The 120,000-nt window shown below is 47.2% G+C and overlaps 3 protein-coding genes across 8 annotated transcripts in view; 1 reads left to right on the top strand and 2 right to left on the bottom strand.

The window, feature by feature from the left end:
- The window catches only part of rpgrip1l (RPGRIP1 like), a 22,597-nt gene extending 9,971 nt beyond the window's left edge, over positions 1-12,626 (bottom strand). The window contains exons 1-18 of one of the 3 annotated variants that reach the window (XM_026172326.1): positions 12,534-12,625; positions 11,790-11,885; positions 11,483-11,627; positions 11,010-11,320; positions 10,796-10,895; positions 4,563-4,706; positions 4,109-4,214; positions 3,606-3,752; positions 3,459-3,532; positions 3,206-3,345; positions 2,996-3,102; positions 2,874-2,924; positions 2,589-2,771; positions 2,345-2,462; positions 1,797-2,249; positions 861-964; positions 413-749; positions 1-68 (exon numbers count right to left, since the gene is read on the bottom strand). The exon at positions 1-68 is cut by the window's left edge and continues 126 nt beyond it. In XM_026172326.1, the coding sequence (XP_026028111.1) occupies positions 1-68; positions 413-749; positions 861-964; positions 1,797-2,249; positions 2,345-2,462; positions 2,589-2,771; positions 2,874-2,924; positions 2,996-3,102; positions 3,206-3,345; positions 3,459-3,532; positions 3,606-3,752; positions 4,109-4,214; positions 4,563-4,706; positions 10,796-10,895; positions 11,010-11,320; positions 11,483-11,627; positions 11,790-11,877 (2,676 nt within the window). In that variant the 5' untranslated portion in view covers positions 11,878-11,885; positions 12,534-12,625. Of the gene's footprint in view, positions 69-412; positions 965-1,796; positions 2,250-2,344; positions 2,463-2,588; positions 2,772-2,873; positions 2,925-2,995; positions 3,103-3,205; positions 3,346-3,458; positions 3,533-3,605; positions 3,753-4,108; positions 4,215-4,562; positions 4,707-10,795; positions 10,896-11,009; positions 11,321-11,482; positions 11,628-11,789; positions 11,886-12,533 lie in introns of all 3 variants that reach the window. The other 2 variants (XM_026172327.1, XM_026172325.1) reach the window with 2 other exon arrangements.
- A 36,716-nt stretch (positions 12,627-49,342) lies between these two features.
- Positions 49,343-114,378, bottom strand: LOC113025003 (ankyrin repeat domain-containing protein SOWAHC). Of its 4 annotated transcripts, none has more exons than XM_026172321.1 (12): positions 113,826-114,363; positions 109,394-109,657; positions 107,136-107,245; positions 103,995-104,234; positions 83,757-83,801; positions 82,529-82,651; positions 82,266-82,276; positions 66,077-66,083; positions 65,619-65,705; positions 60,536-60,538; positions 51,509-51,604; positions 49,343-49,873 (listed from the first exon to the last, which is right to left on the bottom strand). In XM_026172321.1, exons 1-12 carry the CDS (start codon positions 113,878-113,880, stop codon positions 49,706-49,708), a joined length of 1,209 nt encoding a protein of 402 aa, XP_026028106.1. In that variant the 5' UTR covers positions 113,881-114,363; the 3' UTR covers positions 49,343-49,705. The 4 variants fall into 4 exon arrangements, with proteins under 4 accessions (XP_026028106.1, XP_026028105.1, XP_026028107.1 ...); XM_026172320.1 differs by lacking the exons at positions 60,536-60,538; positions 66,077-66,083 and adding exons at positions 56,000-56,072; positions 79,045-79,047 and having other exon boundaries at positions 82,265-82,276; positions 113,826-114,362; XM_026172322.1 differs by lacking the exon at positions 60,536-60,538.
- Positions 114,379-115,287: 909 nt separating this feature from the next.
- Positions 115,288-118,265, top strand: irx5b (iroquois homeobox 5b). The gene is made up of 3 exons (XM_026176826.1): positions 115,288-115,823; positions 116,431-116,836; positions 117,579-118,265. Exons 1-3 carry the CDS (start codon positions 115,599-115,601, stop codon positions 118,124-118,126), a joined length of 1,179 nt encoding a protein of 392 aa, XP_026032611.1. The 5' UTR covers positions 115,288-115,598; the 3' UTR covers positions 118,127-118,265.
- The last annotated feature ends 1,735 nt before the right edge of the window (positions 118,266-120,000 follow it).

Genomic DNA, 120,000 nt, shown 5'->3' with positions numbered 1-120,000 from the left:
CTTCCACTTCAGAGTCACTTCGATGTTCCCGGCGGGGAGTCCAGAGGGATCGGCCAGCGAAAACACACCTGAGGGAGCAGAGCAGGTTACACGTGCTCACTCACATCTGATCGAGCTGATCCTGAAACATTTCCTCAGTCAGCAGCAGTGTGAGGCGTTTGGTTAACTTTAGATTTAAGAAGTTTAAACCATTAAAACACTTTTCGATGTTTTATCGAAAAGCCTGGAGCCTTCATCAGGAGCTAAAAATGAAAACATTTCCTGTCCAGTTTATTTAAAACCAGTGTAAAGTGTGTATGTCCATGTTCAGGTAAAGACGGTGAGAAAGAACCCCATTTTAACAGGTCACGCTGCAGCTGAACACTGAAGCTGCACCTGCAGGCGAACAGTGTGCTACAAACACCTGACTCACCTGTGAGGCTCTCGTCGTGGGTCAGCGTCCTCAGAGGGACTTGGGCCTTCCCCAGGTACATGTCCATCTGCTCCTCTTTGTAGTCGAACACGTAGAATTGAAGGAGCTCCGACTTCAGGTACCGGTCCAGGTCCGCATCCATCGAGACGGAGTACGACCTGAGGTCATGGAAGTCGGGGTCCTGGCGGTTGTGAACGGTGGCGGTGGGGTGGTCGGGGAAGTGAAAGAACTTGTAGACGACATAGGGGCTCGGCTGCCAGGAGCCTCGCGGCTGAAGGCCGGAGCAGCGGCGGACGGTGATGAAGAGCTCGTTCCAGTCGCCGGTCGTTGGCGGAGGCTGAGGAGAAACGACACGAGTGAGAACCTTCACCTGCTCAGGTGTGTGTACACCGTGGGTGTATCCTCCTGCTCGTGTATCTGAGTGATGACGGGTGATGATGAAGCTCACCGCCTTCATCTTCTCTCGGTACAGTCGCAGCGTCTCCGTCATGGGCACCCTCAGCCTGAGCCAGAACTCCAAGGAGCCGAAGCAGCGCGCCTCATCACGCGACCCTGAAAGAGGTTTGCACACGAGCGTTCATCTGACGACGCGTTTTCATCGAGCATCACCGACAGTCGCCGAGTCTACCGTCATCGTCAAGTACAGCCGCCAGCCCGCAGACCGCGTGGATCCGGCCGTCACTGAGCTGGCTCGCGGGTCACACGGCCCCTCATGACACACAGGAAGGTAAATATCCAGGTTGTGTCCTCGGCCCTACTCTCACCTTGTACATATTTGAGCTTAGAGCGGACATGAGGCGCTCCCCTTATAAAGGCTAATTTACATTAGATGTAACGTCATGTGGTTGGTTGCAGCTAACAGACTCACATTAGTTTATGTTAAGTCTGCTAGCCACAACCAACCAAACTCATGACGTCATGTTCCGTACTGACAGCAGATGGCGCTAAACATCTTTTTAAAGAAGCGTCTCTTCTTCCTCAGACCTCCACCTCCCTCTGAAGGTGGAGGAACAGCATCGGGATAGACGAGCTCTCCAAAGAGCGGTGCGCTCTGCTGGATGCACCGCTCGCTCAGAGCTCCCTGACCTGCAGTGTGTCCACACCGAGTGATGCTGGACTGGACTCTCTACACTGCTCATGCACTTAATAACAAAATAATGTACTTTAGTGATGCACCCGGTAACGGTTGTTCACTGCTCGCTGTCGGTCTGCACCTGTTCAGTGTTGTTCTTGTGTCTGTGTGTGTCTGTGTGTGTCTGTGTGTGTGACAAATGAAACATGGACTCTGTCGGTGAGCCTGAGCCTTTACACGAGCAGCTCTTTGGCTGTCTCTCAGTCTGTGCTTATGTCAGTCTCTCCCTCCCCCCACAGACCAATGACTCACCGACGAGCGCCACGCTGCCGTGAACCTTCCCGTCCTGTTCCAGCAGCTGCTGCAGATGAAGCTCGCCAGCCGCCAGCGTCCTCCAGTCCAGACCGAGCGCTTCGTGCAGCTCCACCCTCACCGCGCCCCGGTGGAGGTAGTCGAGGAAGCGTTCGTCCACGCTAACCACGTACTTAGAAGTAAAGTTGTATTTTGGACTGTGGCCCGTCACCACCGGTGTGGCGTGCAGCTCGAACACGTAGAAGGCGTACGTACAGAAGGTGGCGGGCTCAGCTTCGCCCAGCATCTGCAGGGCAGAGCCAGACAGCGTGACGCCTACTATCTGAAGCTCCAGCAGGTTTTCTCCACTCTCCAGGTGAAGCGCTTCGCCAGATTCGTCGGCCTCGTCCTCGGCTGTGGCGTCCGCTTTGACGCTGTAGGTTTTGGTCCCGTAGGCGATGTCTCTGAGCTGAGCTGCGGAGCAGAGAAACCTCATCATCAACGGTTCATTTATTCTTTAAACTGAACATCAGCAGGAGAACTGGATGGATGCTTGGGTGGGCGGGAACCTTCCAGTTTCCTGATCTTCGTTGCCCTGGCGTCCAGCAGCTGAGCCTGGCGTTCTAGCTTCTGCTCGTACTCGAGTTTGTCGGCGTCCATCTTGCGTAGCGCGGCGTCCAGCTCGGCCTGCGGCCACAAGAAAGGAAATAGATTCTGCTCAGCACAACAAACGTGATCAGGTTCCACTCTGACCCCTCCCCTTGCTGCTTTGCATACAGTAAGAATAAAAGTGGGCGGGTGTGTTTGCTCCACCTTGTAGCCTTGGCTGATCCGGCTCTCCGTGCTCAGGAGGCTCCGGGTCTTTTCCAGCTCCTGGATGGTTTCGGCGTGAGCGGCTCGCAGCTCCTTAATGGCGTTTTCCATGCTGGTGCCGCCCGTTTCCTCCTCCGCCTCCCTCAGGAAGTCCAGATCTCCACTCCTCTGGGATTTACGTGTCTGATAGACGATGATGTTACAGACAAAAGGCGAGACGTGAGACTGAATCTGGGCTGTGTATGATCGCAGTAACGACGGCAGCGGCGTGTGACGGGCACTCACTTTGACGAGCAGCAGCGCCTCGGTGAGTTCGGCCACGTCGTAGTCGCTCCCCTGTGAAGAGCACGGTGATGTCACACACACCAAACCTGCAGCAGGCGAGAGGATTTGATTCATCTGCTCACCCGACTGTAAAACTTGAGCTGCTCGTTCAGTTCCTCCAGCTGCTGCTTCTGCTGCAGGAACTGCACCTCCAGCTTCTGATTTGCTTCTTTCAGCTTCTCGTTTGTGTCTGAAAAACAATCAGAGGGAGGAAATCGGTCGCCACGTTCACCCTCGGCGCTCTCACGGGACACGGAGCGGTCTTAATGGGCAGGTAGGGGGCGTACCCGTACCTCTCTCGGCCTTGACTTTGTCGAGGATCTCGTTTTTGTCGACGAGGTCGGCCTTGAGCGCCGTCTCCAGCTGAGAGATCTGAAGCTTCAGCCGCTGCTCCTGAAGCTGCCATTTCTCCTGCTGAGAGACGTCAAAGGCGCTGCAACGAAAGGAGGAGGTGACGGAGGTCAACCTGGGCCAGGTAAGACTGAAACGTTCATGGACAAACGGCCCTCACAGCGCCGCGGCGTGTCTTCGCCTCCTTCTGCTCACCTGTTCAGCAGCTTCTCGTTGCTGTCCTTCAGCAGGTCTCTGTCCTGCTCCAGCTCGCCGATCCTCTCCTGCAGCTGAACGCACACACAGGCAGGTGAGCCACCACACCTGCACAGCAGCACACCCCTACAGCGGACTCGGGCTCACCTGCTCCATCCTCGTCCTGGAGACGCTGGCACTCTGCAGCTGCTTCTCCAGCTCCAAGCGCTTCAGCCGCTCGTTTTTCAGATCCGCCGACAGCTCGTCCACCTTCGCCATCGCCGCTTCATGACTGAGCTTAAGCGTCTGCTGACTCTGCAAAACAAACGCCGCCGCTGTTAGCTCGCTCTGTGTACACACCTGACACCTGGTCTTGTTGATCTCGTCAGGCCAGCTGTGTCTGCAGATGTGTGTCAGTGCCATCATCTGCATGATTCACAGTTTAAAACAATGCTGTGCACTGAATCAAGCCCCTCCCCTCTTAAGAAATCTTTCTCCTGATTGGCTGCAGAGGGATTTGATTGCGCTTGAAGTCACAGCGTTGCATAGAAAAGTGCGATAATTTGTTCTCTCACAGACAGAGAAGATCAGTAGTGATTACTGGATGTTGATCTTGGTGCTGCAGGGTTTCAGGTGGGGGAGGAAGAGGAGGAGGCCAGGAAACGTCTCACCTCCTGCAGCTGCAGATATCGCCCCTCCAGCTCAGCCACGGTGTTGGATCTCACCGCCAGCTGCTTCTGCAGTTTGATCAGCGTCACGTTGCTGTTGACGTGCGTCCTGACAGGAAAAAACAAAGATTCATCCACAACCTCGACCTCGAGCACAGCTTTGAGTGAAGAGGTGACCACAGAAAGTGATTATTGTGAATGACGGACGCCTCGCCACAGCACGAGCTCATCTTCTGCCCTGATACGGTGAAAGCTGTTGGACTGAAACCGTGAGAAACAGGCTCTGGTGCTCCCCTCCAACAAAAACCTGAGACCAAAATATTCTCACTGGTTTTATTTAGATGGATTTTCATTTACTCAAACATAAACGACATTTTTGATGAAATAACAGGAAACATCAGAACGAGGCGCCGCTCAGCTTTACGGAAGCTTCTTATTTAAAACCAGCAGCTCGTACCTCAGTTTGGAGCTCTGCTCCTGCCGGACCTGCAGGAGTCTCTCTTCATACTCGGCCTCCTTCCTCCTCAGCTCCTCCCTCAGCAGCTCCGATGCACCTTCCAGCTCCTCCATGCGGCTCCGCTGGGACTCGATCACATTCTCTCTGCGACACAAACATGGCGCGTCACAATCAATGAGCTTCTGAAAATGAGGGACTGTGTGTGTCACGACCTTATTTAAACCCTCCAGCTAAAGCTGCGAGTCTGCACTTCACTCACAGCGTGAATCCAGTAAAGAACTACAAAAACTGTCATTTATAAATCCTCAGAAGGAAGCTCTGTGGAGCCTTAGTTACTCTTATCTTCCTGTTTCAGTGCCGATGCCAGCTAGGAGGACACGGTAAATATTTGTGAGGAGTTTCAATGACTGATGTAAAATACCACCTTTAATAATATCCTTAATATCCAGGATATGTACTGTGTCCACCGAAAACCTGTTTAAACACCATGAAACTGTTTCAACCTATTAACAGCAAAGACCTGGAGGACATCTTAGGTCAACTGAACTCCTCCTCCTGCTGTTTAGATGTCCTGCCAACAAGTTTTTTCAAAAAGGTCTCAAAGACTTTAGAGTCAGACCTGTTACAGATCGTCAACTTTTCTTTATTATCAGGTGTGTTTCCAGAATCACTAAAAACTGCTGTAATAAAACCTATACTGAAAAAGGACAATCTTGACAAGACACAAATGAACAACTACAGGCCGATCTCAAATCTCCCGTTTTTAAGTAAGATCATTGAAAAAGCAGTTTCTCAACAGCTCAGTTACTTCTTAAAACAGAATAATTGCTACGATGCCTTCCAGTCAGGTTTTAGACAGAACCACAGCACTGAAACCGCTCTGACCAAAGTGTTCAATGACATATGTCTGAATACAGACAGTGGAAAAATGTCAGTCCTAGTTTTACTGGATCTCAGTGCAGCATTTGATACAGTTGACCACAACATATTACTCAAACGACTGGAGAACTGGGCAGGTCTTTCAGGAACTGTACTAAACTGGTTCAAAACATACGTAGAAAACAGGAAATACTTTTGTTACGATTCGATGTTGTCAGTGTTTTGTTTTAGGCATGACTGTTATGCGTTTCCTGTTTTACTTTGAAGGTCTGTCTTATCTCAGTGTGTTCAGTTTACGCTTCCTTGTCTCGTCAGTTCTGATTTGCCCCAGCTGTGTTTCCCTCCTGTTGTCTATTCCCTGATTACTCCCTCTATGTATTTAAGCCCTGTGTTTCAGTTTGTCATGGTCTTGATTTCCCCCTGTGTTGTAAATAGTTTGTTGTATATACAGTGGGGCAAAAAAGTATTTAGTCAGCCACCGATTGTGCAAGTTCCCCCACCTAAAATGATGACAGAGGTCAGTAATTTGCACCAGAGGTACACTTCAACTGTGAGAGACAGAATGTGAAAAAAAAATCCATGAATCCACATGGTAGGATTTGTAAAGAATTTATTGGTAAATCAGGGTGGAAAATAAGTATTTGGTCAATAACAAAAATACAACTCAATACTTTGTAACATAACCTTTGTTGGCAATAACAGAGGTCAAACGTTTACTATAGGTCTTTACCAGGTTTGCACACACAGTAGCTGGTATTTTGGCCCATTCCTCCATGCAGATCTTCTCGAGAGCAGTGATGTTTTGGGGCTGTCGCCGAGCAACACGGACTTTCAACTCCCGCCACAGATTTTCTATGGGGTTGAGGTCTGGAGACTGGCTAGGCCACTCCAGGACTTTCAAATGCTTCTTACGGAGCCACTCCTTTGTTGCCCGGGCGGTGTGTTTTGGATCATTGTCACGTTGGAAGACCCAGCCTCGTTTCATCTTCAAAGTTCTCACTGATGGAAGGAGGTTTTGGCTCAAAATCTCACGATACATGGCCCCATTCATTCTGTCCTTAACACGGATCAGTCGTCCTGTCCCCTTGGCAGAAAAACAGCCCCATAGCATGATGTTTCCACCCCCATGCTTCACAGTAGGTATGGTGTTCTTGGGATGCAACTCAGTACTCTTCTTCCTCCAAACACGACGAGTTGAGTTTATACCAAAAAGTTCTACTTTGGTTTCATCTGACCACATGACATTCTCCCAATCCTCTGCTGTATCATCCATGTGCTCTCTGGCAAACTTCAGACGGGCCTGGACATGCACTGGCTTCAGCAGCAGAACACGTCTGGCACTGCGGGATTTGATTCCCTGCCGTTGTAGTGTGTTACTGATGGTGACCTTTGTTACTTTGGTCCCAGCTCTCTGCAGGTCATTCACCAGGTCCCCCCGTGTGGTTCTGGGATCTTTGCTCACCGTTCTCATGATCATTTTGACCCCACGGGATGAGATCTTGCGTGGAGCCCCAGATCGAGGGAGATTATCAGTGGTCTTGTATGTCTTCCATTTTCTGATGATTGCTCCCACAGTTGATTTTTTCACACCAAGCTGCTTGCCTATTGTAGATTCACTCTTCCCAGTCTGGTGCAGGTCTACAATACTTTTCCTGGTGTCCTTCGAAAGCTCTTTGGTCTTGGCCATGGCGGAGTTTGGAGTCTGACTGTTTGAGGCTGTGGACAGGTGTCTTTTATACAGATGATGAGTTCAAACAGGTGCCATTCATACAGGTAACGAGTGGGGGACAGAAAAGCTTCTTACAGAAGACGTTACAGGTCTGTGAGAGCCAGAGATTTTCCTTGTTTGAGGTGACCAAATACTTATTTTCCACCCTGATTTACCAATAAATTCTTTACAAATCCTACCATGTGGATTCATGGATTTTTCTTTTCACATTCTGTCTCTCACAGTTGAAGTGTACCTCTGGTGCAAATTACTGACCTCTGTCATCATTTTAAGTGGGGGGAACTTGCACAATCGGTGGCTGACTAAATACTTTTTTTGCCCCACTGTAGATGTAAATAGTTATTGATACTGTTTTTACTCGGTAGGGGTGAGAAGCCATTTTTCTTTGGGAACCTTTTCTCCTGTTTTTGGTTAGGGAGGCAGGTAAGACACCTGTAATTTTTGTTTGGGGTTTTCTGGTGTTTTTGTTTGGTGAAGGTAAGCCAGCTGCATTTCATTTCTAGAGTTTTTGTTTGTTGTTTTGGCCATGCTCACCCTGATGCCTGCTACCTTTTGGGACTCAAACTGACTGGCTGTTGTGAAATCCGTGGTAGCTGTTTTTTGTTGGTTCGTCCTCCTTAAGAGCAGGGAGTGGGGGGGCATTTTTCCTTATTTTTATTTTCCTTATGTCGCACGCCGGTTCCCTGGGCTGGGGTGTAACACTTTCTATCAATAGGTAACTTCACATCTGAGCAGACAAGTATCACATGTGGAGTTCCCCAAGGTTCCATCTTGGGACCCCTCTGTTTAACATCTACATGCTCCCACTGGCACAGATTATAAACAACAACAAAATAAACTATCACAGCTATGCAGATGACACACAAATATATATCACAATGTCACCAGGAGACCGAGGCCCTGTACAGGCTCTTGGTAAATGCATTGAGGAAATCAATGACTAGTTGTGCCACAATTTTCTCCAGCTAAACAAAAACAAAACTGAGGTAATAGTCTTTGGCGCCAAAGAAAAACGATTACAGGTCACCAGAGAACTTCAATCTATACATCTAAAAACCACAAACCAGGCGAGAAATTTGGGTGTAGTGATGGATGCAGACCTAAACTTAGAAAAACACATTAAGACAATAACAAAGTCAGCTTACTATCACCTCAAGAATATTTCAAGGATAAAAGATCTGATGTCTCAACAGGACCTGGAAAAACTAGTCCATGCATTCATCTTTAGTAGGCTTGATTACTGTAACAGCATCTTTACAGGTCTACCTAAAAAATCAGTCAGACAACTACAGCTCATTCAGAACTCTGCTGCTCGAGTCCTCACTAAGACCAAAAAAGTGGACCACATCAGTCCAGCTCTGAGGTCTTTACACTGGCTGCCTGTCCGTCAGAGGATAGACTTTAAAGTTCTGATGCTGGTCTATAAAGCTCTGAATGGTTTAGGACCAAAATACTAGAGATGGACCGATCCGATATTACGTATCGGTATCGGTCCGATACTGACCTAAATGACTGGATCGGATATCAGAGAAAAATAAAAAATGTAATCCGATCCATTAAATATCACGAAAGCACCTCACAAAACTTGCAACACGCCGTAACTCACCTCAAAACGTTAGCACGTCGGAGCAGTATGCATCACGTGATAGAGCGGCTGTGGCATGCGGGACCTGTCGGTGGTCTGGATAGCATTTGGAGCTTCGCTAGCAACCCGGCATTTCATCTCCGACAAAGTTATCCCGAGAGAAGTAAAGCAAGTGTGTAAGTCCATCTCTGAATGTTTGTAAAGCATTCCTGCGTTAAGCTTAACAAGCGATATATGGAGCGACTGCCTCTCCGGCTGCTACTTCAATCATGAAACTGCTTAATGATCAGCTGATCGGCTTTTCTGTCGCGAGTCCGTGTCTCTAGTTTGTTTTTGGCCCACTTTGCACCAGAAAGAGGAAACCAGCGGCTGAACAACAGCAGCACGTTTAAGCTTGATCAGCTGTTGTTAGAATTTATTTAATATTACTTTCTACTCGAGGATCTTTTTCTACAGCTGACGCTGGTAACTGTGCAGGGGCGGATCTAGCAAAGTTTAGCCAGGGGGGCCGATAGGGCATTAACAGGGAAAAGGGGGCACAAAGACATACTTTTCTTTCTTATTCTCATTTAAAATGTCGAGCTTTTAATAAATAATTATCTGACACACAAAGTTTTAATCTGATGTAAAAGGAATAGAAGTTAATTACTGTATATAGTGACTATTAAGTCTAATATATATACCCTAGTAAGCTATAGTACTTTTTACTTTGGGAAGGTACCATCTGTGCAGTCTGCAATTTTGTTGAAGAAAGATGTTGAATCTATTTAATATTTCTTGAAAAATAATTGATTTCTGTGCATTTTGTTTCACACTGCATCAAATTAAGGTTGATTACGTCGATTAAGCATCATGAGGTGGAGCGTGAGGGGTGGTTCCCTATTTTTTATTTATTTATTTTTGTTGTTGCTGGGAGTTGGAACCCTATTAGTTAGGTTGCTTAATATTTATGCTAAGTACTCTTTAAAATACCAGAATAGGGAGGATGGTGTAGGTTTAAGTTTATTAGATTGATCAGTATTGCTGAACTATGAAATGTTTTTTTTTTTTGCATACAGGTATAACAGAATAGCTTTAGTGTAGTTGTTGTTTTAAACTTGAGTATGAACTTATACAAAATGCAGCAAGATATTTAAAAAACAGCTTTGTTGATTAAAACACACTATATCGGATTCATATCGGTATCGGCAGATATCCAAATTTATGATATCGGTATCGAACATAAAAAAGTGGTATCGTGCCATCTCTACAAAATACATCAGTGACCTCCTGACCCAGTATGAACCTTCCAGATCCCTCAGGTCATCTGGATCCGGTCTTTTATCAGTTCCCAGAGTCAGAACCAGACACGGAGAAGCTGCATTCAGCTTTTATGCTCCTTATATCTGGAACAAACTCCCAGAAAGCCTCAGATCAGCTGAAACACTCAGTTTATTTAAATCCAGGCTGAAGACTCACCTGTTCTCAGCTGCATTTGAATAAAGCACCAAATCCACACTTTTAAGCTTAAATTTCAAAACTTGCATTTAACTACTGATTTTACTGTTTTGATTTTATATACTGTTTCGTTTGTTTGTTTGTTTGTTAATTAGTTAGTTAGTTTGTTTGATTGTTTTAATCAATTTTAAATCATGCTTTTTATTTGTTCTTGTTTCTAATGTCTCTGTAAAGCACTTTGAACCACCTTGTTGTTGAATTGTGCTGTACAAATAAACTTGCCTTGCCTTAAATAAGCTCAGGATGACTCATAGGTAAGGACGGGAATTAAGAACTGGTTCTTGTAGAGAAGTGGTTCCCAGTAGTCCAGCTGTATGGAATTGTTAGTCTGTTTGCCGATCGATCCTGCTTATGGAGTCTTGTGCTCGTGCATCCAGAAACAGCTCCATCATGCTGCTGACACAACTTCAGCTCTTTACATGCACCTGCACAGACAGCATGCTAACGCTAAGCCAGCCAAGAACCCGGAGTGATATCCTGCTTAGAGGTGTTTTTGAGCCAGAATCGATCACTAACATCTCACTGATTCCCATTCCTACTCACAGGTTGCGGATCTCTGATCTGGCCTCCTCCAGCAGACTGTGCCCATAGCGAGGCAGCAGGCCAGTCGGAGGTCGTCCTCCTCCCTCCAAACTCCTTGTACCTGCAGGAGATGAATTCACAGAGGGAAGATGGTAAAAGTTAAACAGAGAGAAAGAAAACACGCAGTTCGTGGAGCGTGATGGCAGAGAAGCTCTGGAGACGCCGGAGAACTCACTTTTAGGTCGTATTAAAGACGGAGACGACATGTCGTCTCTGAACTTCTTCAACCCCGTGTTGACTCGCGGCTGGATGCGGTCGTACGGCGTCGGCCTCTGGCTCTGACGATTGATGAGTTGATGCTTTGCCACCAGGAGGCGCTGTTTCAGCCCTTCGTTTTCGGCCTGCAGGGCCCGGACCTTCTCGTGGAGCTCCTCCATCATCTCCTCCATCTCCACGTCTCGGACCCTGGAGGATGGGGCTGTCCCTGCTGCCAGCTGCTCCATGCGGTCACGGTTGTTCATCAGCCTCTTCAGCTTTGTGCTCAGTCTGCAGAGAGACAGTTAAATTAAATGGTATATTGTTAGACACATTAAGGATTCTGGAGCTTTTTGTGTGGAAAAATATTATTGAGGAAATAAACGTGTTCTCTTTAAAGACGTGCTTTTGTTCAGTGATAAAAACGCCCCGGGCATATGGGAGAAGCCTCACTTCTTGATTAGATCATCCCGTTTGTGGCTGTGCTGTTTGAGCTGCAGCGTCTCCTCCTGCAGCCGCAGGAAGCGGTCCTCCAGCTCCTCCCGGGACACACGCGAGATGTCCAGTCGCGCACGGGCGTGCTGATAGGTCGACGACTCTGTGAGCAGAAATCAACAAATTAGCAGGTGAACAAACTGTACCACATAAAACAGAGCACTGGATTTAACCTAAAATGTAGGTTAGAATTCAACGTTTTAGTCATGCAACTGTCTGCTGGTACGTGGAGGACTCTGAAACAGCCTGATGAGTGTGGACACACCTGGTGGAGCCGGTGTGAGTCTGGAGAGGTCCACCGTGACGTCCTTGACCGGCACATCTGCTGCCGTCTCATCCCGGAGGGTTGACATGTTTCAGCCTGGACAGAAGATTCAACCGTCGGTGGCGGTTACAGACAGCTTTACGCCTTTTATAATTCATCTCTGAAGATAAATCTCTCAGTGAGGTTAAAAACACAATCGGCACAATGAATAAAAATACTTTACAATGAAAACTTAATCAGCAGCACTTCACTTTAAAGACGCCTCTAATAGCGCGGTGTTAAACGGACTGTTCACCATTTCAAAAGCACCAAAATTCAAACAGCCTAGTGTGTTACATGTATGCCGAACTTAAAACCGGCTAATTCCGATGTTTCCGAGTCTTCGACGATAATTACGAAGCCACATTTAACGCTACTTTCGACCGTGAACATTAAAACGTATAGAATTTAAAGGTAGTCTGGTACCGAGCGATGATTTAACAAAGCAGCGTTATCTTTGACCAATGGGACACACCATATTAATATCAGGTAAATAAATTAAAATATATATTATGCGTACGTGGATGTATTTCACTGAAAAGCTCTGAATCTATCGTGTTTTTTTCCGCATTAGCAGCAGTAGCTAACGAGCTAGCGGAACCGTCTAATTATCAGATTGCGTGTCGCCTCAAACGCTCGTGACTCCATATTTACTTCTGACTTGTTTCCGGTCATTTTTCTGGTAACATCTGACGTATTTCTTACCTTTTACAACGACTTTGTTCAGTTTAACTCACGGTTGCTACTGAAAACATAAACGCTCATCACGTCGTTATGGTACAACAGCGCACGCGCTGTGCGAAGAGCCTTCTGGGAGTTGTATTTTTTGTTCCTCTTTTTTAGCAGTCAAAGGCTTTCCTAGCTTATATTTCCCTCTAGAATATGACACAGTATAAACCACCAGTGATTAAATGCTCTTAAAGCTGTTTCGAGTTTAATAAGAAGGACTTTTGTGTGTGAACGTGTCTGTTTCCTGCTGATTTTCATGCAGAAACCCTCTCTCCTGTCTGTCAGCTGTATCTCTGACTCTGGGCCAATTTGGGGACTTTGTCTGACCTGACTTTACATGTTAGCGTATTTATGAGCAGTGTGGCTCACTGCTGCACACACATCTGCGGGGATTTGATAGGCGTGCTGTCAGACGCATGCCTTTCATGAACTGGCGATGGATCTAATTTAGCACCCTGAGATGAGCGTCGGCAGGCCAGGATAAGCTCAGTCGGCATGTCAGTGTTCGCTGGGCCGTGACAGTCTCCCATCACTGCTGCTGCTTCTTCCAGGCATAACCTTTGAACCCTCCTCCCCGCAAACACACCTTCCCCCGTGTGTTCGGCCTGCGGCAAGCAGGCGCGGATCTGTCAGCGAGTCAGCCTGTCGTTGAAATCTATGATGCCTGCTGGCTTCTTGTTCAACAGGCCGTGCCCACGTTGGTGCAACAACTGTCAAGCACATGATCAGACGAGCATGGAGGCCCGTCTTAGCCTCCTATTGTAATATAGGCAGATTTTCCCTCAAACATCCAGCAGTCATGGCTTTTATTCAACTGGAGCCACAGGGGGGGAGGTCAAAGTCTGTTACTGTCAGGCACTGAAAGGAGAGGCCAGATCAGCCGCCTACTGTAAATCTGCTTCTTCTTTCAGCTGCTGCATTCATAGCTCCACTGCACAGCGGATCATCTGCCTCCATCTCCTCCTATCCCAGCATCCTCCTCCGTCTGAGCTCTTCTCCTCCTGCCTGGCAGCTTCATCTTCATCCTTTTTTATCAGTAATAGTCCCTGCACCCACCTCCTCTCACTGATCTGCATCGTCGTTATCATACGATCCTGTGACTGTCCCAGATGTGACACTAGATGGCAGCTGGTTAACGTGTGAGCAGCTGAGGATCCTCCACCAGTCACCTCTGTGAGGACAAATCACTCGGCTAATCTGATGACACAGATGAAGTCGCAGCCTCTTTAACAACCAGCTCAGAATTTAATGGGGAGTTATGTGGTTCAGACAAAACGTGAGGGAAAGAAAGAGAGAGACCTCTGAGTGCTCAACATACAGAAGATGCATAATTATGTGTCTGAAACAGGGGTGGGCAATCTCACCTTGGGTCAACACACCTGAATCACATGATTAGTTCCTTACCAGGCCTCTGGAGAACTTCAGGACATGTTGAGGAGCTAATTTAGCCATTTAAACCAGCTGTGTTGGTTCGAGGACACATCTAAAACCTGCAGGGACACCGCCCCTCGTAGACTAAGATTGACTGAGATTGCCCACCCCTGGTCTAAAAGCACGAAGACAGGAAACAGAGCTGGGCAGTAAAACTGCTGCAGGATGACTTTGATACTGAGCAGCCTGTAGAAAAAGGTTTGGAAGAAGGTGGGACTGAAAATCTGACAGAAAAACAGTAAAAACTGAAAATAGATGCAGAAAAATGTTTCAGATTAACAACATGTTAGCTGCTGTTGGTCACCACAATTCGCATATTAATGATCAAAGAACTGAGCTCACAGTTCATTCAGTGGTGCTGGTTTCAGTTATTGTGCAGATGTTTACAAGGTTGGAGACCTGCAGTCAGCTGACACTGAAGAAGTCACCTGATGATGATGAAACTGAAAACATCCAGATGAACAGGATCAACTTTCTGGGATTTCCTGACCTGGATGACTGAGCACGCGTGAGACAGTAGTCTGGATATTATAGAGCTATTTCTTATACTCTGTGAACTTTGTAACATATAGTTTTATTTCATTTAGTTCAGTGTGTTACTGTCTGATGTAAATTATTGTTCTAATGAATAAACGGTGGTAATCCTGCAACAGTGTAAACGAACAGACGCTACAAATACTGTAAATATGAACAGAGTAATTACAGTAACTGAAAATACAGCTTCATGCTGATGATATATTTTGCTGTAAAAAGTTTGTGCAGTAACTTGTTTAAAGTAACCGACTGTGTTACCTGTGCAGAGTGCACGATCATCCTCCCCACATACTGTTCGTCATGGAGCACATCACTGACTCGCTGTCAGTGTTCCTGTTCCAGGAATGAAGGAGAACTCCTTTGATGCCTGCTGTGAGTAAAGCTGCTTTAGTGGCCTCGCTCTGGCCCCCGAGCCATACATTTAGCACCTCTGGTCTGAATGTCATAACTAGTAAAAACCCAGAGACTTGTTCAGAACCAAAACTTCGTCTCAGTTTAATTAGTTTTATTTCCACAGCTTCACACAAAGAAACCTGTTGTTTGATTGACTGTCATGTGATCAGCAGTTTGTTCTGGACTCGGTTTGAGGAGAAAGCAAGAGGAGCGTCTGGGATCTGACGCAAACATCGTGTCAGGAATTGAACACACCTTCTGTTTATCTTCCATTATAAATAAAGTTATTGAGACGAACCTGACACGCTCGGGGTGTACGAGTCACCTTTGGAGCCATCACAGGACGTGCATGTGCAGGACTTCCTGTTTGGGAGCAGAACTGTTCTGCTTTTTGCAGAATTTGAACTATTTCTCTTGTTTTCAGTTAAAACGTCAGAGCGCAGGGAGCAGCTGGTGACGAGTCCGCAAACATGAAACCGCAGACAGCACGGCGCTCATCCTGATAACTCATCACACAGTTATGTTTTTGGTACTCAGCGTGTTTAAATACCTGAATTAGACGCCCGAGCCACATTTTCCTAATATGTACAACATCAGGGAGCAAAATAGTTTCCACGTTGTGTTTGTCCTCTCGTCAGTAAAATATCAGGAAGTTTAGTTTTTTAGTTTTCCTCAGTCCAAGCTCACTCTCGCTGACAGCGTTTCCTGTGGTGCTGACAGCTGCTCACTACTGGTCCGAGAGCAGCAGGAGCAGTAATCAGAGTATTTGTTAGTAATCAGAGTAGTTGATGGAGCTGGTTGTTGGTTGGATAAAGAACACTTCATTTGCAGTGTGAATGTGTCCTCCGAGCAGAGGACATGTGACCTTGTGTGTCGGGGGTCACGCCTCGGGCGCCGCCGCCGCTCTGACAGACGTGTAAACAGGTGCGGCCGTTGTTGCAGCGACAGCTGATCTCAGTTGGCACCTGAGCCGAGCCAATTAAAGCCGAGCCAGCTGGGGCGGCCCTCTGTGACTGTACGGCAGCACGTTTGGGCCGCTGCGCCGAGGCCTCCTGACGTCGTTAACGTGGGCGGAGACAGCAGCGGGAGAGGAGGAAGTGGCTCGGGAGAGACGAGGGGAGATTTATGGTAATGAGATGAGCTGCAGGGATCCAGCATTGGTCACAATCAGACGGCGAGTCCGAACATTTTTCCACCTCAGGATCAGAACAGCTGGAGACAAAAACGATACCTGTTCAGGTTAAAGGCGGAGCTCTCTTCAGCGTGTTTCCATAACATGCCGTCATGTGTTCCGAATGGTGAAGTAGGGAGAATGAAGCAGTTCCTTCCTGCTGCTGTTAGTGGTTTGGTGTGGCTATGAGAGGGAGGCTGTTGGAGCAAGCACCACCTCCACCTCCACCCACTGTGCAGAAGCAGCGGTCCAGGTTGATGGCAGCTCCTGCCTCAGGTTCCTGGGGCCTGCAGTCTCCCGCTCCGGCCCTCACACCTGCCTGCTGAGCGTGGACAGTCTCCACTGACGTCTGTAAGACCGAAGCCTCGTTAAAATAACACGAATACATCACCTCACCAATCACAGCGTTGTGTAGATGCTTTGTGGTCTGGATGGTTATTGATGCCTCAGGTGCTCGAGCCGGTTACTCCTGACTTCCTCTCTGAATCCTGCTCGACCTCTCGAAGGTCAGATTTGCAAGTTTCTCTGTGACAGCAGCTGTCAATGAGTAAGTTGGGGCCATCTTCCTGATGTACTCGTGGATGCTCGTTGTCTCATCCTGGACTGTGGTGCTGACACTCACCAGTCCCCGGCCTCCTTCTGCTTCGCGTACAGTCTCAGGGTGCTGGACTTGGGGTGAAACCCTCCATGCATGGTCAGGAGCTTCCTGGTCTTGATGTCAGTGGCTTCTATCTCCTCCTTTGGCCAAATTATTATCCCAGCAGGGTACCTGATCAGGGGCAGGGCGTAGCCCGCATCTTGTTCTTACTCTTCAGCTGACTCCTCAGGACTTGGGTTAGCTCTGTGTTAAAATCATCCGAACTGAATTCACACTTTCACACTGATGTGGTCTGTCAGGGTTTTCTCCTGCGAGACTCTGGATTTCCCATGAACCGCCTGACCCCGCTGCGTGTCTGTCGGCGCCCTGCCACCCCACTGTGTCAGATTTTGGGTGTAAATCCACAGAAACCTGCAGGATGGACTCAGTAAATCCTGCCATTAAGGCTGGCTCGCCCTGCCATCTGGCTCTTGGAACATGTGACCCTCACAGTGTTTGTCTTTAATTATGCCGCCGTGACTCAGCCGACCTCGGCTAACTACATGTAATCAGCTCAGATTTGACTAATGGGCAGAGTTTGATGAGCCCCAGGCTCGCTCGTCTCGACCCGGCTGTTTCTAAGCCCTCGCTGGAAGACCCCAAGTTCATTTGGACCGAAGCACAACAGCCAGTCGGGGAATGTTTTCCTTCCAAAATAAAACCGATAGCTGGAGTCAGTTTCACACCTCACTAACATAAATGTGTAGCTAGTCTTTATTAGTTCTGTCTCTACAGAAGAGAAGATGAATCATTACACACAGTTTCTTAAAGCTGCACGCTCTCTGATGTCCAGCAGGGGGCGACTGGTCTGACTCCTCAGAGAGGAGCAGGAAGCAGGTCCACAGTCACTTCCTCTTTAGATTCACCGAGCTGAGCCAGAGCACCGAACAGTCCTTCACACGCTAAGACCCTGAGACTCTCAGGACCACCTCTGAGCTGTCACCCATCTACCTGTAAACCTCCACACGCTACAGTTACGGGTCATCGGGACGCATAGAGGTTTGTCTCGTCTGTCAGTCTGTGAAGCTGCCAAAGGAGCGTGAACACCACATCATGTCAGTCTGAGGCTGTTGGAGGGAGTCGCAGAGACGTTTGCAGCTACCGCCTGTTCAGACCCCGGCAGCAGAACGCTTTTAGCGTGTTTAAAGAACACGCCGAACACGTTTTCGAGTCCTTCCACTTTCGTGGCTCGTTGATCTGCTGGTTCTTTGCTCTGCGCTCGAGCGCTCACCTGGCCCCCAAAATGGAAGCTAGGTGAGATTTTAACACGATGGCGTCTGACAGCATCACAGACGGCGCTGGGCGACTTGTGGAGAAGACAGCGCCTTGGATCACGGGAGATAAATCACGCGAGATCACGCTCTGAGAGCGCATGTCGCTTCCTCCCAAAAACACGGCAGACGTTTTGTCATCTCGGCGAGTTTCTAGGAAAATGTTTGAAGTCTGAGGCGAGGTCGGCAGGTCGCTCCTCTGAACCGTCATCTTCTTTAAAGCATGCAGTCAGATGCCTCAAAGACGGCGAGCGGTGACGTCTAATCCGAGCCTCTGGGGATCACGCGCGCCTGTTTTAAAGAAGACGAGGGTGTCAATTAAGAAGAAAAAAACTTCAAAACGGAGGCGATTAAACTTTGAAATCTTTAAAATGCTCCCTGCTGAATTGTCTTCTGTGAGGTCGTCGGAGCGCACGGCTCCGCTCCGCAGCGCATGGCGAGGCCAGACAAGTGGTATTTATTTACTCTGCCCGGGCTGTCAGCGTTTCTGTCACGCTGCTTTTAAAGAGCTCGCCGTGACACGTCCCGTCAGCTCTGCGTCGACGGGACGCTCGGCAGAGACGATACCGACAGCTGTAATTATATCTCTGTCGACTTCCAAACCGTTTCCTGACGCTGCTGGACCAACAAAGGCCACCTTCACACGGATGTTTCTACAGTCAGAGGCACGAAGGCTTCATTTAAGGAGACGATAACGAGCCGTCACGTCCTCCACCCTCCTCTTCGTAACCTTCAATTACAAACTGAGAGCCACCGAGGTCTCGCCAAAAACCGCACACACACCGTCTTTATTATAATAATTACAAACGGCGCTGCTGTCATATCAGAGACGAAGCTTCCTCCGTGCGTGGCACCGATCTCCAACACGAAGCAGATTAAAGCAGAAATCGCAGCACATGCAGGACGGCGCCGAGTGTTTGGGTCCTCCGTACGAAAAGAGAGAGACGAACAGAGTCACAGTATTTTATTTATGTGTGTTCGTTATCTCCACGCAGTGGGAACAGGAAGTGATACATTTGTCTGATGACCAATTAGAGTCTAGGTCCACCAACAGGAAACGCCTCTGCACCTGGATGTGCGTGCAGGTGTGTGAGCCTGTGTCAAACTGTCCAACATGGCGGGTGCGACTACAGTGACCTGGTGGTTACCTTAAAGCCATCCGCTCGTGTTTTCAGGTTAACCACAGCTGTCAGGGGGAGGAGTCACACGCCTCAGTAGAGAGTAAACAGGTGGGAATAGAGGTGTGGTCTTTGTTACCTGCCATCATTTTTTTGTTCTGCTGACAATGTCGCATCGTTTCGTGAGTCTAACAGGGCGTCACTCTCTGATAAACATCGCTCATTTACTCGCCGCCCGCGGGCCGGCTTCCTTAGCCCCGGGTTCGCTCGGCTGTCGCTGGTCACTTAGATCAATATGAGCTTTCATGATGGAGTCCAGCGCTGTTTGGAGCGACTCGCTCCAAACAGCGCTGCGGTTTCCTGTAGTCTTTGAGAACACGTCGTTTAATCTCAACACAAACATCTTTGTTTGAATCTTTGCTGGAAACATGCAGCGCACACATCAGCACGAGATTCAGGAAGACGTTTCAGATTCAGATCCGCTCACATCATTTCACATCCATGTGTCTGTCACGCCCCTGTAACAGAAACAACTCTGACCTCTGACCTCTGAAACTCGCCTTTCTTTTCTCCTGACTCACAGACCCGCCCCCCTCTGTAGAGGACACCTCCCGCTCTGATGCCACAGCTTTCACTCAGAGGTTGAACATTAGTCTTAAATAACTGTGAGTTTAGCGTTCAGTGCGTGGGTGGAGTCTCTGTCGCTAACACGCCATTCAGCGTCTCTGCAGAAAGAAGTGATGCTTTATTTGCAGCACAGCGAGCGCGGCTCACACGGAGCTGAAGGTGCGGGTAAATGCAGATTCAGACGTCGTCATGTGACCATGCGTGCTGTAAATACCCTGTCAGCTGTCACGTGGCCCCTACTTGGCCACCCTCCCAACTTTAGCTGTCCTCCAAATTGCTGTTGACACCGTGGAGAGGCGTCTCATATCAATCTGTAATGGCTTCTGATGACAAACTCCATGGTTGGAGGACCGTGTAATCTCCCGCAATTAATTACAGCGCGCGGGGCTTTCCAGCCCATCCAGCGGCACCCGCTAAACGGCTGAGCTGAGGCAGATGCTGTGTGTGTGTCCTCAGAAAACATCTGCACATTCAGCAGTTAATTACCTGCACCAGTTCCCCCAGTCCATCAGTACCAGTTTGCTCCCACAGAGCATCAGCAGTGTCTGAAAATCTGAGGAAGCATCGTTTAAAGGGCCAATTCACACACTTTCTCTGTGATGCCTTTGAGATGAAGGAGGAGAGGAGGAGCTGCTCTAAACCGAACGGATTCAGGCCCGAGGGCGTGGCGTGCAGCGATGTGACGTGGTGCTGACATCAGTGTAAAGATCTCAGACTGAACCGCCGCTCTCCGCCGTCCCTGCGTCTGTCTCAGAAACCGCTGCCAACCCTCCGCCGCCTGACGAGTGTCTCCTCCTATCCCAGCATGCTCCTCGGACACGTCCTCCTCCACTACACCCATGAACCTCCTCCTTGTCTCCTCCTGCCTGCAGCTCCACTCTCCCTCCTCTGCACAGAACTGAAAACGTGAGACAGTTATTACAGCGCTGTATTTAGTTTCAGCAAGTTTCCACGGTGGATTTGTGTGTTTCAGTTTTTATTGTTTGAAAATGTCTTTCAGTGAACAATCGGGGGAAAAATATTTGATAAACATTTTGAGGATGCTTCCTCTGCACTCATCGTTTCAGATTTATTTTCATTTCAGTGAATTCAAATGTTTTTTCACATCTATTTGGAGAATATAGTTAGGGCTGGAATAGGTGACCCTGAATCCTCCCTTAGTTATGCTGCAATAGACTTAGGCTGCCGGGGATTCCCATGATGCACTGGGTGTTTCTTCTTCACTCACTATGTGTTAACAGACCTCTCTGCATTGAATCATATCTGTTATTAACCTCTGTCTCTCTTCCACAGCATGTCTTTATCCCGTCTTCCTTCTCTCACCCCAACCAATCACAGCAGATGGCCCCGCCCCTCCCTGAGCCTGGTTCTGCTGGAGGTTTCTTCCTGTTAAAAGGGAGTTTTTCCTTCCCACTGTCACCAAAGTGCTGCTCATAGGGGCTCATATGATTGTTGGGGGGGGTTCTCTGTTTTCTCTGTATTATTGTAGTTCCTTTACAGTATAAAGCTCCTTGAGATGCTATAAAAGTCAAATAAAATACTAAGAACTGTGCAGACATGGTGTGGATGTGGAGCATCGTAGGTGTGGGGGCTCTTGCAGAGAGGGACTGCTCGCTGTGGTCTCTCTGCCACATTTAGCTGCTGTAATCGATCTTTAAACGACGTCCCGTCCTCAGAGGGATCAAACCTGGTTTCTGGAGAGTTACAGTGAATATATGTGCACCATTAAAGAGACACCGTTTGTTAGACTGACAGTAAACGGCTCCGCCAACTGCAGCCCGGGGCGAGAGACTCCGACTCACACAGGAGGAGATGGAGAGCGAGAGGGCGGAGGACCTGGCGGTGTGCCTGATTAGAAGGAGAGCAGTGGAGTGGAAAACTCATTAAACAATGGATAAGCCTCTTAATCAAATCAATAGCTAAAGTAACTCCAACCTGATAACTGTTATCAAAGCGCAAGCAAAGCCGCAGCCTTCTTGCATTTTAATTAGAGGCGAGGAGAGCAAGCTTAACGAGGGGAGGACCGCAGAGAGGGAGGCGAAGGAGCTCAGGAGGAGGCGAGTGGAGGAATGAGGCACTTTATCCCAAACATGAAAAGAGCAGCAGGTTTAAAGGACCAGTTCATCCACATCAGATGCAGAAATACTGCTCAGTAATCGAATTATTCAGATCAGCAGTTAGAGCGCTCCGGTGACTTCTGCGCCTCCACCGAGCTGACAGCTGGTATGAGCTGTGCGGTTTCCTCCCGCTGCTGCGACGATCAGATGCAGCTCTGCAGGCTTTAGAGAGAGGACGCCTTGGTCCTTCCAAACAGCCGTACCTGTTCAGTCTGTCTAATTCTACTGTCATGAACTTTAACATTTAGCCTGCTGACTGAGGCCTGGATGGAGCTCTGGAGTCTGAGCTCAGGGCGGAGATCGCGGCTTCAAAGCCTCGACTTTCACGCTGCTCTTCTCTCTGAATCATTTTGTGTGGGTTGTGTTCTGTAAAGCAGTTTCACCCCGGTTCTTTTTTTATTCCTCAGGCCTCCAGAGACGGCACCGGACTCAGTAAATGGCCTGTATTTGTATAGCGCTTTACACCTCCAGTCATCCACCCATCCACACACTGGTGATGGCAGCTACATGTAGCCACAGCCACCCTGGGGCGCACTGACAGAGGCGAGGCTGCCGGACACTGGCGCCACCGGGCCCTCTGACCACCACCAGTAGGCAACGGGTGAAGTGTCTTGCCCAAGGACACAATGAACCGGCAACCTTCCGATTACAAGGTGTACTCCCAACTCTTGAGCCACGATCGCCCCCAGTAGTCATTTCACAAAACCTTTATTCATCTTCAGTTACGCATGCATCTTCTAGAAGGGGAGACGTGCATGCCGGTGTCCCTCTGCAGAGCTCCACTTCTTTGTTTGTTTCCACCAGTTTTATAGAAGCGACCCATCATAAAACCCTCATGGTGTGTTGTAAACTTTGTGTTTGTGTATGTATACGTGAGCACGTGAGTGCCTGTGTGTGCGCGTACATGTGTGTATGTGTGAGTGCACGTGAGTGACTGTACGTGTGGCTGTGCGTGCGTCTCTGATATGTGACTTCCTGCCGGTCATAAAAGTCCATCTCCCCTCACCCAAGCTACAAAACATACAAAACACAGTTAACATATTACAAGCACTGAGACCCCCACTCTTGTCTTACTTTTACAGCTAAGCATGTGGAGAGTCTCCTGCAAACCTACTTCTTTATTACATTCAGGTACAAGCATCAGCATCCCCCATCTGTAGCTTCCTGTCTCCGTCTTTGACAGGCTGACCCCCGGTGTCCATAAATTCCTCTCAACACACACTCTCAGGCCTACAGCTAAACCAAACTGAAACACACAGACAAATCCTTCCCTATTCCTCTGATGTACTGCTGGACCCTCTCATCTAAGCAAGTTTAACACATTATATTCTAACAATTGTTTTCTTGTACTCACAGTTGAAATAAGAAAACCTCCAGAATGAAAAAGTGATAAAAACTGTACCTCCTCTGAGCTCTAAGATCATTTCTTGTCATGATACGGCTGCGTGGCAGGCAGGATGAGGACCCAATCGCAAAACTCACGGACTCAAGGGATGAACTCAAAAGGCAGCTTTATTGCTGACAAGATGACAGGAAAATACAAAACTTAAACTGGGAACAATAAACTAATACTCGGAGAGAGACACAGGGAAATCCACGCAGCATGAGGGAGAACGCGACACAGAACTGAGGGAGACGCAGACATAAATACACAGAGGGTTAACGAGGGACGTGGGAGCACACGGGGAACACAGGTGACACTGATAATCATAACAACACACGGCAGGAGTGAACACCACACTGGCGGGAGACGGGCAAAGTAAAACAGGAAGTACAGAGGTTCAGACAGGAGGAGAGAGCACGGGGAGAACACAGACATAACGGACTGGGAAACATGGAACAACCACAAAGGGAGACGAGGGCTCACAGATACACAGAGGGCACACAGGGGGTGAGAGTCACAAAGGAAAAGCACTCAGGGAACAACACAACAGGGCAACTCAGGAAACATGGCCTAAACAGGGAACAAAATACTAACATATAAGAAAACTAAGAACACTGGGCCAACATGGCCCAGGACCATGACATTTCTATTTAAACTTAAATGCTGGTGGTGTTCCTCAGGGTTCAATTCTTGGTCCTTTACAGTTTTAACTCGTGGATGGACGTCCCACGAGTTTTAATTCCATATCTGTTTTAGATCCTCTGAAAAATAAAGAAAAACCAAAAACCCAAGTTCAGACGCCAGAGCAGCGGTCCCCAACCTTTTTTGCACCATGGACCGGTTTATGGCCAACAATATTTTCACGGACCGGCCTTTAAGGTGTCGCGGATAAATACAACAAAATAAAACCAGTACCGGTACCGAATAAAAAAAGAAGATTTATTCATAACACACGTGAAAAGACCCAGGAAAGCCGAGTAAACGATAAAAACGATAACAAAATAACGCTGGAAACCGATAAAAACCCTGAAAACCAGACATTTCACACCTGAGCCTCAACTCTCGCGGCCCGGTACCGGTCCGAGGCCCGGGGTTGGGGACCGCTGCTCCAGAACACAAAGTTTTTATAGAGGTGCTCACACCTGCTGACGATCAGCTGATCAGTGCTTTGATTATCAGCACCTGAGCAGTGATAAAACATCATGTCTATGATCATGATCACAGACATGATGTGTGTCATGTTATTGACCCGAGCTGCCCTGGAGGTGTATTATATGAGCCTCACCGAGGGTCATTGAATACTCGGATACTTTCTGAGGATAAACTTTGGAAGTATAAACCCAGAACATGAGTATTCCCCGCTCTTTTTATTTTCAACCTCCGATGGTGGCGATTTGCCACCAGAGAGCCGATGCAGAGACGAACCCCTCTCTGCTCTCGGGACACCTTCACCTGAGTCACAGGTGTGAATAAAAAAGCAGCTGATGTTTGTCAGGTGAGCGCTGGAACACGAGAACATCCCGTCCGGAGCTGTTAACGCGGCTCGCCGGCGCCACTCACTTCCTGTCACCACCTCGGTTGTCTAATTACTCCTCCACCCCTCTCCCGCTGACGGGCAGCTAATATTCGCAGCCCCCCTGTGATGTTGTTACCGGCCGAGTGACAGGGCTGACGACGGCGGCGAGCAGATACGAAGGGGATGGGCAACACGCCGCCGAGGCTTCACGGCCCGCTGATCGGGCTCTCCCCGCCTGCTCCGAGCCTGCGTGGCGGTGCATTATTAATGGCGGTGTGGTTAGACCTGGAGAGGAGTGTGGCGTTATTTGTAGTGGCAGTAATAAGCGGCGGGCGTGAAGATTCGGCAGGAAGAGGACGGCGGCGGTTAGAAGTTCATTACAGGCTCAGAGAGGAGCTGTCAGCGCTCGCTAATGAAATGCTTGATTTGTTTGTTTTCCCTCCCGACGCTCCTCAAATGTCGCATCCGGCCCGGCGCCACATTAGCGGGGCTAATTATGTCTGCAACTGTCAGCTAGCCGCGGCTAACGAAAGTGACAGCGAAGAGCGGCGGCGCTGAAGGCTGCTAATAACTCAGGAGGCTAACGATGGCCGACACCGGCCCACTTGGAAGCCGAGGAGAAGAAAGGACGCCGTCGACATCAAATCGAGTTATCTCGCTGCTGGGAGGTGGAGGAGGGGCAGGCAATCTCATCTTTAATGCTGGGTTATTGGCAGCGGCGAGCAGCGCTTTGTTCCCGCCGTCTGAGCGCCTGCCTCCTCTGGCTCGCTCCGCCGCCACTGCTGATGATGAAGAGTGGCCTGGCGAGGCAGAGGAAGATTACTCCCCCGAGAGCCCGCCGCCCTGATTTATGACATATTTATCTACATGCTGTCACTCGGAGTCGGCCTCAGGTTTTACGTGGCTATAATTGTCAATCACGGTGGAGAGCGAGCGCCGCGCGAGGGGCGCGTATCCGCCCTGTTATTGCTCTGCGGCGTGCTGACGGAGGGCAGACCGAGAGATCACGCCTCTCAGCTTTAGGATCACATTTTTCTTTTCTAATTGGATTTAATTAGTTTCCGTTTTTGTGTTTTTAATAAGTAGAAATGTTTTTGTTTGTATCACAGCCTCATGCACCGGCTCCAGTTCAACGTTTACCAAAATAAAAGAATCAGAATCAGAAAGGGTTTTATTGCCAAATGTTGAGCGGGTTTACAATATTAGGAAATTGCTGCGGTGCTTCAGTGCAAACATACTGTTATAAATACTGTTATAAATTAAGCTTAAATAGACATGAAAATAAAAATGAGAATAAGAATTAAAAGTGCTAAGTTGATAGATAGTGCTGTTTCGTTTTACTTTGTTCTAAAGTCACTTTTTTATTTTCACATCTGGTTTGAGTTTTTAGTTTCAGTTTGCTGTAATAACCTCGGTGCAGACACGCATCGCAAAGTGATGAAAACGAACGCAGCGAGGACAAACTCGTGACCGTTCACGACACAGTCGGCTGGTTTGTGGCGCTGATGTCACAGGAACGTTTGCTCTTTGTGCGTCTCAGTAATCACGTGTTCGTGATTTAAAGAAAAGAGACGTCCTGACTGGACCGCTGCCATCTGTGGCATGTCCGTGTATCCATGGATACTACAGTACACCCTGAACGCCCGCACTGGTCACGTGTTCGCACCGTGTTTAACACCAGTCACCGCATGATGCCCGTTTCCGTGGTGATGCCCCACAGATGTTTTCCTCCTGCAGTAGTTCCTTCGTTTTCTCATTTCCTGCTCTGACACTCCTCCATCAATAAATTAGAGGCGGAGATGCTCGTCAGCCAGCGGTCTCATCGCCTCTGCCTCGCCGTGATAACCGTCCCCGTCTCGGCGGAGGCGTTTAGAGAGCTGCAGATAAGCGGCGAGCTTGGGTGGGTTTCCCTGTGCCGCCCGCAGACGCCGCCTGCTGCTTTATTTCCTTCAGATAAAGAAATAAACGACCTCAAGGGGCGTTTGGCTTCGACAGATTGAGAAGAGGTGACGGGCGTCGCAGACAGTGATGGAGACTTTGCACACGGGCTCCATTGTTAATTAGCAGTCAGACTGATTGACCAGCGGCGAGGAGGCGTGACGGCAGGACGCTCGGTTTGTCTTCATTTAGTCCGACTGACCCGACAGGCTTGGTGACGCAGTGCCTCCGTGATCCGCCGATGCTGTGATGTACCTTCAACACATCCAATAACCAGCGACGCTGATCGTGAAGCTCGCTGCTGTAAGCGAAGCACGTCTTTGTGTGCAGGGAGGAGAGCGAAGCTCCCGATGTCTCGATAACAATCTGCTCTGACTTCTGCTGCCTGCATCAGTGAGACTTGACCCCTGACCCCGGCTTGGTCACATGCAGACAGTGGCGGTCCTAGCCTGTTTGGCGCCCTGGGCGAACACAAATCCCCCAACCCGAGGATCACAACATGATCTAACAGACCCTAACGCACCGACACCTTAGTTCACAGACTCCCTTTGTCTAAGGTGCATTTCTGGGATTTCACACAACCCAGGATTCAGATCATGAATCCATGATGGGCTTGGATTTACATCATTATGAATGAAATGTGCTCTATTTGGAAGCAGCAGGGCCCCTCCCCTTTCCACAGGTTGTGTGAGACTTTAAATCATCAAACTGTAAATTATAAATTTTAAATTGTTATTGATCCTTTACCCCGAGTCCTAAAGTGTATATTTATTTTCTTACTCCTCTTTGTTTCCTTGCACTGCTGTAGCTGGAGCCTCGTCGTCTCGTCTCTATATGCTGGACTGTCTGTAGCGGAGATGACAATAAAGTTTACTTTGACTTCAGCAGCGAGCACGCGCACCGAGGGCTCTCGCTCACTTTTCATGTATAGAATTTAGAAAAAACATCGGTGCAGATTATACGTCTGTATCAGGATGTCTGGTGTTTTCGTGTTTGTTGGTTTGTTTTTATTTTGTTTTATTTTGCGAGTTGGTTATTAGATGCTGCTCCCCGCCGATCTCCTCCCTGTGGCGCAAGCAGCAGGCGCACCTCGCAAACGGAGGGCGCCCTTACTCCCAGCAAAGGGGCGATAGAAAACCGATGCCTGTGCCATTCCCAGTATGCGCTGGCTGATGTCGGGGCAGCATGAGTACGAGAAATGTTTTATTTATTTTGTTTTGCCGATGCTCGTGATGCCGCCCCGGGCAACTGCCCGTGTCAGCCCTTCCGCTACTGCATGCAGAAGATTCTAACACAGCTCCCCGGTCCTCGCCGCAGCCTTGTCCTGATCATTACCACTGTTGGGACTAACGCGTTATTAAGTAACGCGTTACAGTAACTAGTTATTATGCCAAAACCAGGAGCACGTTACTTGTTACTGGGATTCAGATAGGGTCGTTACTCGTTACTTCGTGTGGTGGCATCGCGGAGCTTCCACAGATTCAGTAACATTAGCAAGTGGTGGAGGCCAGCAGGTGGATGAAGGAAAAGGGAGGCAGGAGGAGAGACCCGAGGTGGTGAACTGAACTTCAGAAGTTATGACCTGCAGTCTCTCTGGGTCAGATATGAACCAAGTTTAGGTGGAGTTTATTTTCGTTATTCTGACTTTCTCCGTACTGCGTGCTAGCTAGCATGACGGAGTTTCTATACAGCTGGGTGGTGCTATGAAGTTAATGATGTTGAACTTTATTTTGTTCATAAGTTATTAGAGTTGCCAACCGTCCCGTCTGGTATTCAGAGAAAATATTACGCGTTTCTTATTGAGGTGAAAAGGAACAGTTTGTCCCGTAATTCAGCTACAAAAAGGCACAAAGCTGCAGTTATTCTGTGTCTTTGCTGCACAGCTGCCTCTTCTTCTCTCATCCTCCCCCCTCCCTCTCCTGTTTCTACTTCAATCATGAAACTGATCAGTGATCAGCTGATCGGCTCTCTTGTTTATTTATCGCCCACTTTGCGCCAGAAAGAGGAAACCAGCGGATGTCGCGCTAAACAACAGCAGCACGTTTAAGCTTGATCAGCTGTTGTTAGAATGTATTTAATATTAATTTCTAGTATCAGCTGATGTTTGCTGGAGCCACAGCTGTAAAGCTGCTGGTCATGATATGGTTTGGATATGTGGTGAGAGGGAAACATGAAGATGAAACCAGGAGATGTCCTTACTGAATCATCAGAGCTGAACAGGTGATGGAGAAACAGGTTTACCTTTTAGGTGACATGAATGAGTTGAAGTTATGAACTGTTTCTGAGAGACAAATAACAGCAGGATCCTTTTCTAAGTAGCTGACAGCTGGTAACTGTGCAGGGGCGGGTCTAGCAAAGTGCTGCCAGGGGGGCAGGTAGGGCATTAACAGGGAGAGGGGGGCACAAAGAAATACTTTTCTTTCTTATTCTCATTTAAAATGTCTCGCTTTTAAAAAATAATTATCTGAGTCTTACAACAAACGATTGATAGATTGATGCATATATACCATCAGAACAGTGTACATCACTGTCACAACAGTGTTTGTTTTCACTCAAAGGCTTTATGATTTTTCCTATAATGGTGGGCCGGTCTCTAGTCAAAATGTCCGGGACGATTTTCTGTCCCAGTCCAGCTCTGTATGCAGCTCATCTGCAGTCTGGTGTTACCTACATCTTCCTATTCAGAAGGCAGAATTTCAGAGTTCTGAGTACAATCAAAGCAACACGACTGCAGTTTTTGTGTTGGATGTAAAAGGCGCACATGACGCTGTGACGTAGGCTAGAATCATGGCAGCAGTCAATGACGGTCCAGGCGTGGGATTTCTCTCGTGGAAATGTGCACATTATCTTTTCCTTTCTATTGGTAGGTGGCACAGTGCACTGTGGCAAGTAAGCAAGCTAGAAGACTGCAAAGTTATGGAAGCAACACATTAACAAGAGAAGTCTGAGTAAAACCAAAGTTACTTTCCCTAGTAACTAGTTACTCTGAAAGTAACGAGTAACTTGAAGTAACTGAGTTACTTTTGAGAGAAGTAACTAGTAATGTAACTAAGTTACTATTTTAAAGTAACTTACCCAACACTGATCATTACTGAGAGTTAATAACCGCTGCTTAACGGCGCCAAACGGATCCGCCTCATCGGCCGTGAAGCTGCTCGTTTATAAATCAATTGCCGGATAATTTAGCGCGGAGCAGAGTCGAGCCGGCCGGGCTGAAGCGATGATAATCAGCGCAGAGGGAAACGAGGCTCCTGCGGCAGATCTGCCAAAGACCTCGACGCCGTCAGGACTCTCCACCCATCTGCACACATCCGCCCGAAGACCAACAGAGCAGGGGCGGATCTAGAGAAATTTTCTTATGGTGGCAAAATCAAAGCCTTTTCCCCCCAAACACTCATGCAGGTGGTTACATGTGGTTACATGATTCAAATGCAGTAAGTATGCACGTTTTTCATATAAATATAGTCGATAACTTAATTATTGTCTGTAGCCCACATGATTACACACTTTAGTTACATAACACATGTGAGTTTTGATGCTATGTACTGTATAGCCTGTATGATAAATAAATATGTAGCCCAATAAGTATAAACTCCAGAAAGCTACACAACATGGGGCGCTTCATTTACAAACACAAGTCTAACTTAAGTTTCACTGTTTTTGTTAGAAAACAGTCACATTGTTGCAGCTTAAATTACACAAAATGTCAGAAATCTGCAGCGTCATGAACAAACATGTAAACCTCATTTTTCATGATTTGTTGGATGAACCCTGAGGTCTGAAATACAACCGGACATTTGTGACTCCTTTGAGTTTACGTTTGTATTTCACCCTCAGATTGTTTCATTTCATTTTTTCTTTTCAGCTCAACTGAATTTATTTATTTATTTATTTTACTTTCTTTTTATTGTTTTTCTTTAAACATTATACGGGGGGGGGGGGGGGGGGTAACAACAAAACAAAACACCAAAACAACAACAACAACAAAAAGATAAATACAACAGTCAGGATAACAAAACAAACCCATGTTGGATCTCCTTGTTTCTACAGTTTGATCATTTCTCATTATCAGTGTGTTGGTCTTTATCCTGTTGGGTTTATGTACTCAGTCCATTTCTCCCACTTTTTATGGTATTGATCTTCCTGAGTCCTTATTCTGTAGGTCAATTCTTCCATAGTTTGTATTTCATCTATAATTTTGATCCATTCGTCCTGTGATGGTGGGTCTATTGTGGTGTTCCCCGGTCATAGACCCACAAGATTTATCAAAGAGGGATGCCACAAAATTGCAGGTATCAGGATGAACAAAACTTAATTCATGATGTGGTGATATTTGAACTACTACTTAAATTTTACATTTATTCTCACGGTTCCCAGGCGTGATTGGCTGTATAGATGGCACTCACATTCCAATCATTGCTCCTTCAGTAAATGAAGGAGACTATGTGAACAGGAAGTCTTTCCACAGCATTAATGTACAGGTACATAGTTCCCTGTAGCATTTCAAACTAACAAATTATTTCATTATAGTAATGGATGCTAATTTGTGTTCTCTGCACTGTGAAGATCATATGTGATGCTGCCAACATTATCACAAATGTGGAAGCCAAGTGGCCAGGCTCTGTGAGTGGTGGTGGTGGAGGACCCCCACCTGTTTTTCAGGCCTCCGCTTTTTTTCTGTTGGCTATAACGGGCCACATTTGAGCATACAGAGTAAGCAAATATGTACTTGTAATGTGCTCAGATAATTTCAATAAGTGCTTACAGAGGGGAAATTAATGTAGCCTCTAACTGCAATTGATTTACATGGGACAAACAGACCAAGCACTATGGCTCATAATACAATTACACCTTACCTGTTTGGACTATATTTTTATATTTCATTTTTACTTGCTGCCAGGAACGTTTGGGGCCTGTTGGGTTGCACCTGCGCTCACATCACATCACAAAATAAAATGTATGAAATAAAAAATAAAATATAATAAAATAACGTGTTAAATGGGTGGAAATCCCTCGATCAATGTTTAAATTAACACTCACGCATTGACTCTGTCGGCTATGTTTTGCCATGCATGCTCCCTTTCTTTTGCAGCTGAAGCTGTGTTACTTTTTTTCTGCAAAATTTGCATGTTATCGGCATATGCTGCCATCAGAATTTCGGCCTCAAGCGCTGTGAAATACATTGACCGCGCCTTCTTTCCCTCCGTCTCCATGGTGACTCGCTTAATCTGTGCTCCGCTGATGAGGGCTTTATGTATCCTCGTGCGCGCGCTTAATTTGGGGTTAAAGCAACTCCGCGTTGACTGAACTACTTGTTATCAGCCTTTCTGAAACAGAATATTCCGAGTTGGACAGTTCGGGGTTACTCAACCCTGAGTATCGTTTTTCACTCTGAGTTTTCTAAACCGGCTTCCTGAAATAGGGCCCCGGGGCCTGTTCTTCGTACCTCGCTAAGTAGGTTAGCCGGATTAGATTGTTGACGATTTCGCGTGATCCTGGATCAGTCGGTTCCCCGAAGCTCATCCGGGACTTGCTGTCATAGCAACAGAGCCGTAAGCGTAAACCTGCTCGGGAGCAGGCTTACTTTATGTAAACAGGATTAGATCGCGGCCACGCAGGTATGTCCGCTTCATTTATACGAAAGCAACAGCGATATTCCACCACTGTTTCACCATAAATAAATATTAGCAATGTAACTAAAGATAATGCAGCACTTGATCCTTTTATTGATGTCACACAGATACATACAGGTCATTTCCTAAAAAAGGGAAATGTACTATTAACATTCTATTACATGTATGTGATTATTACAGATGTAATCCATATTTCAGAGTAGTAATTGTAAATTACTTCGTGTAATCAAGATGAGAGACCACGGCTATAAAAGCGAAGGTGGATTTGGGAAGTCTGTCGCAGCCATGTCCTGTCCGTATACGCGAGCAGCCCATTGCAGAAGGTGCAAGATTGATAAGGAGAGTCCTCAGAATTCAGCGTATATTGCGGGACAGACAGGATCCTTTAGCTCAGCGCGACAGTGTGCTCATAGAGAGATATCGATTTTCCCGTGAGGGTATTATTCACTTAACCAACTTGTTGACGAGGGGGTGCAGGACCACCACCTGTCTTTTTTTCCTCTGCCCTTTTCTTGGTTGCTGTTATGAACAAACTAACAGAGTATTACAGGCCAGTATTACCTTGCCAAGAGACGCAAAGCAATATAAGAGATAAATATTACCATTCTGTAGAATACTCCTGTATTCCACTTTTACTTGTTCCCATGTTCTTGTGGGTCCTGTTGTGGCTCTAATGTGAAAGGGGATATAATATAACATATTATAATATAATATAATGCCATATGATATTGGACAATATAGTGTCATATGATAGATCTACCCTACCGCCTACTGGTGTTGGCCAGAGGGGCCGATGGCGCGATATGGCAGCCTGGCTACAACTGTAGCTGCCTCCACCAGTGTGTGAATGTGGGAGTGAATGAATAGTGGCATTGTAAAGCGCTTTGGGTGCCTTGGAAAGCGCTATATAAATCCACTCCATTATTATTGTTATTATTAAATTACTTACGAGTTTGATTTGTCAGCAACTTCCTGCCAGCCCTCTCTCCTTGCTTTTGCAGCCTTTGCAGTGTTCCCTTGCGTTCTGATTAAACTCTGAAACTCCTGAAATCCCTCACTCAAGAGTTCTTGCTCTGCTGCCGGAAAATACCGAGCGCGCTCCTTCGACATTTTCGCCGACCAATCAGCGGGTTGCCGATCAATGTTTCTACTATCGATGCGTAGCCCCTTTTACGACACCCAGTGATCTCACATTCCTGCGTCCAGCTGTAGTAATCGTCAACAGCAGGTGTGTTCGGGGAACCGGATTAGCGAGCTCACGGTTAGCGCGATGATTTGATCTTGGATGTAGTAAGCGACGTACGAAGAACGGGCCCCTGGTGTATCACTCCGCTGGTTTTCTACTTAGTGACAGTGTTTACGTTGCAAATGTGCCTCTGACAGTCATTAGTGCCCTCACTGACACACTAAACAAAACGACTACACAACAGAACGACTACACAACACACTAAACGTCACAAATCTGCCACATCTAAACTCTCTCTCTCGCTCTGTCTCGCTCGCCCTGTTACCGTCACTCCCCAAACTTTTCCCTCTTCCTAAACAACCAAATCCCACATGTTGACTTTTTTTTAATTGGTCGACATGGTGCATTTTTCCACCAATAAGAAAGAGGTGGCTTTTTTCCTTTCTTTCCTGTTTTCGTGCTGTCCTTACAAAACGCTTAAAACACACACGTGACGACAGTATTTAGAACGAAGCGTGGCTGATATATATATGATCATAACTCTGGATTTACTGGCCTGTAATTAAAATTTAAAAACTTTGAAGTCCGAACTTTCAATGTGGCTGAAACAGAGACTCAGCGTGGCTGCAGCTTGTTGCTGTGTCAGCTTACATCAGTCATGTGATCTGGAGGTGCAGCGTGTCCGTGGACCACAGAGGGTTAATAACACTCACCTTCCTTCCATTTCCACAGTGTAACATCCACCCACCTGTGTAAAATCCAAAATTCCCATGGTGTTGTTCAAAATGTGCTCTGGCACGATCATGAGCATCGCTTGCTGCTGAAAACAAGAAAAAAGCCGGTCCTGCTATGGGCTGAACCATTTGTTACTGGTGCAGGGGGGAGACTATGCAATATATTCAGTTTTAGCATTTATATTCACTGCTGACTGTAACTACGCTCAAACTGTTAATGCTGTCTTACTTTAATAAACAACACTGTCATATGCAAAACTGGGGTGGCAAGGGATCATTTTAGGGTGGCACTTGCCACCCCATGCCACCCTTCTAGATCCGCCCCTGCAACAGAGCCTCAAACACACCTTTAAACCAGGTTAAATACACCATTACCGTGTCTCTAATGCATCCCAACAGCTCTCAGATACAACCCTAAACATGGCTGATGAAGCACGCATTCACCCTGAAATAAACCTGATCGCTGTTAATAAAGCAACAGTTCCTCCGAGATGGCTGCAGCGCCCTGTGTCCACCTGTGAGGCCTCCACCATGACCCACAGTGTTTCTGTTTCTTCATGTGTAAGTTAGGTTAACTACTCGTTAACGCCAGTATCTAATCAGCCAATCAAACAACAACAAATCAACATATTTAATCACGTAGAGGTGATGAAGACGAGCTGCTTCATCATGACTGAACATCGTAATGATGAAGAAAGGGGACGTAAGCGGCTGTGCGCGGCAGTAGCGGTTTTAGATACGGGCGACACGGGCGGTTGCCCGGGGCGGCATCACGGCCAGCGCATACTGGGAATGGCACAGGCACCGATCGGTTTTCTATCGCCCCTTTGCTGGGAGTAAGGGCGCCCTGCGCTTGCGAGGTGCGCCTGCTGCTTGCAGCACAGGGAGGAGAGGGCGGGGGGGGGGGGGGAGCAGCATCTAATAATCAACTCACAAAATAAAACAAAATAAAAACAAACCAACAAACACGAAAACACCAGACATCCTGATACAGACGTATAATCTGCACCGATGTTTTCTCGAAACTCTGTACACGTAAAGTGAGCGCGAGAGCCCTCGGTGCGCGTGCTCGCTGCTGAAGTCAAAGTAAACTTTATTGTCATCTCCGCTACAGACAGTCCAGCATATAGAGACGAGACGACGAGGCTCCAGCTACAGCAGTGCAAGGAAACAAAGAGGAGTAAGAAAATAAATATACACTTTAGGACTCGGGGTCTGTGACACAGGACCCACCCACACACGAGTTCTGCTTAGTGTCTTTTTATTTTGGAAATAATCTGCGGTTTTTTGGCACCCGCCTCGGACGCAGCCACTCCCTCTCTCTGCCAGCATCATCTGCTCCATCTCACTGTGGGCACACAAAAAGACATCTCGCTCATTAACACAGTCCCGTACACCTGTTGCCTCTGTGCCGCCCAGAGAGTTCATTGTGTCACCCCTCCTCCGCAACAGGCCAGCAAACCACGCCCCCGCCACAGTTTCCCCACCGCCCCACCGAGGGACCAGGGGTAAAGGATCAATAACAATTTAAAATTTACAGTTTGATGATTTAAAGTGTCACACAACCTGTGGAAAGGGGAGGGGCCCTGCTGCTTCCAAATAAAGCACATTTCATTCATAATGATGTAAATCCAAGCCCATCATGGATTCATGATCTGAATCCTGGGTTGTGTGAAATCCCAGAAATGCACCTTAGACAAAGGGAGTCTGTGAACTAAGGTGTCGGTGTGTTAGGGTCTGTTAGGTTATGTTGTGATCCTCGGGTTGGGGGATTTGTGTTCATGCTGGAGTGCAAAATTAAAACCAAGATGGACAAGAAAAGTTCAAAGCCATCAGGTGCTCAGTTTAGAAAAAAGAGAAAAGAAGAGGAGGAGAAACGAGCAACAGCTGCAGGTAAGCAGACGTGTGATTGGATAATGGCAGGTCATCCTGAACCAATCAGAATCAGAACACTTTATTAATCCCTGAGGAAAATATGTGAGTTACAGTTGCTCCAAGAAGAAATGGTAAAAATAGCAACAGTAACAGACTAAACTCCAAACAATACCCCCTGAGCCATGGGGCGACCGTGGTTCAGGGGGTTGGGAAGCGCATCTGTAACCAGAAGGTCGCCAGTTCGATCCCCGGGCTCTCAGTCCTGGTCATTGTGTCCTTGGGCAAGACACTTTACCCTACTGGTGTTGGCCAGAGGGGCCGATGGCGCGATATGGCAGCCTCGCTTCTGTCAGTCTGCCCCAGGGCAGCTGTGGCTACAACTGTAGCTGCTCCACCAGTGTGTGAATGTGAGAGTGAATGAATAGTGGTATTGTAAAGCGCTTTGGGTGCCTTGAAAAGCGCTATATAAATCCAATCCATTATTATTATGTTACAGGTTTTAATAGTAATCAGTCAGTGTCAGTTGTTGATTTGTCCTGTTCTCATTGTATGACGAATTATGATGGCTGTTTGGTAGCTGTTTGCATACTATGCATACTCTCTCTCTCTCCATGTGTGTGTGCGTGTACAACAGTTTTATGTTAATGTACAATCTTTAATATGTTTTATGTGTGTGTGGGGGCAGAGGGAGTGTTCGCCCGTTAGCCGTCTCTGAGCTCACAGAGCAAACAGCAGCTGTCGCTGAGGTCAGAGGTCAGAGGAGAATGTACACACTGCTTTGGGCGGAACGGGAAGTCAAATAACCGCTAGAAGAGCGCTTGCACCCAATGGGCGTGAGTACGCGAGGTCGGCGTGTTCGCAGGAACCGGGTGATATCTGTCTCGATTAACTGCGGCTGACTTCTGTGTGAAACCAATGACGTGAAAACATGAAAATCAAAGCAAGTGACAGAACGTGTGGGAGAGAAGCCGCAGCGCCGGCAGGACGAGCAGGTGACGGCGCTTTAATGAAATCAGTAAGTGTTTAAACGCGGCGCCAGAGGCTCGCCGTATCAGCTCTGCATCTCCCTGCAGGAGGACGCTGCACACGGATCCTCGCTAATCTTCTTAGCGATTGTTTCCCTTTATCTCCGTTATCAGCCTCTAACATCAGCCCGATAAGACTCCGGTTGGAGAAAAACATGAGAGCGCTTCTTTCTTATAAATGCCACATATCACATTTCATGAAAGGCCACATTTGCTTCCTGTTTGAATCCGAGTTATTATTTTTAACTGAGCTTGGTTAGCTTAGCATAAAGAAAGAGGGGGAAACAGCTAGCTGCTGCTAACGCTGCCTGATTAACATGTGAAATCTCCTTTATTTAATCTCTGCAAAGCCAAAGCGGAACGAGCTGCGAGCTCGGTATAATGACCATGCACACACACACGCACACACGCAGAGCCCTCATTGGTCAGCGTGGCCGTCACGCTGCTCAGATGCAGTTGGGCCTCCTGATGCATGCACATCTGTGCAGGCAGAGGTCTGTGTATCATCATAAGAATTTTAAATGTGTTTATGATGCAGGATTGGTTTCAAACAAATATTTTCAAAATAAAGTGTTTGCTGTGACGGTGGCTGTTTGTAAAATCCGAACGCTTTTTGAATTATTCACTTCCATTAAAATGTTCCTGTTTGTTTTCTTTGCCTGACATAAAACTTTCCACAGTTATGAAAGAACGAGGTTTGAAATGCCCCAGGCTACTGCCGATTGGTCAGATGCGATGATGTCACCGTCTGTTTTTGACTGTTGCTTGTTTTTCTTTATCTGCATCTAATACGAGCTCAGAGCCTAAAGTCAGACTTTCTGAGCGCGGCAGCAGAGACAAAGCCAACACTGTCCAGCATTGTGTATTTATCTCTGTATGCAGATTCTGTAAGCAGCGAGACGATAAGCTCATTAAATATCATCAAAGTGTTTATGTGGAGTCAATTTTCTGAAAGGACGAGACACAAAAAATGAGCAGATCTACAAAAGCGAAGCTGTTCGTGGGGAAGGAGCCAATAAAGTGAACGAATAAAGGCAGAAGTACGACAAAGACCGAGGGTAACGAGGCACAGGTGAGATAATCAAGACAAAAGCAAAGAAGCAAAGTAAAAACACCAAACTTTAAGATATCTATAACTGAAGGTTTTTCATGTTCGAAGTAGAATGTACATATCACTTCTGTGCTTGATGGCGATGGATCACCGTGATGGTTGGAGCGCCCGTGACTCTGAAAAGAGGAAAATATTCATAGTCGAAGGTGAAATTTTGCTTCATTAAATGCTAAAGTTGGAGTAAGTGAGGCCTCGGCTGACTGCTCTCTGTTTGTTTTCCTGTTTTGCAGCTCCACAGATGAACTTATTGAATAAAATGTTTGGATGTTCCTGAGTGAGCAGATCAGAAGCTGTTTGTCTTCCTCTGGAAGCGGCCCATCGAACGCTGCGGTGCCGCGGCGACCTGAACGCGTAAAGAGATTCTGTTTCTCGTTAGCTCGGCGTGATATCGCCTGTGAACTGGTTCCCTTCAAAGTCTGAGGGGCTGAAGCAGTCGTGAAGTTAGCGTCTCGGGCTGAACATCGTGTTTTTGGTGTAAAATCGAACATTTCATCAGCTCTATATGCCGTTTCTCTCTTTTGTTTCTGGTTTCCTGCGGTCGATTTATTTCTGTTTACAGGCTGGTTTTATTGTGAAGGGAATTTGCACCGAGTTGTTTTTCCTTTTGTACTTCCTGGAAAAACAGGATCCGTTTGCTCTCGCTCTCTCTTCATCCTCGTGTTTTCCTCCTCCTCCTCGGGCCCGTCCTGGGACTGTTTATTGTCTGGGTGAATATTTCATGGCCTTCGCCTCTCATCCACATGTCCACAGTTTCACGCTGCTGCTCAGCAACCGCATGAATAAATGAGGAGAGACACCGGGAGAGGCCGGCTGTCTGAAAGCATGTTTTCCTCAGCAGGTGAATCCATATCGGAGTCTGCCGAGGGCTTCAGCGTCTGTAGTTTTGGGCAAAGTTCAGATGGACAGGTTGCATGAAGATCCCAGCAGCCCAGACGGGAACAACTTGGGGGATAAAGGTCACCGCGCCGACAGCAAGTGTTTCGTAAACCCAGCACTACCTGCTCATCCTGCTCGGGGGGGGGGTATCCGGTGTGTGAGGTCACTGCAGGAAGCAGTCTGCTGATTACACACAGAAGATGAAGTTTCATGCAATGAAAAAGCCTGTAAATCTGCCTCACCTGTAGTGAGAGCGTCGATGCTTCTTTAAGCAGGATTTACATGAAGGCAGCGCGTCACATCCAACGTAACTGCTCAAACACATCAGTGGAAGAAAGCCGTGCTGATATCTGCACTGAAGAACATGATCAACCTGCAGAGGCTGAATTCAAAGACCAAAATCCAAGTAAAGAGTGATGCAGCAGGCTGGTTTAATGAAACTTCTTTGCAGAACTCAAAACACCAGTTTCTACGTATACACGTCGCCTAAAGAGGTGACAGACGGACTGAACGGTCCTGCTGGGTTTAGGAGAGAGTCAGTGGCATCTTCATTCTCCCCAATACCTGAGTGCTGCAGAGGCCCTACAGCTTTTGATGAGTTTTCAGCACTGGAGAGCGAGTGCTAACTCACATGCCGACCTCATGACGGCGCAGGGCTAGCCATCTTTAATATCGATCAGTCAGGTTTGAGTCTGTAAAACAACGAAGCGCACAGACACAGAATCCACAAAGACAAAGAAACTGCTGGGAGAAATACTGACACAACAAATGTGAGCATCGGTCTGTCAGGACTGGACTGGAGGTAGACGTGCAGGTCACGGGTCAACTTTGGACCAGGTCATGTATTTAGACGTCGGGTGGACGTTTATGACAGCTGCAGAAGATTTCTGTTCTTCAGACAGAACACAAACACACAGCTGCACCTGCTCACATATAAAACACACAATACTGTGTACAAGACACCCGACCATCTCCACACACCCCATAACAGCGCTGCTTTCAGTGTGACCTGGGAATTCAGCATGTGGGTGGAGGATGAAGATGGAGCTGCCAGGCAGGAGGAGAAGACCTCAGAGGAGGTTCATGGATGTAGCGAAGGGTTGGAGTGACAGAGGAGGATGCTGGGATAGGAGGAGATGATCCACTCAAAGGGAGCAGCTGAAAGAAGAAGAAGTCTGGCTTTGGAAAACCTCAACATTCCCAGAGGGAACGGGAAGCTGAAGGTGGATGGAGAGAAACGAGAGGCACAAAATAAAGTTTCATAGTTCTGACGTCTGCTCATTACATCCTCCTCCTCGCTGCTGCGGTTGACTTTCATTGGCTTCGGTCAGGTAGGGTCACAGTCTGACGTTCGCTCCGTTATTATCCGATGTTCTCTCAGTCAGTACTCAGATACCAACAGCTTATCTTCTGACAGCAGAAGAAACCCGGAGCCAGCCGTTGATCCAGTGAATGAACAGAGTCCTGAATCTCTGCTAACGAGGCGCGTCGAACGCAGCACGGGGGAAACCTCGAGGCTCACCTGGTTTCGTATGTTTTGTGCGCAGATGTTGAGCTGATTGTGTGCAGCAACAGAAGCCCAAAATAAAGCTTTAAAATTCCCTCTCATCACTGCAACACTGGCTTTCCTGCAGCTGTTTCTGGCTCACGTGAAGCTGGACGTCGGGTCGATACCGCCTCATATTTTATATTTTGGATGCACCTCTGCAGCCTGGACCTCAGTCATTTTGTTTCCCTACCAGGTTCAAGTTTTCACAACGCTCTAAAGGCCGCACGGCCGTATCGATACGCCCATTAATATTTAGAGCTCAGACTTCCTGCCTTCCTCAGTGATGATGAAAAAGGAGAAGGACGATACCAGCTGCGCCTGCTGACAGACTCAGAGGAATAAACCAGTCCACACTGGGAGCGTCTGCTTTCTCACTGTGGATGGATAGACGTTGTAAACATAATAATGAACTGGAGAAGTTCAAGTTCCAGTTTGAAAGCAGCTGCTGTAGAAATGTAACTTACCACAGCTGTGGTCAGGCCGAGGACGAGAGTGCAGACTGCAGCACGTCCAGCCTTCCTGCCACTCACGCCATGAACTTGTCTTTGAAGCAGTTGCCTTGACGTGTGCAGCCACTCGAACTCTTCAAGAAGCAGACGGTGACGTGTTGGCCGCCTGCTGGCTTTACTACCGTAGACAAACCTTCAGCAGTCCGTCTGCCACCACGGTTTGGAGACAGGTTGCCTCCCACCAGGATTGCACAGGTTGCTCTGAGGAATTGTTTCTTTCATTTGTCTCCATTTATTCACTCACATTTTATCAATGAGAAAACACAAAGACTTTAAATCAGTATGGATTATTAGTAACGAGGCTGGAGAAGCTCCATAAGCCTCTGCAGAAGAAGAGAAGGGCGAGCTGCGGCTCCTCGACTCGCGCTACAGGCCCACTGTACGGATCAAACACAACCTGAAGAGTAACTACAGCATCACACAGGTGAACCAACTGTCCCAGGAAGGAGGCAGGAGGTGGAACCTACCTGAGCCAACGAAGCTTGAACACATGCAGAAGTTTGAGCTGATTAAATACCTGCAGAAGGCACCTGAGACAGGTGAGCTGGGCAGCATTGTGTCTGTTCTCCACAGCTGCAGTGAACTTATTATTAATATCAGTATTTAAAACCATCTGTGATACATGAATACCGGAGTTACATGTAGTTGTTATTATCGTTGTTTTTTTTTTTTTGCCTGTCCCGTTTGGCTCTTTTGCATCAGAATTGTTGTCTAAAGGCAAAGAAAGATGCCCAACGGATTTACTTTACCAAACTGACCATCCCAGCCTTGCCGTAATGGTCCATTTGATTCACCTTTTATTGTTTATTTTATTTTCACTTACTGAATACGGGACAGACTTGACTGGAGGAAAGAAGGGGAGAAAGAAAGAGGGAAAGAGAAACAGCTGAGAAGAGGGACGGGGGAGAAGGTCAAAAGACAAAAACCAACCGAACGGGCAGAGAAAAAAAATGCATATATCAATCACCTGGGTCACCTGCTGAGAAAGAAAAAAGAAAACAAGCAGAAGAGAACAAGAGTAATAGAATAAGCAGCATCACAATGATATATGGGAATATGACAGTAAATACTAAATATTAAACATTATTGTGCAGCACATAAGATCAACAGAACACAGTGTGCTTTGAGGTAGGAGCCAAAAAGGGTGTAGTTTGTGGGTGTGATCACCCGTGTGTACACCTGTGAGCATGGACGCGCTTGTTTTTTTTAAAAGGTTCCTTCATGTAATAATCTGCTAGAGGGTGTGGGGGGGCCACAGCCCCGTCCTCCAGGGCATGAAGCAGGTATGGAGGAGAGCAAGAGACCAAGGAAGACCAACAGAGGGGCAGCCGCGCCACTGTCCCAGAAAGAGCTGAGGAGAGTCCCAGATGAGGGCTCACTCAGCAGCCGCGGAGCAGAAGCCAGGGGGGGTTGCAGTGACGCGCCCGTGAGCTCCGCCGGCAGCCAGCCGTGCCTGAGTGACCGAGCCCCAGGCCGAGAGGCCGGGGGCACCCCACCTCCGAAGTGGCCCGAGCGAGCCCCAGGCTCCAGGCCCCGAGAAGCGGCCGCCAAGGAGTGAGCCGGTGTGTACCTGGACGCCCATCCCCGGACACAAAGAACCACCAACGCACCGATGTCTGAGGGAGTCCGCCACTGGCAGGGGAAGTGGTGGTAGGGGGAGATAGGCCTCCAAACCTTGGAGGGCCTGAGATGTCCCCAGAGAGGTGGCGCCTGACACCCAACCTGACATATAGACACAGACATACAGGCACACACAGACACAAACATTATCGTTGTTATTACACATGAAGAGTGTTTAGGAGCTCCTTAATAAACGGCTGACAGCCGTGAGCTCCGTGTGCAGCGGTCAGGACGTCTGTGGCTGATATTTAAACGAGCGGGCTGCAGACGGCGTTATCCTGGGATGGATTTCACCTCCTCGGCCAGCAGCCAGACCTCCGTGACATTCCTAAACTCGTGTCAGCAGCTCACCCCCTCCTCTGCTGGCCTCGGCCAAAGCCTCGGCTCAACTCAAGTCTCATCCGAGGAGCTTACAACTGTAATTAAATCATTAAATTCTTGTCTGTGCTCCACAGAGCCGGGCCAGATTGACTTTCACCAACCTCATTTTCTATTTGAACACCAAATAATGATTTTCTGCCAGTCTAATTACAAAGCTCAACATCTGATCAAGCTGGCATCCGGCAGGGGAATTATCGCACGGGCCCGGCATTAGAGCTCATTACCAACCTGAGTGCAGAATTATTACATCTTGTAATTGGATGGGGATATTTATCAGCCGAGGGCCGGCCTGACCGCCGCTCTGCAATCACATGCTCCACTGAGTTTCCTGCAAAACAAAGCAAAGCTGATCTTTAACCGCAGTCCGCCGTCGCTCTCACGACGTTGACCTCCTCGCTTTCAATGTCCTCTGAATTTGTGAGTTTTCGTGTCACTGCAGGTGTTTAATGGAACGTCTGGAAATCAGCCCGTTATCCCCCTCAAAGTGAAAGTGTTTTTCTCTCCACACGTCATCAGTACAGACACGTGTTCTGCAGGCCCTCATCTGACCATAAACACCTTCTCCAGGTGTGTGAAAGCTAAATGTCTCAAAGCTAGCTGACAGTTAGCTCTGAGATCACTCAGAGTCTCCAGTTTACTCCAGCACAGCTCTACAGTCAGTAAGTCCAAGCTAAATCCACCTGCTCACCTGGATTCTGTCAGAGCAGCTTTGCATGACTCACAGTTAAAATAATCCTTCTTTATCTGACACTTCTTTCCTGAGTTACCTGCCAGCTACTGCCAGGTGCAACAAATCAGGAGGCTTCGTCTTCTTCTTCAGCAGCTGGCAGCAGCATCAGGTTCACCAGTGATGCAACGAAACACCAGACACGAGACTCTGGACTGTGTGTCAGAACCTTCGCACCCTCCAGCCCGCCGCTGCATCTGGTCCGGCACCAACCTCGTGAGGAGGAGGAGGACGTGGACGAGCTGCATGGGTGGCTTCGATCCCACACCTGCTGAGAAACGCCGAACTATAAGATCAGATTATAACCGATCTCACCGCAGACGCTCCTGACCTGATCACGCCATGGTGAAAGAACAGCGTGGAAGGACAAATGGGAACGCTGGGAGACTGGGACATGTCAGGATGCAACACTGAGGACGATGATTTTCTGTTTCTTTTAATGAATCACTTGCGTCCTCTCGTCCTGCGGTGTTTTGCTAACAGCTGCTGGCTCGTATTTAATCCCGTGTGACCTTCTTAAAGAAGAACATACTTGGACACGTGACGTCTCTGCTGCTTTCACGCTTCATCACTGTTTCTGTGGTGTCTTCCCTTTGCCCCTGTGCCCCACCTGTGCTGCCACATCTTTGTCTTTATCAATATTATTGCTTTTAATTATTACTCAGTGCCACTCCACACTGTCCCAGTCTGATTCCCACAGTGGCCCTCCTGGAAACGAGGAAGCCAAATGAATGGACCAAGGCATCTGCTGGGTGGGGGGTGGCACGCTTCTTCCTATTGGCTGTCGCTCAAAGACAGGAAATCTGAACCTCAGGTGGGTGGTGCAGTTAATTACGTTCTAATTTCTATCATGATTTTGTCTTTCAATTATTAATGAAATGGATTAACTGGGATCGTTTTTGTTTTTTTTACTTCACCATTAAGCTCTGGTTTGGTCTCCTTTTCACCTGCAACCCCCGTGACCCCCCGTGACCCCCCGTGACCCCCTGTGACCCCGTGTGAACCCTGCAAAAATGTGTCACATTCATGAATGAACGATTAACCACAATAACTGTGATGCATAGTTGCATGTAGTTGTTATTATCGTTGTTATTACACATGAAGAGTGTTTAGGAGCTCCTTAATAAACGGCTGACAGCCGTGAGCTCCGTGTGCAGCGGTCAGGACGTCTGTGGCTGATATTTAAACGAGCGGGCTGCAGACGGCGTTATCCTGGGATGGATTTCACCTCCTCGGCCAGCAGCCAGACCTCCGTGACATTCCTAAACTCGTGTCAGCAGCTCACCCCCTCCTCTGCTGGCCAAATATATAGAAGGATAGACTCTCTATGACATCATACAGATCAAAAAGCAGAAAAAACTGTGATAAACTGAGGGTTCAGTTTGGCTCAGAGATGACTGTTTATAGACTGAGCTCATTGTTAGAAACTTGGACATGTTTAACATGAAAAGACACCACATGACAGGAAGTGAGGAGAATAAATGCTACAGGAAGTGTTTTGGTCGTACAGTTCGGTGTCACGGTGACTCCCTCGACTGGGAGCCAGAATTCTGCACACTCTTGCAGCTTTAATGGATTTGGAGTAAATGCAGTTTCTTACATGATCATTGGTCTCCTGGAAGAACGGCCACACGGATCATTTTACTGAAGCTTCTTATCAAACTCTTTCTTTGATTTGGAGCTGCTTGTACCCTGAAGTGTCCCGGTACGTCTTCAGAGTCACGGTGAGTGTTGAGGGCAGAGACCATCTGCTTGTCTCAGGTGCACCTCCCTGAGTTTGGCTCCGTGACGCCGTGATGCCTCCCGGCTCGTCTGTCAGTCAGCGGTTAAAAACCGGAGTGGCTTAAAACAGAGCGTTAAGCTGAGAGGCCGAGCGGTAATGGAGCCGTTTCGTCTCCTATCAGCGTTTACGGCTCCGTGGAGCACCTGGATTTGGGAACCATTAGAGCTCTGTGATGGGAACCACTTCCAGGGCAACGCTGTCGGGACCACCGACAGCCTGTTACACCTGCTGTGGCCACTATGTGGTGTTAGAGAGCACCTGGTAATGTTGCTGTATGTCACGTGTTTATCAACTAATGCTGAGTACATGCACACAGTAGACATCTCCACCCCTGACGTACGGCTGAGGTCAGAAGCTCACTGCAGGCGTGACTGACTTCAGTGAATGAATTGTGTGAATCTGTCTCATCCACCAAATATACACTTAAATCTGTCATCAGTGATCGTGGTGCAGCACACGCTGTGGGAGGACTCAACACACACAGAACAAAGCAAAAGTCCAGCATCGCAGCAGAACGGGACAAAGTACAAAACATGATGTTTCTGCTGCCATCAGGTGGCGCCATGCCTACAGCTACCGGACTGGCGTATGTGCGTGGACACCACGTTCAAGATTAGTGACAAACATGGCCTACAATGGGGACTTCCTGTTGGGGTCCCATCTTTGATGGATCAAAGTTTAACTTTAGCTCTATGATGAAGATTTTCAGCATCAGGTGTCCGATTAGTTTCCAGGTGGCTGTGGAGCGCTGTGAGCACTCATACATCGAGTACCGCTGCTCTGTGTGGAAAGTTATTCTCTGAAAGTGTCATTTTCTCCTGCGGCGCCCGATGCTACGTCTCTGCCAGCTGGCTTCCTCCCGTCACAGCGAGCAGCAATGGCGGCCGGCCTCTTTAATCAGGGCCGCAGCTCATTAAGAGCCTTGCTCCTGGCTCCCTGCAGGCCTGCTGGGCATCTTTACAGCAGGAAACACGACTCCAGCAGCCGCTGACTGACAGCAGCCGGGCGCAGCTCGCTGACGGAGGCGAGAATGCCACCGACGGCGGAGACGTGAGACGAGCCGTGAGGCACGTCAGCGAGCTGCAGAGACATTATACCTGAACTCAGCTGAAATAAAGAGTGCTGTGCAAAAGTCTCGAGCCAGCCCTCATTTCTTTACACTTCCTGGAGTCGGACTCTCCTGCAGCCGCTCTCGGGCCTGCTGAGGCGACGTGTGAATGTTATAATCAGAGACAAATCTCACGTTTGAAGAAGTTCATGAAAAGCCTTCAAAATTAAAATCCTGAATATTTGCTGAGATGAAAACTTTTAGATATGTTTCTGTTTGCTCTGTGAGGATCTGCAGAGTGAGAAAACTATTCTTTCTTTAGTCCACGCCTGAGTTTAACCTCCTGTGCTGACGGGCTGCAGGCGGCGCCGCTGCTCGCCGTCTGCGTGCGAGTCTTTGATGTGGACGCTTAGCTCGTTAGGCCTCGTTTCCGACTGAACGGCCGTCATGGCAACAGCCACTGTGGGCCCAACAATGAGCCGACGGCGAGTTAACGGCTCTGCTTCTATTATCGGGCCCGAGGTCATCACCACAGTGCAGACGTGTTCTCTCAACCGGCTTTGTGAGAAGAGTGGGAAAAGACAGGGGTCAGAGTTCAGAGGTCGGTGTCTCAGAGGAGGGACGTGAGTGTCTGTGTCACTTTCTCTCAGCAACATCTGGATGGAGCACATAAATCAGTCCGCGGGCCCGGCAGGCGTCTGCGTGGAGCTACACCCACTCTGAGCAGAAACCCACGCCTGTAAAACGGGTCACATGTTAGGGGTATGTTTGACACTCGGCGATGGCGCTCCTGGGAAACCTCAGCGCTGTTCCACGTGTGGCTCTCTCCGTGGTTCACCGCAGTCCCGAAGCCTTTGTCTCTGTGACCTTTCGGGCTGATGATGTCACTGACTTTGTTAGATGGTGGCGTGAGGCTGTTTGACATCTGTCAGTGATCTGAGTGCGGCAGTGAAACTGAACTCAGCTCTTTGTGATTAATCACAGTGATTTCATGATTTCATACTGACTCCCGCACGCAGGGCCGTGAGGTTTGGAGCACTTTTAAATAAAGGACACTCTTTATTATTAACATCAGGACGGGGGCATAGCGCTGTCAGTGCGCACTGCAGCAGTGGTGTGAGGAAGATGGAGGGTAGCAATGACGTCACAGTGCGAAGATTTCTGTCAGCTGTCGATAAACCGAACGTGCTCTTACACCGTGCACAAGACAGGCTGAAATATCAGGGATTATGGAAGGTGGTGCACGTGTCCATCGCTGTGTCGTCCACTTTGTTTTAAACTTATCTGAACATCACTGCGATGACCAGCAGCAGCGACACTACGATGAAATGTTTTTTTTCAGCTTGCAGCCAATCAGAAGCCTAAAAATACAGCTGACATCATCAAAGGAGACAGCGGTGCACGCCTTCATACTGAGCACACAGCGGTGTGGTCGTGCACACAACCTCAAAAATAACTACTCATTCTTTCAAAGCAGCTCATTGCACATTTCCTTATATGGTCATCTGTTCCAAGCTCCGTGCCCCGCCCCTTAGCAGGGTTCCAGAAGTTGAACGTCACACCCCTGAGGTGTTTCTGTGACGCATCACGTGATCCTCTCGCTGCTCGCCTAGCCCCGCCCCTTGTTCAGTCACAGCTAATTTCACTCCGAGGGTTTGTTATTAGTGTCGAGCGTGTCCTCCGCCAGCCCGCTCATTTACTGCTTATCGCTTACACAAACGCCGCCTTATTAAAGCAGATAATGAGTTTAACGCCATGAGCCGGCCAATGGAGCGGAAGCTAATGAAGACATTTATGAGGGTGAAAGAGAGTGAGAGGGTGAGGCGTGTCTGACAGAGCCGGCGCTATCGGCTTCCTTTAAACGACTTCTGTCCCGGTCCGTCAGCGCCACGTTCACAACGGCCCTCCAACGCCAGCAAACCGCTACAGCGTTAGCGATGCACAACAAACCAGTTTATAAGATCAAATGAAGGAGGGTGTTTGGACCGAAGCTCTCTGAGAGAAAATGGAGGAACAGAGTTCAAACAGGTCATATCGAGACATTTTTATTGGGTGAAAACACAGGTACTCTCCAGCTCTGCTCCAGGTAAAAGCCACCTGTCGGGACTAACCGTGGTCACGCGATGCGGGTGTTTTGAGCACAGTCTGGAAGCATCTGCACTTCCTGCATCGACACGTCAGTACTGAGCATCCGATGCCTAGTTCCTGGAATTCTACACCTCTGGATTATTTTGCCTTTGGTTCCTTTAAAGGACGGGTGGGGAACTCCACCCTGCAGGTTTTAGATCTCAACCTCGGTCAGCACACCTGAATCGCATGATTAGTTCATTACCAGGCCTCTGGAGAACTCTGAGACATGTTGAGGAGGTCATTTAGCCACATGCAGGACACCGGCCCTCGAGGCCTGGAGTTCCCCACCCCTGCTTTAAAGCAGCAAAAGTCAAAGTGATTCAACACGGTGGGACACATGCATCCTGGTGAAACTCCACACACTTAATCCCTGAGATATGTGAATAAGAAGATTTTCTACATGAAGAGAAAGAAATGTGTAAAATCAGAGCGGTTCTGTGGCTCGCTGCTCAGATTGAATATTTCTGTTGATTCACAGAAAACGTCTGTTTTTATTTTTCTATAAAAACACATTATTACAGTCGAGAGTGAAAAAAATGTAATTCTTTATCTGTTCTTCATCACTTGAGGCAGGTCTTCATCAGCAAACTTCATGTCGTCCTTGGATCTTTGCAAGGCCGATTCTGGCCCGCGGGCCTTATGTTTGACACCTCTGCTTGATGAACCTTGGCTTTAAAATGAGGCCCGCCTTGTGTTCAGGTCTGAGTCTGCTCTTTAAAAGTGACACAGCTCACATCCACCTCCTGCGGCCATCTTTGCCATCTGTGGCTCCAAGCCCAGAAACCCTGCGTGGCCCAAACGGGGACAGAGCGGGTCACCGGGTTTCAGGCAGGGCGATCAACTTTAAACATGGAGGTCCAAGGCGTCGTGGGAGGAGGACTGAGGCGGCGTCCTGAACTCCAGGTTGAGCTGTCCCTGACTGCGAGAGCGAGACAGCAGGAAGGACGGCAGAGCGTAACGCTGCGTCCGCTGACGGCGAACACACCTCCCGCCTGAAAAGAACAAAACACACGACTGAGGTCAAACTTTGACCGAAGCACAGATCTCTTTTTAAAAAAATTTTTATTTGTGTATATATATTTATTATGTATTCATTTAAACGAGTAGTTTCACTCTAATATAGCTGTATTGGTATGCATTTACACTGCATATATAATCTTTTTTTAAATAGCAGTTTTTTATGTGTCAGTCTCAGATCTCTTTTTATTTTTATTTTTATAAACATTATTGTGCAGCACATAAGATCAACAGAACACAGTGTGCTTTGAGGTAGGAGCCAAAAAGGGTGTAGTTTGTGGGTGTGATCACCCGTGTGTACACCTGTGAGCATGGACGCGCTTGTTTTTAAAAGGTTCCTTCATGTAATGATCTGCTAGAGGGTGTGGGGGGGCCACAGCCCCGTCCTCCAGGGCATGAAGCAGGTATGGAGGAGATCAAAACTCCAGACATCCAGAGGCCCCCAGAACACAAGAGACCAAGGAAGACCAACAGAGGGGCAGCCGCGCCACTGTCCCAGAAAGAGCTGAGGAGAGTCCCAGATGAGGGCTCACTCAGCAGCCGCGGAGCAGAAGCCAGGGGGAGTTGCAGTGACGCGCCCGTGAGCTCCGCCGGCAGCCAGCTGCGCCTGAGTGACCGAGCCCCAGGCCGAGAGGCCGGGGGCACCCCACCTCCGAAGTGGCTCGAGCGAGCCCCAGGCCCCAGGCCCCGATAAGCGGCCGCCAAGGAGTGAGCCGGTGTGTACCTGGACGCCCACCCCCGGACACAAAGAACCACCAACGCACCGATGTCTGAGGGAGTCCGCCACTGGCAGGGGAAGTGGTGGTGGGGGGAGATAGGCCTCCAAACCTTGGAGGGCCTGAGATGTCCCCAGAGAGGTGGCGCCTGACACCCAACCTGACCGAAGCACAGATCTAAACCCTCCTGTTATACTGTCTCTGTGATCGAGCAGCAGACGGATCCATCTGCAACCAGAGACACCGAGCTTTGACTGGCTCCGCACACAGAAGAAACTCTCTGTGAGGGGAAATGCACCGACGCCGGCCACTCGCCCACACGGAGAGCGTGAAACAGCCTCCACCTCTGCGACCAGCACGGCCGCTGCAGTCGCTCTCAGATTAGCAAAGGTCTGAAAATATCTTTGCTAATGACACTGAAACAATAATTACTGACTCCACAGACTGTAGGTCATGCTTTTATTGTGAAATACAGATTTGCTTCCTTTGGCGTTATAGAGTTTCCATCTTTATTTTTTAAATGAAAAGAACGACAAAACGCGGTGACTACAGAGAACAGGAGAGAAAACTTCACTAATGAGTAACAGTTAATAATAATAATCCAGAAGCTTCTGTTCTCTGTGATGACTTTAAAGCTTTTTGGACATTAAATATAAGAATTTTAAATTATAACAAAAAGTCATTTTAAAAACCAAACTGCATTCGATTTCTTCACGTCAGTGTATGGGCCGCATGTTTGGGTGATGTGGGCCACTTGCGGCCCCTGAGCCACGAGTTTGAGAGCCTGGTACAGAGTAACTTCACTGGCACAGATGGGCTTCCGTAGCCCATGCAGCATGGTTCTGGTAATGAAAACATAAAAAAAGTGATTCTTATAATAATTGTTGGACAGACCTGACTGAGACTCGGGTTTCTCGAAGATGTCGGCGCTGCCGCTCCAGTACTGAACGGCCGTCTTCCCGTGGTAATCTCTGATGTTGGTTTTAGCATCTGATTAAGACAAAACACGACAGTTTCCTCTGGATTAAAATCATATCGTATTGGCATTGTGTATGGATTCTGTTTGAGTCGATGGAGTCAGACTGACAGGAGTGAACATTCAGAGGTCGTCTTTGCAGGGTTCAAGGAAACGCCGGAAACATATCGAGAGGTACATCTCCATCAGTGAATCCTAAACTCAGGTTTAAATTCACAGGAGGACACTTCAGAGAGTCACGCAGACACAGGAAAGGATGTCAACCTGTATCCCTGCATTTCCTGTCAAGTGAAATGTTCTGTTTAAGCCTTTGTCTTCATATTTACAGCTCGGGGGCGTGGCGGTTTGGCCTGATCTCTAATGAAAGACATCTCAGTTTATTATTGGCTTTTATGTGACAGACTGACAGGAAGCTGTCTGTGTGCTGACGCTGCCCAGCAGGAGATAAAAACTGCTTATTCTGGGGTCATCATTCAGCATTTGTTTCATCAACTAAAAGACAGAAACATGCATCTGTGACAGGAACGTCGCGGATAATAAAGGTTTGTTTTTCCTTCAGTATCTGGATCACTAGGAAATGAGATGTGCAATTCTCTCACAAAGTTTTTCACTTTTAAATGTGACTTCCTCACAGCTCAGAGTCTGTGGGACCCTACATCCACAAAATGGACGGATGGACAGAAGGAGCGAGGGATAGATGTAGGGATGGATGGGTGGATGGATGGATGGATGGATGGTTGGATGGATGTTTGGATGGATGGTGGATGGACAGATGGATGATGGATGGAGGGATGGATGGATGGATGGATGGATGGTGGATGGGGGGATGGATGGATAGACAGATGGATGGATGATGGATGGATGGATAGATGGACAGATGGATGATGGATGGATGGATGGATGATGGATGGATGGATGGATGGATATTTGGATGGATGATGGATGGATGGACAGATGGATGATGGATAATGGATGGATAGATGGACAGATGGATGATGGATGGATGGATGGATATTTGGATGGATGATGGATGGATAGATGGACAGATGGATGATGGATGGAGGGATGGATGGATGGTGGATGGGGGGATGGATGGATGGATGGATAGACAGATGGATGGATGATGGATGGATGGATAGATGGACAGATGGATGATGGATGGACGGATGGATGGATGGATGATGGATGGGGGGATGGATGATGGATGGAGGGATGGATGGATGGTGGATGGGGGGATGGATGGATGGATAGACAGATGGATGGATGATGGATGGATGGATAGATGGACAGATGGATGATGGATGGACAGATGGATGATGGATGGACAGATGGATGATGGATGGACGGATGGATGATGGATGGATGGATGGATGGATATTTGGATGGATGATGGATGGATGGACAGATGGATGATGGATGATGGATGGATGGATGGATATTTGGATGGATGATGGATGGATAGATGGACAGATGGATGATGGATGGACGGATGGATGATGGATGGATGGATGGATGGATATTTGGATGGATGATGGATGGATGGACAGATGGATGATGGATGATGGATGGATGGATGGATATTTGGATGGATGATGGATGGATAGATGGACAGATGGATGATGGATGGACAGATGGATATTTGGATGGATGATGGATGATGGATGGATAGATGGACAGATGGATGATGGATGGATGGATGGATGGATGGATGGATGGATGGATGGATGGATATTTGGATGGATGATGGATGGATGGATGGATGGATGGATGGATGGATATTTGGATGGATGATGGATGGATAGATGGACAGATGGATGATGGATGGATGGATGGATATTTGGATGGATGATGGATGGATAGATGGACAGATGGATGATGGATGGATGGATGGATATTTGGATGGATGATGGATGGATGGACAGATGGATGATGGATGGATGGATGGATATTTGGATGGATGATGGATGGATAGATGGACAGATGGATGATGGATGGATAGACAGATAGAGAAGAGTAAAGTCTCTGGCTGAAGGTCTTTAGTGAAACATTTTTAAACATGATTTTTCTGAAAGGTGTCTCCAGGAGGAAGCAGTTTGGATCTCTGTGATCTCCACAGATAGGAGGCCTCGGGAAGGCGGTGGGTGATCATTGGAGATTAATAATAACAATAATGGATTGCATTTATATAGCGCTTTTCTAGACACCCAAAGCACTTTACAATTCCACTATTCATTCACTCTCACATTCACACACGCTGTCAGTCATCCTTAAACAGAGAACTGACAGCTCGCTGTGTTCGGGTGTTAAGCTTTCACACGTAAATGGTAAATGGCCTGTATTTATATAGCGCCTTACTAGTCCCTAAGGACCCCAAAGCGCTTTACACCTCCATTCACGCACACATGCACACACTGGTGATGGCAGCTACATTGTAGCCACAGCCACCCTGGGGCGCACTGACAGAGGCGAGGCTGCCGGACACTGGCGCCACCGGGCCCTCTGACCACCACCAGTAGGCAACGGGTGAAGTGTCTTGCCCAAGGACACAACAACCGAGACTGTCCGAGCCGGGACTCGAACCGGCAACCTTCCGATTACAAGGCGAACTCCCAACTCTTGAACCACGATTGCCACGTGTTGCCTGTTGAAGTTTCTCGTGTCGCTCACATCTATCACTCTGTTTCCATCCTGACTCTTTAGTCGGAAGTGTTTTTAAAATTGGATTTTGAACAGGGATCAAAACATACATCTTCCCAGAGCTCAGAGTGGAACATTTCATATGTTTAACATCATGTTTCACCCCTCTGGTGTCGCTGAAGCAGAGCCTGGGCAGGCTTCAGCACCAGGGTACCAAACATCAGGTGATGAATGCCCTGTGTGTCGTGTTTGCACCAACGCTCTCCTGCAGGCTTTTTGCTGTGGGATGAATATTCCTGCTGAACTTTACTGTTTGATGCCACATTTAAAACTTGGGGAAGTTCAATCAGGACACATGCGGCTCACGGTGATATCCCTTTTGTGGAGGCTGGAGGCTGAACGCAGCAGCTAATGGTTACCGCTGGTAACCGACTCTGGTCATTACAGACTGTTTAACTCCCACTGTCGCTCCACCCACCGGCCTCAGAAGGAGAAACCAAAGCTCGCCTCCACGGCAGCGAGGAGGCCTTTTCCTGAAACCATATCTGCACTCGGAGCACCAGCTGAGTCCGGCTGCTGTAATTTCCCTGGTTTCCAGCTGCTTTCTGGTGTGATTTTCAGGAGCTCTCACTGACGTCCTGCACAGTTTGGCTTCTGCATCGTCTCAGGAGTCTGTGAACTCTGCATGCTAAAATCGAAAACATGCAAACTCATCGTCTCATCTTCCCTGGCACAGAAACGACAAAGTCCTTAAGGAATCTGGGAGAAGGCTGGAGACCCGTTTATATCCGAGCCACCGGCGTGGGTCAGAAGCTGCAGCAGGTGGAGCTTCACGTGAATACAGTTTGAACTGAAACCGTTTGATTGGCAGCTCAGATCTGCTGATTTCCTGCTGCGTTTTATTTTGGCGGGTTCTCCTCCGTGGCCATATGGAAACATGCTTCGTGTCTGACCCTGCAGACCGTACATGTCGGCGGCCGTTTGCGTGCTCTGACTCACAGCATATGGCAGTCTGTGGCTACAGGGGTTCAAACCGCTGCTCTGCAGGGATCGTCACAAGTCCATCATGAAGCGCCTGGTGGCCTGAAGCGCAGGTGTGCCTCATTAGCTCATTAGCGAACTGCCCGCCTCGCCTCTTCCTGAGGAGGAGGGCGGAGGTGAGCATTTGGACTTGTCAGTCTGAGCGCTGGGTGGGTCTTTTGTCTGGCAGAGGTGATCTGCATCAGTGCTTCTTCACCTCTGCCAGCCTGTGAGGCGTGCAGGAGAACAATCCCTCGCTATTTGATTTGTGGTGTGAATGTCAATTTGAAAACTTCACACGAAGAAAAATCCTCACATGAATCGTGCTTCAGTGGAAAAACAGTCCGGACACGAAGCTGCAGCTTACGGACAGGTCATTGTGATCTTTGGTCTGACTGTTAGCCGCTGCTCTAACTTCTGCTGTTTTAACTTTAATCTGCACATAAACCGACAGACAATTTTAAAAAGTCTGCATGCAGAGCTGGGTGCTGCAATAACGATCTGGGAAAATGAAGCTGAGATGAGATCAGTCTTAGTAAATGTGAAATTTTCATGCTGCTTTTTAATATTCCAAACGATAAACAACGTCTCCTCGTCAGCATCAAGCTCGTCTTCATCAAATATCAGAGACAAGAATGGGGCGGCTGCAGAGTGCAGTGCGACTGTGGCCTTCATCAGTTATTAAAATAATAATGAATTACATTAATGATACTGAACACTGTGATGAAGAGAGGTGGTGAAGGCAGACTCACTCTGAGTGTTGATCAGGGTCTGAACGACGTCCTGGTGTCCGTGAATGGAGGCCAGGTGAAGAGCTGTGTAACCCTGTGAAGATTATCAGCTGTTACCTCATCACTCACAGCTGCAAACACTGAAGCAGCTTCTCGTTAGCTCAGTCGTAGAAGCTATATCACTGTGTAATTGTACACGGTGACTTCACGGACAGGACCTGACAAAGCAAACTACCCGAAACAAACACTAACCTACCACATTTACTCTAAACTACCACAAACAAACACTAAACTACCACATTTACTCTAAACTACCACACAGACCCCAAACTACCGAAAAAAAACCCACTCAACTACCACAAACAAAGGCTAAACGACCACATAGACCCTAAACTCCCACAAAGAAGCACTAAACTACCGAAAACAAACACATAACCACCACAAACAAACACTAAATTACCCGAAACAAACACTAACCTACCACATTTACGCTAAACTACCACAAAGACCCTGAACTACCACAAATACTAAACTACCACAAAGACCCTAAACTACCACATAGACCCCAAACTACCAGAAAAAACACACCGAACTACCACAAAGGCTAAACGACCACAAAGACCCTAAACTACCACAAAGAAGCACTAAACTACCACAAATAAACACATAACTGCCACAAATAAAAACTAAATTACCACAAAGACTCGAAACTACCACACAGACCCCACACTCCCAGAAAAACCCCACTCAACTATCACAAACAAAGGCTAAACTACCACAAAGACACCAAACTACCACAAACAAACATTAAACTACCACAAAGACCTTAAACTACCACTTTTACTCTAAACTACCACTGACAAACAACCAGAGACACCAACCACCAAAGATGCAACCCCAGCCCCCTCCCCCCAGACAGACTAATTGGTGGATGGATGGATGGATGGATGGATGTTCAGGTGGATGGATGGATGGTTGAATGGATGGATGGATGGATGGATGGATGGATGGATGGATAGATGGATGGATGGATGGATGTTCAGGTGGATGGATGGATGGATGGATGGATGGATGGCTAGATGGATGGATGGATGGATGGTTGGATGGATGGATGGAGGGATGGTGGATGGAGGGATGGTGGATGGAGGGATGGATGGCTAGATGGATGGATGGATGGTTGGATGGATGGATGGATGGATGGTTGGATGGATGGATGGATGGAGGGATGGTGGATGGATGGATGGTTGGATGGCTAGATGGATGGATGGATGGATGGATGGATGGATGGATGGATGGATGGATGGATGGAGGGATGGTGGATGGATGGATGGTTGGATGGCTAGATGGATGGATGGATGGTTGGATGGATGGATGGATGGAGGGATGGTGGATGGATGGATGGTTGGATGGCTAGATGGATGGATGGATGGTTGGATGGCTAGATGGATGGATGGATGGATGGATGGATGGTTGGATGGATGGTTGGATGGATGGATGGATGGATGGATGGTGGATGGATGGATGGATGGAATGTATGGATGGATGGATGGATGGATGGATGGATGGATGGATGGCTAGATGGATGGATGGATGGATGGATGGTGGATGGATGGTTGGATGGCTAGATGGATGGATGGATGGATGGATGGATGGATGGATGGATGGATGGATGGATGGATGGTTGGATGGATGGATGGAGGGATGGTGGATGGATGGATGGTTGGATGGCTAGATGGATGGATGGATGGATGGATGGATGGATGGATGGATGGTTGGATGGATGGATGGATGGATGGATGGATGGATGGAGGGATGGTGGATGGATGGATGCGCTGTCTTGTTGTGTTCAGGCTGTGTTTGAGCTGTTTACCTGTTACCATGGTTACTTTTCTACGCACTCACATCAATGCGTGAGCACTTCCTGCCATCAGCAATAACAGCAGCTATTGTTCTCGGTTTCTTTGGAGTCAAGAAGAATCTGTGAGCGTGTCAGTCTGAGCGCTCTGATCACTGACAGATGCTTGTCCACGCTGCTTCCTCTGAGCAGCGAGTGTGTAAAGAGGACGTGAGCATCATTTGTACACTTTAACACAACGAATCCCAGAGGAGGAGCTGCTGTCAGTGCCATAGACAAACAGACGCCCTCTTTGCTGTCACGCCGCCATTTAACGTGCGGTCTGTGACAGCAGACAGTTGGTGTTCATTACAAGGACGGGTCTGTAGTTAACGGGCCGTAAACGGGCCTGGAGAACACAGAGACGCCTCGTCGTCACACTCCTGCCGTCCTGTCAGCGCCCTCGCCGCGAGGCGCACGCTTTCCCAGTATCACCTCTAACGATCAGAAGAGGCTCTCTCAGTTTGACTGCTGGATCATGCGCTTCTTTGAACAAACAACAGATAAACACTTATGCGTCACTTTCAGGAAACACGCCATCTGACATTTCGCTGAAAGGTTGAGCTGCTTTTATGTGTTCAGGTGCACTTTGAGCTTCATATCGCAGGTAAAGGCCACCTCAGCAGGAGGTCCTGAGAGCCAAGGAACATCAAGGTGAGGCCTCAGCCTGATCTAAGAAGTGCCAGCGACACCCCAGAGCTGCTCTACGTTTCACTCTCATTAAATGCAACCTGCTAAACCACCTCAGCGCGTATGCTAACCCGTTAACTAACCAGTGTCTGTGAGAGCAGACGGACACATCTGCTCTGAGCTGATTCTATATCTGTGAACAGATCACAGTGAAACACTGCTCTGATGGTGATATCTGTAGCTTAACCACAGTCAGGCAGCTCTTACTGTGACTAACCCGACCCCCACCGTTCCAGCTGTTATCCAGCAGTTACTGGCTGTTATCAGTGGTATTGTTCATCTACAATTATCTACAATGACCTGCTGATAAGTCAGAATTTAACACGAGGCTCAGTTTATCTCAGACAACGACAGGCCTTCTGCTCCACCCTCTGCAGTTTACACATATTCAATAACTGCTGTGGAAGTTTAGCTTCATCAAATGATGCATGGATGGATCCCATTGGCCCATTTACAGCTCGTTTCTATAAATCTATAAATATGGAGTGTTTGATAGAGTTGTATGTGTAGACAGTAGTAAGTATGATTACAGTAATGTCCACAGATACCAGTTTGGAGACGCTCACTCGGCATGTTTCCACGCTCTTCCGCGTTGTCATGGACACAGGTTTACCGGTGGAAATGTCAAACGCAGAGACCCGCTACGACTGAAGCAGTCACAACTGAGTTATTTCTACAGTCAGTTTTAGGCGTCTGCTCTTATCGATATAATTCCAGGTCTGCACATCGATAACAGAATTTTGACGTGTTGCAGTCTTTGAATAATGGAGATGTGAGAGTTCAGAAGACTCTGGGGTAAATAAGGTGATGGAAACAACTGCTGATTGATCAGTCTGAACCCATAATTGAATCAGATACAGCGACCTAAAAGTCCACAAAAATCCCTGTTTGATGTTTCGGTAATGCCCTAACCCACCAGCAGGAACAAGACCCAATGCTAGAACATAATAATATACATTATTATTATGAAGCCACTTTATTCGGTTGCATCCTGAACATTAAATGCAGTTTTAGTGGTTTAATGTTCTGCTTGATTTCTCAGAGACGTCCGTGTGTTGGACGTCTCTGACATGTTTATTTATAAACAGGCTTGGGACAGATTTCTCAAATATTTGTGTTTCCTTGTGTTCTTCTGCTCTAATGACAAACAAGGATTTATAATAACAGGTCAGAGTAAATGTCAGTGTGGACCTGGCCTGTTTGTGCCACACTTCTGTGAACAGTTATTTATCATAACAGCCATAAAAGACACAAACACGCCCAAACTATGACAAAGACATCAAAAGAAATCTGAGCTCTTCTGACTGAAACAAGCTCCAAGCCTTGCTCCTGTCTCTTTAAGGCCTACTTTCTTCTGATTGACCGACATCTGGAAGCCTGTCGAAGGACAGCACCCGGGTCTCGTGAGCTGTCTGCGCAGGTGGACCTGCACTTGGTGTAGCAGACAGACAAAAACTTCCTTATTTACCCCAGAAAACTTCAGATAGACTCAAAATAACCAGAAGGAGACACAAAGTCTCAGAACACCTTCAAAAATGAAATGAACAGAGAGAGCGCAGACGGCGAGCTGCTGCCAGGTTTCATAGGAAGCGGGATTAAAGAAGCACGCGTCCACACGCTGCTGTGTTTCCTGTCAGAGTTACTGCATCGGAGCAGAGAACGGACACTGCAGACGCTCGAGTGAGAATGATATCAGAGTGCCGGGAACGTGAGCCGAGCTGTCGGGGTGGAGATGCCAGAAGGCGTTTTGTGCGGTGTGCTGCTCTGTGGACTCAAAGGTGACTAAAACACGACTTACCCCCTTCAGAGAGCGGCGAGCGGCATGAGGAGGTCAGAGAAACACAGAGTTAAATTCAGGAGATCAAAGACGGTACCGCTCCGGGCGCTCCGACTGAAGCTCCATCGACTTAAAGAGCGAGACGGCTGATCTGTAGGACCGCTCGTCTCTGTGGAGATCTCAGAAACATACTTACATGCTGGTGAGGAGGATGAGCCGAGAGTGGGGTGAAGAGGCGGGAAAGAAAAACAGAGAAACAGGGCAATGATATCACTGAGGAGGAGGAAGATGTTTAGACCTCACAAACACTTTTTTACACGTGAACAACGTCAGCCTCTTCACCACAGGTGGAGAACTCCAGGCCTCGAGGGCTGGTGTCCTGCAGGATTTAGATGTGTCCTTGATCCATCACAGCTGATTTAAACGGCTAAATGACCTCAACATGTCTTGAAGTTCTCCAGAAGCCTGATAATGAACTAATCATTTGATTCAGGTGTGTTGATACAGGGTGAGATCTAAAACGTGCTTTTCCCCGAGCTCACCACAGCGCCATGTTTTTTTCGTGAACTGCAGTAGAGCAGCTTTTAAGATCCAGGTGATTCATAGAAGTCCACCATCCTCTGCTTGGCCACTTTAGGAAGCCTGCCGAGGGGCAGCCCAGTCGAACAACGCGTTTATACTACAGCTGCCCTGTAATAATATCACATTACTGGTGTCTCTACATCATCTCCAATAAATACAACAGCAGTAAGGAAAGGCCTTTAATCATATTTTTAGTGACAAAATGTGAAGCTGATTATTATATTATTATTTCACTAAGATGCCAAATTACAGCTCATGTACTTGGATTCCTGAACAGAAAGACGAGTGTTCTTCAGCTGCTGGGAGGTCATTACTGAGGCCTGCAAACATCCAGGAACACCTCCGAGTTTCCAGGGAGCACAAAGATCTTTGTAGCAGCTGCATCCACAGCAGAGATCCCAGCATGGTTTGGAGGCGTGGGCAGGTTAGTGAAAATCAACGGTATCATGAACAAGAAGGTCGAGTGGAACACGTCCTGGAGCGGAAGTGACCGATCGTGGGCTCAAACACCAACAATCGTTAAAGCTGCGGGGACAATCTGACCAGGAGAAATGAGTGTGGAGCTAACGGACTCAAAGATCGATGGCTCAAAGGTTTCTTTGGAAGTAAAAAAAAAGCTTTGATGACGTTTCTTGGTTATCTTTCCATCATGGACAACCCCTGTCACCCCATGCACACCCCCATGATGGACCATCGGAGCAAACGCAGCAAAAGACTCATCGCCCCGAAATGCAGAACTGACTGCCACAGTAAATCCAATAAGACTGTTTATCTCTTCCTCACTCTGTAGGTGATTTTCCTGAGACTTACCAATGTTATTCTGTTCCCTCTCAGACCGTGCAACAGTACCTTGTTTCATCCCCCATCATACTCTGCTACTCCCTTTATTCTATTGCACATTACTGTCACTTTCTAGAATCGCCTGCACTGATAGTTCAGTTATTTATTCTCCAGGATAGAGTTATATATATTACTTCGTTAGAATTATTTGATACTATGTCTTGCACTATCCTACTGCATATTACTGTACACTACTATTCTTATTGTATATATTGTATATCTTATTCATCTGTTCCTCTGTCTCTCCTGCTACTCTGAGCATGTACATGACAAAAGAATAGGGATGGGTATCGTTTAGGTTTTATCCGATACCGGTGCCAAATCGGTACTTTTGAAACGGTGCCGGTGCTCAAACGGTGCTTAAAGAATGGAGAACACAAAATTGGTCCAAAAACCTCTCATGCTCAGCTGTTTTTTGTAAAAAGATAACAATGTTAGCCTTTTCTGCAGCTATGGGGCATATATGGCATCACTCTTGGCTGGAAGCAGTGCTTAAAGAATGGAAAAAACATAAACTTTGTCTAAAAACCTCTCATGTTTAACTGTTTCCCACTTTTTCTTTGGTCATTTTAGCCTTTTTGGCCAGGGTGAAGGGAGTATCTGCCATCAAACAAGAAGACAGCCGCATGTAGCTATGATGATGTTTGCTAGTTCACCTTACATGCATTAATGTAATCACGTGGTTAGCCTACTCAACGTAAATTACACACGAACAACATTAAGCTACTCACGCAGAGAAGAACGGCTGCTGCTGCATCATCATCCTCATCATTTCTGCTACACTGGCAGGGCTAGGGGCCAGGACTCTCCTCTTCGGGTTTTTGGGGGATGTTGCTCCGGGTCCGATAACAGGCACCACACCCGCAGTAGATGTGCTCGGTGTGAGGTCTCGCAGCAAGCTATCAAATACGGCGCATTTCTCGGCTTTTTAAAAAAACGCTATGCGTCGCCAGGTGTTTCATCGGATTCTTGGTGTTACCTCCTTTGACAGTATCACAGTATCAGCTTAAAGCACTTGTTGCTGCTGAGTTTGCATATTTTGCTGTGAAGTACAGCCAGACTTTGATCACTTCGCCTTGGACATTTTTAATCTGTAGCTCTGCTCTAAAAGAACCTACGTACCTGGACCCGCCTACTATCCTCGGAAACGTAAAATGATTGGCTAGAAGTGTATCACAGCTCAGAAATAAAGCACCGAAATGTGCACTGCTTTTCGGTCTGGTTACTACCGTTTATGTCAGAACCGACACCGGTACCCATCCCTACAAAAGAATTTCCCTCGGGATAAATAAAGTCATTCTTATTCTTATTATCTGTGAATAAGCACTGTTAGCTGCTCTGTGCTCTTGTTTGTGTGACCAGAAGGGGGGCACATACCTCGGCAGGAAGCAAGTGAAAATCCCCTGCATGCAAAAACATTTTAATACTGGTGATTGTATAATCTCTTCTAAGGCAGCTATAAGGCACCTGCCCCCCAGCTGCCCCCCTGTAGAGCCACCCCTGGTGACCTGGCTACTTTGTCCCACATTTACGTCTAATATGAAAATTCAACATATTTAACAGGGAAACAGCTTTTTTTTCGTATTCACAAAAATCTTCCTGACATTTGGGGCTTTGCTGTTTCCTCCACAGTTAATTAACCACCCGCTCTCATCCAGCCGTGATTTTACGGCATGACAGAAGCACGCAGGTGTCCTCACAAGAAATCTGTTTGAATGAATAAAAGCGGTTTTATTTATTTTCATTTAATTCATGAAATGAATAATAATTGTATTTCAGCGCACAGTTTAAATCGGCCTTGTTTCCTCCTCTCGGAGCAGCACCGAGGCGAGCGTTTACGCGGCTGCAGGAACATCCATCAGCGAAGCGCCGAAGCCTCCAGATCGTTACCTGAAGCGCGAGCGCTCCTCGGCTCGCGATGCCGTGCTATGGATTATTGATTTTTGATTTGCTGGCCGCTCGAGCTGAGGGCCTTTTTATCAGAGCCATTACCTCCTTAACGATCAGAGACAAAAGTTAATTATGTAATTATGGAGCCAATAAGTGACGTGTCTGCTCCGCTTTGTGCTGCTGAGGCTGAAACATTATCTCCTGTGTGCACATGATCGGCAGCGGCGGGCGGAGGCAGCAGATTAACGCTCACACAGGCAGATGCTAAATTGAATTCTCTGGACCCACGGCTGTCTGGGAAGCCATTAAGTAATCTCAACATTGGCCCTCTTGAATCACTCTTGAATCACTAAAAATCACTCTGCGCACGCTCTCTTTTATTGACTGTGAAAGAAAAGAAACAAACACGCGCCGCAAGCATTTACGAGGGAATGAAGTGGGAACAATCTGCTGACACAAATATGGGTTATTCTCCCTCTCGTTGCTCCGTCTGTGGCCGTGGAGTTTATAACTCGTCTAGTTAAATGACGGCTTTAACTCTTCTGATTCGGAGGATTGTGATTGGCTCCTGTGGTTTGGAGGACTCTGCTCTTCAACTGCCCTCAAAGTAATCGAGTATTTTTCAGTTCAGCTTTGGGACTTATTCTAAAGTTTTCCAGCTTCACATGAGGATGTTTAGTGCCACGGTGTGATATCCATCCCGTCCATGCAGGTCCAGTAAAACCTGCAGGAAGCGAGTGAACACGCCCTCTGCAGAGGGAGCCCGGTGAGGTCACAGGGTTACTTAAACCACTCCTCGGTGGCGGGGTCTCCGTGGTGGTCCACCCAGACTGCTCTGGGTCACGTCTCTGCTCCATCACCTAGATGTCAGGCCCGGTGGAGTCAGTGAAGGGGTGGAGGCTCTTTGCTTCATCAGGTGGTGATCTCCAGCTCACAGTGGGACAGTCTGCAGCTAAGCCTCTCCACCCCCCAACCACCCTTCTGGTCCTCAGCTGGATCGTCCTTCCCACCCTCGCCTGTGACCACCACAGTGATGAGCTTCCTGTGGAGGGTGGCTGGGCTCAGCCTTGGCGGAGGGAGAGGCCACACCTCCCCAAATCTGATTCTTCCTGCGGTTTCTTCCTGTTAAAGGGAGTTTTTCCTTCCCGCTGTCACCAAGTGCTTGCTCGCAGGGGGTCATGTGATTGGTGGTTTTCTGTATTATTGTCGGGTCTTTACCTTGCAATATAAAGTACGTCATGGTGACGGTTAAAACTGAGTTGAGTGATTCCCACAGGCTGTCAGCGAGTGCAGATTACATTTAGGCGATAACACTTTACAATGAAGTAAGGACTTCCTGTTTTATAGCTGAACGCAGCTCAGGTATCAGGAGGTTATCATTATCTACGTCTCTGTGCTGATTTGTTTTCTTATTGAGGAATCACTTTTCAAATCTGCGACTGGTGTTTTGAGATGAATTAAACTCTTAAAAACTGCTGTAAAAACTGACCTTAGGGCTTAAATTAAACCAAATTAAAGAGCGAGCTTTCCTCGGTGAGCTGCAGCAGAAGCAGGAGGAGGGTGACGGCTGAAAAACGCCAGCCTGTTTGCCACTCGTCAGCAGGTTAACGCTCTGAACTTCACACACGATGCAGTAATTGGAGGGGAAAGGCCTCATGGGGCGTCCACTGAACTGGAGGTTAAGGGAGAGCGCGAGAGATTTAACTGGATAGTCATAAAGCCCCTGCAGGCTTGGCAGGAAGGAGAGAGAGCAGTACAGCTGCAGTGAGGCGCTGATATGTGAGAGAAGCAGAGGCCTTTATTTTGGCGGTTTAGGCTGATGTATTATTGGCAGACTGACACTGATTCTCCTGTACACGTGCGCTTCAGTTCAGCCCTGATAGTTTCTTAGATTAATCTTCAATGTGCAGTTTATAAACAACATCAGTCCTGAGCGCTGCACACACACCAAACACACACACACTCACTGATCTGACGTTGACGTCGGCTCCAGAGTGAAGCATCATGTCCACGGCATCCTCACGGCCGTGCCTGGCTGCCCAGTGAAGCGCCGTCTGAAAACACACACACGTCTGGTTTACTATCTTTGTGGGGACATTACATTGACATAATGCTTTCCCTAACCCGTACCCTAAACCTAACCATATCCTAATTGTAACCCTGACACTAAAACCACATTTTGAGTCTCAGGAAAGTCTTCAAACTCATGGGGACAGCACTTTGTCCCCATAATGACTGTTTGTCCTAGGGATGGGTATTGATAAGATTTTCATGATTCCGATTCCATTTTCGATTCTGTTTAACGATTCGATTCTTTATCGATTCTTTTAAAAAAAAAGGAGAACACTAAGGTCGATTAGCTTAGAACTTTGTTTTATATCTTCTCTTTGGACAAGACAGACATTTAGGAGTAACATGGCCTTACAAACCCAACAGTGAGATCTTAAGAGATCCAGCCTACGGCTCTTCAATGGGGTGTCACAGGGTCCCCAGGAAAAAAAATTGTAAATGTAAAATAATAAAATAAATATTCTTCTGTAGCAATAACAAAGTATAACATCAATTATTCTGTAGCAATTACACAAGAATATCCAGTAATGTCCCTGCCTACAATTAAACACACTTACTGAAAATCATCTGCTGTGGCAAACAGCTGCAAGCCTTTGACCACAAACTGAGTCACTGCTCGGTGACGTTCGTCTATCCTGCCTGAAAGGAGACGCTGCCGGTAGACTGCAGCGAGAACTGGCAGCATCTGAGCCAGACTCTGTCTCATCATGGTCACTAAATGCACAGTGATGGCAGGTTTGTAATAAGGCAGATCGCGCTAACATAATATGCTGTTAGTTGATTATTTACGTGCCGCATTAACGGGAGAGGACGTGCAAACGTTACCGCTGCTTTTGGGTTGAGATTCACGAGTCCGGAGCGAATTAAAAACACGACATTCATTTAAGGTCATCGTGTGTTTTGTGAGCAAACGCTTTTGCATATTCGTAGTGTTTCCTCCCTTAAATGAAATATCTACTTTGCAAGTATTGCAAGTTGCCCTGTTGTCATCCGTTCTCGTAAAGTGTAACCAAACTTTTGAGTGTTAGGCGCCGTGTTTCCTGCCAGGTAAATGACGCTCCGCAACGTGGGGACGTCATTCGGGGCGACTGGAATCGATAAGGGAATCGTTTGCAAAAATGGCAAACACTTCCAAGGAACTGAAACAGTAGGAACCGGTTCTCAACAAGAACCGGGTTTCGATACCCATCCCTAGTTTGTCCCCACAAGTATTGTGGCATGACAATTTTCTGTCCTCACAAAACTATCTAAACATGCACACACACACACACGCACGCACACACACACACACGCACACACACACACACACACACTGTGAAAGTCTGATGATTTTCAGTTTGAGCAAGCTCTTCTATTTCCACCTCCCCCTTCCTGATCCTGGCTCTCTTCCTGCTAAAAAGCAGTTCTTCCTTCCCACTGTCACCAAGTGCTGCTCGTACATTGTAGTTGGAATTTTCTAGTAAAATCGCTGTTGGGTCCATTTTCTGCTACATAACATCTAACCGCCTTTCAGAAACCCAAGGTCACCTTACAAAGAACACAATTAATAAAAGGAACAGTAGTCATAAAATACATCAAATAAGTTAAAATTACAAAACAAAGCGTGACAACAGATAAAATCAGCATTAAAGCGAATAAGCCAGTTTAAACAGATGTGTTTTGAGCTGTGTCTTAAGTACAGCGAGGGAGTCAATATTTCTTAGTGCAGGAGGAAGAGAGTTCGAGAGCCGAGGAGCAGAGCGACTGAAAGCTCTGCTCCCCACAGTGATGAAGTGTGAGGATGGAACGGTAAGATGATGATCTGAGAGGGCGGGAAACAGTGGTGATATGGAACAGGTCACACAAATATGCAGGAGCAGATTTATGGACACACTTGTATGTAAGAAGTAAGATTTTAAAGTTTATCCTGGTTTCTACGGACAACCAGTGAAGCTGCTGAAGAACTGGGGTAATATGAGCTCTTGACGGAGTGCAAGTTATGACCCGAGCTGCAGAGTTTTGAAGAAGTTGGAGTTTATGAAGGGACTTTTTAGGGAGAGCAAATAGGAGGAATTAGTAGAGTCCATGTGAGTAAACTGGTGGCACAGCTGTGGATGCATATAAGGCAAAACACAGAGCCTGTTTCTGTGACATGGGAACATCAAGAGATGTCAACAAAACACCAGGAACAGAACTGTGGAGCTCCATAAGTGTGGCTCAGTTTGAATACAATTTGGTGCCATTTGCAATTAAGAAATACAGACAGTTTCTCTCTTTACTCTTAAAGTTAACAAATATGTTTTTATATTTATCTAAAAAATAAACATTTAGTCTAATTTGATCTTACAATTAAAAAAGTGTTTTGATCTGAAGGGTAAATATCTGGTTTCCACTGTATATTTGATGATTGTCAGCACAAAGAGGGAGAGAGAGGAGCAGAGAGAGAGAGGAACAGAGAGGGAGAGAGAGGAGCAGAGAGAGAGAGAGAGGAGCAAAGAGAGAGAGAGAGAGAGAGGGAGAGGAACAGAGAGAGAGAGAGAGGAGCAGAGAGAGAGAGAGAGGAGCAAAGAGAGAGAGAGAGAGAGAGGGAGAGGAACAGAGAGGGAGAGGAGCAGAGAGAGAGAGAGAGAGAGAGAGGGAGAGGAACAGAGAGGGAGAGAGAGGAGCAGAGAGAGAGAGAGAGAGAGGGAGAGGAACAGAGAGGGAGAGGAACAGAGAGAGAGAGGAACAGAGAGAGAGAGGAACAGAGAGAGAGAGGAGCAGAGAGAGAGAGGAACAGAGAGAGAGAGGAACAGAGAGAGAGAGAGAGGAACAGAGAGAGAGAGGAACAGAGAGAGAGAGGAGCAGAGAGAGAGAGGAACAGAGAGAGAGAGAGAGGAGCAGAGAGAGAGAGGAACAGAGAGAGAGAGGAACAGAGAGAGAGAGAGAGAGGAGCAGAGAGAGAGAGGAACAGAGAGAGAGAGGAACAGAGAGGGAGAGAGAGGAGCAGAGAGGAGAGGAACAGAGAGGGAGAGAGAGGAGCAGAGAGAGAGAGGAGCAGAGAGAGAGAGGAGCAGAGAGAGAGAGGAGCAGAGAGGAGAGGAACAGAGAGAGAGAGGAATAGAGAGGGAGAGGAAACGAGAGAGACAGGAACAGAGAGGGAGAGGAACAGAGAGAGAGAGGAACAGAGAGAGAGAGGAGCAGAGAGAGAGAGGAGCAGAGAGAGAGAGGAGCAGAGAGGGAGAGGAACAGAGAGAGAGAGAGAGCAGAGAGAGAGAGGAACAGAGAGGGAGAGAGAGGAGCAGAGAGAGAGAGGAGCAGAGAGAGAGAGGAGCAGAGAGGGAGAGGAACAGAGAGAGAGAGGAACAGAGAGGGAGAGGAACAGAGAGAGAGAGGAACAGAGAGAGAGAGGAACAGAGAGAGAGAGGAGCAGAGAGGGGGAGGAACAGAGAGGGGGAGGAACAGAGAGGGAGAGGAACAGAGAGAGAGAGGAGCAGAGAGGGAGAGGAACAGAGAGAGAGAGGAACAGAGAGGGAGAGGAACAGAGAGAGAGAGGAACAGAGAGGGAGAGGAACAGAGAGAGAGAGGAGCAGAGAGAGAGAGGAACAGAGAGGGAGAGAAAGGAGCAGAGAGAGAGAGGAGCAGAGAGAGAGAGGAGCAGAGAGAGAGAGGAGCAGAGAGGGAGAGGAACAGAGAGAGAGAGGAACAGAGAGGGAGAGGAACAGAGAGAGAGAGGAACAGAGAGAGAGAGAGAGGAGCAGAGAGAGAGAGGAACAGAGAGGGAGAGGAACAGAGAGAGAGAGGAGCAGAGAGGGAGAGGAACAGAGAGAGAGAGAGAGAGAGAGAGAGGGAGAGGAACAGAGAGGGAGAGAGAGGAGCAGAGAGAGAGAGAGAGAGAGAGGGAGAGGAACAGAGAGGGAGAGGAACAGAGAGAGAGAGGAACAGAGAGAGAGAGGAACAGAGAGAGAGAGAGAGGAGCAGAGAGAGAGAGGAACAGAGAGAGAGAGAGAGGAGCAGAGAGAGAGAGGAACAGAGAGAGAGAGGAACAGAGAGGGAGAGAGAGGAGCAGAGAGGGAGAGGAACAGAGAGGGAGAGAGAGGAGCAGAGAGAGAGAGGAGCAGAGAGAGAGAGGAGCAGAGAGAGAGAGGAGCAGAGAGGGAGAGGAACAGAGAGAGAGAGGAACAGAGAGGGAGAGGAACAGAGAGAGAGAGGAACAGAGAGGGAGAGGAACAGAGAGAGAGAGGAACAGAGAGAGAGAGGAGCAGAGAGAGAGAGGAGCAGAGAGAGAGAGGAGCAGAGAGGGAGAGGAACAGAGAGAGAGAGGAGCAGAGAGAGAGAGGAACAGAGAGGGAGAGAGAGGAGCAGAGAGAGAGAGGAGCAGAGAGAGAGAGGAGCAGAGAGGGAGAGGAACAGAGAGAGAGAGGAACAGAGAGGGAGAGGAACAGAGAGAGAGAGGAACAGAGAGAGAGAGGAACAGAGAGAGAGAGGAGCAGAGAGGGGGAGGAACAGAGAGGGGGAGGAACAGAGAGGGAGAGGAACAGAGAGAGAGAGGAGCAGAGAGAGAGAGGAACAGAGAGGGAGAGAAAGGAGCAGAGAGAGAGAGGAGCAGAGAGAGAGAGGAGCAGAGAGAGAGAGGAGCAGAGAGGGAGAGGAACAGAGAGAGAGAGGAACAGAGAGGGAGAGGAACAGAGAGAGAGAGGAACAGAGAGAGAGAGAGAGAGGAGCAGAGAGAGAGAGGAACAGAGAGGGAGAGGAACAGAGAGAGAGAGGAGCAGAGAGAGAGAGGAACAGAGAGAGAGAGGAACAGAGAGAGAGAGGAGCAGAGAGAGAGAGGAACAGAGAGGGAGAGAGAGGAGCAGAGAGAGAGAGGAACAGAGAGGGAGAGGAACAGAGAGAGAGAGGAACAGAGAGAGGAGCAGAGAGAGAGAGGAACAGAGAGAGAGAGGAGCAGAGAGAGAGAGGAGCAGAGAGGGAGAGGAACAGAGAGAGAGAGGAACAGAGAGAGAGAGGAACAGAGAGAGAGAGGAGCAGAGAGGGGGAGGAACAGAGAGGGGGAGGAACAGAGAGGGAGAGGAACAGAGAGAGAGAGGAGCAGAGAGAGAGAGGAACAGAGAGAGAGAGGAACAGAGAGAGAGAGGAGCAGAGAGAGAGAGGAACAGAGAGGGAGAGAGAGGAGCAGAGAGAGAGAGGAACAGAGAGAGAGAGGAACAGAGAGAGGAGCAGAGAGAGAGAGGAACAGAGAGAGAGGAGCAGAGAGAGAGAGGAACAGAGAGAGAGGAACAGAGAGAGAGAGGAGCAGAGAGAGAGAGGAGCAGAGAGAGAGAGGAGCAGAGAGGGGGAGGAACAGAGAGGGAGAGGAACAGAGAGAGAGAGAGGAACAGAGAGAGAGAGGAGCAGAGAGGGGGAGGAACAGAGAGGGAGAGGAACAGAGAGAGAGAGAGGAACAGAGAGAGAGAGGAACAGAGAGAGAGAGGAGCAGAGAGAGAGAGGAGCAGAGAGAGAGAGGAGCAGAGAGGGGGAGGAACAGAGAGGGAGAGAGAGGAGCAGAGAGAGAGAGGAACAGAGAGGGAGAGGAACAGAGAGAGAGAGGAGCAGAGAGAGAGAGGAGCAGAGAGGGGGAGGAACAGAGAGGGGGAGGAACAGAGAGGGAGAGAGAGGAGCAGAGAGAGAGAGGAGCAGAGAGAGAGAGGAGCAGAGAGGGGGAGGAACAGAGAGGGAGAGAGAGGAGCAGAGAGAGAGAGGAACAGAGAGAGGAGCAGAGAGAGAGAGGAACAGAGAGAGAGGAGCAGAGAGAGAGAGGAGCAGAGAGAGGAGCAGAGGGGAGGAACAGAGAGGGAGAGAGAGGAGCAGAGAGAGAGAGGAACAGAGAGAGGAGCAGAGAGAGAGAGGAACAGAGAGAGAGGAGCAGAGAGGGAGAGGAACAGAGAGAGACAGGAGCAGAGAGAGAGAGGAGCAGAGAGAGAGAGGAGCAGAGAGGGGGAGGAACAGAGAGGGAGAGGAACAGAGAGAGGAGCAGAGAGAGAGAGGAACAGAGAGAGAGAGGAGCAGAGAGAGAGAGGAGCAGAGAGAGAGAGGAGCAGAGAGGGGGAGGAACAGAGAGGGAGAGGAACAGAGAGAGAGAGGAGCAGAGAGGGGGAGGAACAGAGAGGGAGAGGAACAGAGAGAGAGAGAGGAACAGAGAGGGAGAGGAACAGAGAGGGAGAGGAACAGAGAGGGAGAGAGGAACAGAGAGGGAGAGGAACAGAGAGGGAGAGGAACAGAGAGGGAGAGAGAGGAGCAGAGAGGGAGAGGAACAGAGAGAGAGAGGAGCAGAGAGGGAGAGGAACAGAGAGAGAGAGGAACAGAGAGAGAGAGGAGCAGAGAGAGAGAGGAGCAGAGAGGGGGAGGAACAGAGAGGGAGAGGAACAGAGAGAGAGAGAGGAACAGAGAGGGAGAGGAACAGAGAGGGAGAGGAACAGAGAGGGAGAGAGAGGAGCAGAGAGAGAGAGGAGCAGAGAGAGAGAGGAGCAGAGAGGGAGAGAGGAGCAGAGAGAGAGAGAGGAGCAGAGAGAGAGAGGAGCAGAGAGGGAGAGGAACAGAGAGGGAGAGGAGCAGAGAGGGGGAGGAACAGAGAGAGAGAGAGGAGCAGAGAGGGAGAGAGGAGCAGAGAGAGAGAGGAACAGAGAGGGAGAGAGAGGAACAGAGAGGGAGAGAGAGGAACAGAGAGAGAGAGGAACAGAGAGGGAGAGAGAGGAACAGAGAGAGAGAGGAACAGAGAGGGAGAGAGAGGAACAGAGAGAGAGAGGAACAGAGAGGGAGAGAGAGGAACAGAGAGAGAGAGGAACAGAGAGAGAGAGAGAGGAGCAGAGAGAGAGAGGAACAGAGAGGGGGAGGAACAGAGAGAGAGAGGAGCAGAGAGGGAGAGGAACAGAGAGGGAGAGGAACAGAGAGGGAGAGAGAGGAACAGAGAGAGAGAGGAACAGAGAGGGAGAGAGAGGAGCAGAGAGAGAGAGGAACAGAGAGGGGGAGGAACAGAGAGAGAGAGGAGCAGAGAGGGAGAGGAACAGAGAGGGAGAGGAACAGAGAGGGAGAGAGGAGCAGAGAGGGAGAGGAACAGAGAGGGAGGGAGGAACAGAGAGGGGGAGGAACAGAGAGAGAGAGGAACAGAGAGAGAGAGAGAGGAGCAGAGAGAGAGAGGAACAGAGAGGGGGAGGAACAGAGAGAGAGAGAGGAGCAGAGAGGGAGAGAGGAGCAGAGAGAGAGAGGAGCAGAGAGGGAGAGGAACAGAGAGGGAGAGGAGCAGAGAGGGAGAGGAACAGAGAGAGAGAGAGGAGCAGAGAGGGAGAGGAACACAGAGGGAGAGAGGAGCAGAGAGGGAGATGGAGAATGAGGACAGAACAGAGATGAAGAAGAGCAGGTGAGACACACATGTTAGTCAAATGGTTGTTTACCAGAAGTATCAGCGTATCACAGGTCCTCATGTATCTCGTACCTCGTGTTTCTTTTTAGGTTTGTTATTTTTCAAATTCTATTTTTATTAAGTTCTGCAGCTTGTTTGCACAACAAGGCTAAATAATTATATAAATGTTTCTGAATCTAAACAGTGGACTTTGGTAGAATTAAAAAATAAGTGTAGTGCAGGTCTATGATGATTTTTACTGCTACTATCATCTAGTTCTGATTCTGGTTCTGTCTTGATTAAGTTCTAAGTAGTCCTGATTTTGAACTGTTGTAGTCCTGTTTAGTTCTGGATCAGTTCTGGGTCTGGTTGAATTGGGGTTTGGTCCTCATGTCTTGATACAGCCCTGATTTTGTTCTGCCTTGCTGCTGAATTTAAAAAATAGTTTTTTAATTAAGCCCCCCCAATCCCACATGCATACTACCCTTTAGGGCTAGGCCCCGGGTGTATCAAATGTCTGCCTCCGCCTCTGGTCCTCACCCACAGAGGGGACGTGTGGATATCTGCTGAGGACATTGGTAGAAACCTCAGACTGAGAGCAGAAAGTCCTGCTTTGAAGTGAATTCATGGTTAATTAGTTTAAACAGATTTGGCTGTGAGCTGCACGCAGACACACAAACTGCTGTGAGATAATGTGAGCTTTAATTTAACCCAACAGGACTTAACTCTCTGCTAAAGAGCCACATTCAAGGACGGTTATCCCATCGCCATTGTGTGTTGTATTAGAACATGCCGCTAATTGTGTTTCTTAATGTGATCTAATCAATCTGAATAAGCGGCCTGTGTGAAGGACACGAGGATACGAGTGCATTCACAGTGAGGGACAAACATTTAGAAACATTTGTATTTAAATCTGCTCAGTGAGCGAGCTCACATTAACTCTGACTGTGTGTGATGGTTTCATCCTGCTCAGATAAGCTGACATGTTCCCCTCCCACAGGGTCAAAAATCCGTCACCGTCACAGCTGCAGCAACACTGGTGCAGTTTTACAGAGCTGTGAAGTCTGCAGCAGGAAATCAGAGTGAAGTCATCTTTTTTCCGTCTATCCATCTGTCCGTGTGTCTGTCAGCCCACCATCCATCCATTCATCCGTCCATCTGCCCATCTGTCTATCCATTCAACCATTCATCCATCCATCCATCCATCCATCTGTCTATCCATTCAACCATCCATCCATCTGTCTATCCATTCAACCATCCATCCATTCATCCGTCCATCCGCCCATCTGTCTATCCATTCAACCATTCATCCATCCATCTGTCTATCCATTCAACCATCCATCCATCTATCCATTCATCCGTCCATCCGCCCATCTGTCTATCCATTCAACCATCCATCCATTCATCCGTCCATCCGCCCATCTGTCTATCCATTCAATCTCTGGACTCTCCACCATTTGACCTTAGAACTGAAGAAGCTTCTCGGATGAGAGGTGAAACGTCTTCAAGTAACTTAAAGAAGTCCAGACGCTTTTCTTTGCAAGCTCCTTTGACTACGATGACCTGGATGACTGAGAACCTTCACAGGCATATCCATTCAACCATTCATCCATCCATCTGTCTATCCATCCATCCATCCATCCATCCATCAGTCTCTCCATCCATCCGTCCATCCATCAGTCTCTCCATCCATCCGTCCATCCATCAGTCTCTCCATCCATCCATCCATCCATCCATCCATCCATCCATCCATCCATCCATCCATCCATCCGTCTATCCATTCAACCATCCATCCATTAGTCTATCCATTCAACCATCCATCAATCCATCCATCCATCCATCTGTCTATCCATTCAACCATTCATCCATCCAGCCATCTGTCTATCCATTCAACCATTCATCCATCCACCCGTCCATTCGTTCATCCGTCCATCCATCCATCCATCCATCCATCCGCCTATCCATCCAACCATCCATCCATCCGTCTATCCATCCGTCTATCCATTCAACCATTCATCCATCCATCCATTCATCTGTCTATCCATTCAACCATTCATCCATCCACCCGTCCGTTCGTCCGTCCGTCCGTCCATCCATCCATCCATCCATCCATCCATCCATCCATCCATCTGTCTATCCATTCAACCATTCATCCATCCATCCATCCGTCTGTCTATCCATTCAACCATCCATCCATCCATCCGTCCATCCATCCATCCATCCATCCATCCATCCATCCATCCATCCATCCATCCATTCAAACATTCATCCATTCATCTGTCTATCGATTCAACCATTCATCCATCCATCCATCCATCCATCCATCTATCCATTCAACCATCCATCCATCCATCCATTCAACCATCTATCCATCCATCCATCCATCCATCCGCCCATCTGTCTATCCATTCAACCATTCATCCATCCATCCGTCTATCCATTCAACCATTCATCCATCCATCCATCTATCCATTCAACCATCCATCCATCCATCCATCCATCCATCCATCCATCCATCCATTCAACCATCTATCCATCCATCCATCCATCTGCCCATCTGTCTATCCATTCAACCATTCATCCATCCATCCGTCTAACCATTCAACCATCCATCCATCCGTCAGTCTGTCCGTCCTTCCATCCATCTTTTCCGGTATGGGAGTGGGTACACTCTGGATGGGTCACCAGTCCATCAGAAAGAAAGACTTCCTGCACATGTCTGAACTTGCTCATGATGACCTTTGACAGAACAGCAGTATCTGATACTCTGGGAAGAAGACAATAAGAGCTCTACAATAACCATCAAAGTGGACTGACTCTTCTTCTCCACATTTTTAAGTTTACAATGTTTAGTTCTATTTTTAAGCACTGGGTGCTGCCCCTCAGCAGGCTTCGGAACCTAGCTAATCCTAAGATAGCTGGTTGAAGGGGAGAAGCTAAACAGCTAGTTTCAGAGAGAGGGTGCACTGAGGGGTTGCACTGAGGCCCAGTGTTGTCAGATATTATTTTGATTCGTGAATCATGGAAAACTACTCTGGTGAAGTCCAGGAATAATAATGTGGAGCTGAAAGCAGCAGATCCACTTTTCAGAGTATATTATTTTTCTTTGTGTGTAAAGTTCTCATTGGCAGCTGTGCTAACACTACGGCACAAACACTGCACACAGAGACACAAAGATGGACTTACAAACTGTGTGTCCGAGTGAGTGGAAGAGGAGAAAACAGAAAACGTTAAACTTAGTGGGAGAATGAAGGGCTTGTTTCAAATATCAGACTGTAATCCTAATATTAAAGTGACTGTAGGAGGAATCATGGTCATTTTCTGTTTTTTTTTTAAATGGAGTTTCTTGCCCTTCTTTAACTACTTGCAGTGGTTTTTGATGTCTGTGGATATATAATCCCACACAACTCATCAGTCCTCCGTGCATCCGGAGGGAGGATCGAAGCTCGTTTTGCTTTAATACAGCAAACATTTGATTCATGACTCATTCTGATGGATGTTAAAGTCGTCCTGATGCGAGTCCTTGGTAAGATGCTGCGTTTCCTCCTCACACTGCTTCATCAGAAGCCCCTCCTCCTGGTCCTGTTATTTGGACCCCTTCCCTCGTGGTGCTGCTCTAAACTGGATTAAACAGCCTGAACATCGTTTTCTGCTGTTTTCCGCCCATTTAATTATGCCGCACTGATGTTCCTCATTCAGCCAACAACCGTGAGCGTGAAAACCGAGCGGGGCGCCGCCATCACAGGAACAGGAGGGGAAAAACCTGTCAATGTCCACAGGATGCTTCATGGAGGTTTATTTTGGCAGCGTGCCCGTGTTGGCGGCGAGGTGCAGACTGACCACTAAGCCCAGAGTTTTCATTAAAAGGTGCTAACTGAAGCCGGCCTCACCCGCCGGCCTCTTCCAACACTCGACCAGATTGTTCGTGCCTCCACCTCAGCCTCACACAGGCAGGTGTTCAAGACTGCAGAGGACACATTTATTCATTTCCTCGAGTCAATCAGAGGCAAAACTTACTTTTCCAAACTCAAACATCGAATGCTTTTCTTCTCAGAGCAGATTATTCTGCATTTACGGCAATGCTCTGACGAGCCATAGGCTGAAAGAGTCAAACTGATCCGGACGAGTAGAAAGCACTGATGCATCTGAATAACGATCAGCTTGAATTAGAGTCCAGAATCTGTTAGTTTGAATGAGTTTTTTCTGACATCTTTGATTTAGAGTCTTCTACAGAAGCAAGGACACATTCTCACAAACACCAGCAGACTGAGAGACCTGCAGGCTGTCTGAATGCAGGATCTCTGGATCGTGCACAGTGCAGGGATTTTCTGTTCCTTTAAATGGTTAACGAGCCAACTAGAACACGGGCCAACTCAACGAGCCACAAAAGCTCCATGTTACACATTTGCAAACATGACAGACACCTGTCCGCCTCAGCGGGACACTCGGGCCTCCGAGAGACGCTCACAGCCGTTGTCCTCGCACAGATCCGGGGGTAGCGCCGACAGTGACCCGGCACAAACCGCCGACTGCCTGCCAACAGTCGGGCTCGGTGTGCCGAGCATCTGTCGGCCCTTTGGAGGTGGAGGAGGGACGCGCGGGATGAGTTAGCGCCGCTCGCCTGGAAGCAGCAGGCAAAAAGCACATCAGAAAGGCGTCAGCTTCACTCCTTCCGTTTTGATCAAGCGAGGCATGAAAAGGAGAGCAACGCTGTCAAGTGGCGAGAGGGCTACGCCATTAATGTTGTTATTTCTGCACGGGGAGGTCTGTGCAGCTAATGGAAGGGGGGGCACATTAGGCGAGGCCATATGGAGGGGTCCCTTTGCCGGAGCTCTTGAATAGGCAGCTTAGAGCTGTGTGAAATTCTGCTTGTGTAGAGTTTTCAAAGACAGCCTGCAACAGCTCTGCCATATGTGGCGCTCTGAAAAGCCGGCTCTTTATTGGCTGTGGAGTCACACTTTGACTTAACAATGAATATGAGGAACATATGCTGGGACGGGGTCTCAAAGAGCTGCAGGAGAAGAAAGGAAACCACAGATCGATGCAGGAGCGCCGCTCACAAACAAGGACAATCTCGCCGTTCCCGAGATCCTCCGCTCAGCACCGTGAAATCAAACCGCCACCAAATAAAAGTACAGAGGCTCCGGCGAATGGCTGTGGAGAAATTATCAGTCCCTCCCATCTGCTGGGAGCCGAGCCGCCTCCCTTCAGGCTCGCTGTCTGCTCAGATATTAATTACCATATAATTACAATATCATTACACACGCCCGCTGTCTGGCTGCTGGGCCGCTCCAATCGCACGCAGGCCTAATGAGCGTGGACCCGCCATCCCGATGGCGCGCAGCGGAAGGCCAGTCGGCGCCGGCGTGTTTGAGCCCCCCGAAATCTCCAGACCCCGAGACACAAAACAGCTCAACGAGCTGACCACAGACAGGAAGACGCACATGCGATAAGGCCGTGTTGTTGCTGCGTTTCTTCATTTTATCAGTTTGATAAAATCTCTGACTTTTAATTTTTTTTTTCCATATTTGTGTCCGTTTCTGTCTCTTTGTCGTTGTTTTGCGTTTCTTTGTATTTGTGCTTCTTAGCTTTTGGCAGGGTTTAGTCTCTGTGCGGTGGTTCGGCGTCTCTGTGCACGCCGTGTTCGGTAATCCGTCCATGTTGCTGTGATTAACCTGATGGCAGGCTGTCAGAGCGGTCAGCCTCTTTGAAGAGAGGGCTGCACGGCTCGCAGCGCAGTGCTGCATTTCTGCAGGTGTTTCAAACAAACACACAGGACGTCTGAGTGAGGCCAGTTTACATGAACTGAATTTTACATTAACCCCGCCCTCTGCTCGCGTGAACGTCCGACTTGTTTAAACTCGCCGTGGTGACGGGAGACAGGTGAGGGAGCTGCTCTCTGTGATATGGGCGCTCAGCTAATTGAGGCAGAAGGCAGAGGTGTTCTGTTGTGTTCAGATGATTCATGTTAACGAAGCCAAACTCACCCCCTTCATGTACGGCAGGTTTGCATCACAGGAGGCCGTCAGCGGCAGCCGGAAAGAGTCAGAACACAGAAGCCGATGAATTCACAGTGAAACAGCCTGAGAGCAGGACTGAAAACAGGAGGGACAAAAGCTGCTGGCTGCTAAACTACTGTCCAAACTAACGTGGAACAAACACATCCCGTCGATTGATTTATTGGTCATGACCTTTCACTCATTCAAGAGTCGAAGTGCTGCTATATTTATTACTGCACTGCAGTGGTTTGTATCATATCTATCTAATAGACTCCAGTTTGTGCATGTAAATGGAGAGTCCTCTTCACACACTGAGGTTAATTATGGAGTTCCACAGGGTTCAGTGCTAGGACCAATTCTGTTTACATTATACATGCTTCAAATTCAAATTCAAATTTTATTTGTCACGTACACAGTCATACACAGTACGATATGTAGTGAAATGCTTGGACAACTGCTCGTGACCTAAAGAAAACAAAAAAGGAAAAGGCTATGAATAAGATAGGAAATAAATATGAAAAATTAAAATGCTTCCTTTAGGCAGCATCATTAGAAGACATAGCATACATTTACACTGCTATGCAGATGACACCCAGCTCTATCTGTCCATGAAGCCAGATAACACACACCAATGAGTTAAACTGCAGGAATGTCTTAAAGACATAAAGACCTGGATGGCCGCTAACTTTCTGCTTCTTAATTCAGATAAAGCCAATAAAACCTGTCAGTCACTTTGTGTTTACACACCTCTCTGCATTTAATCATTAGTTATTATTAATCTCTGGCTGCACAGCGTGCCTTTGTCCTGTCCTCCCTTCACTCCTGGTTTTGGTGGTGAGACGGTAAAGTTTTATTTTAAAGGTGAACCTTCTGTGTTTCAGTTTGCATTACACTTTTTCTATTTTCAGCACAGCACAGCTCAAAAACAAAAATGACAATTCATGCAACCTACAAGTGGGTGCAATAACAGGTAGGTGTTCTGCAGCAACCACTCCCCAGGGCACATTTTTCCCTAGCAACTGGAGGTTACCATGTGGTCGCTGACCGGTCTCTGGGCCTAAATCCACGTATGTTGGTCCCACCCAAGCCTCTGTGCTGGATGGATGTTTTACCCGTGGTTCCACATGCTAGCTTCATTTTGTTATCATTTGTGCGTTTATATGAATTTTTATTTATTTTGGAGCATTTTCTCCACCGTTCAGAGCTTTTTACCTGACCTTGTGAATGCAGGCAGTCTGCTATAAAACATTTTGTACTAGAATTAAAGAGTTTGTAGGTACAAACGTGTTTCGCCTGCATAAAGAGAATTGATGTAAGTGTGAATATAACCACAGTGTATGTTAAACACTTCATGGATCAGGTTTCATTGAACAAAATCATTTTTTCTGTGTAAAAATCTACAGTGTGACTCCTCGGTTAGCTTAAGTGAAGCTGTTATAAGCTCAGCTTTATTCATGAAAATGATTACAGCTCTTCTCACACGTCAGCGTAGTTTACTCAGGACGGTCCAGACAGTAACCATGAAGCCTCCGTCCTCAGTCTTCTGTTTATCTGATCCTCGTCCTCACCTGCTGCCTGACTCTCAGCAGCTTCTTATCCAAACTAATAGGATCATTACCCCCCCTCCATTCATTCAGCTGCACTCCCCTTTCTTTCTTTTCAATAAGCAGATTACTAACGTCTTTGTTGCTCTTTGAACATTTAATTTCCTTAAGCCAATTATTTTGTGAAAGCGTCCGGCTCTGAAGCCATTTATCGACGTTTGCTGACAGCGTGGTGACGGCAGAGCTCAGGTGGAGCGGCAGGCTGCAGCATGGAACCAGAGGAACACTTATTATTAAATGAACCAATTATTACTGTCTGCAAAAGTAAAGCCACACCTACTTCCTGCTTCCAGTAGAGAGCCTCAGATTAAAGGCGGTTCCTGTCCAAAACAACACAACAAAGTTAGGAGGCAGACTGGGAGCTTTGAAAGTTTGGGTCCAGAGGTCAGTTCATGGTCTCCAATGAGCTGAGGCGAAGCTTAGCAGGAAGCTGCCTGTGAGGACTCACTGCTGCCTCTGCTGGGCATCAGAGGACCTGCAGGTTTTGATGTTTAATTGTTGGTTTTCACTTGTTTTTGGCGAGATGTAGTAAAAGAAAACTCAGACAGAGACCAGTCGGTGATTCTCTGGAAACCTCCGGTCGCTGGAGAAAACCATGTCACCAGATCAGTGGCTGCTGTTGCTGGCTGTCACCAGATGAAATCAGTCACAAAGACGGTGTTGCACCACCGTAAACGGTTGTGTTTTTACACTGCAACCAAAACATTTCCGAAGGTGCAGTTCTTATTGTGAAGGCAACTGTAATTCTCTTCATTTTGGGGTGAGTCGATCTTCTGTTCTTCGACTGCAGCTAGCTCAGAATGCTGCTGCACGTCTTTTGACTGGCACTCGTAGATGCGAGCACATCACCCAGTTTTATATTCACTTCATTGGCTGCCCGTGCATTTTAGGATCATTTTAAGCTGCTTTTATTTGTTTTTAAATCTCTGTCCAATGCTGCCCCTCTGTACCTCTCTGAGCTCTTCATCCACACATACCCTCCCGGCCCCTCAGGTGGGCAGACCAGCTCCTCCTGAGCGTGCCCAGGACTAATCGTGAGCTCAGAGGGGATCGGGCGTTTGCTGTGGCAGCACCAAAACTGTGGAATGAGTTGCCTTTACATGTTAGACAGGACCTTCCTTATCTGTTTTTAAATCACGTCTTAAAACATATTTATTTACCTTGGCTTTCAGCACAGCAGGACTTGTTGATGTCTCTTAATATGTTTCTTATTAATTACATTATTTTTAATTTTAAGATATTCTATATGGAATTTAAACTGTTTTCTCTTTCTTCTATATTTGTAGCACCCCTAACCCTTATAAATAAAGATGCTATGCTATACTTCGAGCAGACAAGCCAGCATCTTCTATACAGATACGGGCAACAGGCTTTCAGTGCAGCATGGTCAACCTCTCTGTGACAGGTTCCACCCACTGACACCAGCTACCACCCACCAGCTGGTTGGTGAATGCACATATTTCCATGGGAGACCGGCCCGTGTGACCTTTCTGTTCTCTAATCCTCCTCCGTGAAGCTCTTTGAGCTGCACGTGTGAAACAGAAATAATTCAGTCATCCTATGAAAATATGACCTGTGAGCAGGTAAGCAAGTGTTTTACTTACAGTGATGAAATCCTGACGAGGTGAGAAAAGAGGAAAGGAAAAAGGAAAGAGTTCAAGTGTTTAGAGGATGAATCAGAATAGCGGCGTGCTCACTATCTCCGCCTATAAGTCCTACTGCACGCGCTCCAGCTAATGCACCAGACTCTATTCAAGCATCGCTGTGTGTGTAACAAACACTGATGGCTTTAATCCAGCAGCTACTGATCACTAAATGACACCTTCTGCGTCAGAGCACCGCACAGGAGCACTAGGTCTGAAGCGGACCTTCTTTAGCACGAGCCCGGGCTCCTGAGCGAGCAGCCGGCGCTGGGTGGCCACGTTCCCCACGGCACAGCTCTTCAGCCACTCCTTCTCCAGAGGATCCAGAGAAACCCTGTGGAACAGAGACTGGGGGAGGAAGGGGATGGAGAGGAAAGGAGAGGAAGGTGACCTCCATCTGTATTTAAACTATAACCGAACACCAATGAAGAAGCGACGAAGCCCAGGCTGTCTCCGCCCCCTGACATTTGGAACTGTTGAGCGAGGTGAACGTGTTTTCTTCCAAACTTTCAGTTTGATGCTAAAAACTGATTTTGTAACATTTCCTCTAGTGTCTTGATTTTCTGTCATAAACTGGCGTCCTCGTTGTCCTCTAGCCAAGGCGGGGGCTGCTGGGCGGCGGGCGAGCGGGGATCCTGACGCCATTAGTGGTGTTTATTGGCCAGCAGGGTGCTGCGAAGCACCACCCAGGCCTTTAATCAGAGGCCTGCCGGGCTGTCCTCACTGTTTACCTGATAGCTCCGTGTTAATTACACAGCCTGGGCGGGCACAGAGGGAGGCCGTCCTTCAGCTTGATGGCACGCCGTGGCGGCGAGCAACACGGCTAACGGCTCGCAGTCGACCCTGATGCAGCAGGAAGAAAACACGTCCAGCTCAGTGCACGTTTAAAACTTGTTTCCAGCACAGAGACGTGTTTTCAGTGAGCTGCAGAGGAAACCTGCCCTCAGCTTGGCGTAGGCGTCCGAAGGGCTGAGACTCAGAAACCAACCGAGAGCTGTACACTCATGGACACCAGATAGTAGTTTAGTCTGGTTTGGTCTGATTTGGAGCTCGTGTTGGACTGACGAGAGGCTGGACTTTACCTCGGTCAGTAAAGTATAACTGGTGTCGCAGTAGACGCTGGTTAATCCAAGCCGGAGCCTGAACAAACTGAAGCCACAAACATCGATCAGACTCCGCGATCTGGACACGAATCAATAACGAAACTGTCGCTCTGCAAACTTACAGCCCAGTAACAGGCGGACAGTTCCTGCTGGGTCCAGTCAGACAGCAGCAGGAGGCCATCACAGCCAATGAGCAGCCAGCGCTGTGTCATTATGGGACATCACCATGGGAACGGCATTGGGGGGAGGGTCTGTTTCAGCTCTTTCACACACACACACACACACACACACACACACACACACACACACACACACACACACACACACAGCGAAGGCTCTTTGTGTCTCACCATGACGGAGGACGTTGTGACGCTCCTCGTGTCGTCCTCCTCGCTCTGCCAAACAACAACAACACAAACTCATCAACATTCACAGAAAACTTTTAGCTCTGACATCCCCGTCAGACAGAATCTTTACACCGAGTTCTCAGCACAAAATATTTCTACTGCTTTGACATACAGCGCTCCCTCGTTTATCGCGGGAGTTACGTTCTAAAAATAACTAGCGACAGGTGAAATCCACGAAGTAGCCAACTTTATTTTTTACAATTATTATAGATGTTTTAAGGCTGTGAAACCCCTCACCACACACTTTATGCACTTTCCCACACAGGCATGAACATTTTCACACTCTTCTCTCTTGTTTAAACGCTCTCAAAGTTTAAACCTTCGTAGAAAAATAAGTCCAGTGTTATCGAATGAAACCAAAGATCAAATCAGCTGCCAAAGAATTCAACAGTAACGAATCATTAACGAATCAATGGTGCGGAAGTAGACAAAGCAAGAAGAATGAGATGAGTAAAGTTTGACTTATCTGACTGTTTTGTTTCCTTAATGCACCTTATAATCCAAAAAATATGGTAACTTCTGCCTTTAGCACAGACCTTCCCAAAGTGTGGGGCCCGCCCCCAAGGGGGGGCACAGAGCCATTGCAAGGGGGGGGGGGGGTAAGAAAAGGGGAAAAATAAAAAACAACGCTTGGACACTGCTAGCACGGCGCCCACACAAACGCAAAGCAGGAGATGAAGCATCGCTGAATATGTTTCCAAACCAACTTCATTCTAAGCCAAAGAAAATATGGTGAAGCAAATCTGCCCTTTGGCTTCACCTGCACAGGTGCTGAGGCAGGTCTCCCTGCAGGTCTTCCCTGCGTGGGGAGCAGCGCTGGGCTGTTTAAATCACGGACAAACAGGATCCCACAGTTGTTTATATTTTTAACCACAGAGAGGCATTTTTGAAAAATGTATTGACAGCAATGTTGAACATTATTACACAGGAAAAAACAACTACATGTAAAATAATGACACCGTGAGCCTCTGCCTTTGTAATGGAGGGACAGTAACTGCGTGTAAACCTGCAGACAGTCAGATTAACAGTATTTCGTCTCTATCATTCTGCAATTCATCTCCTGTAAACAATAACGTGGCCACAGCGTGGCGTGAAAAAGGCACATAGCTTTGACGCTGCGTGACCAACTCTGCATTCCTCGTCCACACGGAAACGCAAAAAAAGGAGTTTTAAAAGTCTGTTTTCGGTGATTCGAAACGCCGTTTACGTGGACGAAACAGCTGCGTGTTCAAAATCACCCGTGTACGCAGCGTAAAAGAGTTAGTGGTTTATTTATTACTACCTGCAGTTTACTTGTATTTGCTTAACTGTTTACTAAATGTTTGAGGTGTAAAATAAACCGCAATGGAGCAAAATATGGGCGTGTGTGGGTGGAGGACGTGTGCGTGCGCGCATTTTTCTTATAAAACAAAGGCAGCAAAAAAAGTTTTAGCATGTCCAGAAGTCCAACTGTTTGTGCGATGGTTAGCATCTTCCTACCGCAGGAGCCTCTGACGGTGCAAAGCGTTTCGTCGACAGTGTTGTGTTTGCTTGGGAGAAAACTTACAAACATGCAGTGCAGCACTTCAGAGTCACACTGTAGAGATGAAAGATTTACGTAAACTTGACAAGCTGAACGCATTCTGTACTGCACAGGAGACACGGCGCGAGATTGATTGACAATGGGCTAGGCCACAAAAGGTGAACCGCGTTATAGTGAGGGACCACTGTATTTTAAAAGTTTATAACATTATTAATTGTTCTGAAACATCCTTCAGAGCGTTTGGCGGCGTGTGAGCACAAACCCGATCAGTGAAATCTGAGCGATGCTGTAGGACGACGGGTGACTCCACGCCAGATTTTGGTTTTTCTTGGAAAAGTATCCAGTTTTTTCTTCACATTTGTTTTTACATGTTTCTGAATGTCATGAAATATTAGAGTTTTTTTATTTTTAGATTACCGTATTTTCACGACCATAAGGCGCACTGTGCTAAAAGGCGCAGTCTCAGTTATGTGTGCCCTTACTGTATTTAACACACACATAAGGCGCACTGGACCATAGGGCGCATACAAGTACCGTATGCGTATTTAAAAATAAAGCGGGAGCAAACCTGAATTCGGTACCTTACTCACATTTCTATTGCCAGTAATCGTCATCATCAACAACACACAAGCATACAAGTGTGCGTATTTAAAAATAAAGCAGGAGCAAAACAAAGTTTGGTACTCACATTTTTATCATCAATCAAACCCATCGAAGTCCTCATCCTCTGTGTCTGAACAGCTGCGCTAAATCTCCATCAAACATGCCAGGTTCACTTTCTTCACCGTCAGAGTCACTTTCCGTGCCGTGCGGCTCCTCGGAAATGATGCCGGCTTTTGCGAAAGCTCGAACAACAGTGCCAGCAGACATGTTAGCCCAAGCATCTACAATCCATTGGCAAATTGTGGCGTAACTCGCCCGGCGCTGCCTTCCACTCTTGGTGAAACTGGTCTCCATCGGTCATCCATCGCTCCCAGGCCGCTCGCAGCCTTACTTTGAACGGGCGGTTCACACCGATGTCCAGCGGTTGGAGTTCCTTTGTCAGGCCTCCCGGAATGACAGCAAGCTCACAGTTCCTTTGTTTCACTAGTTTTTTCACATCGGCTGTGAGATGGGCACGCATAGAGTCACAGATCAACAGCGATGGTGATGCGTGGAAAAAACCACCTGGTCTCCTTACATACACCTCCCTCAGCCAGTCTTTCATCATTTCCTCATCCATCCAGCCCTTTTCATTTGCCTTAATGATGATTTCTGCTGGAAACTTCTCTTTAGGCAAAGTCTTTCTCTTAAAAATCACCATAGGCGGCAGTTTCTGTCCATTAGCATGGCAGCCAAGCACAACAGTAAAAGAAGACTTTTCGTGCCCCGTTGTGCGTATCGCTACCGTGCTGGTCCCCTGCTTCTCCACAGTGTGACTCACCGGGATGTCAAAAGTGAGCGGGACCTCGTCCATGTTTGTGATGTGGCTGGGCTGGATGTTTTTGTCGCCGATGTGTTTGCTGCAGTAGGAGCGGAAGATGGCCAGCTTTTCCTTATAATCCGCTGGAAGTTGCTGCGCTACCGTAGTCCTGGTCCGGATGGAAAAATGGCACCGTTTCATGAAACGAAAGCACCAAGACGGACCTCCTTGGAAATGTTCAATTTTCATTTCTTCTGCTAGCGAAACTGCTTTTAGCCGAATGGTGACCGTCGAAACGCGTCTCCCGCTCGCTCTTTGCTCGATGATCCACCGCTCGAGTCTTTCCTCCAACTCGGGCCACCTCGCCTTATGTCCGCGGAAACTCAGCTGCGTTTTGACCTGTCGGAGCTCGTTTTCCAGCTTCCTCCATTTGCGAACCATCGATTCGTTAATCTTAAATTCTCTCGCCGCTGCTCGATTTCCATGTTCCTCCGCGTAGCTGATGGCCTTCAGTTTAAACTGTGCTTCGTAAGCGTGTCTCTTTGCCATTTTCAGGGTTGTTAAAACAACGATGTCCTCCATAATGCACATACCTGTTCTTTTATACAGGTATGTGCGATTGTCCCGGTATATACGATCAACGCCCACACTTCACCCTTTAACGTTCTCATGGTGTTCTCTACTACGTCCTCCTTACAACACACAGGGCGCACTGCACTATAGGGCGCGCCGCACTTTTCGAAGAAAATCTAAGACTTTTAAGTGCGCCTTATGGTCGTGAAAATACGGTAAAATATTACTTTTTTTTTCAAATATTACATAACTCTCCTAAATTAGTTTAGTTTCAAAAAAAAATGCAGCCACATTTTTTCCTGACGCTGAATGATTTTTGATTGGTGTTTGTTTCCTGAGTGGAAGCAGAGTGGACCTGCAGCCTGCGTTCACAGGACATGCATTCATAATTATCTCTGGGATCATTTGTGATGTGTTTGCTGTGTGAACATCATGTAAGGCTCCAGCAGACTGACAGTGATGCTCCCTGAAGGAGCGCTAAAGGCTAAAATCTAACGAATCCATTAAATCCCTAAAAAGACGGTTACAGCTCTCAAAGGCTCGATAAAACACACTTCAGAGGACTCTGAGAGGATGAGGCAGCTTTCATCTCTCAACCTGACATATTTATTTACAGTCTGTGGTGAGCTTGGCAGATTGGAGGGGTCTCCTCTCGGCGTGTTAACGAGCGCCGTTCGTTTATTCTTTCATTTCTTCCCTGAATAAATCCCTTTCATGTTCGCTGTTTCAGTCATTGTGTCGCTCGCAGTCCTCTTCACTTCTCCAGTCGCTCTTTGTGTCATCGGGAGAAAATAAAAGTACAGTTGACTCCCCAGACTCCACCGATAACGCTTGCTGTTAGGATAGAAACCGAGTCGAGGAGTAAAAACCCGTCAAGCCTACATCCATTATGTCAAACCTCTGGAAACGTAGCTACACTGATGTCTGCAGCTGTCGGCGAGTGTAAGGGTTTCGTCCAGACACAAGCGTTCGTAAAGTTTAGTCTTGCAGCACATGTGCAGCATACAGCTGACACTGTTTGATGTTTTCAGGTAAAGACTAAAGGTGTTCCAGACTGACTGTATTCGAATGATTGCGGGAAGAATTGTTGAAGACTGGTATTTAGACTAGTTTTAGACTGGTTTAGACTGGTGTTGGACTAGTTCTAGACTGGTGTTGGACTAGTTCTAGACTGGTATTGGACTAGTTTTAGACTGGTATTGGACTAGTTCTAGACTGGTATTGGACTAGTTCTAGACTGGTTTAGACTGGTGTTGGACTAGTTCTAGACTGGTGTTGGACTAGTACTAGACTGGTATTTAGACTAGTTTTAGACTGGTTTAGACTGGTGTTGGACTAGTTCTAGACTGGTATTTAGACTGGTGTTGGACAAGTTCTAGACTGGTATTTAGACTGGTATTGGACTAGTTCTAGACTGGTATTGGACTAGTTTTAGACTGGTATTGGACTAGTTCTAGACTGGTATTTAGACCCACTTTAGACTGGTATTGGCCTTTGTTTGGACAGTGTCCAGTTTCAGGACTTCTTGTTCATTGAAGACAGTTCTTCAGACGCCTCTCTGACAGTGAGGGTTAGAATCTGAGATGAACGTCTGCATGTTCTTCTGAGAAAACTGCTCCACATTCACTGAAAACACAGAGGCACAAAGGATTATGGGTAATAATGGAAAAAACAGCCCTCTGAGCTCTGCAGGATGACGTCCTATGATGGACATTCACTGTGTGGAACAGAGTGCTGGTTTGTTGGTAAGGAGGAGCGTGAATCCCTGGAGAGGAGGAGGACGCTCTTCATCTTCCTCATTAGTGGTCCAACTCACACTCACAGAGGAGTCTCAGTAAGCGACTGTGGGACAAGCAGAAGCTGTTTCAGGTATTTTCATGTAGTTTAAAGTCATTATATCTGCAGTCAGTCAAGGTTTGAATTGATCAGGATAAAATAACCGTACATAAAATAATGAAACAGTGTGAACTACTTCCACCCGGCCTCAAACAGTTTTGGTGCATGGGGGGGGGGGGGGGGGGGTGCATCGTGTGCACAGAGCAGCTTCCCTGTGGTATCAGGGTTGGATGTGATGAAGTGAGGTGAGATGACAGATTCTCAAACTACATGTAATTAAAACATGGAAACATCTGCGCAGAATTACATAGTGCCTCTGCAAAGGCTGGAGACACTCGTGCCGTCATCCTGTCAAGACAAAAAAACATTCCCCAGGAATCTGGAGAGTGACCTTTCCCCCCTCCCTCATCATCCTCACCCTCCGCTGCTCCCGTCCTGAAGCCCTCTCCTCCACGAGAAGCAACAAGATAATTAAATCAAGTCATTCGGTGTCGAGGAGACATGAATAAGGGCCCGTTAGCCAGCAGTTAGCATAACAAAAGCCTTCCTCGGCCACTTCCACTGCTCCGTCTATTCAGGCTGTCAAAACACGGCCGCCTGGCTTTTCCTTCTCCTCCTTCTCCTCCTCAGATCCCCTGACAACGACCAAGGAGGGAGGAAAGCCTCCCACTTCTCATCACTATTCAGGAGCGGCCTCTTTGTATGCCAATCGCCCGTCCTAATTGGTGGCGTTTACAAGCCGCTCAATCAAACCACAGAGCAGTGAAGTCCTGCAGAGTGGGCAACGGCTTAAAAAAGGAGAGGAGGAGGAGGAGGTGAAGGCTGAGGAGTCCCAGTCTCAAAGGCCGCTCAGAGAAATGATCTCAGAACTGTTTGAGCATCTAAAGACACAGAGCTTAAAGTCACTGTTACATAAAAAAGGAAAGGAAGAAAGAAAAGGCTGCAGAGATAAAAAAAGATAGGAAATATGAATTTATACACGGAAAATAAAAATGACAGACGAACCAGGAAAAGAAGTTTGCTATTGAAACATTATCCATTAAAAAAAAGAAAGAAAAAAGAAAGAAAAACTACAGAGTGGATCAAAATAAAAGTTTTATACTAAATATGTTTTATATAGAAAACAAGCTTTTATCAAGTCTGTCAAAAACCATGAGCTAACCCTCAGAGGGCGCTACGGCTGCATCAGGACGTCCAGCTTGGTTTGAGCTCTTTCTCCTGGCTAATGTTAGCCACCGCTAGTTCCCCCCTCTGTGATAATACAGACCAATAACATAACGTGAATATACTGTTGTTATGTCATCCACCACCGAGTGTTTATTGTAATAAGGTTATTAAAGACCATTTTTTTATCATTAAACGATAAACGTGAACTCAAACGCACAAATTACTGATAAAAGCTGACTTATCTCAGTCTTTGTGATCCATAATGAGGGTAAAACTGCAATGCAACCAAGTAGTGGGCAGTCAGCTCCTGCAGCCATCAATGATTTATTATGAGGAGGAGGCAGGACGCCGTGGGGGCGGGGCTTCCCCTATAATTATACGGCGAGCCCCGCAGCCATGGCTCGGCGACTCCGTCTGGAAATGAAAAGCGCCTAAACAGTCCAGCGAGACGGATAGAAGCGCATTAACAACTCTGATGAAGTGCCGTCCACTGACGCAGAACTGAGCTTGATTACTTAAAGTGCTCCTGACTCCTTAATCCCACTCTGTGTGAAGCTGCTTAAACTCGAGGTGTTCGTTTCAGGAGGGTCTTCAGCCTCACTCACGCTTTATGTTACCTGTTAAATCCAGGTGTGCGTGAGGAAGCTGCATCGAATGTTCGAACCGCAGCGCTGCTTCGGTGATGAACATCCTTCCGACAGCTCAGGGACAAACTGGATTATTGAGGTTTTGTTACATGTGACTTGGTGTGGGCGGGGCTTAATTACACCTGGGCTCAATGTGGCTTTACGTGTTTGCAACTTTTCATGTTCATATCTGAGCAGTATCTCCAGCAGTCTACTGACTGATTTGTACGTGACGACTAAAATCAGTCTGTCGAGTCCACTGACTCCACATCTGTGGTTTCCCGTCTATCCTGTCATTGTTTTACGCATCTTATTCAGGTAATCAGCTTTGTGCGTTACAGAGGAGCTCCGGTTCGTCCTTTTTTCCGTGTCAGAGCTTCTCCTCTGTGACGGGTTTGGCTCGTGTTAACCGTCAGGTTCGTCTTCATCTTTAACTGCAGGTATTCACATCAGAGAGCGTGGGGAGAGCAGCGCTGTCTCCATCACCGTTTGTCTTAGTGTTGATCACAGACTCCCCTCAGACTCATCGCAACAACAAAAAGACATCATAAGGCTTTGTGTGCATGCGAGGGGAAAACTGAGTTTTAACCTTAGTGCAGTGCATGCTGGGAAGCTGGAGATCTAAAGACCCGTGAGGGTTATGTTGCTGTGATACATTTATATTATGATTGTTGTTGCAATAAATTTATTGTACAATTTTTATTGCTTTCAATTTACTTTTTAAACTTTCATTTAATATTAATCTGGTTATTCTGTACGTGTTCAGAGAAACTAGGAGCACTTGGCTCCTCTACAATGTCAGGTTTTCTATTCTTCACCAAAACAGAGTTTGATAAGAAAATGTATTCTTCTGTTTAATGAGCATAACATTAAACAAAGTGTTTCTCTTTTTAAGAATAAAATAAGTCTATATTATAAAATGATATTCTATTGTAATTCTATAAGATGCCAGAAATTGTTTAGCTGTTATTTTTTAATTAGGAACCGGAGGAAACCTGTTTGGCACCTGTGTAGAATCAATCACATATATGGTATGAATATAAAACATATATACAGGGAGTGCAGAATTATTAGGCAAATGAGTATTTTGTCCACATCATCCTCTTCATGCATGTTGTCTTACTCCAAGCTGTATAGGCTCGAAAGCCTACTACCAATTAAGCATATTAGGTGATGTGCATCTCTGTAATGAGAAGGGGTGTGGTCTAATGACATCAACACCCTATATCAGGTGTGCATAATTATTAGGCAACGTCCTTTCCTTTGGCAAAATGGGTCAAAAGAAGGACTTGACAGGCTCAGAAAAGTCAAAAATAGTGAGATATCTTGCAGAGGGATGCAGCAGTCTCAAAATTGCAAAGCTTCTGAAGCGTGATCATCGAACAATCAAGCGTTTCATTCAAAATAGTCAACAGGGTCGCAAGAAGCGTGTGGAAAAACCAAGGCGCAAAATAACTGCTCATGAACTGAGAAAAGTCAAGCGTGCAGCTGCCAAGATGCCACTTGCCACCAGTTTGGCCATATTTCAGAGCTGCAACATCACTGGAGTGCCCCAAAAGCACAAGGTGTGCAATACTCAGAGACATGGCCAAGGTAAGAAAGGCTGAAAGACGACCACCACTGAACAAGACACACAAGCTGAAACGTCAAGACTGGGCCAAGAAATATCTCAAGACTGGTTTTTCTAAGGTTTTATGGACTGATGAAATGAGAGTGAGTCTTGATGGGCCAGATGGATGGGCCCGTGGCTGGATTGGTAAAGGGCAGAGAGCTCCAGTCCCACTCAGACACCAGCAAGGTGGAGGTGGAGTACTGGTTTGGGCTGGTATCATCAAAGATGAGCTTGTGGGGCCTTTTTGGGTTGAGGATGGAGTTAAGCTCAACTCCCAGTCCTACTGCCAGTTTCTGGAAGACACCTTCTTCAAGCAGTGGTACAGGAAGAAGTCTGCATCCTTCAAGAAAAACATGATTTTCATGCAGGACAATGCTCCATCACACGCGTCCAAGTACTCCACAGCGTGGCTGGCAAGAAAGGGTATAAAAGAAGAAAAACTAATGACATGGCCTCCTTGTTCACCTGATCTGAACCCCATTGAGAACCTGTGGTCCATCATCAAATGTGAGATTTACAAGGAGGGAAAACAGTACACCTCTCTGAACAGTGTCTGGGAGGCTGTGGTTGCTGCTGCACGCAATGTTGATGGTGAACAGATCAAAACACTGACAGAATCCATGGATGGCAGGCTTTTGAGTGTCCTTGCAAAGAAAGGTGGCTATATTGGTCGCTGATTTGTTTTTGTTTTGTTTTTGAATGTCAGAAATGTATATTTGTGAATGTGGAGATGTTATATTGGTTTCACTGGTAAAAATAAATAATTGAAATGGGTATATATTTGTTTTTTGTTAAGTTGCCTAATAATTATGCACAGTAATAGTCACCTGCACACAGATATCCCCCTAAAATAGCTGAAACTAAAAACAAACTAAAAACTACTTCCACAAACATTCAGCTTTGATATTAATGAGTTTTTTGGGTTCATTGAGAACATGGTTGTTGTTCAATAATAACATTATTCCTCAAAAATACAACTTGCCTAATAATTCTGCACTCCCTGTATATATATATATATATACAGTACATATACACAGTCGGGGGTAAGTACCAATAAACTGAACTCAGTTCTGCTCAGAGTATATGTTACAGTTACATGCACAGTTAGAAAATATGAAACAAGCCAACATTTTGTCACTATATAATGAACTATGTAACAAACATTCCTAGTCTGTCCCATTTCACCTCCGTGCAGTTACCTCCATGAACAGTTGTAGTCCTTTCACTGAGTGCACTGCTGCCAGCTCCTACATAACTCCCAGTGTCCCACTACAAAAATGAGTAACTGGGCTGTGTGGTGGTCATCACGGCTCAAACTCCAGAGCACAAAGTCAATAAACTGTCCACTTAGTTTTTCAGCTGAAGAACCAGATTTCCTGTAGTAGCCTCAGTCCGTCCTGTTCTCCTGAATCATGCTTCTTTTTCTCTCAGCATCTTCGAGTGGCAGAGTCCACCAGACACTCTGTTGCACTTTGCTAAACTTCCTGTTTACTCGTGTAATGGTGATTTTCAGGGACGATTGAAGGCTGGGTGGCACCTGTGGGCCGTACCCAGGTCTGGTATAAACCCTGGATCCAGCTTCTGGCCACTGCAGAAGTGCCTTGAACCTGTATTTTTTGTAATAACCACCAGGGGGGCGAGAATTAGATTTTGGTCATGTTATGTGTTTCAGAAAGAAGCATTATTTGTGGGGTCATAGTCACAACCAATGACTGTAGAAAAAATTGGCTGTCTCCCAATCCAGGCTCTGCAGCCTTAAAGGCCGCATTTTAAGGCCGATTACGTCACAGCGACGCGACGAGGGCTGTCCCAATTCAAAGGCTGCTCGAAATGCAGCCCTCAAATGCGTCCTTCATTTCCCTGAATTTTAAGGACGTGGCGGTGTAGACTTCGTGGCCCAACATATCCCAGAATGCATAGCGTGGCGGTGGGTGTGGATAATTTTGCCGAAAAAAACGGCGGATGAGGGGCGGCCGAAGAGTGAACTTTAAGTACTGAATATGACGTCACTTATTTCTGTGCAAATGTTTAATAACGAAGAACATTAAACATGACTGTTGGCCACATGTCGGCAAAGTTATGTGACATTAGTGACGTTTGTACTAACTTGGTTTTAAAGCCTTTACTTTAAAATATACGCCGTCCAATAGCTGAGCTTCATCTCACAGAGAATGATCAAAGCTCATGTAGAAACAAACAAATGAACAAAAGATTTTCTCCTTCATCTCTGTCAAACACAGCTGTATGACACGTTTCCAGCTGTTAGTATCATGGTTGCTAGGCAACCTGGGCAGCGCGACGGAGGCTAGACCGCCCATTTCACAAGCCTCGCACTTCCGGCCTTCACGGTCTTTGAGTGGGTTAGGGTACTTTTTTTTTTTTTTTTTTAAAGAACTTTATTTAGAAACAACAGTAACATTCAAGGCTCCATCATTAATCCGAATATGTAATATCCTCGGTTGAGCATTATAGCAAGAAAGGAAAAAAAAAAAAAAGAAGAAACAAACAAAAACAATAAAAACAATAAACACAAAGCCAAAAGAGTAGAACTTTCACGTCTGATTTTCGCGCATTGCATGCCGGGAACTCGTTGCAAAAAAATCCAAGTACCGCATCAAATGCAAGCATTTGCAGCACCGCAAAACGTTCATTCTCCGGTTCCAATACCTTCTTGCTTTTTCTTTGTCCCCTAAAAAAGGTATGTACAAAACGAAGGAGAACAATGCCGGTCCATACAAAGACAGACTCGACGAAAAGACAAAGAAAAGATACGTGGAAAAAATCAAAGGAGTGAAAGGGTCAGACCCTTACGAGCACACAGAGGGACAAAAGACGTTAGTGTGCTGCCCAACTTTCACCACGCTCATATTTATAATCATACGGTTCTTGGAGTGAGTGCATACACTCATGAAGTTTAGTAACTTCAGGTCATGCAACAAGCCCAGGTACAGTTTACCGACGGATGGGTGCAGGACCTTGAAATGCACCGTGTAGAAAGTAAAGACCATTGTACGTATCATAAGTTTACCAGTCTCACAAATCGTCTTCATAAATACACATTCGTTAACCGTTTATTAATATAACCTTTGAGCTCAACGGTAATTAATTAGTAGTGGAAATAATTTCTGGTAGCATCACAGAAATGTAGCAGTGACAATAATATTGTATGCTGTAATGGTACTGGGCAATTAGTGATACAAAACAACTGTTTTATCCTGTGAATAAAAGTATGTGTTTTTGTCAATGTACCATAATAACAGAAGCGAAACGCAATATTGTGTCAGGACAATTCACTATTTATGCACAATAAATAAAGGAGCATAGCGCGACAATTTCTGTTCAGCGCCAGACTTGCTTGTAACCTATATCACAAATTATGTTATGAAAATGACGTATTAACTACAACAGCAGACTGACCTTTGTGTAAATGCTTGGAGCAGACTAACCTGTGAGCTGGAGTGTTCTGGGACGTTATATTTGATCTTTGAATGGCTGCGATCCAGTCGGCTCTTTGTTACTTCGGAAACACGGCTCGAACAATTTCTCTTCAACGACGTAATCCGATAACAACCGATCTCTTTACCCGTCGGCTTCCCGTGGCTGTCATGCGACCGGCTATTGCAGTTAATAATACAACAGCTTCTTGCCATTTTTGTGTTTCTTTTTATCGCTGTGTGACTGATTTCAATTGAAAGCCTGCGTGAGCTAGTACCGCTTGCCACGAGTTCCCAGAATTCTTTGCGGTTTTACCCCTGAATGACGTCACATTTTCAATCTCTATTAGAGTAACAGGTGTGTAGCAAGAATTCCTATAGCACAAACTGGGAAATTTTTAAATTTGAGACAAGTAAAATGTTGAGACAGTATGGGGCAAAAATAGCTAAGTCAAGGGCAGCAGAAGAAGAAAATCTAATTGTTCAAATTTCCGCAATATATCAACTCCCACCAGACGAGGTCTCGGAGGAGGATAGATTACATCTTAGGTCCTTTCAATCTAAACTGGATGAGATTTACTGCCAGAAAGCTGAAGGAGCTTTCGTTCGTTCAAGAAAAAGGTGGATAGAGGAGGGAGAGCAGAATTCTGCTTATTTTTTCCGCTTAGAAAAACATAGATCTAAAACCAATACTATTCATAAATTGAATATAAATGGTACGGTCAGTGATGATGCAAAAATTATCTCTCAATTTTGTTGTAATTTCTACTCAAAGTTGTATGAATCCAATTATAACGCAAAGGTCGCTACCCAATTTATTGACTCTGTAAACAATGTTGAAATGATTAAAAGTGCTGATAGGCTTTTTTGTGACAGTCCAATTACTGAAAAAGAGATATTGACATCTATTGAATTTCTTAAAAACAACAAATCTCCGGGCACAGATGGGCTGGTGGCTGAATTCTATAAATCATTTTCTTGTCAGCTTGCACCCTTTTTGTTGCAGGTTTATAATGAAAGTATTGAAAGGGGCACTCTTCCTCCCAGCCTTACTCAGGGATTTATTACTTTAATTCCCAAACCTAAGAAGGACCTACTTTTTATAGACAACTGGAGACCAACAAGCCTCCTAAATAATGATTATAAAATATTAGCTCTATTGCTAGCTAGAAGAATTAAATATATTTTGGATGATATTGTAGACGAGACACAGTCTGGTTTTATGACAAACAGGCACATCTCCAATAATATTAGACTCGTCTTGGATATTCTGGACTACTCAGCATTAATATCTGATGACTCATTTATCCTTCTCCTGGACTTCTATAAAGCCTTTGACTCAATTGAGCATGAATTTATATTTCTTACACTTCAGAAATTTGGTTTTGATGATATCTTCTGCAGAGCTATCAAAACTCTGTATTCCAATGCTAATAGTTCTATTAGAATGAAAAATGGCACCACTTCTCGTTTTAGTCTTAATCGAGGTGTACGCCAAGGTTGCCCGATTAGCCCTTATCTTTTTTTACTTTGCACCCAAATTCTTGCCTCTCATATTTCGAATAGCCCTGTGAAGGGTATAAACATAGCAGACAGAGAGGTTGTCATCAGTCAATTGGCAGATGATACCACAATTTTTCTTAAAAATGCCAGCCAAGTGCCAATTGCTTTACGTGTAATAGAGGATTTCTCAAAAGGGTCTGGATTGGTCCTAAACTTAAATAAATGTCAGTTATTACCTGTCAAAGAGTGTAATGTTCAGAGTATTTGTAATATAACAGTTAAAAATGAAGCAACATATTTAGGTCTGATTATCTGCAAAGATACAAAAGACAGAATTTTACTAAATTTTCCCCCAATTATTAAAAAATCTCAAGCCAAATTAAATCAATGGTTGCAGAGAGATTTAAGCTTAAGAGGAAGGGTATTGCTCTCAAAAGCAGAAGGTTTGTGTCGACTGACTTATGCAGCAATTTCTCTGCATGTGGACGGCAAAACTTGTAAGGATATCGACCGAATGCTCTTCAACTTCCTCTGGAAAAACCGGACACATTACATCAGAAAAAGTGTATTGATGAATGACTATGAACACGGTGGCCTCAATGTTTTGGATTTTACTACTCTAAACAATACATTTAAGATTAATTGGGCTAAACATTTTCTTAAAAATCCGGTATCCATTTGGAATTTTATTCCTCACTACATTTTCTCTAAGTTTGGTGGTCTAAGTTTTATCTTAGGTTGTGATTATAATATAGATAAGCTTCCAGAAAAGCTCTCGATGTTTCACAAACAACTTCTATTAGCTTGGTCCCTTATATATAAACACAACTTTACACCCCATACGTGTCCAATTTGGAATAATAGGAACATAGTGTATAAAAATAAATCATCATTTTTTTCTAGGTGGGTTGAGAAATGGATTGTTTTAGTGAATCAGCTGTTTAATCCTAATGGGCAGCTCATGTCCTATTCAGAATTCTTAAACACCTATACATTTCCAGCCACGCCCAAAGAATATGCCATATTATTTGATGCAATACCTACGGGTATTATAATGCTTTTTAAAGGTATTCAACCTTGCATATCATCTGTTTCTCTCCCCAACCCTTTAGATTCACACATAGGAAGAATCTGTCTAACAAACCACAGTAAAAGTAATAAGAATATTCGTGCTTTGTTCCAGACAGAATCTCTAACTATCCCACATGTGGTCTCTTATTGGAATTTCTTTGTCAGTGACATTAACTGGAAAAGAGTATGGACAATTCCTAACAAGTATCTGGTAACGAATAAAGTGAAGGAAGTCTCATTTAAAATATTGCATAAATTTTATCCTGCTAATCATTACATGACGAAGTTCAAAAGGGACATAAATGTGAGCTGTGGATTTTGTGGAAGCCATCCTGAGACTGCAGCACCTCTTCTGGATCTGTTCATACGCTAGAACATTTTGGAAAGACTTCAGTAGATTCATTGCTGGACATCTCTACAAAGACTTTACTGTGAAATGGGAAAATGTTGTATTTTGTTTCTTTCGAAGGCAAAAAAAAGAAGATGTTTACTTTATAATAAACTTATTAGTTATCTTAGCTAAATTTTATTTTCACAAATGCAAATACAGTAACAAAAAACCTAATTTTAAACATTACTATAATGATGTTTTATGTTACATAAAATTGATTAGTGGATCACTTAACAAAAAGGCTATGAAAACTATTACTATTTGTAGTAATTACAAATTATTTGAATGTTTGTAATTCTTTGTATTACACCCCCTGGCATATGTTAATTTTGCTCTGATTGTATACATGTTCTGTATACTGTTTCTTAATTAAGTTTAATATTTTGAAAAAAACAAAAAACCCCAAAAAAAAACAGGTGTGTAGCATTGCTAGCTAGCTAGCAACAAGCCTCCAACACAGTGCGTATGCTAGCGGCTAATCTAGCAAACGAATTAACAACAGAGCGATTTTAGAACTATAAGATGATAAGCTGTGTGTCTTTTTTATAACAGTGACATGGTTGTTTTTACCTTAATTAAACGAGTCGTCAGTCGCGGTAAACCAGCAAAAAACTGGAGCAGCCGGGCTACGTAAAAAGTGTAGGGGGGCGTGTTTACGGTCACGTCCAGCGGGTGTGTGGGCGGGAGCGTTACACAGTCGCTCCACCTAAAGTCATTACTGCGCAGACTCTGGCTCCAAAAATGCAAGATGGCAGCCTCCACAAGCGGGGTATTTTGGCTTCATTTTTGCACAATAGGAGGAGGCGGGGTGGCATCGTCCATGTTTTCTACAGTCATTGGTCACAACCAGGAGGTACCACCTGGTTTCAAAACACCAAGGTGGCAGCGCTGAAAACACTCATCTGGAGGCGTAAAAGTGGGCGGTCTCGCTGCAGCTACGTCCGTCTTTTTCAATCCGGTTGTTCAGTCTGACGTCACTAGCCGTGTCTGGACCTAAACTCCGCTGCAGGTCCATATATCAAACGATCACTGTGGCATTACTGAGAGTTGGAAAAACAGTCTAAAGTCTTTCATCTTTAATAAAATGATCAGTGTTCTGCTCTACCAGGTGTAACAATTGAGTTTAACATCCAGGCATCCATGAAAACGGAATTTATGACATTTAACGGAGTTAGAAGTTAGCAGGGAGTTAGCTCGCTAGCTTCTATCTAAATACAATATAGCATGTCCTGACTGCGGGGTTTTGGAAACAAATTAAAATGTACAGCTCTGCTATCACTTCCAACATAAATGAAGACAGAAAACGAAACAGCAGTGCCGTTTGTAGGGTTACTGAAGTTGGGCTAGCTGGTATATAATGATGTGCTACGTGACCGCTAGTGACACAGCTATGCTAGCATAATATGAACAAGCTAACTTTTTTTCCACTCGATAAAAGTTAACGTGAGTGTTTTCGGTGGTCAGGAACAAATGTAATCGCATGGCAGGATGCTGTAAAAGGACCAAACTTCAGCCAGGAGAACAACTGAGATAATCCATCCATAATACGAGGTTAGTCATTCATATACTGCTGCATGGGCTGGGCTGTAGTTACATCCTAAGGTTTTAAAAACTGAGCTTAAATAAATGATTAGCGGTAATAAAAGCCGAGGGAGGTCAACAGTGATCACTGACTGTTTTAGGAGCTTTTTGAGATCAAATATAAGAAAATACAAAACATTAAACATGTTAACAACACAAAAGCCATATTAAACGCAGACTACTTTAGACCCGGAAGTAGGATTCGTCGCGTCATCACTGAACAACCGGATAGGGTCTGTCCCAAAAGGCCTTCCTGTTCTTTTCACAATAAAGTCCTTGACATACTAGTTTTTCCTTATTAAAGAATGCCTAACATATGGCACCAGCTTAATAGAAAATGTAATTCCACTTGTCAAAACATGCATTTGTTGCATAAAGTAATGGCAAAAAACACAAAATTTTTATTCATGGTTTAACAGCATATGGTGTGAATTTCAGTTCTTCCTTTAGAAATGTCTGCATACAAGAAGAAAGCGTATCCAAAGCACAGAGAGGCAGAAAAGAGCCAGCTTTTATTTTTACACAGCTCTGATGTCGATGTGAGCGGAACGCACACACTTCACGTAACGTTCACTCATTTAATCCCCGATCCAAACTCGGTCTCACGGACGTATCGGGCCTGGAGCACAAGCTAAAGAACAGCGAACAGTATGTTTATGGAAACTTTCTGTGGGTGGGAGGGTTCTCCTGGAGCTCCTTCAGGGCCCGTTCCTGCTCCAAAGCGCCGCTGTGGGCTCGGATGATGCTGTTTGTGGGTCTCCTGTAATTTGGCGCTAACCTGTGAGCGCGCTGAGCTCTGCTTCCTGTGATGAAATATCTTGCACACATTAACATATTAATTGAGAATTTCCAGCCGCCGTGTTGTTCCGATGGATGGATTCAAAGCAGGCTCCGAGTCAGAGGAGGAATTTAATGAGAGCGATAACGACTGCGGCGTTTTGGAGAAAAAGCTCTCATCTCACCCCGGGAACCCCCACCTTATGTAATCTGCCCTCTCATTCAGCGCTGCCGCAGTGTGATTGTTCGAGAAATGAAAAAGCCATTTTGGAGCGGGCGGCGCCGTCTGTTGTGTCGCGTGGCCCTCGTTGTCAGAGCCTCGCAGGGGTCATCGGAGGTCAAGAGAATTATGATTACGCCGTAGCTTCATTCGGCGGGGGGGATGTGGAGCCTGCCGCCAGCGTGATGATACCTCTGCAGAGGGCGGGAGTCCGTTCAGTCCACTAGGTTCATCACGACAAGATGGGGTCAGCTTTTCCTCGCCGGCGTCCGAATGTAAGAGCGAGAGGCTGAACGAGAGGGCGCAAACACGTGTGATTACTCAGATCTAAAAGGTGGGACGGCAAAGGTGAAACAGATTTGATCGCATTAAAAATCCTGAATGAAAACGTAGACAGAGCCTCGCTCAGGCTGAGCTCACCTGACTTCACCTGAGCACTTCCTGTTTCTCCTCATTCAACCTCATCCTTTAGTTTAAGGTCAACGAACTTCACAACACTCATTAATAAATGATAAACCCAATTAAGGGTAATTAAACACAATAGTTTCTATCAGTGCGTTACACTTTATTACCACCGTGATAAACGTGGAGGGGAGAAGTGGGCGGGTCTTCCTGTTTCACTCACGGTTTAGTTTTGGTTCTGTTGACATCACAGTCTGGGTACAATGTGACGAGAACCTCAGCCACACACCAGACTCCATTCAAAAATTCAAACATTTACTGCAGTGTTGTCTGACTCTTACTGAAGGTTTGTTCTGAACAAACAGTGACCATGTGATGTCACCTAGGGCGTACCTGCACTCTGAACCGCTGACATCACTTTAGCTGCAGCTCCATCGTTACAGGAAGAAGCTGCACTTTGGCCCAAACGTGTTAACATGCAGACCCTCCCCTCTGTCCTCATCGTGGAACAAACTGCACTGTAAGAAGCTAGCTCTCTGGTTGTGGACACTATGGGCTGGATTTGCAGGCATCCTGGATATGCATATGGATGTTATACCTGATGTGTACCTGCCCACAGAGCTCAGCGTTTCTGTGCTCAGTCCATGATGGACAAACAAATAAGTTAATCATGGAAGCGTGATTCTTCTTTATGCCACAGAAATCACCTCGGTCCGAAGCAACACACGTTGCTGTGAACTATTTACAGCAAATATTTCCTATTTCTTTGTGCTTTTATTTTGGCGTTCCGTGATCGGAGCGAGGAGTGATGTCACATAATGTGAGTTTCTGTGTGCACAGACCCAGATTTGTGTAACAGTTCATTATTGTCAGACTCACAAACACCCAGCAGAGCTGGTACAGGCAGAGGCGGGACCAAGTCATTGTTTTGCAAGTCTCAAGTAAGTCTCAAGTCTTTATCCTCAAGTCACAAGTCAAGTCTCAAGTCAAGTCTCAAGTAATGTCAGGCAAGTCAGAGTCGAGTCTCAAGTCACTGGTGTAAAAGTCCGAGTCAAGTCACAAGTCTGAAACTTTGAATTTCAAGTCCTTTCGAGTCTTTAAAAAAAAAACCGAAAAAAAGCATGTTGCAGTTATGCTAAATGTAAATATTAGACCATGTAATTTTTAAATCTGTGTTTTTCTCAACACATGACGAAATAGTGAACTTAGAAAATATACACAAATTGTGAAATTACACCTCTTTAAAATGCAGCTCAATTAAACTTAGCTCCAAGAATAATTTTCACCGACAGTTCTGAGATAAGCTGCATGTTATTCTTGGATGCGGTTGTAGGACCGGCTTTAAAATCGCATGACAAAAATATCATACACATTAAAAAAAACTGTATCACCAACGTAGCCTGGACAACATTTGCTAGTTAGATGAAGTCATGAAGCCCCGCCTACCGTTCTTTATACAACTTCAACCGTCGGAGAAAGTTGGAAGTTGTTCCATCTCTGTCTGTGATTCTCTTCTTGCATGTTTTGCATATTGCATTTCGGGTTTTTGTTGACTACTTCATAGTTTATGTACCTGAAAAAAAATATCTCCTTGCAGCATTTGAGCGTTTTTTTTTTTTTCTTTTTAAAAACAAGAAAATCTGGTTAATTTGATTGGCTGTGCTACAGCTCACGCACACATACGTACGGAGTGTGGTTTGAATAAATGAATGAATTGAATTAATGGTGCACACTTTCTATATAATATAATATAATATGCGTGTTAAATTTTATATTTGGGGTGAAACATCAAGTCTTTTCAAGTAAACTGGTTCAAGTCCAATTCAAGTCCCAAGTCATTGGTGTAAAAGTCCAAGTCAAGTCACAAGTCTTGGAACATTTTTTCAAGTCAAGTCTAAAGTCATAAAATTAATGACTCGAGTCTGACTCGAGTCCAAGTCATGTGACTCGAGTCCACACCTCTGGCTGGTGTAAACCAATCCCAACAGCTGCTCGGCATTTCCGATTTCCTGCTTCGGAAACAAAAGTCTGCGTGAACGCCCCGGCTCTTCGTCTTTCACTCACCCTCCCAAACACGTTGAATTCGCTGGCCAAAGATACCGAGTCGCTCCTCAGAGACAGCAGGTCGCAGCAGGTCACGTCTCCTCCGTCGCCGCTGGAGGTCGGCCTGCTCGCGCTCACCGCCGCGAAGGTCGGCGGGTCTGAGGGTCCGCCCACTTTCTGCAGCGATGCTTCTTCGACCGCAGTCCCAGGTTTAAAACATCCGTCAGGCCGGCGGCCTCGAGCCGCCATCTCTGTGTTTCTCTGTGGACCAACAAGCACTCGTTGGATCAGCTGGATCATTAGATGAGAGCACGTTTACTGATAAACAAAATGTCTGAACACCACGCTGGCCGAGGCGCCCATCGCTACTATGTCTACACGATTCTCCAGGTTTGGCGGTGAAGCCTGGCGTGTTACAGTCACGCAGGGGCTCGTTTCAGACGTTATGTACCAGGCAAAGACTGAGCAGCATCAAAGCTTCAAAGGCAGAAGTTATAAACTTTTCTCACCAGTGAGGAAGAAATCTCAGAGCTTCCACGCGACAATCAGATTGTTGTTCGTTTTACGTGGTCGTATGTTTGTGTGGACATGTGATCAGGTTCGTCATGTGCTGTGGAAAGAGGCTGATGACACTTTTACCCCACAGCACACAGAGTACACGTAAAAGTACTGCAGTCTCTGGAACAAAGTGTACTTTAATAATCAGAGAAAAAGTACTCAGAGTACATTTAAAATGTCCATCTGAAGTATTAAACAGGACTTTCTCACTAAACAGCGCTAGTGATGAAGTTGGCCAATCATCAGAAAGATGTCTTAAAAGGGGAGGAGCTTGTGTGAGTCACAGAATGAGTTGAGTATAAAACAAATAAGGATTATTTTAAGCTGCGAGTCATGCAAAGCTGCTGTAACTTAGTGACACAATATCCTGCTCCGTTGCAGGACGACCTCAGTGTCCTCAGACGAGTCAGCGTGGCGAGGATGGGCTCTGTTTTTAACTTTATTGGCTTTGATTTGATCGGAGTTTCTCAGCTTGTGGGGCCAGGACTCCCAGACTAAACATGTCCAACCAGACAGGAAGGGCCTACGCTTTCAAAATAAGAGCGCGGGATAGTCAAACAGCAGCCTGAGAGTGGGTGAGCTGCTTCAGTGAACTCTGCACACATCTTCTCATGGCTTTCCTGCCTTCAGTGGCGAAGCTCAAGAAGCTGGGCCCGTTTTAAATTTTAAGGTAGAAATGGACACGCTGCAGGTTCGGGCACACCTGAGATGCATCGGCTCAACTCTCGCTGCATATTAACTGTCAGCGGCGGCCTGCGGGGCGTCTTTCACCACGTGCTCGCTCTGCGGTTTGGCTGTAATTCCATTTGTTGCGTCGTCCTCGGTCGGAGCTTCCCCTTCGGGACAGATCGGATCTGATTTAAAGGTAAATCGGCGACCTCGCCAGTAATCTGCGTTTCTTTATTTGTCTGCAGACGCGGTGAAGGCGAACGCTCGCAGAGGATGGAGGGTTAACCCCCCCCGTTCCAGGCGCCGCGTGGAGCGAATCCCCTGGTGAACGCTCAGGCCTGTAAATTGTTTATCAGACACTAATGCAGGAGCCTAATCCTATTTGCATTCATATTAGTTCCCCGTATCTGAGGGAATGACTTATTTCAATCCTTCGGAGGGTAAATAACTTTATGCATGATATCAGTATCGTCATAATTCACATCAGTAAAGTCAATTTGCTTTAAGTGGTCCTCCGCTGTGAGCTGCAGAGCTTCAGAGGAAACTTATTTGGAGGCGCTTTGGATCAGTGAGCGCGCTCACACGAGGGTGGGTAATGCAAACCTCTCAGAGGAGTGCCCACCCTCCCTCTGCAGGTTCAAGTATCTCCTGCTTCCATTTCCTGTTTCCTGTGGCCAGCAGACTTTTCTTACACGCATTTTCACAGCAAGTTTTTACATCCTTTCTTGATTTGTGACACCATCAAGAGTCTGTACAGAGATGTACCCAAAAACATGAAAAAGAAAAAAAAAGATGAAAAAGGTAATGAGCAGGAAAACAGGACACAGGTGGAGACGATGTGGGCGGGGCAGAAAAATCACAAAAACCGGAAGTAAGACACGACACGGTGAGAAACTAGCCTAAAACAGGAAATGACGCTAACGCTGTGTCCACGATGGCAGCGATTTGTTTGTTACTTAGAAGCTGAGAGCTGGTTGGACGTTCCAGGCTCCGGTTGCCTAGGTGACCGTCTAATATATTTATTACCAGGTTATTATTATTATTATCAGTCAAAGGTACTCTTCACTCGCATTGGTAGTTGCTTCAGTCACCTGGAAGCAGCTAGCACTAGCATGTTCTTCACTTCCTGTGGTCTCTGGTTGCACGTGTATACAGAGCCACTGACAACCGCCTGGCGACCTCTGGTTGCTAAGGAAAACAAATCCCCAGCTGGATGGTGAGCGGTTGCTGGAAGTTGCTGAGTAAAATGAAGAAAACCTTGTGAAATTTGTATGGAAGACGTCGACTGGTCTGCACACGCTCGTCAGCTGCGCTCTGAGCGTGTGCGGCCTGTCTTTGCACGCTGCCGCATTTATTTACTGATGATGTGACTGACTTGATGCGTGAGATGGGACGAGATGTGACGCCTGCAGACATTCAGATGCTTCTCGGTGTCTTGTGTCAGGAGGGGCAACGAGCTTCACTGATAAAATACTGATTATTGTTTGCATGTGGAAAATGACACGAGTGGAGTCGCTGACAACGGTGGCGAGGAACAGGAAGAAGAGAAGTCTGTCACGATCTGAAAAGCAGGACGTTTGAGATAAAAGACAGCGCAATGAAAATACGAACATTTAAAATAGTTCACGGTGAACAAAAACATTACTGAAAACACGCCTAAAATCCACAGCGGGACGAGCGGCTACGCGGCGCATAATTACCGCTCTAAACGCACAGACATACGGGAACATGAAAATGAGGAAAAGTGGTTTTGAAGACGCAGAAAAACGTGTCAGGCTGATGAAGAGAGACTGTCAGGAGGGCCGGGCTTTGAACTTGATCAGAGGCGCCGTTTACAGAAAGAACAAAGCAGCAAATGTGGAGAAGAAGAGCGACCTGCAAGCGCTGCCAACAAAGATGAAGCCATGAATAAAGATGAGCCGTCTCTGGACTCACCTGCTCTGTCTCAGTGACGACCGGCGACGGCACGCTACCGCCTGACTCCCCGGCTTCGTCCTGATTGGCTACCCCCATCATTAGGTTGGAATCTGGGTCTGGAGGCAAAGCTGCATGTAAGCAGATGGAGGCCAAACATGAAGACAAGCCCACACCTTTATCTGATGGTCGTGTGTTTTCTCAGAGGTTGTTATAGTTACATCGAGACGTTACTTACTCATCAGCAGAACCTCAGCAGGTGAAATCTACGAAGGAACGTCAGCATCAACGTTCACGTATATAATGTTACTGATTTTGAGAACAAAGTTGAAATTGTGAGATTACAGATGGCTCGTGTAGACGAGTCAGTGAGACAAAGTGATGGTCCGTCCTGTGATAAAACAGGACCATCGATGACCTCATATCTGTCCAGATGTTTCTGCCAGCTTTTCCACGTTTGTGTGTTTTTCCTGCTGACCACACGTTCAGCGTCACCGCATCGCCGCCCTGTGTTTATGAGCTGAAGGGCTGAAAGAACGATCTTCACTTTGCACTTTATCCTGAAACTTCAGCTGTTAATTCAACTTTATTCTCAAAATAGAGTAAAAAATAAAAAAACTTTTAATGTGGCCAAATCCTCCGTCCTAGGCAGATCCTCCCTCCCCCCAAATGACATGAGTGTGTGTCTGTGTGTGTGTCTGTGTGTGTGTGTGTGTGTGTGTGTGTGTCTGTGTGTGTGTGTTTCTGTCTGTGTGTCTGTGTGTGTGTGTTTCTGTCTGTGTGTGTGTGTCTGTCTGTGTGTGTGTGTTTCTGTCTGTGTGTGTGTGTTTCTGTCTGTGTGTGTGTGTCTGTGTGTGTGTGTCTGTGTGTGTGTCTGTGTGTGTATGTGTGTGTCTGTGTGTGTGTGTCTGTGTATGTGTGTGTCTGTGTGTGTGTGTGTGTGTCTGTGTGTGTGTTTCTGTCTGTGTGTGTGTGTCTGTGTGTCTGTGTGTCTGTGTGTCTGTGTGTGTGTGTGTCTGTGTGTCTGTGTGTCTGTGTGTCTGTGTATGTGTGTGTCTGTGTGTGTATGTGTGTCTGTGTGTGTGTTTCTGTCTGTGTGTGTGTGTCTGTGTGTGTGTTTCTGTCTGTGTGTGTGTGTCTGTGTGTGTGTGTGTCTGTGTGTCTGTGTGTGTGTGTCTGTGTGTCTGTGTGTCTGTGTGTGTGTGTGTCTGTGTGTCTGTGTGTGTGTGTCTGTGTGTCTGTGTGTCTGTGTGTCTGTGTGTGTGTGTGTCTGTGTGTCTGTGTGTCTGTGTATGTGTGTGTCTGTGTGTCTGTGTGTCTGTGTGTCTGTGTATGTGTGTGTCTGTGTGTGTGTGTCTGCTGGGTGCTGAAGGGTTAAAGGGCATTTCCTGTGCTGTTATCTTAAGCAGGATCTATTAGCTGCTCTCACATGTGCAGAGAGGTGGAGGTGTGATCACACCTCCATCACTTCCTGTTGTGGTGCATTGGTGCACTCTGACTGACTGCTGCAGCCTCTCAGGTTCTCATGTTCTTGTGACAGAGGGAAGAAACCACAGAGGGAAGCTCCGCCTCCAAACAGACCAGCAGCTTCATCGGGATCAGCGGGAGTAACGCAGGCCGAGCGGCCGCGGTGTGTTCCCAATAATCTGTCAGTCCCGGTCACAGCGTGAGGCAGCGGCACAGAGGCGAGCTGCTGGCTGCAGAATGACGATGCCGACCACAAACCACAGCCCTCTGCTTGTTTGCCCCTGCGTTTCCTTTCTCAGGCTCAGTCCTGCGCTCAGCGCGCATCACAAACACGCTGCAGAGCCACCATCTTGCAGCTGTCCCACGCTCCCGAGGCTGGCAAACGTTTTCCAGAGTGAGACAAAGTCCCAGGTAGCTGCACTGCTATATTACAGCGTCAGCTCTGCTGCGTTTCCGTTGGATGGTCGCCGCTGCGATGGTCCGAGGCAGCTCCTCTAGGAGGAGCGCTCCTAGCTTCGGCGATAGCTTCTTCTCTGTTTACTCCGCCTTCAGTCGTGCTCCGTCACTCGCGCTGTAACGATGCCCGCTGACGCCGCGGTTCCCTCAAAGAAGTAGCGTTTAAACGAGCCTCCGATACACCTTCACCTGGCTGCTGCTCAGCCTGCTCTCTCTGCTGACAGGTGCGCTTTGGCATTGCGTCAGGTACGAGCGTCTGTGGTCACATGATGACCAGAGTTCATTCAGAACCTAAACCTGGTTTTAACTGATGCTTCTGTCCAGCTATCCTCACACAACAGTTCGTGACCTCTCACCTCTGTCCTCCTTCTGCTCCTGGCCTCCCGCCTCTTGGTCATCAGCTGCTGCACCCTGCTTTACTTCCTGGACCTCTGGCTGGTCCTGAGGTGGATCTGGATCATGTTCCTCCTGCTCGTCGTCCTCTAGAAGGTGACCTAGGTCTGTGCTCCAGCAGAGAGCTGCTTCATCGGGACTCTGGTGGACTCTCGAGTTCTCGGCTGGAGGTTCTGTCATGGAGGGACAAGGCTCCTGAGGCGGCTGCATCGTGTTTGTAGTTTTACCTGAAAGAAGATGTGAAACACTTTATCACACTTTCTGAGCAGCACATGTTTCTTAAACAGAACCAGCTCACAGCACGGAGTCTTGGCTTCTGATGCCGTTTCCAATCACGCCCAAGATCCTGATCAGATCTGATCAAATGCACGTGTCTGCATGTTTTACCTGTTTGACTGACAGCTCATGGAGAGCGTTTCACATACAAACATCATGTGTCTGATATTTGTCTGCCTCTCATTTGCTACATGGTGACATTCACACGTCACAGATGGACATCGTCCTCGTGCTGTGTATTTTCTGTTGTTTGAGAATGTTTTGCTGGTTTTATGCTGATGTGATCAGAGAAATGATATGAAATCATTCGTCCAACAGAGGCTCCAGCAGACAGCGAGGGAAGATCTCCAAGATCTGCATAAATTTGACCTTTCTTGGTTTTTCCAACCAAGACTAGAAGTCCAGAGACGAGGGTCAGCTGCAGGTTCTTAAACATGTCGCTGAGTAACATCAGCGTGCTATGAACCTCAGGCAAATTCAGAGGGGAAGCGTGGACCAGGGGAAGTCTACGAGGCCGAGAAAAAGAAGAGGGGCCTGTCCCCTCACACCTGTCCCCCCTTCACACCTGTCCCCACTCACACCTGTCCTCTCACACATGTCCCCCCTCACACATGTCCCCTCTAAGACCTGTCCCCCCTCTCACACCTGTCCCCTCTCACACCTGTCCTCTCACACCTGTCCCCCCTCAGACCTGTCACCCCCTCACACCTGTCCCCTCACACCTGTCCCCCTTCACACCTGTCCTCTCACACCTGTCCTCTCACACCTGTCCTCTCACACATGTCCCCTCTAAGACCTGTCCCCTCACACCTGTACCCCCTCACACCTGTCCCCTCACACCTGTTCTCTCTCACACCTGTCCTCTCACACATGTCCCCTCTAAGACCTGTCCCCTCACACCTGTCCCCTCACACCTGTTCTCTCTCACACCTGTCCTCTCACACCTGTACCCCCTCACACCTGTCCCCTCACACCTGTTCTCTCTCACACCTGTCCTCTCACACATGTCCCCTCTAAGACCTGTCCCCCCTCACACCTGTCCCCTCTCACACCTGTCCTCTCACACCTGTTCTCTCTCACACCTGTCCTCTCACACCTGTCCTCTCACACCTGTCTCCTCACACCTGTCCTCTCACACATGTCCCCCCTCGCACATGTCCCCTCTAAGACCTGTCCCCCCTGACACCTGTCCTCCCTCACACCTGTCCCCCCTCACACCTGTCCTCTCACACCTGTTCTCTCTCACACTGACCTCTCACACCTGTCCCCCCTCACACCTGTCCCCCCTCACACCTGTCCTCTCACACCTGTTCTCTCTCACACTGACCTCTCACACCTGTCCCCCCTCACACCTGTCCTCCCACACCTGTCCCCTCACACCTGTCCTCTCACACCTGTTCTCTCTCACACCTGTCCTCCCACACCTGTCCCCTCACACCTGTCCTCTCTCACAGCTGTCCTCTCACACCTGTCCCCCCTCAGACCTGTCCCCCCTTCACACCTGTCCTCTCACACCTGTTCTCTCTCAAACCTGTCCTCTCACACATGTCCCCCCTCACACATGTCCCCTCTAAGACCTGTCCCCTCTCACACCTGTCCCCTCACACCTGTCCCCTCACACCTGTCCCCCCTCACACCTGTTCTCTCACACCTGTTCTCTCTCAAACCTGTCCTCTAACACCTGTTCTCTCTCACACCTCTCCTCTCACACATGTCCCCCTTACACATGTCCCCTCTAAGACCTGTCCCCCCTCACACCTGTCCACTCTCGCACCTGTCCTCTCACACCTGTCCCCCCTCACACCTGTCTCCCCTGACTCCTGTCCCCTCTCACACCTGTCCTCTCACACCTGTCCCCCCTCACACCTGTCATCCCTCACACCTGTCCCCCCTCACACCTGTCCTCTCACACCTGTTCTCTCTTACACTGACCTCTCACACCTGTCCCCTCACACCTGTCCCCACTCACACCGTTCCTCTCACACCTGTCCCCTCTAAGACCTGTCCCCCCTCTCACACCTGTCCCCTCTCACACCTGTCCTCTCACACCTGTCCCCCCTCAGACCTGTCACCCCCTCACACCTGTCCCCTCACACCTGTCCCCCTTCACACCTGTCCTCTCACACCTGTCCTCTCACACCTGTCCTCTCACACATGTCCCCTCTAAGACCTGTCCCCTCACACCTGTACCCCCTCACACCTGTCCCCTCACACCTGTTCTCTCTCACACCTGTCCTCTCACACATGTCCCCTCTAAGACCTGTCCCCTCACACCTGTCCCCTCACACCTGTTCTCTTTCACACCTGTCCCCACTCACACCTGTCCCCACTCAGCTCTGTCCTCTCTCACACCTGTACCCTCACACCTGTCCTCTCTCACACCTGTCCCCTCACTCCTGTTCTCTTTCACACCTGTCCTCCCTCACACCTGTCCTCTGTCACACCTGTCCCCCCTCATACCTGTCCCCTCACACCTGGTTTGTAGAGGTTTTCTGTAATGCAAACAGCTTCGGTCTGAGCCCGGATATCCAGCACATCGTCAGACAGCCGTGAGAGGATCAGACCTGAGTGCAGACTGATTTCCTGCCGATGGACTTGCCGCTGCACTCTTAAATTCTGCCTCTCATCTGATTACAGTGCTCATTGATCAGCGTGTAAACAACCATTGAATGAGGATGTGCACCGGTTTGATGTGACCGTCTCCTCTCTGAAGCACTGCATGCTGAAATCTCATGGGTGCTAATTATGTGTGCACACAGATTACAAGGATTGCATTTCATACTTGAATAATAACTATTAAAAACGAGTGTTTTCCAATTAATTAAACACACAGTCTTTAAGTAACCTCTGGACATCTGCCCTGCGGGCTGAGCTCATTCGGGAGCTGCTGGAGGAAACAAACGAGCGCTCCTTTCATGTGAAAATCTTCACAAAAGAGTCGTGCCACTGAGAATACGGGGGAAACGCCGCCGCCACACTTCCCTCAGTGTTCGACTTTGTTCGTGCAAATTGTGAACATAACTTTTTGATATGATAAAACAGCAGAACAGTGTCATTCCAGGGGCGGGCCTGCTGGGGGGCTCGCCGTGGAGATGATGAAAGAGCTTTTCCGAGTCATTACTCCATCCAGCAGGAAGCCCTCGGTGGGCTCGCCCTCCTGAGCATCATCAGCACCCGAGGAGGAGGCGGAGGAGGAGAGGCGCACACCTCAGCCGGTGCAGAGGGCTTTAATGAAAGATGCTTAAAAAAGCATGAAAACGTCTCTGTTAAACTGCTTAGCCTCTGCAGAGGATCAGCCGACTTGCATTGTTTCCCCCTCAGTGCAGCCGGAGAGAGGCTGCTCACTTTACCCAGGATTCACTGCAGCAAATATTCGTAGTAGTAACTATTGTTTACATCTCAAAGTATGATTTCCAAACAGGATGACGTTTGTGAGAGAGAACCTGTGACGGCGTGCCTCCTGAAATGGCCTGTGGAGTGTTGGGATCAACAGCAGTTGACATTAAAGAAACATTAAAGACATTAAAGAAACTGATGGACATTATGGACAATGCCAGACATCCTCTGCACACGGCCATAAACAACCAGAAGAGTCTGTTCAGTGACAGGTTGCTTCTCCCAAAGACAAGAACTAACAGACTTAAAAACTCCTTTGTCCCACACGCCATCAGACTGTTTAACTCCTCCCTAGAGGGGAGAGGGAGGGGAAACAGGAGGACAAAGGAGAGGGGAACAACTAAGCTGTAGTGCCTCTTCACCTCACTGTGCAATACCTTTTGTTAATAGTCAACAGTGCAATAGACTCAATACTTGAAATGTGCAATTCACTTGTATTTTTATTTTTATTCCTATTTATTCTATTTATCCCCTTCGTATATTTTATTTATATTGTCTCTGTATTTATATATATATATATGTGTGTGTGTGTGTATTATATATATATATATATATATATATAAATATAATATTCTGTAACTCTGTAACTTCTGTCGGTGCTGTGCTTTTTTGGAAATCGAATTTCCCAGAGGAACCCACCCGAGGGATTAATAAAGTTCTATCTAATCTAATCTAATCTAATCAGTTAATGCACCGAACTCGGCTTCCTCGCTGTGCTCCTACCTGCAAACGTGGAAATTCCTGCAGCCTCGTTCTGAAAATCCGTGGACGTGGCCATTAGAGATGGACTTCAGCTGGTTTCACCGAAAAGCAGCGACCGGACTTCCACTGACGCGGGAAGTATTCTCCTTGCTGGCACTCTGCTAATTATAGTCCCCACTAATCAGATTAGGCGGAGGCGGTGTGGGCTTAGATCCTCAAAGTTCACTGAGCTGCTCTCAGGACACTCAGCATCAGCCACAGCTGTCCACGCTCTCCCACACGCACACCAATCAGTCCGCAGATTGATCGCCACCAAGTTCATAATTCAACACTGTTCAGCAGAGAACGCTAAAATACGCGAGAGCGGGACGGCCTGGTTTGATGTTTCACCGGATTGTACTGCCTGTCACGGCATCTGTCCTGCTCACACTGTCACCTGTTACGCATCAGTGGAATCCCGAACACCTGAAGTGACATCACGTCCTGAACGCTTCTTAAGTCACACAATTAGAACTGATGACATTTCCACAGGAAGTAATCAATTAAACTGAAAATGAATGAAGGAATGTAACTTTTACACTCAAACCCCGCCCCTCTGATGATTTTTCCTCTGTGTAGAAGTTAAAGTTGTTCCTACTGACCCCTGTGGCTGTTAATTGTGATGTAGCATCTGATACGTCATCTACTTACGTTTCAAAACCTCAGCATGAGCGTTTTTTTTTAACCAGAGCTGTTGAACCGCGCACTCATTGGCTAATGACCAGCTAATCACATGTTTTAGCCAATGAGCATAATCCTTCCTCCTGAAACACAGCAGGATAACCTCTCTTTGCTATAGTTTGTATGGAAGATGCCAACTTGTCTGCAAACACCTGCCAACTACTAAAAATGAAATTATAATCATTTGCCTTTAAAGCAAAAGTCGTTCAACTCTGAACTCTGAGGGTGAATTATTTCTATTTCCTGTTTGGAGCTCACATTTTCAAGTTTTAATCCCACTCAGCGAGCTCTTGTTGAGCGTTTGCAGACGTATCGTCGTCTTCAGTGCAAGCTACAAGTGAACGCAGCAACCTGCTAACAACCAAAGTGAATGCAGGTCGTATCACGTCCAATCCAATGTGTGCGTGACGTCACATGAGAAACCTCTGCAAAGCTACAGTCACTTTGAAACCACTGCTATCGCCATCTGGTGGCCGGCAGGTGTAATGCAGGTTTAAACCCTCTGAGCTCCGAACACACATCAACTCATGTTTGTGTCCTGCTGGGAGTTTATTTAAACCAAGAACCTAACCAAGCATTTTTATTGGCTAAACCTAAACCCAAAGTTTTTATTGGCTAAGTCAAACCAAAGGAGCTAAAGAGTGGAGTAATATTTGTTTGTCACGAATCATTTGGAATATTTCATAAACTACATGTTGGTCCACGGCGCACTTTGATGACGTGTTTCGTGCACAAACAGTCAGAAACTCTGCAGGTGTGAGGAACGTGAAGCCTTATTATCCTGGTGCTTTTATTTTGTAGGGTCGCGTTAGTTCCACCTGCTCGCAGAGTGCGCGCGGGCTAAGGGGAGAGGAGAGAGCGAGCAGGAGGAGGTGTGAGCGTGCGGAGGTGGAGCTGAGCCTCCTCTCCGCTCAGTCTGTCTGCGGGTTCGGCGCAGATCGGGTGCGCAGAGCCGGAGCGGACAAAGTGCCGCCGCGAGCCTCCTGCGATGCTCCTGGAACTCCCGCTCCTCTCCGCCCGCTTTTCCCTCCTCCGTCCCGCGCTCCGACGCGACTTCTCCCGCGCGTAAAAGTCATGTCGTACCCTCAGGGCTTCCTGTTCCAGCCCCACGCGCCTCTGGCTCTGCACTCCTCCTTCGGCTCCGGCCTCCTCCTGGGAGCGCGCTCCGAGGAGCTCGGCCGCTCCGCGTCCGGCTCCGCCTTCGCTCCGTACTCCGGACCGGCGACCTCCCCCGGCTTCGGCCCCCAGCTGCCCTACGGAGGGGAGCCGCGCGCCGCCGCGGCGCTCAGCTCCTATGTGGTGAGTGCGCGCGGAGACGGCCAGGGCTCGGGTCCGGGTCTGGTTCCGGTCCGTACAATGAAAATATCTGCTCTTCAAAAAGTTATTTTTCTCATTTATTTTCAATGATTTTTGAATTTATTATTACATTTATTTAAAATTCATTTTTAATCTGTTTTTTTATTTTTTAAAAATCTTATTTATAAGATAAAAATAATTTTTAATTATTTGTCTTTTATTTTTGAATTAATTATTATTTATATTTATTAATTAAATTTTTAAATTTAGTTTTAATTATTCTTTAATTTATTTTATTTAAAAAAAATTGTAAATTATTTTTAATGGTTTTTTTAACTTATTTTTGTTTTTACATTTTTATTTTTATATATATTTTTACTTATTCTTTAATTCATTTTTTTAAATTATTTTTTTAAATGTATTTTAAATTGAAGGAGGAACATTGTACATTTCTGTGAGGCTGTGAGATTTTTCAGGTGGATTAAACTGAGCGAGGTCTTTCCTCCTTCTGTGTTTGGGTCTGTAGTTTGAAGCCGTGTGGTCATGTGACCCTCGGGTTAAACTGCGTGGGAACTCGAGCTGACCACTAACATGATGGTTTCTGTTTCAGAGTCCGGGTTACGACCCGTCCTCGGGCATCTCCGGGTCCTTGGACTACCACCCGTTTGGGGCGCTGGGCCCATATCCGTATGGAGACCCCGCCTACAGGAAGAACGCCACACGGGATGCCACGGCCACGCTGAAGGCCTGGCTTAGCGAGCACCGGAAGAACCCGTACCCCACCAAGGGCGAGAAGATCATGCTGGCCATCATCACGAAGATGACCCTGACGCAGGTGTCCACCTGGTTCGCCAACGCCCGGCGCCGGCTGAAGAAGGAGAACAAGATGACGTGGACGCCACGGAACAGGAGCGAGGACGAGGAAGAGGAGGACAACATCGACCTGGAACGCAACGAAGAGGACGAGGAGCCACTGAAGGCGAGCAGCGAGGAGACGGAGCCGAAGCGTGAAGCTGGTGAGTGAGGGGGGAGGGGTCCATCCATTGATTGATCGATTAATTGATGGGTTTTAAAATGACCTGCACGTGACACGCGTCGGGAACCCGGAGACGTTTGCCGGCGCTCCTCTCCGTCCGTTCTTGTAGGTGATGACATCATCGCAGCGGCTGCAGTGGAAACAGTTTCATGAGGTTGGTTTTAGTTCTGAGTGTGAGCAGAGCGAGCGACTCGTCCTGATCAGGTCTGTCGTTGTTACTGCTCCTGTTTGTTCATAGATCAGATTATTGATCAGCTTCAGATTTTCATCATTTCATCAGATCATCGGTTAAAATCAAAGAATGTTCTGGACCCGTTTTTTAAAAAGTGAAGAGCGGCAGGCGCACGGCGAGAGAAGCGGGAGAAGATGTTGGGAGCTGAGTGCGTTTAATGATGCTGAAGCGTGGAGACGGTCGGCGGCGGCGTTCTTCTGATTGATTATTTCTCACTGATGATGTCATTGATCTGGACGAATCAAACACTTTCAGGCTGAACTCTTTTCTTTCTTCTTTAAAGTCGATTTATTGGTCGTGAGAGCAGCTGCTGATTGGCTGCTGATTTTGTTTGGGCTGCGGAAACTGTGACCATAAGGCAGATGTGAGGGGGCGGGGTCTAATATGCAGTGCATTTTGTTTGTGTGTGTTTGAATCAAACTCATAACCCTGCACGCTGAACCCTGATGTGTGTTTGGTCTGACCTGGCCTGTCCCACCTCCCCCCCCAGACTCCCGCAGTTTGGCGTTCAGAGAGGACGGCGGCAACGACGCCGATCGAGGATTCGACGAGCTGGACTTTAAGGATTCCCCCGTGGACCGGAGACCCGTGGACATGTCGGCGGACCCTCCTCGGAGCGCCCCCACTCTGAGCGTCTCGCTCAGAGTGCTGGAGGGGACGCGCACGCCGAGCCCGCGGTCTAAGGAGCGCCCCTGCGGCACCACCCAGGGGCCGAACGTGGCCCCCAAACCCAAACTCTGGTCGCTGGCTGAGATCGCCACGTCTTCGGACAAAAGCAAAGGATGTAGTGACTCTGCACAGAGCGTGGGGGCGGGACAGCAACGGACCCCGTTCCCCCACGGCCCCGCCTTGCCCCGACACTTCTATTACGCCTCCCCCTTCATCCCCGGATACTCCGCCTACGGCCCCCCGGGGCCCCTGCACAGCGGCGCCTCGTCGTTAAACGGATTACTGCAGACGGCGGCCCGAGACCGCCGGCTGCGCTGCCAGAGCCAGTTGGAGCCACACGAGCACAGCAGAGGCACGGCGAACGTGTAGAGCGCCTCCACGGGTCTGCGCGGCCCCCGGGGGGCGGGGCAGACTGATTTGTTAACAGGAAGGTTGAATTTGAGACAGTTTTTCTATGTTGATCAGATGTTTGTAATCCTCACGTATCATTAAAGCCTAGTTTTATTAACCCGCCTGCTCTTCTTCACACGCAGATAACGAGCTGCTGATTTAACGAGCCGCGGCCTCAGCGGCCCGTTCACGCGCTCGTGTCACCTCGCTCGCATTTCTAACAACATTATCCAGGTTTCAGTTCAAATCCACCACACGTTTAACGAGCCGTCATCCAGCTGTTATTGATCTTTAAATAAAGTGCAGAGGATGGCGCCGCGTTCACTGAGCTGCTGTAAAACTGACGCTTTGATTAAATCCAGAGCAGCGCACGCGAGCGGCGTCCTCTCACAACCATCCAACCAAAACAAACGTCCAGGTTTAACCAATAAAAATCTGTTCTTCATTTACAAAATGACCTTTTTTCTGCATCTGATTAGATTTATGGAGTCGTTTCGTCTTTAATGTGATTCAGTTTGTGCTTTTATAATTATATTATTACATTTATTATATGTAATAATTTAAACACAGAAACAAACTGAAATTCAAACCTAAATATGAGCATCGTGTTAAATATTTAAATGAATCCTTTTGTAATTTAGCTTCTAATTAATTCATCTTTGAAAAATGTTTTCAGAAGTTTTTTTAAAATCTTTTTTAATTATTCGTCTGTTTTGTCTTAAATCCAAAAATTATGAAAGGACTGTTTCAGGATGAGTTCAGCTCATATTCTTATAAATCAATGAGTTGCATGAAACTGTCACACTGAGCTCATCCTTCAGGTGTAAGTGTGCAGACCGCAGCGCAGCACCCACCTGAATTTTTGCCATGACTCATTTCTTAACAGTTTCCTCCGTAATCGTTTCAAAATAACTCGAGCGCACTGGAGCCGACCGCAGACGCAAAGCCCACAAAGACTGTAGCATTTTAAAACAACAATAAGAGCTTTTAAATGAAACTCATTCACAAATATGTGAGAGCTTTTACATCAGCAGCTCGTCTTAATTTGATTAAAGGACACAATTTAATCACTTATGAAACCCGGTTTATGAACTAACACTGATCTGCAGTTTTTATATTCATCGTGAAACAGCAGGTGATCATGTGGAAGTGTAAATATTAAGCTGCTCTTTGGTAGCTTCGCTGCTCAGATTGATTTTGATGTTTTCAGAGAAGCAGGAATATTTTTCCCCCAAACTCGTAGCAGCGTTCAGGCCTCGGGGTGTGCTGCACAGCATCGCTGTAACATCAGCAGGATGCCAAATTACAGTAAAACTTTTACCTGATTTATTTTAACCAGGAAAAACCTGACAGCAGCCAGTACACACAAAATAACACACAAAGTACATACGCACATTAATGATCGCCGTCACAGACGGCCGGGCGGCGTCCTCCGCTGCAGAGGACCCCACGAGCTTTCACTGGCGCCTTGAATGTGTGAAGAGGAAACCGAACATATCAAACGCGTCGTCCTAAATGCTGAAGACTGACAGAAACAAACAACGTCCAACCCTCTGAGTGATGGACACGTCATCCTGGAGACGCAGCATTAGAGAGAACAACAGTCACAGCAGACGTCTGTTTCTTATTCTACGCTTTGTACTGTCTTTCATCCTTCAGCTTGGCAACAAAACGAATTCATGAGGTTCATCCTGTGTTAAAGGTGCTGACAGCAGAAGAGCCAGGACAGGAGGGGAGGACAGGAGGGGAGGAGGGGACAGGAGGACAGGAGGACAGGAGGGGAGGACAGGAGGACAGGAGGGGAGGACAGGAGGACAGGAGGGGAGGACAGGAGGGGAGGACAGGAGGGGAGG

Source organism: Astatotilapia calliptera, chromosome 7, assembly GCF_900246225.1.
Source record: "Astatotilapia calliptera chromosome 7, fAstCal1.2, whole genome shotgun sequence".
Classification (NCBI taxonomy): Eukaryota; Metazoa; Chordata; class Actinopteri; order Cichliformes; family Cichlidae; genus Astatotilapia; species Astatotilapia calliptera.
This window is presented reverse-complemented; position numbering and strand designations above follow the sequence as displayed.

What these genes read in the sequence shown, in the direction of transcription:
- LOC113025003 (XM_026172320.1), bottom strand. Translation starts at nt 113,880, where the DNA reads ATGGCCACGTCCACGGATTTTCAGAACGAGGCTGCAGGAATTTCCACG. An exon ending in CCGACGTCAACGTCAGATCA is followed by an intron (nt 56,073 to 65,618) that starts GTGAGTGTGTGT and finishes TAATCTTCACAG; the next exon opens with GGTTACACAGCTCTTCACCT. An exon ending in GAAACCCGAGTCTCAGTCAG is followed by an intron (nt 49,874 to 51,508) that starts GTCTGTCCAACA and finishes TGTTCTTTTCAG; the next exon opens with GCGGGAGGTGTGTTCGCCGT.
- irx5b (XM_026176826.1), top strand. Translation starts at nt 115,599, where the DNA reads ATGTCGTACCCTCAGGGCTTCCTGTTCCAGCCCCACGCGCCTCTGGCT. An exon ending in CGGCGCTCAGCTCCTATGTG is followed by an intron (nt 115,824 to 116,430) that starts GTGAGTGCGCGC and finishes TTTCTGTTTCAG; the next exon opens with AGTCCGGGTTACGACCCGTC. An exon ending in GGAGCCGAAGCGTGAAGCTG is followed by an intron (nt 116,837 to 117,578) that starts GTGAGTGAGGGG and finishes CTCCCCCCCCAG; the next exon opens with ACTCCCGCAGTTTGGCGTTC.